Below are 144,179 nucleotides of genomic sequence, written 5' to 3'. Positions count from 1 at the left end.
TAAGAAAACTTTAATAGGGAATGAAATAATAATGCAACGGTTTTATATATTTTAGGAGAAGATATAAGAAGAGCTTTAAGATGGTCTGAAGGCCTCGATAATGTCTTCCAACAAAATTACCTTGCAGATCCTACCATTTCTTGGCAATATTTCGGCAGCCCTACCGGAGCTCTACGTCTCTATCCAGGTTACTTTTAAAACACTTGCAAATTATCAAATTTACCACCAAGTTTTTTCTATTTTATTTGTGTTTATTCCAGCGTTGCATTGGAGGAAGCCAAGGCATCCTGACCATGTTGACACATTCGACTGCCGGACACGTTTTTGGTACATTGAAGCTGCAACATGTTCCAAAGATGTTGTCATACTTTTAGACAATTCCGGTTCGATGTACGGAATGAGGAATACAATAGCAAAACTTACTGTTTCAAAAATATTAGACACCTTTAGCAATAAAGATTTTATTAATATTGTGATTTTCAACACTACAGTAATGGAAGTTGTGCCTTGTTTCCCTACTGATACGCTTGTCCAGGTGTATTATAATAAATTAAATAAAATTAAAGTCTTTAACCATTAAAATGTTTTTCAGGCGACACCAGAAAATATTATGACTTTTAAAAGAAGTTTAGATAAAATAGAACCTGAAGGTAAAGGAGATTTTCCAGGAGCTTTTGAATTTGCATTTAAACTTTTAGCTAAGGTATAATTTTTAAATTGACTTTTATTTGGTAAAAGGTTTAATTTTGTTTTGTCTTAAGGTAAGAGAGAATAAAACATGCGAGGAAGGTGTTTGCAACCAAGCTATTATGCTTATAACTGACAGCATACCTGAAAACTTCACCTTAGTCTTTGAAAAATACAATTGGTTTGATAATCGTACGCGTATACCTGTCCGAGTCTTTACATATTTGATCGGGCTTGAAGTCATGAATAAAAGAGAAATCAAATACATGGCGTGCATGAACCGAGGTTATTTTTAAACTATAAAATATTAAAATGTTTTAATATTTTGAACATTGCATTGATTTAGGCTACAATGTACATATAAAGTCATTGGAAGAAGTTGGGAGTCAAGTTCTTAAATACATTCCTGTGATTGCAAGGCCAATGGTGCTCCAAGAAGTTGAACATCCACTGACATGGACGCATATGTTCACAGATGGAGCGGTACATTATTTAAAAAATTTAAGTCTTCATTTTATATTTATTTTTTTAAACTTTTAGGGTGACCCTGATGAAGATGATGATCTGGAAAATGATGTCAGTGAAAAAATTCAGTACAGATTCATGACTTCTGTTTCAGGGCCTGCGTACGATCGAGCTAATCTAAAAAATAATGAGGTAACATCATTTTACATTCAATTCCTACTCCAATATAATTAATCTCTTTTCTGTTCATGTTCCATACAATTATACATTGCATTTTTTAAACAATAAAAATTGCAGAAATTATTTATTGATTTGTCAAAAACTAGCTATGCACTAGTTTTTCAGTTATGTTTTTTATAAATAGACACAAGTTATCTTCATGAAGTTAAACAGATTGGATTTTAGTCAATTCAGGCTTCCTTACTTGGCATTGCTGGAACTGATGTTCTTATATCAGATATAAAAGGTCTCACAGTACCTTACAAGGTAAAAAATATTGTTGAAAATTAATTTTAAAACATCACTATCATCTATGTGATTTTAAGATAGGAGCTAACGGTTATGCGTTCCTCATTACAAATAACGGATACTTGATGTTTCACCCAGACTTAAGGCCTCTTGTGAGTTAACATTTTATTTTATTTTTAATTTAATTTACGGTTTTAACATTTTAAATGGACAACTATAGCATAACGGCTTGAAAAAACGCAACTACAACAGTGTCGATCTCACTGAGGTGGAATTTTTAGATGATGATAATCCAGTTGCAAGAGATCCAAGCCCAGAAATACTCGAGGTAATGTAAAGTCATAATTTTACAGCATGAATATTTGGTCAATTGAATATATTTTTCTATACATCTCTCCACACAGTTTTCTGATTTTAAAAGAATTTGCGTAAAAAAAATAAAAAAGTTAAGGACAGGCACACTTGGAAGTCCAGTTTTGATCTAGCTGAATAAGTTCGCATATCAGCCAGAATGATTTTATATTATTTATAAAATATTTGTATTTCAGTTAAGAGAAGCAATGGTTACAGAAACAGAAGGAAGTCGGTTCGGTTTGAAGATTAAATTTCACTATGACAAAAAGGTATTATTTCCTTTGCATATATGTAATATTGCATCTTTAATTGAAATCTCTTATAATGAAAGCTCAATGAGCATGTTTCTAGAGGCGTGTGGGTGTCGAAACGAGGAATTATTTCTTTGCTGCATTAAACAACACACCTTTTACTATGGGGCTTGTGCTTCCTTACTCATATGGAAATCATTGGATAAAGGCTGGCGATGAAATAATGAAATCGCAACAAATGGGTAAACAATTTTTTTCCTTATATCTGTGTATCAATTTTAGTAATTGTTTTGAATTTTCAGGTATTCCTTTGATCAATCATTTTAAAGGAAATTGGAGAATTCATCCTGAATGGTAATAAAATTTGATATATATTTTTTCTAATATTAACATATAACATTTTTTAGGATTTATTGTGACTATCACAGGACAAAGCTGGTTTTCAGCTCATCAGAAGATAAATTGGTACATTTTCTAAAAATGATGTCAAACCCAAATTGGGTCTGGAAGGAAAAATATTCAAACGAAGAGGAATATTCAATATGTATTACTTCTATTCTACTAAAACGTCATTTTTTCTTCTTTACTTTACTGTAAAATTTTATTTACAGATAACTGCACCAGGCCAGAGGTCAAAGAAGGTGAATATTACTGTAAGTAGACAATTTGAGTTTGTTATTTAAAGTCAACTATGTAAAAATTATATTTACTTTCAAAGGCGATAAAGAACTCTTACAATTGTTGGTTTTTGACGCTAAAGTCACAGAAGGCTCATACAGATCTACAATTTGGGCTGCTAAAAATCGCAGAGAGTAAGCCATTTTGCTTTAGAACAATTAACAGCTTTATTGACACATCTAGAAGGTTTTTGTGATTGACAATGGGATTGGCATTTTATTACAAATCCTGATATTCCATTTCCAGATTTTAATAAGGTCTGGCATCCTTATGTTTCTACCCACCCCTTTTAATGTTATGCTGGAATCCTATTTAACTAATTGATGTTTCAGAGAAAGCTACGGAAAGGAATACTCAGATATCAGATCAATACAACCCAGTGTCCCACAAGGGAGCATTCTTGGTCCCTCATTTACTGCTGACTTTCCTATATAACCCGACACCATCATTACAAATTTAGTTTACACCACATTTTTTTTCTTCTAATCAAATCGCAAAAATTATAGGACAAACCTTGCTGAGGAAAACTGTACCCAGTGTACATTTATTATTCAATCCATCCTAACCCTACTGCCGAAACCATTTCATCACTTTCCCAACTCAAGAATTTCATTAACTCAAAAAACTCTTATATTATTGATTCATATATTTGCCATTTTTAATTAGTTAATATTTTATAAATGTTTAAAGGAAATTAAATATAAACTTTTACTGTTTATACGTAGGGAAGAGTTAGCAGCCAATTTTGGTGCATCGTTGCGTTTTGTAGCTACGCAAAGTGGCTTAACTAGGTGGCAAAATATACCAGATCCCATCGATGATAATGACAAGTTTGTTAAATCCTCTATAATTATTATTTATCTATTTTTTAAAACAAATTTAATTTAATTTAACAGATCTTTTGGTAATGAACATAAAATGGCACTAGATGAGGTTTGGTATAAAAGCGCTGTTTTACACCACCAGTTAGACCCTGAAGCGTTCGTTTTCTCCGTACCTTTTGAATCAGGAGAGACTGAGAATCTGACTGTCACAGCGAGCTATGCTATTTTCCCAAGGGACGGCGGCAATGAAGCCCCTGGTTCTGTCGTCGGCTTGCACATTCAGCATAAAGCTTTATTGAAAAGATTTATGTCAATAACGTCAAACTCTAAAGTACTAGAGTCAATTTAACCTATCTTATTCGTTTATTTTATATTCAATTATTCCAGCAATGTCCGAACTGCCCTACATGTTCATCGGATGAAATAGACTGTTACATCATTGACGGAAATGGCTATATAATTGTGTCTGAAACACTCAACGACACTGGAAGATTCTTTGGAGATGTTGAAGGTGCTATAATGGAAGCTATGGAAGCTAAAGACATATTCAGAAAAATAGATATTTTCAACTATCAAGGAGTTTATTATTTCCCAGTGGAGTCTTCCAGCGGAGTGGACATTTTATGGACGGTAAGATTATGCGCATAAATTTGTTAAATATTTGTTTCTTATTAAAGTTATTTTTAGCCTTTTAAAGTTGTTTTCTTGTTGATGAAATATTTCATTGGAAATCTAATATGGACTCTGTTAGAGAATTCTTTATTTTACAAAGTACAGGCTGAATTTGATGATTATGGTAAGTATATATTAAAGTAGTTAAGAACAATATTGAATAATTTTTTTATTACAGACTACTATAGTGAGCTTGAGTACATACCTGTTGATACTTTCAAAGAGGATATTCCGGAACAGTTCCATACAAGATTGAAAGATGAAAAGCCTAGGTTCACTAGGGAGCCCTGTGATGAAAAAGGTCAACTGTATTTACTTCAGCAGTTGCATAAAGTTGGATACCATTCTGTAGAATCAGCAAACTGTTCTCGGTAAGCGTTTATGTGGATTTAAAGGATACTTGCTTTTACTAATTTTTTTTTTTAATTTAAGGCCATTTCATGTCAAACGGATTCACCATACGAATTTGCTTCTCATTGTCGTCGATGCACTTTATCAGAGTTGTTATCGTAAAGTGAGTGCAAAAATGACTAAGATAGAGTACAATGAATCTGTTTCTCTGAGCTGTCAAAAGCTCAATCTCAATACATTACCAAGAAGAAGACTGTCAGGCTGTTTCAATGCCCATCCATTGGTATATTATCAATTTCCTATCTGAACATAATTTAAAAACTAACTTTTATTACAATTTTAGGAAGCTTTCATAAATGACTGTGGTAATACAGGGCTGTCTATTCATTCCAGTTCATGTTTGTTAATTACGCTCTTACTTTTAGTCTTTCATGACAATTTTTATGCGTTTATTGTTGATCAAATGTTAAATTAAGTTGATATTGAGAAATGCCTTTTTATAAAATATACTTTGATTGATTATTCAATTTTATCTTGTCTTAAATATATATATTTTTTTAAACGCCTCCTCAAAATCCTTCTGTGGCAGAATTAAAGGCAGTAAGTGTTTACATTGACCCTCATTCTAATTCCCTTCCCATTTACATTTCGACCTCAGGAAAAGGAGGACAATGCAGCTTCACCATTCCAGGTCTAAAAACAGGCTTTGTCAGCAAGAACCAGGGATTCACATCATCCCAGGTCTCAAACAGGCTTTGTCAGCAAGGACCAGGGTTCCACACCATTCCAGGTCTAAAAACAGGCTTTGTCAGCAAGGACCAGGGATCCACATCATCCCAGGTCTCAAACAGCCTTTGTCAGCAAGGACCAGGGATCCACACCATTCCAGGTCTAAAAACAGGCTTTGTCAGCAACTACTTAGATCTAAGTCTATATTTGTAACAAAATATAATTTTTTGGCTATTTTTATTTTAATTTATTTCAATCAAGATGTTTTTGTTTTAAGGAAATCCCTAAGACAGCCTCGATGGCTAGCGTAAAGAATAAAAAAGTAACATATAATAATGTACTTGCATTTGTTAATAAAAACTTTTTTTGTTATATAGAAGAGCAGATTGTAAACCCTCCCGTTTTTTCTGCCTGCATGTCTTTCGTCATCTGTTACTATGTTTATGTTAAAGGGATGTTACATCATAAATCTACAATTATTTCAATGACATGTCGGTATTACAACTTTTACCAGTAAATCTCAGGAAGGAATATTATTAAATAGAAGACTGTTTAAAAATGTATATTTTCACAATTTCATAATTTGTTTAAAAAAAAAAAAAACATGTGCATAAATAATATATAAAAAAGAAAAAAAAATCGGTGAAATTTTTAGCATATGGGTACATGGGTGGCCACTATGTACTCTTCAGGTTTCACCAAGATCTCTCTAAAAAAAATTTAAAAAAATGGTTCAAAAATCAAATTTAAAAAAAAATCCACATTAATTCCAATTTACAATCAATTACTTTTGCGGGGGTTTCCAATTTGCCTGTAAAGGTTCTTCAGTCTCATCGACTACCTGCAAAGCCTTAACTATCCTAATAAGCTCATCAGTCCCTCGACCCACAAGTGCATCATTAATGCTCATGTGTCTTAGTATACCTTTGTGATCTATTATAAACTGAGCTCTGAAATCCATATTTATATTTTTTTAAAATAAATTATAAAAGAATGTTGATATTATAACGCATACCTGAGTGAATGTCCGGCTTGGGGTAAATAAACACCATACTTTTTGCATATGGTGTGCGAAGGATCGGCTAAAAGTGGAACAATACTGTTCGGAATGCCACCGCTGTTCAAGGTCATATTTAACCACATAAGATGGGCCAAATGGGAGTCAGTCGAACAGCCGATTACCTCTACATTCATTTCTTTTAACTCTGCCATCCTTTCATTTATAGCTAGTATCTCGCTCGCACAAATTTTGTTGCTAAAATTAAAAAAAAAATAAATATAATTTTTTTTTAAATTTAATTGATTCTTACAAATCTTGTGGATAGAAGAAAAGAATGACATAGCTCCGGTCACGGAAATCCGACAGGTCTATGCTCGTCACTTGGCCGTTTATTACAGCCACACCTCTGAAATGCGGTGCAGATTGGGTAACTGTAAAAACACCAATAAAAAATAATTTTAAATTTCTTAATTAATGTTTTTATTAGTTACATACCACAAGGAGGCCTGTTAATATTTTCCTCGGTTGAATTTGAATTACACATGTTTTCTTTTGTCCTGTTGTTAAAATTGTGAGCGTCTGAATTTCCAGTCACAATCATATCCCTCTCTTCCAACAATTCGTCTTCCTCCTCGTCTGACAAGAAGTCTGAATCTGAATTTTGAATCAAAATTGTCTTATTTGATATGATATTAAATTTTTTTTCTTTTAATGACAAGCAGTTTTGGAATTTAAATAGGCTCTTGTCATGAACTTTTGTATTATTTTTTATATAATGATAAAGTGAAGAGTGGAAAAATAAAATCACCTAGCTGGTCTTCAGAGTCAATTTCTACTTGTTTCGCCTTGGAAATATTTTTTTTCACTTTTCTATATTGCTCTTGGATCGAGGAGTGCCTCACGCTGACACTATGCTTCCTTATAACATTTACATCTGCAGTGATCGTAACGCTGCAGAATTTGCAAAACGCCTTGAATCGATTCGGATGAGGCTTAAGCCAGTCTTCGAATTCGGGTAAATTCTGCCAGGCAGGTCGGTACCTTTGGATCCTTCTTTTTAGTCGCAACCTCCTATTTTCAACACTCCTCAGACTGTTCATACTTTCATTTTAAAACCTGCACATGAAAATTTCAACAAAGAAAATTTTATTAAATGTTGGTTTGATCGTTTTTAGAATGCATCTGCTCTTGTTACATATAAATTTTTTAGGAATGAATTAAAGAGCCTTTTTTTCTTTTTCTTTTTTGTAAATATATTTATCCAAAACTACTCATCTTGAGTTACAAAAAAGTTAAATTTTGATTTAACTAACTAATAAATAAATCTACATTCAACCAGTTTACTGCAAATTCTTATTATTTGACCTAAATTGACACTCAACTGTAATGATTGATTATGTCATGTCATGCATATGACAATAATGAAATAAAAAATAAACTTTATTCTTGGACTTAAAGTCCCTTTGAGTAAATTAATTATGAATACAACGGAAGTTAGAAAGAAAATACACTTCTATATAAATTAAACTAAAATGGATATGATGGTGCTCAGCAGATAGAGTAAGGAAAGGAATTTTATACGTTGGCACATGGATGAAAACATGTTTAAAGGGGATAAAATGTACGAGCAAATTTAACGGGAGTGTACATAGGATCTGAAAGTGATATACATGTCGGAAGAGAAATGGGAAGATAATCTGATAGACAAAGGAGCCAAGGAAGTTTTGCCTGCACTAAAATGGTATAACCACTCCAAGTCGGCGTGCCGTTCTGTCAGACCTCTTTGAGACAAAGATAAAACGTACAAAACAATTGGATTTTAAGCTTATCTTCAAGCTCCCCAGTGAGACCTCTGAACACCTTTAAAACACATCCATGATCAAAGTGGGGAAGAATCCCGGGAATAGTAGGATGCCATGGAAATGATGGAGTGTGGAGAAGTAGCGCCAGATAATCTGGAAAATATTGGGTTTTCAGGATAACATACTGATCAAGGCGAATCCATCCAAGGAAAGGAGGAATGTAGAAGCGAACTTTTCAAACTTCAAATTAAGCCCATTTATAGTAGCTAATTGAGTTTAAATCTTCCGGAGTTCTTAAATTTGCAGCTTTCAGTTAGTAGGTGGGAAGTAAAGTAAATTTGGGAGTTATTATATAATGGGAGAAATATTTTATGGATTTAAGGAATTCATTAAGTAACAAAAAAATAAGTGGAGATAGTTGAGAGTTGAGGGACCTAAGAAATCATGGACTGGAGAGAGAATGGAGGGTTAGACGATAAAGATAGGATGGAAATAACTTGATGATCAGACCGGAAAGATTAGAAACAGGGGAAAACTACTCTAAAAATTACTCGCTGGTGTTTCTTAAGAAGGTATCCTCGCATTTACTCCTCGTCCTGCCGATGCCTTCAAGTCTCTAGCCAGTGGACTTTGTCCCGAATAAATCACAAAAGACAATTAGAGCATTGGACGCTGTGTCAATTATTCGTAAGCATAAATAACACAAATCATTGGAAAATTAAGCAACTGAGTCACAATTCAGATAATTTCAGAAAAGTTTAAGCAGACGTGGTGATTATTACAAAAATGGAATTCAGAAAAAAAATATAATACTTTATTGTTACAATAGTTAGAAACATACACAATTCATAATTAAAAAATTGAAAAAAAGCCTTGAAATTCATAACTTAAAAGATCCAATGAGGCTCAACTCGGCACATGTTTGTGCACATGCAGATTTGAGCCTAAATCCAAATCCAAATCTTTTATAAAGAACTATATTTTATTATTATTTCATTTATTTACTTAATTTTTTTTTTTTTTTGTGCAAAAATAAATTAAATTTTAATTTCATTTTTTTGTTCTTGACTTCCCGCAATGTCCAGTGTCACCAGTAGGTGACAGGTCTTAAGTTTTGTATATAGTATTATTGAAAAAAATTATACATTTATTGTACTATTAGAGTGCCAAAGAAACAGAAAATATTAAAACACTTTATTTTGGCGTTGGAGAGTTAAGCATCCATTTTTGGATGTATCCTTTTTTGTGGCAAGGTGATAAATTTTGTACTAACTAAAATACTAAAAGAAAGAAAAATGCCAGGGTTAGATTGTTGGTGTCACCAACTTCTACCAGGGTTCCATACGCTTTATGCTTTACCTCGCATGAGGCTATGACCTTAAGTACCACCTGACTCTCAGAGAAAATGGCAATCTTCATAGAATGGTGATCCTGGTCTTTTTATTTAAAGTCAAATTTTGTACTAACTAAAAAACTAAAAGAAAGAAAAATGACAAGTTTGTTCCATACAAGACAAGAGAGCTTGGTAATGTAAATAAACAATACATTTTATATCAGGGCAGTTTTGCCTAGTAAAGCACAAAATCTATCATTTCGGGGCTCAATATGATTAAAAATCAATATTAATTTTTATTAAAGAATCATGCAGGTGCTACATAATGGCGAAACATATTTAAAACGTTTTGTTTACCTCGAGTATGTTAGACCCGACGTCCAAACAGAACAAAATCATCCATTCAGTCGACAAATGGGTCAAAAAAATAATATTTTGCCTTTTTTGAAGAGATATTTTTGAGATACTCACTTAAAAAAAAAAGCGAGTGGATTCTTTCTTCTCCTTATTTACACGACCGGCTAGTTAAAAACTAAATAAGAAATTAAAGAAAAACAAAACGGTTCCAGTGTTCAACGGAAGAGGGAATCCACATCTGCCCACTGCATAAATCCCTAGCATCATAACAGTACTTGTCCGCCTGTTTTTGAAAACGTAAATTCATAAAAATACTTGGATGAAGTTAAAGCACTCTGCAACATTAAAAGTGCCCAAATACCATTCTCACAACAACAAAATTGCCCATTCACCATTCTCACAACAACAAAATTGACCAAGCACTATCATCACATGAAAAGCTATATAAATACATAGTACATAGTTATATATAGTTTTTTAAATGTATTATTTCTTTACAATATAATCAATGTGCAACTAAATTATGCTTTTGTATCATCACTTTCACTGTCCCAACACAAGCAACCAGGCATTCATCTATGTTTAGTGTACCTTTTTGTAAAACAATTATTTCACAACAATAATATTCAACAATAAATAGAATAATGTGAGAAGAAAATAAGATATGTACAAATATTGTTTTTTTTAATTTATGTTATTTTTTGTGCCTTGTTAATTGTAATTTTGGATATTTATTTTACACAATTGTATTATATTGTCAAAAAAAATTATATTTATTGTTTTTAATAAATCTAGGCCCTGAGTATGGCGTTATAAGTCGCCGAAAGCTCAGTTGAACCTGGAGGCTGTTCTTTTTCTTTTTTTCTCTTTATTTCATCCGTCATGTGACCTCCTGAAGATCCAACTCGTAACAAAAATAAAGATTTCTTTGTGATTTGCCAATTACCCCATATATGTTTAGCTTTCATAATTGACCGTATTTAATTATATTTTTATTTCAACCAAAGATTTTAGATAAAAGTATAATTAATTGAAATTTTTTTGTTATTTTATTATTAATTTTGCTAATATTATTATCTAAAATATGTACATGTAAGGGGGCTTAAACCCGTTAAATAAATAATTAATATAGATTTGTAACCTCGTTTAGTCTAACGATAGCAGACATTTTTGAGGATTTGAAATATTTTTTGGTGTTAAAATTGTTGGGAATTTGGGCGATTTTGAATTAGGATGTTTTGAAAGTGGCACGGAAACTCGAGAGCATGCAGGTGCCGCTTGAGGCGTTGTAACGTATATGAGTGCTTAAGTTCGACCCTTAGCGATCTGCCAAGCACCGCTTCTCAGCTTCTCAGGTCTCGTCTCTAACTCTGTGCTTTTCCTGTCGAAGCTTCAACAAATATTAGTAAACAAAGTTAATTTCCTTCTAGGTCCCGGTCATGCAGCGTCTATATTAAAAAGCGGCCGTCCTCAGGACCCGACCCAGGGCTTATTTCACATTTTTAAGTTTTAACTCTTCGACTTTTCTGCCCCGTGCGGCAAATCGGACGGTTTCGCCGTTCGATGTTTTTCTCCGTCGCTTCGCCGATTTGAATGAGACGAGTGTTTTTATAACAACGGCCATGTCTTCTGAACTGATCGGAGAGCTTGGGTAAATAATTAATTTGGAAATTAATTAATTTTGACGAATTAAAACGTTTCTAAGCGCGTTGAGGTTACACATCTATGTTGCAAGTTACGTGATTTTTTTTTCAATGCTCAAGCTATTCATGCATCAAGCACTACTGCTTTCTGACTTTTTTACCCTGAAAATAGTAGCAACTTATCAAATAAAGATTTGTTTGTGTTTTGCCAATAACTCATCAATTTTCCTTTACATTACGCTGTTTTTCATTACTAGAGAGAAAAATGGTTTATTCATAATGAAAACAATTATATTAAGCTGTTAATCATCATAAGTATCATGTCAATTTATAAAGACTGTAATCTGCTCTTTTAATCACAAAAATCTATCTACATGTTTCCATTATGATTCTAAAGTAAAATTTAATGTTAGAAATCTTTTTTTGCATGATTTTTTCAATGCTCAAGCTATTCGTGCATCAAGCACTAGTGCTTTCTGACTTTTTTCACCCTGAAAATAATAGCAACTTAGCAAATAAAGATTAGTTTGCGTTTTGCCAATGACCCATCAATTTTCCTTTACATTACGCTGTTTTTCATTACTAGAGAGAAAAATGGTTTATTCATAATGAAAACAATTATAATAAGCTGTTAATAATCATAAATATCATGTCACTTTGTAAAGACAGTAATCTGCTCTTTTAATCACAACAATCTATCTACATGTTTCCATTATGATTCTAAAGTAAAATTTAATGTTAGACATCTTTTTTGCATGATTTTTTCAATGCTCAAGCTATTCATGCATCAAGCACTACTGCTTTCTGACTTTCTTACCCTGAAAATAATAGCAACTTAGCAAATAAAGATTTGTTTGTGATTCGCCAATAACCCATTATCTTTCCGTTACTTGACACTGTTTTTCATTACTAGAGTGAAAAATGGTTTATTCATAATGAAAACAATTATAATAAGCTGTTAATAATCATAAGTATCATGTCAATTTATAATGACTGTAATCTGCTCTTTTAATCACTAAAATCTATCTACATTCCATTATGATTCTAAAGTAAAATTTTATGTTAGATATCTTTTTGCATGATTTTTTTTTCAGTGCTCAACCTATTCATGCATCAAGCACTAGTGCTGTCTGTCTGTTACCCTGAAAATAATAGCAACTTAGCAAATAAAGATTTGTTTGTAATACACCAATTACAGACAGTTTTCCTTTACTTTTTCACTGTTTTTCGGTACTAGAGAGAAAAATGATCTATTCTTAATGAAAACATTTATGATTAGCTGTTAATAATCATAAGTATCATGTCAGTTTATAAGGACTTTAACTTTTAAATACTAAAAATATTTAGCTACATTCTATTATATTATTTTTAAAAGTCTCTTCTGCTAGCATATTTCCATTAAGATTTTATGGTCAAATTTGATTGCTATCATTAATTTTACATGGTCAGTGCTGTACAATATTAAGACTAGACATCTCTCTGCATCAGTTCTCATTGGAAATACTCAGTGTAATTCAAATTGATCGACTAGTTAGCAAATTTAAGCCCTGTTATGAATTAAAAGGATTCACCATGGAGGGTTAACATCTATGTTACATGATTTCTTCAATGATTTAACAATTCATGTTTCAAGCACTAGTGCTTTCTGTCTTTTTTACCCTGAAAATAATAGTAGTTTGGCAAATAAAGATTTGTTCGTGATTCACCAAATAACCCATCAATTTTCCTTTACTTTTCATTATTTTTCATTACTGGAGAGAAAAATGATTTATGTACAGTGAAAAAAATTATAATTAGCTGTTAATAATCATAAGTTTCTGTCAATTTATAATGGCTTTAATCTTGTTTTTTAAAACACTAAAAGTGTTTATATCTACATGTTTCCATTATGATTCTAAAGTAAAATTTATTGTTAACATCTTTTGTGCATAATTATTTTCAAACTCAAGCTATTCATGCATCAAGCACTAGTGCTTTCTGTCTTTTTTTACTCTGAAAATTAATAGTAACAACATGTAAATATTTGTTTATTTTATTATTTATTTTATTTATTATTATTTATTATTATTTTTTATTTGTTGTTGTTTTTAAATATTTGTAATACACCAATTACAATCACTTTTCCTTTACTTTTCACTGTTATTCATTACTAAGGGAAAACAATGATTCATTCATGATGTAATTATTTTTTTATAGCTATTATATAATAATAATACTTATAAATTGACATATAGAAAATTTAAGCCCTGTTATGAATTAAAAGTTTGAAGTTACCCATCTATGTTGCATCATGATTTCTTCAGTGATCTAGCTATTCATGAATCAAGCATTAATAGTGCTTTGTCTTTTTACCCTGAAAATAATGGTAATTTAGCAAATAAAACTTTTTTTGTGTTTCACCAATTACCCATATATTTTCCTTTACTTCTCACTGTTATTCATTACGAGGGAAAAAAATATTTATTCATTATGTAAATTTTTTTTTAGCTCTTTATTATATCATAAGAATCCTATATCCATGTAGAAAATTTAAGCCCTATTATGAATTAAAAGATTTCACCATTGAGGTTACTCATCTATGTTGCATCATAATTTCCTCAATAATCTAGCTTCATGCATCAAGCATTAATAGTGCTTTCTGACTTTTTTTATCCTGAAAATAATAGTAACTTAACAAAACATATTATTTGATTGTGATGTGCCTAATAACGATTTTGGTTTTTTAGTCAAGTGGGTCTCACAATTGGCCAGCCTAGGCAGAGACAAATGGACGATGATGGGGATAAAGATGTCGATCTGCTCTCTGATGTCTCTTCCCCCCATCAGTCAGAGCGGAAGAAGCCGCGCTACTCAAACCACAAGCCAAAGAAGTTCCGTTCCGCCTGGATGATGTTCGACATATTTAAAGACTGGCTCAGGCCGCACGCCAGTCCGGAGTTTGCGACATGCATAGTTTGTTGTCGTGTTATTAAAGCTGGGAAAAGCGAACTGGAAAAGCACGCTACTGGTAAACGTCATCTACGAATGTTGAAGATTCACAAAGGAGGAGGTCAGAACTCCGAATCAAAAGAAGCCTCAGTTGAAAATGTGGAAAATGGTATGTTCCTTCCCTGGTATGTTTTTCTTTAACGATTTATATTTATATTATTTTTTAAATTCTAGATAGTAATAGTGACTCAAATTTTGGAGGAAAAGTAGATCATCATTGTAAAGGTGATTCTGTTGATAGTTCACAAAACTCAGCTGATCTCTTATGTGAAGAACCTGTTATTTCTAAAGCAGTAGGTGAGAGGATTTTTAAAATATTTTTTTAATCTGTATATATTTAAAAAAAATGTATTCTTATTTGTGATTTGTACTATAATTAGACAGAAAAATATAATAAACTTAAATTTTCAATCTGGTTTTATTTTATTCTTTATTCTTGGAGTATTTTATGTGATCTTAGTGAAATAAAATCATGGGTGATACAAGAGGATTTTTTTTTAAAATTCCATCTTATGAACAATTTTAGATTTATATATTTTAGTTATTATCAATTTGAAATTTTGTTTTCCATTCTAGTTACCAGGCCTGCTCCTCATTGGAAGGCCACTGCAATTGTGAACGGTCATGTGACAAAATTAGATCTGAACGGATACAAAGGCCGTTACGTGATCTTGGTTTTCTACTGCAATGACTTGTAGGAGACAACAATTTCATTATATACTATTTCCTATCGATTGATCCTTAATAATTACAAAACGGTTTCAGTTCGAAAGTGTGCTCAAGTGAGATAACAGCGCTGAGCGACCGATTGGGTGAGTTTCGATCTCTGAAAACGGAAATCGTCGCATGTTCCACAGACTCTCACCTGGCGCATTTGGTGTGGGTGAAGACCCCGAGGGGCGAAGGTGGAGTCGCTAATCCCAAAATACCCCTGCTCGCTGATCCAAACCATTCCATCGCTAAAGACTACGGGGTTTACCTCAGTGAAAAGGGTCATGCCCTCAGGTATGTTTAAAATAATTTTAAATATAAAAATTCTGTCTATTTGGGTATATTTTTCTAAAATAAAATAAACGTGAATGAAATGAAAATTAAACTTTATTTTTGGATTTAAAATTTTCTCGAATAATGCATTATGAACCCATTTATTTACAAACATTCAAACATGATAAAACTATACAAAGATTTCTATTTACAAAAATAGATATACTAATTAAACTAAAAAGGGATAGTTAAAAATCTTCGGTGCCAAGTTGTAAGGAGAAGACGTAATCAAAGCGACTTAAAGGTGGAAAAGGATGGGGCTTTGGTGGATGATAACCTTAATTTTAAGTCCCCCCATAAGTGAGATAGAAAATGAGAGGAAACCAGGAGATTTACATATACTTTAAAAGGTAGAATGAAAGGTGCACAAGCAGATGTAGGAAATCTTGAAGATATGGTATTTCAGGATAAAGTCTGATCAGGGACAATTCCAAGGTTTTGATATTGGGACAGAAGGAACTAGGATAATAGGTAATTGTAAACAGATGAACAGGAGGGAAATTTTAAGCTTTCAAGTTAAGCCTTTTTTCAAAGCCCTTGGTGCTAATTGTGTCGTCCTGAATTCTTGCAATTGGTCAGCAGGAGGGAAGGAAAGGTAAATTTAGGTTAGGGGATGCGTGAACATGATTGTAGCATTATTTATGGATTTAGGTAAGTCATTAATATAAAAGAAAAGAAGGGAAGTGGAGTTGCTTGCTAGGGGCTCCCGTGATATGGTCTGTTCAAGGAAAATCCCATGGTTTCTTTATGATGTGACAGAATGAAATAGGGCGATTTTTAGTACGAGGTAAGAAATGGAGGACTTTTCTATGTTCAAGTTAAACCCTTAACTTGAAATAACCAAGCCCATCTGTTTCTCTTAACATTTCCTAAAAATAAGATTTTCATTTATTCTACCAACTTTAGGTTTTTTTTTGTTTTTTGTTTGACTCATTGAGGGATTTTTCAAGAAAAGAGGTCTTAAATAAAATTCCTAGCCCGTGCAAGCTAAATTGTTTGTGTAAATTTAACGTAAAAGGTTTATTTGTACAATTTCATCAGTAATTATGATAACATAACGTCTACAATTATTGAAACATAAAAAAATTACCCAAGTATGTGGAATGGTTTTACCTACATGTATCGTCTTTGTTCTAACTTTTTTTTTCTACAGATCACATTTTGTTATTGACCGACGAGGCATTTTGAGGCATATGGCAGTCAACGATTCTCTTGTTGGACGAGGAACTGATGAGTTGTTAAGGCTACTGTATGCGTTTCAGTGTGTCGATGATACTGATGAGCCTCTTGTGGCTGACTGGACACCAAACACTATGTGAGATATTTTTTTAAAATAAAAATTTTACATAATTAATACTTTGGGCTTGATAATTGTATATTAAATTTAGAAATTTTCTGACACATTTGTTTAAAAATTTTGTAGGGTTGGCAAATAAGTGGTTTTTGCATTATTACTAATTATGCCTGCTCTACCAGCTTCTGTTGTAGGCAAGTTGAAAGGCAATATTTCACAATTTTTTTTAGGATTTTGCGTTGAGAATATTGAGGTCTCTTGTTTGTAATGAATTTTTCATCATGGAAGGAAAAAACATTCATTAATGGCTTATTTTTGCTTTTTTATTTCAAAATAGCAAACAAGCTGCAGAGGTCCATAAAAAATATGATCGTGCCTGTTGGGGCCACTGGTCGGTTGCTAGTTTTGAAATAAAAAAACAAAATAAGCTTGGAAGAGAGTAAGAAAAAGGAATTGAGATTTAATTTGAATTTACCTGTCTGGTTAGATAAAGTCCGTAATTTGAATTCCAAAATAAAATATCAGGCCGAGCTTCGCTGGGCTTCTCTTGAACTGGTAGACAGAAGACTTCTCGTTTCCAGAACACTGAAATAAAATAATAATAGAAAAATGAAAAACCTGTACCGAAATTAATAAAAAAGGTAAAGACTTTGAATTTACTATTGGATGCAAAGTAATGATAATGGTTTCAAATTTAAATATTGGAAGCGGAGCGGATTAAAAATGGAAGGAAATGAAAACGATTAAATAAAATTAAAAACAAAGGTGTTTAAAAGTGGTTGATCACAGGTAGTATATGAAGGGCAATTGAATGGGTAAATTTTACAAAGTGGTGAAAAAAAACCGCCCCCCAAAATTAGAATAATTTTCTATATCTTAAGAGGAATGGATCAAAGGAAGCGAATGAATAAAAGAGGGAAGCAGAAATACAGAGAATAGAAAGCAAAATATGGGAAAAAATGACAAGAACAACAGATGAAAATAAAGGAACCAAAAGGGGGAAACACAGGAAATTATTTAGAAAATGGAAGCTGGAGCATTGGGAAGTAGGAAGCAATGAAAACTAGATATTGGAAGCTGGAAATTGGAAGTGAGGGAACATCAAAAGGTAGAAATTGGAAGTGAGGAAGCAGTATTTAGTTTAGGCATTGGACGAGTCAGGTGAAGGTATCAGTAAGTTGACAGGCCTAGTATGAATCCTTGNGGTTGCTAGTTTTGAAATAAAAAACAAAATAAGCTTGGAAGAGTGTAAGAAAAAGGAATTGAGATTAAATTTGAATTTACCTGTCTGGTCAGATAAAGTCCGTGATTTGAATTCCAAAATAAAATATCTTTGGGCTCAGGCCAAGCTTTGCTAGGCGTCTCTTGAACTGGGTAGACATAGATGACTTCTCGTTTCCAGAACACTCTCCAAAATGAAATAATAATAACGAAAATAAAAACCTGTACCAAAATTAATTAAAAAAAAGGTAAAGACTTTGAATCTACTATTGGATGCAAAGCAATAATAAAGGCTTCAAATTTAAATATTGGATGCGGTGCATCTGATCGTTCAGTGACAGATTAAAAGTGGAAGGAAACGAAATGGATTAAATAAAATTAAAAACAAAGGTGTTTAAAAGTGGTTGACAACAGGTAGTATATGAAGGGCAATTGAATGGGTAAATTTGACAAAGTGGTGTAAACAAAACCGCCCACCAAAATTAGAATAATTTTCTATACCTTAAGAGGAATAGATCAAAGGAAGCAAATGAAAGAGGGAAGCAGAAATACAGAGAATAGAAAGCAAAATATGCAAAAAAAATGACAAGAACCACAGACGAAAATAAAGGAACCAAAAGGGGGAAACACAGGAGATTATGAAGAAAATGGAAGTGGAGCATTGGGAAGTGAGGAAGCAATGAAAACTAGATATTGGAAGCTGGAAATTGGAAGTGAGGGAACATTGAAAGGTAGAAATTGGAAGTGAGGAAGCAGTATTTAGTTTAGGCATTGGACGAGTCAGGTGAAGGTATCAGTAAGTTGACAGGCCTAGTATGAATCCTTGATATGGTTTCTACGTCAGCGACATGACACACTTTGTCAGGTCCTGGAAATGAAGACTCGATGCGACCTAGAGGCCATGAAAGCGGTTGAGATTTGATGCTCTTTAGAAAAACAATGTCACCGACTTTTAAGGGAATGGTAGGCGAGGTCCATTTTAAATGTTGCCCAGTGTGACCAAAATGACTGGAACATCTGGGTGAGGCTTCGCCACCTGTTCTGAGGGCAAGTGTCTTCAGGAATGGCTGCTTCGGGAAAGGCTAGCAAGGGTGCACTTATTAAAAAATGATCAGGACAGAGATATTCAACTGCTTACATGGGATCCTCCAACAGGGGATATAAGGGTCGGCCGCTGAGGGCAGACTCAATAGGCAAAGAGAGTACTCGAAAGTACGGGCGGATAAGCCGATAAGACGAACGAGTAAAGACATGGCTGATTTTATCCCTGCCTCCCATAAGCCTCCAAAGTTGGGAGCGAGTGGGGGTTGAAAAGCCATGTAATATGATGGAAGTCTAAATGGTCACAAATATCATGGTTTTGGGCCAGAAATTCTTTAACCTCCCTCAAACAGTTGCGAGCTTCGATAAAATTGTATCTCTGATCAGAAAGAATTGTGTGAGGTAATCCACCAGGTAACAACACGATTCAACGTCGTGAGAAAAGCCTCTGAGGTCATCAGACACCTGTATGAATTAAATGGCTTCAGAATCCTAAAGCCGGAAACACAACGCTACCTGATGCTGACGCTACCCCGGTATGGGAAAAAAGTGTTTATGGGCGGTAAGTGAGCCATAGGAAGCTGAATCGATCCATAATGGATCATCCGGTGGGCGGCTTAAACTAAGACTGAATACGGAAAGGATTAATAAAACTAAAAACAAAGGAGTTTAAAGGCAGTTGAAAGGTAAAATGTACAATGCGATACTCCATACATTGTTAATGACCCAGGGTGAATTTTAAGACTAGTTGATGATGGGTTTTGGTATGCGAGTTGGTGAACTCATGTTGAACCAGTTTAAAACTCGCAAGTGGAGATTGACGCTGTGCTGGTTCAATAAGACTAGGTTGGGTTGTTTTGCCTTATCCTCGTATTTACGCTGACATCACTTAATGATCTTTCCAGAACTCTGAATGGAAAAACATTGGCGAGGAGGCAGGCAAAAAGCTCTGGTCAGTTTTTAACAAGTGTACCGATATGATTGTATATGTAGTGCTAGCATTTCTGGGTTCAAATCCTGATAATAATTTGTAAATAAGAATTGTAAAATGGTAGTTGGACAGTAAACCCTCCCATAGGACAGGAATTATTTTACTTTTTACCTCAGGGGTTTTATGAACATGGCATAACAGAATTGGTAAACATACGTAAAAAAGTTTATTAAACAAAAAAGGGCCAATACATAATTGATATAGTATGTACTATATATATTCAGTAAAATTTAATTGCGCTCGTAAAAACCGAATGAACTTATTTGCCAACTCAAAATTAAAGAAGTTCACTTTTTATTAACACGCACAAATCGGATTTTAAGTTTGAGGATAAGGCCTTGTAGTTGTCGTTTTATAATAAATGTTTAATCTTTTCCAGGTAAAATTTTCGCTGTTCAATAGATGCTCGCAGTCAAATTCAAGTTACCTTGCCAATTAGTACCAAAGAGTGCTTTTTATTAATTGGATTTGTAGCATTTTGAATTGCTACATAATTGTATAATATTTATAGGAGTTATTTTTATGAGAATAGACACTACATTAAAAAAAATGACATTTTGTACTTTGAAATTGTCATTGATAACTAATAAGTTTCCATACGTTTATTAAGCGTAAGTTATTATTTGAAATGAGTGTTTTTCAATTTTATAACTTTTTTCTTTCCACGTTTTAAAATACTATTACATTCTTCCTTTATTATCAGTATTCCAAATCCATAGGTACTTATTATTATTATTTTTTTGTTTGTTTTGTTTTAATGAGCATTAGGTATTTTATAACCAGTTAATGTGTTTCACATGCTGTGTTTGAAATTCACTAAGAGCGCAATACTTTTATGTTAAAAAACAAAAAAAATCCCCATTTGTTAAAACAACCAGATTTCTCAAGATCTCATCTTGATTTGCTGTCAAATTGATCGGAAGACGTTTATGTTATCCTTACAGACTTAACAAGTTGTCATACATCTGACTAATTTTGGGTTAGAAGACTAATATTTTAAAACTTTATAAAAGTCCAATTGATAAAACTTATTTTATTTTTGTATTTTTTTTTCCAGGGAGGATGAAGAAATGCCGAAAAAAGTTCCCTGACAGAAGATTCTTTGTATGCCGATAAGCCAAGAGTAAGACTTTTTTTGGGGGTTTGCTGTACTCCGAAAAATAGGTCAAATCATATTTGAATATTTGGATGATGTACATTCTATAAACGAAATAAAATTTGAATAGAATTATTTTGATAATATAACCAATTTTGACCGGCGGTCGAGATTCCTTCGTATTGAAAACAGACAGTAAAATTATTGTTTTTCTTACCAACAGGTTTAAATTTTAATCACTTTTTAATTTTTCTTTTTAGTCAGTAATTACGGCAAAATATATTTGATTTTTTTTTTTTGACATTTTCATATTTATTAATCTATAAGACAAGACATGAGAAAGAAGAATGTAATTAGCGATAGTTAGTTGCTTTAATTTTTTTTGGACATGTAGTTATACAAGTTTGTGAATTACTCATAAACCGAACAGATTTTTGTACATTCAAGTTTATTGTTTTAAATAAACAGATTACAATAAAAAGTTATTGAAGTCCTCTACCATCAGTTTTTTTAGATTATGACCACTAAGCGAATATGCAAAAATTTTCATTCATAACATGAATGAAGAGTTCGTAAATTAATTTATGAAATTATAATTTGAAAATTTATTGTGAGACAAAAGTGGATTTCTGCAGCCAGGTAAGCAATTTTAATTAGTAAGCAGCAACAGTGGTGAGCGACTCATCACTGTCTTTGGTTTGAATCTCAGCTGTCAAAAATTTGTACCCACACTACTCACAAATAGGCTTTTTTCAAAAATGCCCGAACCCAAGGTTTGATATGACCATTTTTTCCATTTGGAGTTGTAGAGATTTCTTTCTTAAGCATTTAAACTTTCTTATATTGTGTCCAGTCTTTGCAGCTGGTTTTCCTTGCCAATTTTCCTTTCTTATGAAGTACAGAAATGTTGCTCAAGAATGGCTTTCCTAGGTAGCCTAACTTTTTCCTAGCTTAAACTTTCTTCTATTGTATCCAACCTATGATGATGGTTGCTGTGGAAGATTTTAATTTTTTTATTTTTTTAACAGAATTCTCAAGGGTATGATATCAAAATTTACATTGCTCAAGAATGGCTTTCCTAGGTAGCATAACTTTTTCCTAGCTTAAACTTTCTTCAATTGTACACGACCTATGATGATGGTTGCTATGGAAGATTTTAATTTTTTAACAGAATTCTCAAGTGTTTGATACCAAAATTTACATTGCTTAAGAATGGCTTTCCTAGGTAGCATAACTTTTCCTTAGCTTAAATTTTTTTTCCATTGTATCTGACCTACAATGATGGTTGCTGTGGAAGATTTGAATTTTTTGACAGAATTCTCAAGGGTGTTATATCAAAATTTACACTTCTCAAGAATAGCTTTCCTAGGTAGCATACTTTTTCCTAGCTTAAACTTTTTTCTATTGTATCCGATGATTGTATGATGATGGTGGCCCTGGAAGATTTCTTGTTTTTTTAATAAGGACAGAATTCTTTTCAGGGGTATGACATAAAGATCACTGCTCAAGAATGGCTTTCCTAGTTAGCATAACCTTTTCCTATATCTCTTATCCTTCTATTGCATCTGAGCTATGGTAATGGTTGTTCTGCGTCGTTTCTTTAATAAAGTATAAAATTATATACAAATACATGTAGGATGTGAGAAAATGAAATTATACAATGCTAGAAAAAAAACTCACTCAAGTGTTTGTTTTCTGTGTACAAATGTTTATAAATCCCAGGCGCTGAAGATGATCTCAATAAAGATCGAAACATTGGTACCATAAAGAAAATGTTTTTCTAAACCTTCATCACACCAGACCGCATCTCACCATCTCCGAACAATCATTAATTAATGATGAAAGAAAACATGATTTATACAAACTATCGTCATTTCTATTCCTAGAGAACTGATTGAAGGTACTTGCAGCATATTGTACCCCGGCAGACGGACCCTCCATGCCGTAAATTTACTTTAAATTATATATTATGTAATGTTTATAACTTTTTTTGCAATTAAAGTATATTATTATTATATTATTATTACTCATTAATTAATGGTCACTAACCACCACACATTTTTATTTATGTACAATTTTTCTGAATGTTAGACAGCCACTATGCGATTGTCTGAAATGTTAGAACTGGTTAGTTTATGCATTTGAAATAAAATTTTGACATAGGAATGGAACGCAGCAGGACACAGAATTAATTCACACAGTAAGTTCTAAAATCAAAAATTTATGTACACTATTTACAATCGAATAAGCTGCAATGAGATTTCTTTCAATCATCTTCAAATATTTCTTTTTTCTGTTGTTTCAGATCCATCTCGAGGATTAACTGAATGTTTTTCAGTATTTCCAACTGTTTTAAAACTCCTGAAAAATATCTGTATTAATGAAAAATGTAATTTGCGGATGAGATTTAGATTTAAGATTATATTGTGGATTAGTTGTGTGATATTTTGATGTTTATTCTTTCTTTAAACCAGTTTATGGCTGAGAAGCAAACATATTCTGGTCCATTTATATGTTATAAAAATAAATAAAATTTGTTTAAGCTCTGTTAGATGCTAAATATAGAAAATAACTTTTTATCCTTTTAGCTCATCATTTAATCAGACTTAATCTCGATTATCAATTTTTCTTTGTAGGCAAAAGATAAATAATACAAAATAATAGTACATAATTGAATTTTTCTTTTAAATCTTACCAATTTCTTCATGATATGCCATTTCTCGCCCTTTCTCGATTCCTTTTTTATAATAATCAATTCTTTCTTTGTCCAGCTCATCTTTAGATTCGTTCAACGCCTTTTTCAAGTGATCTATTACTTCTTTTTGCAATTCAATTTCTTGTAACATGTCCTCCTACAATTTGTGCATTATTCAATCGTCTCTCTTCATAAGAAAAAGGGCCTGTTTTACTTGCTGTTTCAAAAGTTCCGCTTTTTTAATTTTCGATCGCTTTTTTTGCCGGAACATGGCATTGAATCTGTCGACGATGTCTTGTTTGAATTCCATCAGCTCTTCGACTTCTTTCTCCTTATCCTCAAGACGGGACTTCAGTTCGGATATAATTTTTGTGAATTTGGCCCTTTCCTGAAAATTGACATGTTGCATTTGATTTATCGAATGCTGATTCAATGTTAAAAAAAAGTCAATGGCACAAGGTTTCGCGACTGTAAAGAAATTATGACTGATAAAATTTTTTAAATGACTGACCCATTTTATGGCTTGGTAAACAAATAATTCTTTGTTTTGAATAACAACTAATTTATAGGAATATTCCAGAGCATCCAAAATTTTTTTTAGCTTTAATTACCTTTGCCTATAATTAATAAATAAAACAATGATTTTATAGAAGTGACCATATTGGCCGAGTCGTTAGGGTATTGAATACTGGCTCAACTCATGGAATTTTAATTGATAATAATATATAAAAGGTGGTAATAGTAGCTTGACCTCTTGTCTGCGATGCCTAACTGGTAGTTTGATGTTAAGCCCTGTTGCAATTGCTAATTTTTTCAAGCAAAATGGCAAAATATGGCTGAAATATCTTAAGAAATTGATTTAATTTAGTGTTTATGCTTAAATTAATGTGTGATCTAACTTGCAATTTAATAAATTTAAATACAATATAAAAATTGTTCTATGTACAGCAAAAGAAACATTTTTTTATTTGCTATAAAATATACAAGACTCAGATTAGGAGTAAAGATTATTTCAAAGGTTTTGTAAATAGAATTGGATGTTCTTATCCTAGCCAATGTAGTGTCTCAGTTTCACTGAATCAGTCTCAACTCTGCGAAAGGAATGATAACATATTCACCAGTGTGATTTCAGCACAGATAGGCCAACTCCGCCTAGATAATCGTAAATTTGCAACTAATTTAACTGTATCTTTCCAACCCACTTATCTTGATAAAAAAACAAACCTTTGTGTAATTTATATTCTGTTTACTTTGGTCATATCTTAAGAGTAGACATTACCTGGACTATCATTTTATCGCTTTCGTCATTCAACTGGGATTGTAGCTCTTCGAAAGCATACGCCTGAAAGGAAACAGTGAATTGTTTTTTTATATTTTCAATGTTAAATTTTTCGGATTACATTTTCATCCAGCTGTCTGGATTTCTGTTTAACGCTTCTTTCCAGATCTCTGATCCTTTGTTTCGAATCTTTCATCTCTTCCTCTAGCTCCTTAAGAAAAACAGTCCATGCAATTTGTATGGCTCCACTGGACTCAGCATTGATCATTTGATGAAGTAAGTCTATCATGGAAGAGTGTCTGTGAAAAAAAAATAACAAGTTATATAAAATAGTTATGCAAAATCTTTAACCAATTATCAAAAAATGAAGAAGCAGAGGTATTAAAAAGAAAAGTAATAAAACCTCTAGACTTTTCGTTGGTGCTGATTTCTAAAAAAACATATCAAAATACAACTCACAGCCATGTAATTTGTGTAGTTATCCAAAAAATTTATTTAAAAATTTAAGCAAAAATTTATTTGCAAGTTATTTGAATTATGAACTGTATAAACAAAATTATACAATTTTAAGGTAAAGTTGTCTTAAATCTTTATAAAAGAGTTGTACAAAAGTTATAAACATAATCATACAACAATTTATAGGCAAAGTTATCCCAAAACTTAAAACAAGGTTAAACTAAAGTTATAAAGAACAATTTTTAAGCAGTTTTCCACTAAGTTGTAAGCATAGTGGACCTGATTAATTATATTATAATACTTATTATGAGTAAATAAAATTTGAATTGGATTTTGGCCTCTTAAGCCTGACATGGTTGCGGTTCGTAAAAATTACCGATCATGACCTTAATTTATTTGCATATCATGGAATCTGTATTATCTGACCTACATCGTTGCTAGTTCTATCTAATAGATGATTTTGTATTTTAAAAACAAAAATAATTGAAACTAAAAGAGATTGTGTATTGTGTTAATGCTTGTTTACCATTTTTCTGAGTATTTAGTAAATTAATTAATTTAGTTAATTCTGTAGTACGGAGTGGAAAACTTACAATATAAACCTGTGTGATATGCGAGAAGCAAGAAACCATTGTAAATAAAAAAAAAAAAAAATACAAATTCACACAAGCATAGAAAATATTAAATTAATATAAATAATTATCAGAACTAAAATGAACAAGGATTTGTATTAATAAATAAATATATTTAAAAAAGTAACTACAAATGTTGCATAAATAAGAAAGAATGAATTTAATAAATTTATTATCTTTGACCTCTCTCATTGTACATCTGCACCTTCTTTGTGGCCATTGTTGGCTTCTTAAAGGACATGAAATCAAAACATATAAAACAGGACTTTTATCTGGCAATAAAAATCCAAAGACTCAGCACAGGAAATGGCAAGAAACTAAAACATACTTGTCAGACCTAAACCATAAGAAGTTGGCGAAAATTTCCAATTCTTCACCCTGCTTTTAGTCCTGATTAACTGCTTATAGTTCGATCTTAAATAGGAGTTTTTTGATTTGCCACAGGACAAAATTCCTTCTTATTATTTTTGTTTCACAGAGACAATTTTTTTTCAATTCAAAGGAGTTAATAAGCTGCCTCTCTCGGTTTATAAACCTGACCAACAATCTCTTTACCCACAATGTACAATTGAGAAAAAATCAAGTTAGAGATGTTTTGCCCATTGAGATACTAAAAAGCAGGGTTATCTAGTCAGATGTATTCTCTAATTCAAAGATTATTGAAAATTGGTTATTTTTGATGCAAAACTAAACTTCAAGAAATCAAGTCAGCATGTTGACAGTTATGAACTTGACCGATTCCCATGCCTTCGGACAGTGAGACTGTGTAGTTTGTATATGAAAAATGGAGGTGAAAAAAGAAATTTTTTTCCCTTTTTCAAAACAAAATGTTTGGGGGTGTCGGTATGACACGGCGCTCATCACTTTAAGGTAAACGTCCTGTGTTTAAATCATGAGGCCCTGCATTTGAACCTGATATACTTACAACATGGGCTTAAAAAAAAAATAAAAATAAAATGTGGAAACGTTCAGAAACATTTTTATCAGAGGTGTAAAAATTTGTGTAATTGGTCTGCTTATCCTTACTGGTTTGGTTCAGTGGATAGGTAGACCAAAGTTATCTGTATATGTATGTTTATATGTCCAAATTACAGGGTTTTCATCCACATGGTGCAGACCACAGGAGGAAATCTCCCAATCAAAATATAATTTTTCTCTTGTTTATTTCAAAATCATTTTCATGTGATTAGATATTCATAAGGCTAAATTTTGTTAAAAGAAAACAAGATGGAACATTTATAATTGTAGTTTAAGAGTATAAAACACACAGGCACAAACAAAAAAATATATGCTTAAAATGAAAAACAATTTTGAAAAACAAAACACTTTCTTCAATAATAAAAGTTTGTGAATGTTCAACTTGGGATTAAACAATCGCTGATATTGATATTCCAATAATATTTCAATTGCTGTTAATTAGTAACAAGTGCCGACTAATTAGTCTTAATAAAAATGGTTATGAGTTACTGTTTGGGAGTAAAACTATCCTTTTGAATTATTACTCTAATTAAACTTTTCATTATGTGGATAAAACTTTTCAGAATAATGTTGTAAATATTAAAGATGGCCGATATTAAAAGGTGATTTTACAAGTGCAATCACTTCTTTTATTTTAATCAGTAAGATTTTTCCATGTGGTCTGCAGGGTAAACCTGTAATTTAATCTGTCACAGACCAAACCAGTGAGAATACAGACCAAAATTGACTGGTAATGACTGAACTATAATAAATGGGTCAATATGATTTTATCGCAACTAAAAGAAAAATTATGACAATTTTTTAAATATAAAGCATTTAAGTATTAAAATAATTGTCTAAAACAAAATATAATCAATGTTTTTGATTTTAGTCAAGAATTTATTAGGGAAAAAAGACATGTTGTTAAGGCAAGGAGAACAGTTCTTTATCCAAAAAGGAGTTTTCATCCTTGTTTCAAATTTTAGAAATCACTGTGCCAATGCATGGATATTTTTCACAGTACTTAGTTAAATTTGATCAAAAGTAAAGTTTCGCAATATGGGTGAGAAAGTTATTTGTCAATTCCATCTGGTTTAGAAGGTAAACCTGTAATAGGATAGGCAACCAAAATGACCCGTGATTTGATCAATTTCATTGATTTTAACACAATTACAAGCAAAAGAATGTACTATTTTGGCAATTTTTTAAAAATATTTAAAAGATGAAGCATTTAAGTATTAAAATAATTGTCTAAAATAAAATACAATCAATGTTTGAGATTTGTAAGCTTTATGAGGGATAAGGACACATGCATTTAAGTAAGGAGAACGGTGTACTGATGTTTTTTTCTCCAAAAAGCTTCATGGTTATTTTGAATTTTAGAAAATTTAGAAAGAAACACCTCAGAAATGAAAGGATATTTTTTAACAATGCTTAGTTAAATTTGGTAAAACACAAAGTTTTGCACTTGGGAGTAAGTTCTTATTTTTCATGGATTCTTTTTTTTTACTATTACATTACAATTAACATGCTATAAATGGTCTGAAAATTGTTTCTTTTTATCAGATCGAACTTCCATGAATAAAGGATGTTTTTGATAATATACTTGAAAAAAATTAATTTATATTAAAACGTGATAAAAAAAATTATCCACGAATTATAAATAAAAAATACACTGTCTTCTAAAAAATGTTATATAATAGAAATATATAACAGTTATAACAGTTAAATATATATAGTTATATTTGTATAACATAAAATAAAAAATGACAAATATTTTTTACAAAATGGCCATCATGATTGGAGGAAACTAATGGGATATACAAAGATATTTCCTGTTTTTTTGCTCGACCTTTTTTAAAGTAAAGATATTAAACCATGAATAAATAAAATGAATAAATAAAAAAGACAGTGTCTTAAACAAATCTATGTTTATAATAAAAATTATAAATAATAAAATATATACAAAATTATAATCATATAAGTAAAATAAAAAATGACAAATATTTTTATGAAATGACCATCATGATTGGAGGAAATTAATGGAATATACGAAGTTATTTTTTATTTATTTTTTGCTCGTCTATATCTCGTTTATTATTATTGTTATTAAAAAATTAATTAATATTAAAACAGAACATAAACAATATAACTTATATTTTTTTTAGGAAACTACAAATTATAAATAAAAAAGAGTGTCTTATTTAAAAAAATAATTAATATTAAAACAGAACATAAACAATACAACTAATTTAAAAAAAAGTAAAACTATTAAACCACAAATCATAAATAAAAAAAGACAATAAGTAATTTTTTAACAAATCTGTTACTTAATACAAATTTTAAACCGTAAAATGTGTATAAAATTATATTTTTATAACGTACAATAAAACATTACAAATATTTTTATGAAATGGCCATCATGATTGGAAGTAATTAATGGAATATACAAAGTTATTTTTTGTTTTTTCGCTTATCTACATCTAGTTTATTATTATTATTAATTTTTAAGGGCGTTTTAACGGTAAGGTCATTTCACGCCCTACAATGTAAACCCTATTATTATTAATGTTATTAAAAAATTAATTAATATTAAAACAGAACATAATCAATAAAACTTCTGATCTTTTTTTAAAGTAAAACTATTAAACCTCGAATTATAAATAAAAAAGAAAGTGTCTTTTTTTAAAAAATTTGTTACATAATAAAATTTATAAACAATAAAATATAATAAAATTATATTTTTATAACGTAAAATAAAAAATTACACATATTTTTTAAGAAATGGCCCTCATGATTGGAGGAAATTAATGGAATGAACGAAATAATTTTTTGTTTTTTCGCTCGTTCGTTAGTATTATTATTATTATTATTGCATATTGAGTTTATTTGATGTATAATTAATTTATTTACCTTTGCATTGAGCTGAATTTGACCCCGAATTTGATTTGCTTAAACTCGTCGTCGTCGTAGTTCATTGAATCGAATTCTCCAGTCGTCTCGTCGAAATCTAAACAACATCCACTTTAAAACACAAAAAACAACCCCAAAGAACAGAAGTCGCCAAATTTTACCTACAGAGAACAGGCCGTTCCATCTTGCTTTACACAAGCCAAGATTAGAAAAAAAACGCAATAAAGAACTGGCCGTGTTCGGCTAATCGCCGAATTATATAGAAAATACAAATTCAAGTAGCCTACGACGAGAGAACAAATAAAATTGTCATATTATCATATCGAAATTTTCATTACAATTATTTATTTTACGTGACAGGGAGAAGAGCGGTCGAGAGTCGGCCGTCTTACAAAACCAGCAAAGGAAAACTTTGCTTTTTGATTATTCTTTATCTCGGATTAGTTCGTAGATAAAGTTAAGACCAATCCTTATCGAGAAACAGTTTGTGGACAACGATTAATTGACAAGTGTCATAAACAACCAAGCGCCAGGTGATGTGTTTATCATACACTTGACCAATCACTTGTTTCTTACCTAAAGAACTTTATTTTGTTAAATATATTAACAATATAATATTAATATTAAGCTTAAATAGTTATTGTAGAAGGAACAATCAAGACTATAAACTGGGCGAGTCAACATGCTGGCTTGTCTGCGACAAACAAACATTTTGCAAGTGCTTTTCTCCTAACGTTAAAAATAAAAACCTTGTATACTTAGTCGAGTATCTGAATAAACAACTCTGTCTTCTGAAAGTTCAAAGAAGCTCAAAAGGTTTTGATGAAACAATGGTAAACCATCAATCATGTCTCCTTGGAGGTACTAATTTGAAGATTTTTTCAAAAATACCAAATTATTATCACCTGCAAAGTTTTTTTTAGATAAAAGGTCTAATTTGGATGCTGGAGAAAATTTGCCATTGGTCGGAAGGGACATATAATCGTGGTCAGGGTATAAGCAGGGAGAGGCCACGTGCTAACTCTATAAATTTACAAAAAATTTGCCTATGTCAAATACGTTCAATAAGAAGGAATGTTGTACTGCACCAAGTTGATAAAGTTGACTTTAGGTTGATCAGGACTAAAAGCAAGGTGACGCTTATAATTTGATGTTTCGAAATTTTACTTGTGTTAAACATAATCTATTTGCAAGAGCTTGACGTGATTGTTTTGAACAACTAAAAAGCATCGAGTTTTTTTACACACGTAATGATTTTTCTACATAAAAGGTCATTTGAGTTGTAGAGCACGAGCGTCATTGGCCGAAAAGGTCCATAATCGTCGTCCGGGTTATAAGCAGGGAGAGGCCACATGCTAACTCTATAAAATTACAAAAAATTTGCCTGTGTGAAATACGTTCAATAAGTAGGAATGTTGCACTGCACCAAGTTGATACAGTTGATCAGGGATAAAAGCAAGGTGAGGCTTATTATTTTGATTATTCGAAATTTTACTTATGTTAAATATAATCTATTTGCAAGAGCATTGACGTGTTTGTTTTAAACAACTAAAATGCAGCGAGTGTTTTACACACGTAATGATTTTTCTACATAAAAGGTCATTTGAGGTGTAGAGCACGAGCGTCATGGGCCGAAAAGGGCCGTAATCGTCGTCAGGGATATAAGCGAGGAGAGGCAACATGCTAACTCCATAAACTGCAAAAAAATTTGCCTGCGTCAAATACGTTCAATAAGAAGGAATGTTGTACTGCACCAAGTTGATAAAGTTGACTTTACGGTTGATTAGGGATAAAAGCAAGGTGAGGCTTATAATTTTGATTTTTCGAAATTTTACTTGTGTTAAACATAATCTAAGTATTGACGTGTTTGTTTTAAAACTTTGAACGATAAGTTGGGAATACTGAATAAAACACACCGCCTTCTGGAAAAAAAGCCAAAGGGCAAAACAACTCGTACTTTTTGAAAACCCAATTTGAACCACTTGACCAATTTGTACAACTACATACAAGACGACTAAAAAGCATCGTTTTTTACACGGGTAAAGATTTTTGTACATAAAAGGTCATTTGAATTATACAGTAAGAGCGTCATGGGCCGAGAAGGGCCCATAATCGTCAGGGTTATAAGCAGGGAGAGGCAACATGCTAATTACCCAATTACAGTATATAAAAGAAAAGTATAATTTTTTTATATATTTTTGAATGGTTATTTTTATTGCATGAAAAGAAAAATTGTTTGTTCGGGGGTAGTCCCATTTAAATCTTTAAACATAACATTTAAATTATGTTAACTAAAAAGTTGGGCGATGGCGTATTTTTTAAAAATATTTTAATTTATCTCTCGCCATCTCTTTCTCTCTCTCTCTCTTTCTTTCTTTCTATCTATCTCACTCTCATTCATTTTTGTATTGAACTACTATTTGTATCAGAAACGTTTGATGGCTATCAAGTATCAAATAAAAAGGACGTAAGAAGGAGGGCCAAAAAATTTTTTGGTTCCATTAGGCCCAAATTTAGATTTGGAAGGTGTGATTTCATATAATTTTTGTAATTAATTTAAATATATATAGATTGAATATTTGTCTACAGTTTGATCAGAATCTGACCAGGCTGATCTGTTTATTCTCTCTGTTTTGGCCGAACTCATTTCCTCTTGGGGTTTTTGTCCTTTTAGGGTGATATTACTGTAAAACGCTGACTCTTTTTTCTTCTCATCCCGTACGTTACGTTGTGTCTTTTTGTTCGAATCTACTTGATTTAATATTTTACTCGATAAATTTGTTATTTCTTTAGAAAGAATGAGCCATTTTGTTCTTGTTAAAAATAGAAAAAACGTTTAAGAGACTTTTGACTATTGCTTCACCCAATCATAGAGCTAGTCACGAGCTCAAACAAATCCGACCTATTTGAAACGAAGTCTCGACCTATTCACGAATTCGTGAAAGATGAGACGGCCCCGGGGCCCCCGTGTAACTTTATGTCAACAAACAAATTGAACTTTATAAAAAAAAAAAAATCTTGCCCCCTTTAGATTTTGGCCATTTTTCAGTACTAAGGAAAACCGCTGACGGAATCAGGTGTCACAAAACCTCCTCAACCGGGTCGTGTCCTCATTCCATGACCCCTGACAAATCAATTTACTTCATCGGGATCCCTCAGGGTGATATTACTGTAAAACGCTGACTCTTTTTTCTTCTCATCCCGTACGTTACGTTCCGATTCGTGTTTTCAGCGTTTAACCAAAATTGGCCTTTTTTCATCTGTTAATTTGGTATATTTCCATACTACAACTACTTAAAACACTAATAATATGTTTGATACTATAGTCAATATTTTAGGTAAACAAGAGAATCTCTTACAGAAATTTTTCTAGCTTTTCTCGGTGTGGTCTGCTTGGTAGTTTTGGCAACTGGGTTAATTGACTGAATAGTCAGACCAAAATTGCTGCAAATAGACAGTCTGAAAGCTAGGTCAGGGACATAAAGAGGGCGAGTCAACATGTTGACTCTTGATTTTTGACATTTTATCTGATCTAAAAATAAAGGATCCCTAACCATCCATAAATACTTGCAAGTCTTGTAAAACTTTGTATGTCAAGTTGAGAATACATCCGAACAAAAAACTCTGCCCTTTGGACAAAAGCGCCATTGACTGGGAATAGCCATAATTGTGGTCAGGGTTATAAGCAGGGTGAGACAACTTGCTAACTTCATTAAATTGAGATAAATTTGTCTATGTCAAACACGTACAATATGAAGGAATGTTGTCCTAAAGCAAGCTGAAATTTTTTGAAAAATTTGACAACCGTGTGCAATTGATCAGGACAAAAGGAGGGCGAGACATGCTGACTACCTTTACATCGGGACAACCACATACCCAACATCTTTCAAATTTTAAAAAAATATCGAATTTTTATCACGTGTAAAGATTTTTTACATGAAATGTCAAATTTTGGATTTTGAAGCAATAGCGCCATTGACTGGAAAGAGCCATAATTGCGGTCAGGGTTATAAGCAGGATGAGGCAACTTGCTATCTTCATTAAATTGAGAGAAATTTGTCTGTGTCAAATACGTACAAGTCTTTGAATCTAAAGCAAGCTCAAAATTTTTTGAAAAAATTGACAATCATGTGGAATTGATCAGGATTAAACACAATGCTGACTACTTTTACTTCTGGACATCCACATGCCCAATTTCTTTCAAGATTTTTAAAAAATATATAATTTTTACACGAGAAATGATTTTTCTTATATAAAATATCAAAATTTGAATTCAAGAGTACCATTGGCTTGGAAGAGCCGTAATCGCGGTCAGGATTATAAGCAGGGTGAGGCAACTTGCTAACTCTATGGAAATGCAAGAAATTTGCCTGTTGTCCTGCAGCATGTTGACAAACTTGACCTTGAGACTGATCAACCGCTTACGGTGGATCAGGGATAAAAGGAGGCTGAGGCTTACATATTTGAATTCTCGAAATTTTGCCCGTGGTAAACAGAATCTACGTTCTAAAATATCGTCTACTCTTTATGATTGAGAAACAGTCTGATTTAATAGCCTTGATAATTATAATTAAATTTAATAGTAATATTAAAAATATAAAATTTCATTTAGCTGTTTTTCTGTCGAACAATATGTCAGGGTGTTGAATTATATTGCAAGCAATTTTATCACACAGTGACGACTACCAATTCAAGACATTTAACCCGATTATAAACAAAAATAAAACGATTAGAAAATCTGAATCTATTCAGAAATCAAATTATAAAGAGTCGTAAAATAAACTTTTTTTTAGGGGGGCACTTAATATTGTATACTAGGTTGTTACAAAATGCCTTATAAAATAAAAACAGTAAATTCTTAATCAAATATTAATCCTTATTTAACTTTTGCTGTTTACATAATTTGTCATTGTTTACTTTATCTAATCCCTTAGTCAAACTGTACTCAAGCCTTCTTTGCATTTCATTAATTTCAACGAGAATGTCTGGTGTAAATATTGTGATTCGCGGTCTTCTGGAACTCAATCGAAAAAATAAGGGTTCTTAAAAGAACTCAATATTATAGGGTGTAAAGAAATAATACAAGACGATGAATATTGTCCGTGTTTGACTCGGGAAAAATATACGGAAATTTAAGTCAACATGTCTCATTCTGGTTTTAGTGATCATCCTTAACCAGTTGATTCATCAGTAACGGGTAGTTCAATTTTGATTTTCAAAAATTTTGTGTCTTAACGTGTTTTGCCCTTCGAGTTCCTTTCAGAGGAGAAAGTTTCATCTTTTATAGGGCGCTTTTAAGTTGAACTTCCTTCTTTATGAAATGTATGAGAGATCTTAGTTTTCTTTCTCACTACACTATCTTTAAATAGAGCATTTTGTATCTGATTTGACAGGGTATATAAATTTTTCCTTTATGATTGTTACAAAGTCATCTAGACAGTCAATGATCTGAACTGAAAATTCACGAATTTAATATAAAATGACTGATTATATGTAATGCTTTTTGTTAAAAAGTTTGTAGAATAAATTCATGGAATGGAAAAATTTCATACGATATAGAAATGAGAGGTCAAGCAAATTTGACGATTTAGTACTGGCATTGATTTGTTCGTAATATTTTGGGGGTAAATTTACCCTCAAATAAAGTGGTGTTTAATCCTTGCAGTAGGAGGAAATTAGATTTCTTTTCTTTGAAGTCATCATTGAAATCATCATCAATGAAACAGTTTTTGTTCAATGATGCATGACTATTTAAACATAAAACAACGGTTTTATGAAAAAAATATAAATTAAGAAAACAACATTTTAAGATTTTTTAGAAATCGCTTTTTGAATGTATTAACTAGTTTGTAATAAATAGCTTTTTTCCCGTTAATTTAAACCTTTTTAACTTCAAATTAACCTTTTTAATTTCAAATTAACTGTTTTTTTAACTTCAAATTAACGGTTTTTATTTTTTTTTAATAAATAACGCTTTTTAATTTCAAATTCAGCCTTTCTTTAAAACATTAAAAAAACTTAGGAGATGGTGGAAAATATAAGCATGCAAAATAAAATTAATTACAATTAAAATTATTTAAAATTAAAAGTGTATAATATTATGGCATTTCCCGTCAAATTAATCCTTTTAAACTTCAAATTAAAGTTTTTTTATATTCAACTTAACCCTTTCTTTAAAGAATTGGAAAACTTAAGAGATGTTGTAAAACATCATGGAAAATAAAATTCTTGTGTATTTACGATTTTTTTAAATACAAAATAATTCGGCTTTTAGAAGACAATATTAAAATTAATTACAGTTAAAATTAAAAGTTATATAAAATTACAGGTTTTTTCCGTCAAGACAACCTCGTTTAATTTCAAATTAACCTTTTTTAAATTCAAATTAATTCTTTTTAATTTCCATTGACATTTTTCAATTTCTAATTATTATTTTTCTAATTTCTAATTAACTCCTTCTTTAAAGCAATAAAAAACTTAAAAAGTTGAACAAGAAAAACGTGGTGTGAAATATAAGCTTGTAAAATAAAATGTCTGTTTACACGTTTTTTTTTTAAATATAACATAATTGGGCTGTTATAAGGCCTCTTGAAAATTAATTACAATAAAAATGTTTTTAAAAATATATAAATGATTTTTTTTTTAATTTAGGATTTTTTCAAAATATGAAGTGAGTTCTTATCTAACATACCACGTGAAATGAATAATTGCAATTAAATTCAAAAGTTTAATATTAAATATAAACCTTTTTACGTAAGGTTTTGGTTGAAATGAAAAAGTTACTGCCACGAGCGGGATTCGAACCCACGACTTTCGGCTTGCCTTTTTTTTCAAATTTACTTACAAAGTTACAGAAATTTTTCATTTCAACCAAAACCTTACATAAAAAGATTAATTAATTGAAAGGAGTGATTTGGTCAAACAGACCACTAAATATAATGGCTTAAGTATAAAAGCAAATGAATCTTTTATTAATTCCAGATTTATTATATAAAATAATGATTTTCTAGTTTAAAAAATCTCGACTTAATAGAAGATTATTCTGTTGTTTTTTTGTTTTTAATTTTAATACTTTATCTCAAATACAAATAAAACCCCTTTATTGTAATTAATTTCAATAATTTTTAATTTTAATTAATTTTCACATGGTCTTCAAAAAGCTCAATTATTTTATATTTAAAAATCTGAAATTATACAGGAATTTTATTTTACAAGTTTATATTTCATACGATCACTTAATTTCTTTTAATGGTTTAAAGAAATAATTAATTTGAAAGTTAAGAGAGTGTAATTTGGAGTTAAAAAGATAGAATTCTAAATCCAAAAAGATTAATTTGTATTTAAAAAGGGTTAATTTGATAGAAAACAGCTATATTTCTGGTGATGTTTGTCCTAGGTTAAAAATAAATAAGTTGAATTTTTTAATAAGTTTTTTGATTGTAATTGCCGTGAGCTGGGGCTTAGTAAATTAAATATTTATTGAAATTAAATATGAGTGATCTTCAATATTTAACAGAGTTGAATTAGAAGAAATTAATATTTTTACATTCAAAAGTGAAATTGTATTCAGATAACCTTTGAAATTAATCGTTATTATGAAGAAGTTTTATTTTAGAGAAGGTTTACAGAATCTTTGTTTGCATTGTTTTTAATAGGATCAATTTTCGTCAATTCAGATTGCCTAAACAGTGCTAAAGATATAGGAAAAACGGAATCCAATTGGGACGAACAAACAGAACAAAAGTACTCTCAGAATACATTAAGGCAGATTGAAGGATCGATCCCTAATGGTGATATTGCCTTGAATAAAGCAATTTGCCGGAGGAGGACGACTATCGTTTTTTAAAGGGCCAATTTAATGTGCCAACCGACGATTGACGTGTTCTTTTAAAAACCAAATTGGACGGCAATAGAATAACAATACATCGAGTGGATTTAGAAGAAATTCGTTTTGTCCTGTCCACTTTTGTTGGTTTGCACACTCGGGACAGTTGAGCTCAATTAATTAATGAATACAGGGTGTCGCGTGACAGTGAACGATGCTTACATATTTTTCTTCATTGACGACCGTGCTTCGAAACCGTTAGAATATAAAATAGAACTACGAACCGGCACGCTACAAACTACCTCGACTTAAATGCTAAACAATTTTTAAATAATAAGATAGAAATAGCATCGCCTAGCACGTTAACTGTATAGAAATGATGAACGGTAGAATTTGAAAGATCGTTAACCATATTTTTCTTAAAAAATATACCAAGAGATCTTTTAATATTCTCTGCTCAGATCTGTACGGTTGAAAATACCAGAACTTCCCAAGGTCCAATTAACGATATTATTACTCTAAAGTATGCTGCATTTTGAGCGTCTGGAATGCTGGAAAGTTTCAAAACTTATCTACATCAAAAATCCCGTCAAATCTTGTTTACCTTAGTCGCTTCCTTGAGTAAAGTTTTCGAAAATGTAATATTAAGAAGGATAGAATCCCACTTAGCTATTCGACACTATATAAATTGTATAACTTCCGTGCAGGACTCAGCATAGCCAGTTAGCCACGTAACTGAAGGCTTTAATATTAAAAAACCACCCTGGGCTTGTATTCTTCGACATGAAGAAAGCCTTTGACACGAATATATTCAATGGATGACCACAATATGAAAAATCATACTCAGTATGGAATTATCTCGGTATTTCAAAATGAAATGCTATCAATAATTTTGTCATAAAAAATCTCAAAAGACTGACTTAAGCTGACAAAAGAATCCTTATAAGATCAACCATAAAAAGACTAGCGCATAAAAAGGTCACATCCAATGAATGCATCCAAAATCTCCAAAACCTGGGAAAACAACCTGATCTTGGGTGCCGGGCACAAAAGTAGTTCTTGGTTACGAAAAACCAGTCAAAGGAGCTAGAGGAGTATCTGCAAAACCGCATAAAGATCCCAGATTCCATTTCAGAATGGGTTCCCAAAAAATTAGAAATGGATTAAAAAACAGGAAAGGTAAAACTTACGGGTGTGGTAGGTCTACCGGTCACTGACATTTGAGAAAACACGGGTATATTCAATGATGAAACCCATTTACTGGTTATGGAATGAGGAGAAAGAAAAAGCCAACCATATTTTCTTCGAATGTAAAGTAACCGCTCAGTGTAGACCTAACCTAACCTAGGATATCAAATGACTCGGGGAAAAAGAAATACAGCGATGATAGACAATGACCTATTTTTTAAAAGAAGGATCGAGCAAATTGAGCTGAACTAAGGGACTAGGAAAAATTCAAAAAGCCAGGATACAACGGTCCTAGAGGAATGAAAAACCCTCTGCTTCCTAGCATCATCATTAACAAACCTTCGTAACGCAAGATGGTTTTTTTCATTTTCCACCTTACCAATCCGCCAGCCACGATTTTTTCCTTTCCTCCATTATTTCACCAACGTTTACAAGTTTAGTATTGATCACATCTGATTGGAAATTTAACGCAGTTTTCAATGATATCAACGGATTTGTCCAAAACCTTTTAGTTTTGGAGTTATTTGAAGTAAGGTCATGAAATCTTAAAAAATCAGAAAAAGTGGAATAACTCCAAAACTGCTGTGAGATTCTGACCATAGTAAATTAGGACAATTATTCAGAAATCGTGAGATGCGGTCTGGTGTGATGTAGGTTTCAGAAAAACAGTGCCAACGTTTCGATCTTTATTGAGATCATCTTCACATCACACCAGACCGCATCTCACGATTTCTGAATAATTATCGACTAACGATCACTACTCACCACACGTAAATTAGGACGTTTGGTTCCATTTTGAATGTAGAATCTACGGGCAAAGTTTGTAAAACGAGTAGCCGAATGCCCTGTATACAAATCTGACAGACCAGGAGGCAGTGGGGAGAGACACGAACCAGTGCTGGAACTCTCTTTTATTTAATTGGGTGGGTTAAATTTAATTGGGTGGTAACGAGGCGTCGTCGTTTTAAACGGCGTCGAGGATTGTAAGGGTCAGACCTTGAGGAAAGAGTTAGGGCTAGAGGGTTAGGGTGGTGGGATAGTTTATAGTTGAAATCGAAGAAGCGTTTTCGGATAAGATCTTTCACGAAAGGGTTTTTATGATCTTTATGGATCGTTTGATTGGTGACATAGAATGAAGCATTGAGGATACGGCGGAGAACTTTAGAATGAAAAGATTAATTTCGTTGGATATTGCATGATTTGGCCGAGCCCCACAGTTCTACTCTGTAGGTCCAAATAGACCTGATGAGTGTTTTACAAGCGGTTAGTTTGTTATGAATGCTTAGTGTTGATTTTGGTCCCACTAGGTGTCTGAGTAGTCCATATTTTTTGTCAAGTTCTTGCATTGTGGGTTGCATGTAAGTCTACTATTTAAGTAAGCGGACTTGGTGCGATGGTGGTACTATCTTGTAGTTAATGTGCACTGGTGGGCAGGTTTGACGTTTGAGCGTAAACTTAACTTGTTGGCTTTTTTGTTCGTTTAACCTGATCCGCCACAGATTTCACCAGCCAGTAAAAAAGGTACAGATTTTGTTGGATTGCTTCTGTTGCTAGGGTAAGAACGAAGTGTGCTGATAAGATTGCGGTGTCACGTAGGTTGTGAGTTTTGTTTGGATGTGGGGCTTGTCAGCAGGGTAGATGATTGGGCCTAGGATATACCCTTGTGGAACGCCAGCTCTGATTGGCGTGATGGGTTAAAAATCGGTCACGATTCTCAGTTTAAACCATCGATCCGAGAGGAAGGATTTCAGGATAAGATAATAGGAATGCGGGAGGATAAGTTTTAACTTATAAATGAGGCCGGGATGCCATACTCGGTGAAATGCTACCGAACCGTCCAGAAATACGATTGAGCAGTATATTTTGTTTTCTAGAGCCGAGGATATCGTGTCAACTACTCTGAATCACCGCTGAAGTCGAAATCCAAATTGATGGTTTGTAATTTACTGTGTGGTGTTTCGTGACCGTTACTTGATGATTATTTGGAGGTCGTGAGATGCGGTCTGGTGTGAGGTAGGTTTTAGAAAAACATTTTGTTTATCGTGACGTTTCGATCTTCATTGAGATCATCTTCAGGGGCTGGGATTTACAAACATTGTTTAAATTTAACAAATACATGTAGGAAAAAAGACTATTTATACAATGCAAAAAATTTTTTTTATATTCAATCAAAGTATTGGCCCTGAAGATGATCTCAATAAAGATCGAAACGTGGCACGATAAAGAAAATGTTTTTCTAAAACTTACGTCACACCAGACCGCATCTCACGACCTCCAAATAATCATGATGAATTAAGTTTGCAGAGTCGAATATCGGAATTAATTTTTTAAGGAGGAGACCTTTGATAAATAATTATTTCGTTTTTGTTAGCTTAGGGACAAAAAAAAAATATTGGAAGAATAAAATCACGGGCTTGTAATTAATGCTCTTCACCATGTGCGCTGGACAATATATTTTCCACCGTTTTAAAACCAAGTTCGAAATCCGTTTAAGCAACATCTGTTTCCACAATGGTACTTTGGCCATTTTTCACGGTATAACCGTAAATCCTCGATTTGAATAAACGCACTGGCGAAAACTCACCGTCCGAGACATCTAAGGGGGGAAAACAGCCTTTGCACAAGTTGTTAATCGTGACTGATGAGGATGAGCTAATCCATTACTATTAAGCTGTGTAACTTTGATGGAACACCATTAAAATTAAAAGTTTGTCCACAATTTAAAAAACGTGTTTAAACCTCAGTTTTTTCAGGTTGATGACAATTCATTTTTAGGCTATTCGACGATATCTTAACCTTTTATTTTTACTTTAAATGCTGAAATACTTCGGCATTCTGTAAATCTCTTTTTTTGCAATAACTCCTTTCTAGGCTACCTGAGCGCGCGGAAAACTTTGTATCTACGGCCTGTAAAAGGTCGAGCGCGGTACACCGGGCCCATCCTTTTATACCTCGCCAATACAAATAAAAGGATAAGCCTAAGATGGATCCACCTCACAATTAGCGATAATCCTTTTATTAATTTATAACGCGCCATAAATAATCCGGGTTCGTCTTCCTATTGTGCCCAACTAATCCCGAAGGGACGGCAAACAAAGCGGGCGGTATTCTGAATGCGACTAGTTTCCCTTTTCGGCTTTTTGGATATTTTTTCGTCCTTTCACTACAAATTTGAAATGAACGAGGGCATCAAATTGTAAACAGCAATAAAACAACTGGTAACATTTTCAAATATCAAGTCGTGGCAAGAAAAGATCATAATTTGATTTGTACGAAAACGAACAATGTCGTATGCAATGTTAAAATTAAATTCACTAGTTTTCGTGGTCCGCTTGACCAATTAATATCATTCAATTAATTAAGGTTTTTAGTTGAGATAAAAAAAGTCAGTGTCACGAGCGGGATTCGAACTGGCAAAAAGGAGGGAAAATTCGAAAGGTGGGGTTGAGATAGGAAGTTAGTGTCCGAGCGGATCGAAGTCACGATAGCTCAAGTGGTACAGCAGCGGCGTATTTAGCCGAAGATCGTGGGTTCGAATCCCGCTCGTGACAGTGACTGTTTTATCTCAACTAAAAACCTTAATTAATTGAAAGTTAAAATTAAGTCTGAAGTATTTAAATAAAATTAATTCATAAAATTAATAAATTAACAAGAGGAAGCTACTGACGTGGAATCGTCAATTTGAATGAAACATTTTTTGGTAATATGTAGTAGGTTGAAAATTATTATTGTGCCTTAGAAGGCAATAAAATAAAAAAATAATTAATTTACATACTTTTATATTAAAATAAAGATTTTCTGATAATTTTTTTACACAGGTTAAAAAATAATATGCAGTGTCGTATGAAATCAAATCATATATAAAATTAAATTCACTAATTTCGTGGTCCGCTTGACCAATTAATATATTACAGTTAATTAAGGTTTTTAGTTGAGATAAAAAAGTCAATGGCACGAGCGGGATTCGAACCCAAGATATTCGGGTTGATACGCCGCTTCTCTACCACTTGAGCTATCGTGACCTCGATCCACTCGGACACCAACTTCCCATCTCAACCTGCACCATTTGAATTTTCCCTCCTTTTTGCCATTTTTGTTAATCATTTGGTTTGTTAGAGATACTTTGGACTTTAGGAAATTGCTTTTTTGTTCATAAAACATCCAAATTTACAAAATTTACATTTTCTTTAAGCCTTTTTTGGCCAAATGATGAATTTATGAATGATTAAACCTTTTTTACTGCTTATGCGTTTATACTTTTTTGCTCTTATAACTTGACGTAATGTTTATATTTGCAGGTTTTCATACAGTTCTTCCAGTGTAAATTTGAAAACAAATAAGGTTGATAATTTTTTGCATGAATTTCTTTTCATTGCATGAAATGATAAGCAATGTAATTGTGAAGGGAGAGAAACGTGCACTGGATCCCTTTTGAGGAGAGTGAATTTTCTTTTTAATTTGTGAAAATTGGAATATTTTGTCTGTGTTTTCCCATCTCCTGATACGTTTTCTGTCTTCCAGTTTGATGCAAGAATGGACATCATTGCAAGTATCATTAAACTATAAAAAAATTGGCGTGTAAGTTTTGTTTAGTCATTCATGTGAATCAATTCAACGTCACGACTCGATTATCATAATGATCCGTATGGTTGGATGTAAATATACGTTTTCTTCCTTGACAATCGTCATCCCTGATGATGAATAACACAAATTAAACACGAAACGTTTTACGCAACTGTGCACGAATTAGTGATCATACATTTTTCATTTGTAAAGTCTTAAATTTCACTAGTTTTTTTTATTTGTGAAAATTGGAGTATTTTGTCTGTTTTCTTGGCTCCTGATCTGTTTTCTGATTTCCAGTTTGATGCAATGGGCATCACCACGGTGTTATTAAACGTTTATGGAATTTAGAAAGAATTGGTGATTTTTGGCGAAGGGTGGTATTTTCATTTATCCATAAATTTGAGTCTGTGTTTGTTTACATTTTTTGGTCACCTGTTCTTATAATAAAAATACGGACTCTTGATTTTTTTTGATAAACTGTAATTTTACAAATTTCTCTTGTCATAACAAATTTTCAATTTGGGTAGATTTGCTTTTATGTCTGGGCCCACCTATTCTCGCTTTATCAAAAAACAATGTTGTTTTGAGAAATTATAAGTTTTCTTTTTTAATTTCTTTTATTGTTGTAGTAACGAAGCATATTTATTACTATTTTTTAATAATGTCAAATATTTTATTAGTTTAGACATTTCGAATAGGATCGTTATCAAAAATCTGGTTGTATTTTATGATTGTTCCCTCGGTACTTTTGTCCCTTAACGCAACGACTTTCAATTCCTTCAAATTGTATTTCATATTTAATTGCACTTCTCTCGTAATCCTTTCCAGGGCTGCCGAATCGTTGGATTTACTCAAAAGGAAAATTAATTAGTCATGGCCGATGATAGTTACGCAAGGCCATCAAGACGGAAAAATTGTGGCAATCTTTGTTTTCAAATTTGTAAGTAGACTAAAATTATAAAAAAGAAAGAAATAATAATAATAAACTGGGTCGCCAGCTGAAACAAAACGATTCGGGATAGTATGCCGTTTTCATATAAAAATAAATTCTCAATAATATTTTCTAGAATAAAGATATGTTAAAATTTAAGGTCGAAGTATTAATAAATAATTAGAAAAATTCGTCCACAGTCTATAAAACCGTCAAGCTCACTCATGATGACTCACACTAATAATCTTATATAAATTAGTAAAATTAAATTTTGCGTTCAAAAAGTGAGTATTCAGTTTTTAAAAAGCTGGTTGTCCTGCCACGTTTTATGCCAAAAATGATGAGTCTCAACATATTATTTCTTTTCTGAATCCCTTATAAATTTTCCGAAGCTCTAGCTGTTCTTATAATTTCATTTTAAGAAGATTCTTCTTGCTTTATAAATAAATAAATAAATAAATAAATATATATCTATATANTATCATATCCAGCAACTACCAATAAAAAATTAAAACTATAAAATCATCACAAAAAACGCACAAAAGTGCACCAAATTGATCTGGCGGGAATTATTATATTAAATATATTTTCAAAAATTTACCCAAAATTACTGGCACAATTTAAAACGACCATTGATTTGCTTGATATTTTTTTTTAAATTTCTAATTTACAGTGCCTTAAATGAATTAATGTATCAATTTGTATGCATACTGTATAAACTATGGCTGTAACTTTTGTTTGAATAGATAGATTTTGTAAATAAAGCAAAGGAAATCATCACGATGATAATGACAAATGTAAATTCCCTTCAAGGAGTTTTTACTCAAGTGGCTCCCGTTCATCAAATCCCCATTAAACACGAGAGTAGCCGATAAAGAAGCTGTCTTACACAATTCCCTTTTACACTACATTCTGCGGTAATTTGGAGTGGATCATTAAAGATTTTCCCGATTTTCTGACGTGAGCTTCCCACGTTATTTGTACAATAAATTGGTAGTTAATTTTCAGTCTTTATTGCAAGGTTTTCTTAAAGTTTAATTGGCTATTCATAAGAATGTGTAGAAATAGTGTTTAATTTTTGAATTTTTATGCTTTTTAAGAATAATTTTGAAACGATTGTTTAAAGAAACGAGCGAAATGTAAGATTTTACAAATAAAACATCTATGACCACTAATTCGTTGCGTAAAAGTTTCGTATTTAATTTGTATTGTACAGCATCATTGATGATGATTTGTCAAGGAAGAAAACGTATATTCACATTCAACGATACGGATCAATATGATTATCGAGTCGTGACGTTGAATTGTTTCACATGACTGATTGTCCGAAACTTCCACGCCAGTGATTTAGTTTAATTATACTTGTGATGATGTCCATCCTTGCGTCAAACTGTAAGTCAGAAAACAGACCAGGAGACGGGAAAACAGACAAAATACTCCAATTTTCACAACAAAAAAATACATTTCACTCTCCTCAAAAGAGAACCAGTGCACGTTTCTCTCCCTTCACTTCTTCACTATTCTATACAATTATAATACTTGTCATTAACCAGACTATTTATCAACGCCCTCGCACATCAACTCTCGTAAAAATGACAAACCTTATTTATTAAAAAATGTCACACTAGAAGAACTATATGAAAACCTGCTAAAAAACTAAAAATTTTTAAAAAATTTTAACAATAAGTTTTAATTATTCAGAAATCGTGAGATGCGGTCTGGTGTGATATAGGTTTCAGAAAAACATTTTCTTTATCGTGCCAACGTTTCGATCTTTATTGAGATCATCTTCAGGGCCTGGGATTTACAAACATTGTTTACATTTAACAAATACATTTAAGATGTGGAAAAATGAATTTATACAATGCAAAATATATTTTTATTTTTTATATTCAATCAAAGTATTTCTATTCACTCAAAATGTTTGTCTTCTGTGTAATTGTGCCATTCTTGCGTGTTGTGTTGAGAGTGCCAGTGAGATTTTGCTGTTTTATGTTTATAAAATCACCACACAAATAAGTTTTAATTTTAAAACTTCCTTAAAGTAGAGTAAAAATTATAAAAAATCTACACTAAATTAAAATAAGTTTAAAAATGCTTATTATAAAAAATAGCATAAATATAGCGAACCGTTGCATTCCTAAATTAAAAAAAAATCGCTTAACATAACTGCACATTAAAAAAAAAAAAAATTAACATTCTTCCACCTTGGCCGAAAATGCGTAAATAAAATAATTTAAATTTTGTAGCAAATTGTTAAAATAATATTAAGACTTCTAAAAATCTTCCTTAATGTAAAATAAAGATTATAAAAAATCTAAAGTAAGTTTAAAAATGCTTATTATAAAAAATTGTATAAATAAAGCAAACAGATTCCTAAATTAAAAAAATCGCTTAACATAATTGCACATTAAAAAAAACACTAGGTAACATTCTTCCACCTTAGCCAAAAATGCGTAAATAAAAAAAGTAAATATAATAATTTAAATTTTGTCGCATATTCTTAAAATAATATTAAGACTTCTAAAAATCTTACTTAATGTAAAATAATGATTATAAAAAATCTAAAATAAATTTAAAAATGCTTATTACAAAAAATAGTATAAATACAGCAAAAAGTTAGGTTCGTAAATTAAAAAAAAATCGCTTAAAATAATTGCGCATTAAAAAAAAAAAAAAAATAGATATCATTCGTCTATCTTGACCGAGAATGCATAAAAAATAAAATAAAATAATTTAAATTTTGTCGCATATTCTTAAAATAATATTAAGACTTCCGAAAATCGTCCGTAACGTAAAATAAAGATGATCAAAATTCTAAAATAAGTTTAAAAATGCCTATTATAAAAACTAGTATAAATACAGCAAACAGTTAGATTCATAAATAAAAAAATCGCTTAACATAATTACGCATTTCAAAAAACACTAGGTAACATTCTTCCACCTTGGCCAAAAATGCGTAAATAAAAAAAAGTAAATGTAATAATTTAAATTTTGTCGCAAATTCTTAAAATATTGTGTGGTGTTTATATCTCACTGGCACTCTCAACACGACACACAAGAATGGCACATCTACACGGAAAACAACCACTTTGTGCCCTGAAGATGATCTCAACAAAGATCGAAACGTTCGCACGATAAAGAATATGTTTTTCTAAAACCTACGTCACACCAGACCGCATCTCACGATCTCAGAATAATCTTAAAATATTATTCAGACTTCTAAAAATCTTCCTTAATGTAAAATAAAGATGATAAAAAATCCAAAATAAGTTTAAAAATGCATGTTATAAAAAAATAGTTTAAATACAACACAGTTAGATTTCTAAATAAAAAAATCACTTAATATAATTTAAAAAATGAGATAACATTCTTCTACCTTGGCCGAAAATACATAAATAATATAAAATAGTCATTTAAATTTTTTCGCAAATTCTTAAAATAATATTAAGACTTCTGAAAATCTTCCTTAATGAATCATAAAAATTATAAAAATTTAAAATAAATTTAAAAATTCATATTACAAAAATAGTATAAATACAGCAATAACTGTACTTTAAAAAAGATATCTTCTTCAATTTTGGCCTGTTGGCAAGTAAACCTTTGCTTTTTAAATATTATTTTAAAAACTACAAAATTTTATATAAAGATGCAAAATAGTCATATATATTTTAGAAGAAACGGTATATAAAGAAATTTTTTTTTAAAGGTTGAAAAATATAAATATTTATATACACATACAAAGAGCCAAAAATATAAACGCTTTGCACAAGTGTTAAAAAAGTGTAATCATTAATAAATTATTTGGCTAAGGCTGACTTACAGGAAATGAAGAAAATGTAAATTTGCTAAATTTGGATGCTTTATGGACATCGCCTGAATGAATGAAACTGAAACTGAATAAAAAAATTATTCATCGTTATATTTACAGATTTGTTAAGCGAAGAGAAATTTCAAAAATCATCAAAGATATCCAGAGGCCAGATTTTAATTATTAAAAAAAATTATAAATCACTTTTAGCATAAACTTTGTAACTTTGTGTAAATTAGGCATTTTCTTTCATTATTCCTGTATATAAGAAAGACCATAGACCCTAAGAAAAATCGACCGAACTGTATGTATTGATGATAACTTGCTGTATAACATCACTTGGCAGTAGTCATAGGATTAATTTATGATTTTTTATTCCTATAAAAATTAGTATTAAAGATTTTTAAGAGAGCGAATCTGAATTGTTCTTTACAAAAAATAAGTTTTTCGACCTACTTTACTGTAAATGCTTTTTCATTTTTGTAACTTGTTATACATCAAATCTCATTTAAAACAATCCTGCTATTTAATAAATAATTACTAATTCATGCATCATAAAGGCAGTAACCCGTATGAAAATAATTAAAGTAGGTAGTTAAAAAATTTTGATTTCTCGGCTTCTAGTGGTCTATTGGTAAAAATGCTTGGACAAGAGTAATTTTTTATTTTTGAACTAGTATCACCAAAAAAGTTTCATTAAATCCTACCAAAATAGCTGCTATAGTTATTTATTATAATTAGTGCTGTCATGAACATATTAAAAAAAATGTAAGATCTTAGGAGAGGGTGAATCAAGGGTAAGAAGGCAGTGAGGTAAAATTGCCTGATAACGATTTTAGATCTACAACCAATCAAGACAAAACAAATATATAAAACATCGTAAATAGTGGTCAGTGTTAAGTTAAAACTGAAAGGAATCAATCGGTTCGGAAGAAAATCAGAAGACGCCAGAGGGATGATGCTTGGACGCAGCCTGCTGGCTAGCTATACAACCATTGTCATCCCCCTCCAGGAGGCAGCAGATAACTCCCCCAACCCCCTCGGAACACCGGCGTTCAGTGTCAGTCTGTTCGGGCATCTCTGCTGTACGGACTCGATCACGATGATGAACTTAGTGACGGCCGTTCTACTTCTCGTCTCGTACGCCTCCGGCACCAAGTTGACGAAGGAGCAGCTCGTGTCCAAAGTCTTTCCGAATAGGATATCGATGGACATCGACATGAACCCTTGCAAAGCCGGTAAGTGATTTTTTTAAAAATTCAAATTATTTTATATTATAATAAATACACGCTATAATTAGGTAGGTGGCTGGGTATTAGAAACTGAATGATTTTTTTTCTTCATCATTCAAAAGAGTAGATTTTAAAAGTTAGAAATAACTTTGCAGTTCTTTTTTTCATGCTGCATATTTTAAAAAAAATTGTAATGTCAAGAAAATACACAGAAAGTATCGATATAAAAATCAAATTTCCAGTCTTCTATGTGAAAATAGTTCAAATTAGTTTATTATAATAAAAAAATGAAATTTTTTAACGACAAATTTGATGGATGTGGGAAACTCACATAGTTTCAAACTTCATAAGTGAACCGGCCCAATCCTGATGGAAAAGTGCAACTTTTTTTCACTCTCGCTCTAAAATCTCCTCACCCCCTCATAAAAAAATGATTAAACCTCGGTCAAATTGAAATAAAGTTATTCCGTTATGCAAATAAAATATTCATTAGGTAACAAGGGCTATGTAACAAGGGCTATTGTTTAACGGCCGTCCGGGCCGAATCGAGGATTGTTTTTGTTTGCAAATTTTTCACCATACCCAACCAAAAAAAAAAAAAAAAAAAAAAAAAAAAAAAAAAAAAAAAAAAAAAAAAAAAAAAAAATGCATTGGATTTTTTTTATCGAAAACAGCCCCTTTCGATAAGTCCCTATAGGAGTTGATTTATCGCCGGGAAGGGTTGTTTTGTAAACTGGAACCATGTGAAGAATGATAAGGATTTCCATCCAGCCTGTTGCTTCTTACATTCTATTCAACGGCCTCAATGAGCGCGCTTTCTGATCCAATCAGCTTTATAATACGGATTCGGCCAAGGCTCTGAAAGCGATCCGATCTCATAAAGGCATCATTCGAGGTTGTATTTTGGACGTTTTCCCTTCTGGATAAGGTTGGACGATGAAAATAAGAAAGCATCCTACACCCTGAGCAAAAGTTCAAACTCAGAATTCATGAAATTCTTCTGTGATATCTTTCCAAACATAACTCAAATTTTGTTCACATTGATCAACAGTTAATAATTTAGCGAGGATAGGCAGGCCAAGATGCTAGGTAACTATCAAAAATAGGTTTATCACTCCTCAGACCGCAGGAGGAAATCTCACAAATCTAAATCTTTTTCCAAAGTCATCCCATTTCTCGGCATAACGGGCACCTGCTCTGCTCTTTATAAGCAGGTGTACGAGTGTAGCACGCGTTTGGCCTATCTTTAGCCTTAAGAAGCAATTCCCCAAAATTTTCGTATGAAGTTCAGTGTCATAGAAACTTTAGTCATGTGGAATCGTTTCTGTCTAAATAATTACATATTCGGGTCTTGATGATCTCACCTTTCCTTGTAATTTTTTTAGTAAGCCCCAACTTGATTGGACTTAATTTCTTCTTACAATCGTCGATATTCAGAAACAACTTGATTTTTTAGTTCATAACGTATTTTTTTTTCTTTTTCATTAAGCCCACGGTTGTTTGTTATGACATAGTGTAAGGGTGTGAAAGATAAGACATTTGATTTTTAAATCAAACCAGCCTTGATCAATTACTACTTACAAAATTCCATTTTGCGGACTCGGAGCTCTTCCGGAAAAAAAAGAATTTTTTTTTTGAAAATGATCGGAATTGAATTTAGGGTCGTTGAGGCTACCTTGGTCCTTCTTGAGTCTCCCTGCTTATATCCCTGAGGCCTCTCAGCTTCACGATAGTGTTTGACGATCAATAAAACATTTTGCGAAAGGATAGCATTATGAAAACCACAATATTTTCGGCACAATTTATCTAAAAGTGTGATAGTTCAATTAAAATCCACGAAAAAAAACTGATTTCTTCACAAGGACTTTTTTACTAGGCTTAATTGGAAATAATATATGTTCAGAGAGAGAGAAAAACGAGGCTTGGCGGACCCTGCGCCGCTCAATCTCCTAACATTATGAAAGTGGCATTATGAAAACTGCTAGTCTGGTCATTTTCTTTAGAAGGTAATAAAGAATATAGTAACTTAAAATACAGTTTAAATAAATTATCGCTTGAATAAAAAATAAAATAAAAAATCCACGGCATTTGCATACTTTATATCCAATAGTAAAAGTGAACTTATAGAGGTTAAAATAATTTTAACGATATTTTCATGACCAAACGTGAGTGGAGTATGTTCACCTTGTTAATATCTGTTATTTTTATACTCTTAGGTTACGTATTTTGCTTTCATACTCTCTGTTATTATTTGGCAGCCCAAAATGTAAGATAAAATCCATTTTCGAGAAATGTAAAGCCTAACTTTGTTGTATTTTTGTATTATTTAAATTGTTTAACACAATTTTGCAATAATTTTTTTTTAGCTAGCGTTAACGACTTACAGCGTTGTTTATTTTTAGACTTGCTCATCGTTATGCCCTCGTTAAAAATGTGCGGTTTATGCACTCCGGATGCTTTACGATTTGAAACGCATAAAACATAAAGCTTTAAAATTAGCGTTGTGTATACGAAACGGAATCGGACCGGCGATGAGGTTTACATGGAAAAATCTTCGAGCAGATTTTATTGTACAACAGATTTTTTTTTTATTAATGGAGAGAACGAGGGTCCGTCCAGTATCGCTTGTTACATTTTGTAAATATGTAATTTCTAATTCAGTCTACAGACAAATGCTCTTGTATACGAAATCAGATTTATTCACAAATCAATAGAAAAAATTCGATGATTTTTAGTTTACAAAAATACAAGCTATCCAATAAATTTGGAAACAACAAATAGGACCCTAGGGATTCAAAGCAAAAATTATATAAATATTACCCCCCCCAAAAAAAAAAAATCTTGATATTCAATTACCAGTTTGACACCCTTTTAGTTTTCATAGTGCGGGCATTAATAAAAAAAATGTTTCTTTTGTCATTAAACACCAATACGAGGTGAGATGTATCAGGGTTATAAGCAGGGAGTGGCAAAGCCACGGCATTTCTTTCTATTTTGCGGGAAAAGGCCAACGATATGATAGTATTGAGAGTCGTAGGGTCCGCCAAATCTCGCTTTTCCCTCTTTGTTCATAGTTCCAGCTTTCCTTAAACCTTGAGAAAAAATCATTGTGCAATGGTTCAGTTTTATTCAAGTCAGTGTAAAATGTCTATTAATTTTAATTGAGCAAATATTATATTTAAAAATAAAATTTAGCAAGGATATTTTTTAACTTACATAAAAAACCTAATCCAAATTTCATATATGTAGTTTCCACAGTGCCGTCTTTTCGAAAAATGTTTCATTGGACGTGAAACACCGTGGGGAAATGCGTCAGGGTTATAAGCAAGGAGAGGCTCGCTAATTCTCGCTTGTATCTCTTGATTGTTTCTAATGAAACCTATTAAGTCCTTGTGCAAAAGAACATTTCTTTTTGAAAAGTCATTTAAATTGATTTAATATTGTTATGTAAAGTGTGGATGAGATGCAAAATTACTGTCACGAGGGACGCGAATCCCACAAAATGGTACTAATTTTTCATATACAACTTTATATATAAATTATAAATCAATTTAAATCATTACGTTGGTTAATTAGGGCCAACTAAAATCATAAGAATAAATAAACATTTTTCACGATATTTTTCTGAATTTTAATCAAAAATCTTATCCATATTTCACATCCATGTGGTTTTCATAGTGACAGTGGAGATGCATCATAAGCAGGGATAGGCATTAGAGTCGACGTTTCTGTTTGTTTTGTGGCAGGGTTCGTCAAGTCTCGCTTGTTCCTCTTTGTACATATGGCCAAATAACAAATTTTCTAGTGCAAAATATCAGTTTTTATTCAAAATTAATATAAAAATGTCCATCAATATTATATTAATGGATTTAATATTTTCTTTGGTGATTGATCAGCCTTCTCAGTTTAAATATATTTTTTTCTTTCCAAAAGGTAGATTGGGGATGAGGCCAGGAAAGCTCGACAAGAAAATAAATGTTGTTTCCCAGTCTACCTTTTGGAAAGAAAAAAATATATTAATGGATTTGTTTAATTATTATTTTTCATAAATAAATTCATATCCTAGTAGTTTTCATAGTACACCATTTAAAAAATGTTTAGTTTTTGTGAAACACCACCGTGAGGCAGAGGTGCATCAGGGATATAAGCACGGAGTGGCAATAATACGCTCTACATTTCTTCCTTTTTAAGGCAAACCGCTAACGATTAGTATTGGGAGATTGAGGGCCTATTGGTACAAATATTGTTTCTAGTTTTGCCTAGTAACAAAATTCCTAGAATAAAACGTACTTTTTATTCAAAAATCACAACCATGGATTTTAATTTACCTATTATTTTATGCAAGGGTTTTTCATAAATAAAATTTGGCATCGATATTTATTAACTTTTATGGAAAAATCTTACACAAATTTAATTTCCTTGCAGATTTCATAGTGTTAGGAGATTGAGTGGATCAGGGTCCGCCAAGTCTCGCTTTTCTCTCTCTGTACATATATTATTTCCAATTAAGCCTAGTAAAAAAGTCCTTGGGAAGAAATTAGTTTTTTTTCAGGAATTTTAATTGAACTATCACATTTATAAATAAACTGTGGTTTTCATAATGCTATCCTTCGCAAAATGTTTTATTGATCGTGACGTGGAGAGGCCTCAGGGATATAAGCAGGGAGACTCAAGAAGGACCAGTGTAGCCTCAACGACTCTGAATTCAATTCCGATCATTTTCTAATTTTTTTTCGGAAGAGCCCCGAGTCCTCAAAATGGAATTCTTTATGTAGTAATTGATCAAGGCTGGTTTGGTTTAAAAATCAAGTGTCATATCTTTCATAGTCTTGCACTACGTCAAGCAAACTTAACCGTGGGCTTAGTGAAGCCTACTGAAAGGATCTTATCGTAAGTAAACTTTTGAGGAGGCAAACTGTAGTTATTAAAACAAGAGTTCGCTACGTCTTCTGCCTTTTATTATATGTATAAGAGATTATATCTCAAGCTGAAAATAAATGCTTTAACTATCAGACAAAACTAGAAAAATAAATTCCTAAGATTTACCATTTGAGCCTTAGAAGGACTTAAAGAGATCCTCATTAGGACAGTCTGATGTTGAATGTAAATTGCCTTTTAAATAGAAATTTTTTTAAAATGAGACTTTTGGAGGAACGTTAGAAAAATCAGATAGGGAAAGTTCCATCGAAAATGCAAAAATATTGGCGATAAAAAAATCTATCAAATTTACTAAGAAAAACGATAACATGCAACTATTGCACTTATACATTGAACATTATCAGTTTTTTTACTATGTTTACGGTATTTTTAGATAAAAATGATGCAGATAAAAAATTTTCGCTTTGCGTACATTAAAGAAACCGGATGATTTAAAATTTCATGTCAGAAAAAAGTCGATTTTAAGAGAATATTTTACTTATTAAATGAAATACCTTTTTTAAAAATATCATCGTAGGGGAAAAAAAGAATTAATATTTAATAAATTCTCTTTCAAACAGGGGAAAAAAGAAACGACCAGCGACTCTCCACAGTAAGACCTCATACTTTAAACGCTGTCTTAAATTAAAAAAATAATTAGTAAATTTAAAATAATCATTCTGTCGTGTAAAATGTATAGAGAACACCCTTAGGCGGAGAGGGAACAGTTTTGTTATTTTAATTTTAAATTTATGCTTCTGTTCAATAAACCCAAAGCAGGCTGAATAATTAATATTGGGAAGGAATGCTACGTGGAAATTAATGAAAATTTCGACATATATTTCATGAATGTAATAAACTATAAATGAATTAATTAATTAGGAAAAGCTGAAACGAAGTTATTTCACTCGAGTGTATTCATTGATATTTGGCTTGGTTTAATTTTCTGTTCATATCCAAAAACCAAACGTCGGCGTACCATGGTTCATTCCGAGCCTCGTTTCGAAATCTTCTCTCCGGATGGGCTTCCTGCCGTTTACAACGGGTCGTCCCGATGATGATAAAAATGTCAGAAAATCATCACCCGTCCTGATAAAGCCAGACGGGACCTGGTGGAAAGGGCGAGAAAGAGGACGAGGATCGACGGATGCCATAACAATGGGACTCCTTTTCCGTTGGGCAATCCTTCGACGCTTGCCGAGACGGCCGACGGTGACTGGAGGGACGTCGTAATTCCAAGAATCTTGCGAAACCCTTTCTTTGACATCATTAGGGCTCCGTCTGATTACAATCATCCGATTCGGCACCCGATTTAAATGAGGCTAGATTAAAAATCTGAAAGAGGGACAATGATGAGTTCGGATGAAAAACATTCATTATATCGCAACTGGAAGAACAGAACGATTTCATTAGAAAAAAAAAATCATAAAAATCATATTTTCTTTTCACCCCTTAAGAAGGAAAATAAAAGATGATTATATCAAATATGGAAATCGTAACAAATACGTCCTATAAAAATATGCATATTTCATTTTTATATAATTAATACTACGATATTGAACCACTAGAAGGGAAAATTGTATATTTCTTTTGCTTTTCAACAATGCTTTATTATCATTGAATGATCGAGTAGTCCTTTGGGCGGAACTTAAATTATAAATTTTCTCGTACAAATTAATAAGATAGATTTTGTCGAAATTTGAGAAAGTTATTAATAAAAAGAGTGAAATGGCAAAATTTGAGGCGCTTATTTTGGTTTTTGGATTTTTAGTAATGTAGAAAATATTTTTAGGTGTATTAGCGTTATTTTGTGAGAGAGAATGAGTGAAAGAGGAAGAATGGAAATCAGAAAAGGTATGGGAAAGAAACATATAGAGAAAAAAAACGGGTCAAGCAAAATAAAGTGAACGAATGATTGATTCATCGCTTATTTAACCGCACAAAGTTAGATCTTTTGGGATTTTCTACCTCTTCACGCGAACGAAAGATGTGATGAAATGAGAGACTAAGAAAAAGCGAGAGAGAGAGAGAGAGAGAGAGAGAGAGAGAGAGAGAGAGATAGATAGAGAGAGAGAGAGAGAGAGAGAGAGAGAGAGAGAGAGGGGGAGAGAGGAGAGAGAGAGGAGAGAGAGAGGGTGCAAGGGAGAAAGTGGGAACGGGAGAAAAAGAGTTGTATAGGCAAAAAGATTGAAAGGGACAAAACAAAAAAAAGTTGTGAATGTTTCAAATATATAAAAATATTGAATGAGAGAGATAGAAGGAGGGAGTGAGTGAAAGAAAGAGAGAGAGTGAGAGAGGGTGCAAGGGAGAAAGTGGGAAGGGGTGAAAAAGAGTTGTATAGGAAAAAAGATTGAAAGGAACAAAAAAAAAAGTTGTGAATGATTCAAATAAATAAAAATATTGAATGAGAGAGATAGAAGGAGGGAGTGAGTGTGTGAGAGAGAGAGAGAGAGAGAGAGAGAGAGAGAGAGAGAGAGTGAGAGAACAACAGAACTTATATTTTTTATGTATGCAAATTTAGGACAATAATGTCTTTTTTTACAATTATTCTCACGACATTAGGTGCGGATGTTTTCTCCGAGGTTTCACTACAAGTATCAATTGGTTTTAATTGATACGATAACATTTGTTTTTTATTAAATTCAATAGTTAGAAATAGTATACATAAAAAAGATCGTATAAATAAAATGCATTCAATTTTACGTAATAAACACGAATATTATATTTATGAAATTTAGTATCTATTTTAAGCCAAGTTCAATCTTTTTTAGTTATTATAATTTGTGATTATATTATTTTAAACATTTATTTTTAAATTCACTAATTTCGTGGTCCGTTTGACCAATTAATATATTACAATTAATTAAGGTTTTTAGTTGAGATAAAAAAGTCAATGGCACGAGCGGGATTCGAACCCACGATCTTCGGCTAGATTTGCCGCTGCTCTACCACTTGAGCTATCGTGACCTCGATCCACTCGGACACTAACTTCCCACGTCAACCCCACCTTTTGAATTTGCCCTCCTTTTTGCCATTTCTCAAATGTCGTGTAATCAATTTGATTCTCGGCGACAAATGAAATGGCCACGGAGAGCTTTAGTGAAGTGATACTTAATTTTAAACTTATTCAATTCACTAGTTTCGTGGTCCGCTTGATCAATATATTACAATTAATTAAGGTTTTCAGTTGAGATAAAAAAGTCAATGGCACGAGCGGTAATTAAGGTAAATACATTTTTAGGCTTTTCTTGTTGTAATATTTCTTTATTTCTAATTAATAGCTCTTTTTATTTTTTAACTAATTACTGTTCAATCTTGATGTTGAGCTTAAAACTCAAACTTTCTTGGGCCACCGGTTCGAAGCAAAAGTTGGTTATTTTTTATCTATGACATGTGAAACAAGGTCATAGAACAAAACATGTTGCATAGTTGCATCAAACTAAAAGCACGAACTTTTTTCAAACGGTTGTAGGACAATCACGATTTTTTTCTTCGAACATTCTCGTTACAATTTATAAAAATAAAAAACTAGTAATGTAAGTTATGAAAGAAGCATGAAAGGGTTAATATTTGATGAAGGATTTATTAATGTTTTTTTTAAAGCAGGTCTTTTTAGTCAGGAATATTTTTGCCAGTTGGTACAACAGAATAGTTTCAAAAATCCGATCTGTACACTTCTTCAGTAGTGAAAACGGTTCATGTTATAAGGGCAAACCGACGATTCGAGCCGTCAATTAGCCGAGCTCTAGTCAAGAGGCTCATTAGTTTCTCCCTCTGCTACAAGTTTACCCTTTTGTGTACCCCGGTGTGGCAATCTCTCGGGGAGGATTTCACGTTGTCCTTTCCCCTGCAGCTTCCGTCTTTTTTCTCCCCCTTCCGACCTTCGAGTTGGAAACGCTTTAGTATAATCCCACATTCACCGACGTGAATCCCGCAAGATTTTAATGCGGATTTAAGGCAATTAATTAAAAAATTCATTATCAAAAGGGGGAAAAACGGACAGGATTAGCTGGCTAATGAGAATCTGAGTCAACAGCGCAATGTTTGCCTTCGACCTTATTTTAAAACACATTCTTAACACTCGGCACCTGAAAAGCACCTCTACTTATTAGAATTTCAAGAATCCAACATGTACTAGTTAGAACAAAAACAAAACTAATACCATTAATAAAAATAAAAATAATAATAACAATAGACATTTGTGCTTCGGAGTATTTCTTAAATTAATTATTCTTTTTATGTAAGGTCTTGGTTGAGATAAAAAGACAGTGTCCCGAGCGGGATTCGAACCCACGACCTTCGGCTAAATACGCCGCTACGGTACCACTTGAGCTTTTTATCTCATCCAAGACTTTACATAAGAATAATTAATTGAAAGTAGTAACATGGTCAATTGACCACTAAAACGTAAATGGATTAATATTTAATAAGTAAAAGAAGTATCACTTCACTAAACAGATCTCCGTGGCCACTTCATAAGTCGCTGAGAATCGAATCCTGATTAAACGACATTTGAAAATGGCAAAAAGAGGGAAAATTCGAACGGTTGTAGGTTGAGATGGAGAGTTGGTGTCCGAGAGGATCGACAAGGCGTATCTAGCCGAAGGTCGTGCGTTCGAATCCCGCTCGTGACACTTACTTTTTTATCTCAACCAAGACCTTACATAAGAATAATTAATTGAAAGTAGTAACTTAGTCAATTGACCGCTAAAACGTAAATGGATTAATAATAATAATTTTATTTGCGAAAAGTACAGTAATACGTAAGATAAAACATAAATGGTGAAAACAATGAAGGATAAAATAATAAAACCATAACTAAAAGTAAGTCATCTAACCAATCTGCACATTTTCGCCTGTCACCTAAAAGCAGTGCTTGTAGCAATTGGCAGGAGTTATGTCAGTGAACAAAATTGCTAAAAATTAAATCAAAAGAACTTAGGTGTATAAGACCAAATAAATGAAAAAAACAAAAACGAAGAGAGAAAAAAATAAAATGCAATATATTCAAATAAATATAAAATAAAAATTAAAGAATACAATAATTGCCACATAATGCTAAATATACCACAAAGAAAGTGCAAAATTTTTTTACACTAATAAATTTTTTGAAATCAATGATAATTAAAATTGTCAAAATTAATTTTATGATTGTAAAGAAACCAAAAAATAACATTTAAGAAAACTAATAATAATTAAAGTAAAAATTAGTTCTTTCAATTAATTAATATTTTTATGTAAGGTTTTTGGTTGAAATGAACAAGCCAGTGCCACGAGCGGGATTCGAACCCACGACCTTCGGCTCAATACGCCGCTTCTCTAACCACTTGTCACGATAGCTCAAGTGGTTCCAAGCACAAGCCTTTTCATTTCAACCAAAAACCTTACATAAAAATATTAATTAATTTAAAGAAGTAATCCGGTCAATAGACCACTAAATATAATAATTTAATAAATAAAAATTAGTGTTTACTTTGGATATAAAAATATTAGTCACTACATTTTGTCTTGTTTGATAATTATTGTTTGTTTCAGCAAAAAGGTTATTTTTAAAAACATACATTAATAACATTTTAAAAACAATTGTTTAAATTTTAGAACGTGAAAAATATCATATAGTTGATTGGTATTAAATCTAAAAGGTGTAGAAAGAATTTTTTAAATTTATTTATTATTGGACGATAAAACTGAGTACATATCCTTCTGGTTACTTCACTTTAATACATAATGCACATTAAGGAGTTCTAATTAATCTAATTAATCTAATTAAATAATTCACTAATTAACTTCCACAGTCCAAGAGAAACAAATCTCACTGCATTTTTCCCCATAATGAATACAAGTGATAAAAACACTGAACTAGCACCAAGTCTAAGGGCTTCGTCCTCTTCAGTCTTCAGTCCAACAACTGGAGAGCTTGCTGATTTTGATGCCGATGTAGCCTTTGCTCATGATCCACAGCATAGCGTTCGATTGCACCAACAGTTTCCACCCGGAGGTCACGATATAGATCATCGTTGCGAATGTACCATGGTGCATTCACAATGCTTCGTAACATATTGTTTTGAAATGTCTGTATTATCTTCACATTAGTTTTGTTGGTACAGCCCCAAAACTGCATACCATAAGTCCAGGCTTTAGAACTTGCTGGTAAAGGAGCACCTTGCTGTCTGTATCCAATTCTGAATATCGACCGAAGACATTTTCCGAAATTGATTTTGAGTTCTTACATTTTTTCTTAACATGCTCTTTCCACTTGAGTTGGGCATCCAAGGTCATACCCAAGTACTTCGCTGTATTTGCATATGGTACCCTAGTTGCATTCAGTTCTAACGGAATGGTGACAATTTATTGGTGAAACGTTTAGAAAGAATAGTTCTCAAAAGAGAATTTTGAGTTATGATTAATAGATTTAAATAAAAATTACTGGTTCCATCCCATGAAACAAAACATAGCAAATTATAGACTGAACTAAGACATAATAAACCGATTTTAACAATTTTAAATTTAGGATCTTTCTTAATACACTGAATTTATCATTGTTTAAAAGTAAACAGTTAGAAGATAACCATGTTTCAACAAGTATGAGATCATTGTTAATAGATATAATCAAATTATCAATTATCCTTTTATTATATTTATTATTATATTTTATTATTATCAAGTAAAAAATCAAGCACGTCTCATCAGCATAACGAAAAACTTTACCGGATATTTTCAATTTTAAAAGATCATTAATATATAAAAGAAAAAACTGGAGACCTAAAACCGTTCCTTGAGGGACGCCAGAGACGATAGGCAATGGATTACTATAGACTGTTCCAACTTTTGTTGTTTTAGTTTTTTTACTAACAATCGATGATCGACGGAGTCAAAAAAATAACATAGGTGAATTTTAAAATATGAATTCTTTCTCTCTTGTTCAGAAAATGTTACTAACGCAGCAGAATTAATACTGCTCGTCATTATTTTCCATGTAAAGCTTGGTTCTATTTCGCAAGTTTGGTTTGTTAAACCGAAAATTATAAACAACTAACACCATAATCTAACATCGCCGTGTTTAAATCACACAAAGATATTTTATATATTCAATTAAGATTTTATTTTTTCTATTCATCAGCTTAATATGATTTCCAAATCAACATGTAGTTTTTTCTAACTAAACTGAATCTTTTTAACAATTAAATTTAAAACATTTCTAGATAAAATTGAGCTTTTTCCAATTCTCATGGCTTTAAAAAAATCAATATAATCATTTTCCAAATAAAACTGAAATTTTCTCAAATGAACTTGTCTTTTTTTAAATCAAGTAGAAGTTTTTCTAGGCCAAATTGGGCCTTTTCCAAATCAACTTTAACTTTTGTCAAACCAAATTGAATAAAAAAACAACTTAAATTGAATCTTCCGAATCGAACTGAGCCTCATCCAAAATTAATTAATAAAATTTTCAAAATTAAAATGTACTCTTTTAACTATATTACATCTGTCTCGAATCAACTTGAACTTTTTTCAAATAAACTGTTCTTTTTTCAAAGAACGTTTTTCTAGACCAAATTGAGCTTATTCCAAGAAAATCAAATTGAACATTTTCCAAATAAAACTGAAATTTTCTCAAATGGACGTACTTTTTTAAAAAAAAGTTCAAGTTTTTCTAGACCAAATTGAGCGTATTCCAATTTTACATGCCTTAAGAAAATCAAATTGAACATTTTCCTAATAAAACTGAAATTTTCTCAAATAAACTTGTACTCTTTTCAAAACAAGTTCAAGTTTTTCTAGATCGTTGAACTTTTTCCAAATCCACTTTTACTTTTATCAAACCAAATTGAATTAAAAAAACCCCCCTTAAATTGAACCTTTTCCGAATCGAACTGACCCGAAAACTTATTAATAAAATTTTCAAAATCAAAATGAACTTTTTTTTATCATAATGAATCTTTCCCGAATCAACTTGAACTTTTTTCAAATACACATGTACTTTTTTTAAAGCAAATTGAAGTTTTTCCAGATTCAATTAATCTTTGTCCAAACCAACTTTTACTTCGTTAAACCTAATTGAACTAAAAAAAAAAAAATCAAATTGTAGATTTTATAGAAAAAATTGAAGTTTTTCCAAATTAAGTTGAATTTTTCTCACATAAAATTGTATTTTTTCAAAGCAAGTTGATTTTTTCTAGATCAAATGGAGTTTTTTTCCAAATCAAACTGAATTTTCTACAAATTGGTGTGTACTTTTTGCAAACCTGATTTAATTTTTTCTATATCAACTTGAGCTTTCACGAAATCTGCTGTTTTTTTTTCAAAATCAAATTAACCTTTTTTTAAAATCCAAATTGAATTTTTTCCGAATCGACTTTTCTCAAATAACCTTGTATTTTTTTAAAGCTTGAATTTTTTCTAGATAAAATTGAGTTTTTTCGTAATAATTTGTACTTTTTCAAACTAAACATTTCAAAATGTTAAATTAAACTTTAAAAAAAAAAAATTGAGCTTTCTCCAAATAAACTCTTTCTGTTAGAAAATCAAATTAAATTTTTCGCAGAACCAAATTGAACTAAAGCAATCAAATTGATCATTTCTAAATAAAATTGAGCTTTTTACAAATCTACTTGAATTTTTTCTAAAAATCAAATTTAACTTTCTATTAATCAACATGTACGTTTTTCAAATCATATTTAACTTTTTTCATACCAAATTGATTTTTTATAAGCAATTAATCTGTTTCTTGATAAAAAATGAGATTTTTTTCAGATCAATTTGTACTTTTTCAAACCCAACAGATTTATTTTCAAACCAAATTGATTTTTAAAAAAAAATCTAATTGAATTTTTTCTTGATAAAGTTGAGGTTTTTACTAACCAGTTTGTACTTTTTCAATCCAAACTGCTTTGTTTTCAAACCAAATTTTTTTTAAAAAGTTAATTGAACTTTTTCTTGATAAAATTGAGGTTTTTACAAAACAACTTTTACTTTTTCTAACCAAACTGATTTATTTTCAAACCAAATTTAATTTAAAAAAAATCTAATTGAACTTGTTCTTGATAAAATTGAGGTTTTTACAAATCGACTTGCATTTTTTCAAACTAAACTGAACTTTCTCAAACCTAATTGTACTTACAAAATCAAATCGTAATTTCTAAATAAATTGAGCTTTTTCCACATAAAATGAAAAATTATATTTCAGATGTTTTAACAAAAATTTCCCAGCAATCGTATCATCACCTCCCTTCCTCGCGTTGAAATTGAAATAATCAGGAAATTAAAAACAAAGACCTCGGCATAATTACAAAAAAGGGGCGCTAGTTAAGAAAAAAATTGAAAATTTATTCTCACCCCCGCTGAAATCTACACTGATGATTTTTTTCCTCAAGCCGTTAAGAAGGCCTGAGATTTTAAGAGGCTAACCCCGAAACGATTATGGCAAAGTTAATTAGGTAAATCTAACCGTTTATCTCTATAGATGCGATAGCGCTCATTACGTTTTATACTCTCTGCCCCTTCATTTCCCTGTTTGGCATTAAAACGAGATTAAAATTCTTTGCCGTTAGTGGATCCATAATTATTTAAAGAAGCTATTGCGTCTAGAGCAGCTAAATAGCTTACATAAACAATTGAATTGTTTTAACCACTATTTATCTAGTTAATTGACTTGGGCTGTGATGAAATTTTTTCATGTACACTTCAATTTCAAACCGGATTCAACGTTTTCTCAGTTTCAATTTAATTCAATTTAACGTTTTTCTCATTCAGATTGAAAATCTTTAACCGGAGAAAAATTAGGTAATTGTGACAAAAATATATATAAACAAATATTACATTTGAACGGATATAATCTTTACTCTAGTTCATAATTAATTATTGTTACCTTTAAATTGATCAAAGATTAAAAATATGTAAAATCGCATCATAACGTACAGATAGTTTTAATATTTGATGAAAATTTTCATTTCAGTTTTTAATTTTAACAATTTAGTTTGGTTTGAAAACAAAAAGTACAAGTTAACTTGGAGAAAGCTCAATTTTTTTTCTAAACGTGTTGAATTTGGTTTGAAAATGTTCAAGTTGATTTGAAAAAACTCAATTTGATCAAGAAAAGGGTAAATTCAAAAAATTAATTTAATTTTAACGGTTTCGTTTGGTTTGCAAAAAGTCACTTTGGTGGAAGCTCAATTTTATCTAAAAAAATGTTCAATTTGTTTTGAAAAATTTCAAGTTGATTTGAAAAAAGTACAAGTTGATTTGGAAAAAACTCAATTTGATATAGAAAAAGGTTAATTTAATTTTAACAGTGCAGTTTGTTTGAAAAAAGTACAAGTTAATTTGGAGAAAGCTCAATTTTTTTCTAAAAACGTTTAATTTGTTTTGCAAATGATCAAATTGATTTGAAAAAAGTACAAATTAATTTGGAAAAAGCTCAATTTGATCTAGAAAAGGGTTTAATTTAATTTAGTTAATTTAATTTGAACAGTTCCATTTGGCTTAAAAAAGTACATTACTTTGGACGAAGATCAATTTAATCTAAAACAGGTTCAATTTGATTTGACAAAAAAATTTAATTTGATCTCGAAGAAGGTTAATTTAATTAAGTTAATTTAATTTTAATAGTGCAGTTTGATTTGCAAAACGTACAAGTGCTATTAACAACCGATCGAGTTAAATTTGATTTTTAAAAAACTAAATTTAATTTGAAATTTTTTCCAGCTTATCAACGAAATGTTCAATTAGATTTTTTAAAAATGTTCAATTTGATATTAAAAACTTCAATTTGAAAATTTTCAATTTATTTTAAAAAAGTTCAATTTGATATTAAAAACCGATCAAGTTNTTTGATATGTTAATACTTAAATTCTCTCGGTTTATTTCCTGCAATGATTGTTAGTATTATGCTATATTTCCTGTATTTTTAGGTTTTATGATCGTAATAATTTGTTCCATAAAATCATTTCTCTTCTCACTCTTTTGAGCAAAAACTGAATTTGATACTTAGACTTTGGGAAGTAAGCCGCACATGCTTCGCAGTGAAGTTAATATGCGACCTTTCTGAATTTAATTTTAATAAAATTCCTGTTTATTAACGAAACGTTCGTTGATTTTTAAAAAATGTTCAATTTGATAATAAAAACAGTTCGTTAAATTTGAAAAAGATCAATTTGATTAAAAAAAGTTCAATTTGATCTTAAAACCGATCAAGTTAAATTTGAAAAAGTTCAATTTGATATGTTAATATTTAAATTCTCTCATTTTATTTCTTACAATGACTGTTAGTATTATGCTGTATTTCCAGTATTTTTTAGGTTTTATGGTCGTAGTAATTTTTTCCATACATATAACAGGAAATGAACAAAAGCGTGAAAAGTAATTTGTTTTCTTTTTGATTCTATCTGGTAAATCATCTTTGTTTTGAGTATATTAAAAAAAATCTACTTTCCATGTTATGAAATATACGCCTTTGGGTCGTGAATACGTATCATGTTATCAAACATTAGTTAATTTATCACTATTGTTTTAGTGTTTTTGTTAGTCTTACAACAAATCCTTTAGGGAAACCTTTGTTAACAAGAACAAGTTTAAATTTCCGTTATATTTATCTGGCTTTCGTTTACCAGCAATCAGGACAGAGGTTTTCGAAACAAGGGCCTTCGTCAAAGAATCGGCAAGAGGGTTGGTGTTTACGTTGCGGCAGGGGGGTTGCAATCCGTTATCCTCACGATAAGTCCTCTTCCTGAGGGATAAAAAAAATCAACACTACTATGAGAAAATCCCTTTGGAATTTCCACATGACCAGATGCCTATACATAAAAATATATTATTCTTTTCATTAGTTAATAAAATAACGGAAAGTCAGGAATTTAGCATTTTTGCTTTTATGCTTGTATTTTTTTAAAAGCTTTTTTCACTTTTTATAAAGCTTTTGAAAAGCTTAGTCCACCTGTCGTCGTTGAGCCGTGCTCTCCTGATCCTCCTTTTACACATTTTTGCTGCTTCTTTCAGAACTCTACTGTGCCATAGGCGGGCAATCTCGCTTATTACTTTCTTACTCTTGTCATTTTTTCTTTTTTTTAATTACTTCCACTCTGCTTTGATGCTTTTAATCACATAGAACTGTGGAGTAGGAAAATATTTCTATTGAGGTGTTTTATTGCTTAATTGGAAAAATGATAATTGTGAAGTTTGATTATCAGATCAACTATATGAGTATAATCTTTAACATTTAAATATTGACAAAAATCAATTTTTTTCCTATTAACATTAACATTAATGAATCTAATGTTTTTTTAAAAATTTTCTTTAATTTCGTCGATTTTTTCCACTTCTGTTTTCAGTGGTATGTGTTCTCGTGAAAACTGACAGTTCGCTGCTTTTACCGAAATTGGGCCATTTCAGAGCAGGTCGTCAAGCGATGTAAAATGAAAAGGGATGAAATTTAAGCAAGCTTAAAACGAGAGAATGTACTTAAATATGTATGAAAGACGGTGTCGGATCTGGAAAATAATATTGTTAGGCAGAAACGTTTCCTGTACGTCCGTTGTGAGGAAGGTTGGAAACTGTCCGTTAATAATAATGACCTCATGCTTTTTGGATTTTGTATCAATTCCAGACGATTGTTCTTATTGCACGGTTTTATTACCCAGCCGAGTTTTTTCACCTGTTTGCCTTATCATTAATTTTACGTTAAAATAAACTGTTTTTATGATTGGTTTGACTCTTGATAGATCATCAAATTCACAACCGTCAGTATTAAATATAAATCAGCAGAATTTTTTTATTATTCAAGCGTAAAATCAAAGTTAAAATATGTTGTTAAATATCTCTTCTTTCGCTCCAATAAAATTCTGACATTTCATTAATTAATGTAATCAGACTGTACACTCATGACTTGATTTAAGGGCGTAATTATGATAATACAAATTGTGAAGCCTTGACGGTTCTGGGTTAGAAATTATCAGCTCTCATTGTATAACAATCTGCGATAATTCCGAACACCCAAGGCTTCATTCTGAAACACCCGTGAGGAAGAGATATACTCGCGTTTTAATCTTTCTAGAGGAAGTCGAGGAAGTTTCTATATTTTTGAAACATTTCCGGTTGTTCTGCTACTTGATGAACGTCTTATATTGATTTGTTTATTGATGATATCTAGTTACCCAAGTTAAAGTTCCGGATCAGCTCTGATTGGAATCAGCGCCGTTTTAGAATATCGTACTTAACTTAAATCTTTATTTCTGGTTGTTCAGGAAGATGCTTGCATTAATGAAGGTCCGTCCATTTTCGCTGTGTATGTCTGGCCTATTGACATGGCAGAATCAGTCCTTATTGAAAAAAACCTTACTATATCATAACCCTCCCCGACCTAACCTGACGAAAACCAACCAACCATTTGAAACCAATAAATTTTTCTCATTTCTGGTTGTTTAGCAAGTTGTGTGATATGCGAAATCAAGGATTGGCCCGCCAATTTTTGCGGTGTATGTCTGTAAAGGTAGGTGAAATGGAAAAATAAGTTCAAGTTGGAAAAATCTTGTCTTAATATAACTCTTAATAACCTAACCATTCCTAACCTGACCAAAACCAACCAAGCATCTAAAACCAATAAATTTTCCTGATTTCTAGTAGTTTAGCAAGTTGTTTGATATGCGAAATCAAGGATTGGCCTGCCAATTTTTGCGGTGTACGTCTGTAAAGGTAGGTGAAATGGAAAAATAAGTTCAAGTTGGAAAAATCTTGTCTTAATATAACTCTTAATAACCTAACCATTCCTAACCTGACCCAAAACCAACCAAGCATCTGAAACCAATAAATTTCCTTATTTCTCGTAGTTCGGCAAGTTGTTTTATATGTGAAATGAAGGATTAATCCGCCCATTCTCCCTATGAATGTCCGTAGGGCGAGTTGAAATGTTTTGTCAGTCCTGATCGGAAAAACCTTAACCTAACTTAACCATTCCTGACCTGACATAACCCAACCATCGAAAACCAACAAATCTTCCTTATTTTTGGTTCCCAAGTTGTTTAATATGTGATATGAAGGAATTCTCCGCCCAGTTTTGCTGTATATAAGGGTAGTTGTAATGGAAAAATAAGTTTGACAAAACCTTATCCTAACCTAACTCTTAATAACCTAACCATTCTTAACTTAACGTAACTCAACTAAGCACAAATAACTAATAAATTTTCTTTATTTTTGGTTATCCAGCACGTCCCCTGATAAATCAATTGGCCAACCAATCGATAAAAGATTGTGTATGTCTGTTCTGGAATGTATTCTGGAATTTTTAAATTGGTTAAATACATTAAAAAACAAATCTGATTTTTCTGCGGTACGTTGCAAGCGTTGCGTATTATTTAGAATTTAAATGTACAATTGGTCATCAAAACTTATTAATGAAGAAAAATAATTTTCTGCATTACAACCTCTGAATTGAACCTAGTAAACAAAATGAAATTAATTACAGATAAACGGAATTAATTCAAAAGATAATTGGTGATAAACAGGGCTAGGTTTTTTAAATGTATCCAATAGAAGTGTATAAAGAAAAATCCTTCCTTTTTTTAAGTCAGTAATCAGATTTTCATCAGGTTGATCATTGGACCTTAGTAATCCCCTTCTTGTTCTTCACTGTTCTTAATGCTAAAGCTTTGTCATTTTTTAATAATCCTTATCCTCGTTTGCATCTGGATTTTTCATTTTATTAATCTCTTGTAACTCAGAAAATATTTAATGTGAACTAATTAATTGTAAAAGGGCAAGACGATGGTAAACAAACACTTTAGAATGAAAATAGATTAATTGGCCTGCAATTTCGTGTACACATCGAACAGTAAACAATTCCTATCAAACGAGAATGAAAAATGATAACGTTAATTTATTTATTTCATGACGTTAATACGTGCGTTTTTTCTTAATTAAAATTCACTAGTTTAATTTTCTGTTGTAGAGTAAAAGCACAAAGCAGTTTTTTGAAATTGTTCATGAAAAGGATTTACGTGCGCCGGATGTCGGTACGGGACCTTGATGCTTATAAACAAGAGAAGGCCACACATCAAGTCCACCACCTGAGCTTTGTGCTTAAACTTTAGAATGAATGCGGCCCCGTCTGAATACACGGTTCAAAACTGTTGAGACGTTATTTACCACCTCGCTGCCCCGTGCCGACATGCCCCCGTCGCAGATGAAAACAGAACATAAGCAAATAGAGTAGATCTATTTAAATCTTACCATCTTTTTTACACCATAAAATAATAATTGTTCGTCGGTGTTCGGCAAAGCGTGAAAGTGATATGAGAAATTTCAAGATTGTTACTTGTCGCGAAGAAAAATTCCTTTTTTAAAAAAAGGAATCCTTCATCACTCCCGTATTTTTAAATCAGATCCTCATGTACGGCAAAGGATAACTCGATTTCCATTATGAGCTGATTTTCCTTTGTTGATGCAAATCTGATATTCTCCACGATAAAGGAAGATAAACATCACAATTCTTTGACAAATAAGGTTATATCAAATTTTTCTGTCAAACATCCCCGAATAAATTTTAAAACGCGTCTGTTCATACAGCATAATGGCAACTACATATTTAAATTTTTAATCAAACAAACTGTACACTTTCTAAACATTAAATGGCAAACTGTGTGTAATTAATATATCCTAGTATACTATTTGTAATTGAAAATTAAGAAAATTTCCTCAGGTTATAAAATAGAATTGAATTTCAGGGAGAGTAGCGATTTTTGAGACAAGCGTTTAGCTTAGATTAAATAAACTGTATACTGATTTAAATAATATATGCAGGGAGCGGTAAAGAGAGTAAAAAATTGAGTAAGAAAGAAAGAGTGAGAAAGGAGAAAAGAGGAATTGAATTGGGTTGAACATTTTATTTATACAAGCTCGAAAAATTAAGTCTCATGGACCTTTCTTATATTTAACGAGCAAAAGGAAGAGGGAAAGAGAGAGGAGAGAGGAGAGAGAGAGAGAGAGAGAGAGAGAGAGAAAGAAAGAAAGAAAGAAAAAGACAGTGAGAGAGAGAGAAAGAAAGAAAGAAAAAGACAGTGAGAGTGAGAGAAAGAAAGAAAGAAAAAGACAGTGAGAGTGAGAGAGAGAGAGAGAATGAGAACGAAAGAAAGAAATTTGAATGAGGATGAGGTTGCCCCCGTAATAAATATGAATAGATTGATAGATAAATAGATCGTTTGTTTTTATTTGCTTAGCTTTTCACACTGTTACGATGGGATAAATAGATCGATTAGATCGGTAGATAAAAACACAGATATATAGAATTGAAGTTAGATGGATAGATACATAGTTATATAGATAATGAGCGCAAGCGATAAAGAAAAAAAAGTGATAGTCAACCAGAAAGAAAATATGAATGCATGTCTGATAAAAAGAGATATATTGATAGATAAATGATTACATCTAGAAATAGAGTTAAACATATATTATAAGAGAGAGAGGTAGCGAAAGTGAAAGAGAGAGAGAGAGAGAGTGAGAGAGAGAGAGAGAGAGAGAAAGAGGGAAGGTGTTAATGAAAACGAAAGAAAGATAGAAGGGAGAAAGAGAGAGATAGTTAATGAAAACAAAAGAAAGAGAGAAGTGAGTGAGTGAGTGAGTGAGAGAGAGAGAGAGAGTGAGAGAGAGAGTTAAAGAGAACGAAAGAAAGAGAGAAGTGAGAGTGCGAGAGAGGGGGGAGAATGAGAAAGAAATACAGACACATGCAGAAAAACCGATAGAGAAAAAAAAAGAAAAATGAGATATTAATAGAGAAAGAGACTTGAATGTGTATGAAGTTGCTCGCATAATATAGAGGGATTGATTGATAGATAAGTAGATAGATAGATATACAGATAGATATATAGAAACTTAGATAGATGGATAGACATATAGTTATGTAGATAAATGGCGCAAGCTGTAGAGAAAAAAGAAATAGTGAAAGAGAAAGAAAATATAAAATATGAATGCGTACCTGATGAAGAGACATATTATTAGATAAATACATACAATTAAATAAATAAATAAATAAATAAATAAATATAAATATATATATATATATATAGAGAGAGAGAGAGAGAGAGAGAGAGTATGAGAGAAAGGACAAGGAAGGACACGTCCAAAAGAATTTGTGTTCCGTTTATAATAAAACTTCCACTCGGATTAAATTTTCATTAATCAATTTCACTAAACAATGACAGTTCTATTTGTTTGGGTTTTGTTATTTGTAAATTTTATTGTTAAATACAAGCTCAGGCCTGGCATATGGAAATAACGTGTACAATACCTCAGACGTTCAATACTATTATAAAATGGGCTATGCCCTCGGTTCACTTTAAATAGCCTATAGAACATAAATAGCATCTGCATCGAATGGCATATAATTCAAATAAAATGTTTTCACACAATACTAACCGCTTTATATACAAAAATATCGTTTTTAAAGTTGTAGCAATCATAATTCATGAACTTTGTTGCTTTGTCGTAATGGAACCAATTAGAAAAATCTGCTGATAAATATTTTAGTTAAAATTATTTATTAAAAAAAATTATATACAGTATTTACAGAGTGCGCATTTTTTATGTAAAATCAAACAAGAGAGTAAAAAACTTTCTCACTTCTCAATAAATTATTCCATATTTGTATTGCGTAAAATAACACATTAATTAATGGAATACACAAGTTGGATACAATATTCCAGGTATTCGGGTGAATTTCCGTGTGAAAATGTAGGTAATGAAGTGGTTAAATGTAGTCCGAAAGGCTTGTTTAATATAACAACTTCATTAGCCCTGGAAATTTCCAGAATTAATTTTTGATATATTGTACTTTACAATTACAACATACGGTTTTTCCAAATTAAGTATGAGCTTGAAATTATTTCCGTTAATGAACAAAATTGTTACAAAAGTTCGCGTAAAGGTTTTATTTAAATCTTCGTTGGATAATTATACTTTTCTGAAAAGAATAATCAGCCCTTTCAAAAATTGGTAATATTAACTGGAAAAAACTATTGCTAGATGGAAAGATGTCAGGGATATAAGCAGGGAGAGAAAAGACGCTCACTCCTTCCTACCTGTCTAAGACTGTATGGAATACATGGTCAATGTGCAGGACGTTGTCCTGTATCATGAATTTAATTTCCGATTATTTTTAAAACATCTCGGTGGTATGTTTGTCATGAGGTTGGTCAGAGACACATGCCACTGTTTACCTATCACTCCGTAGCGCAGCAAAACTTCCCCTAGCTTGCGATGATGATGAGAATACTGAGATCCTTCTTTTAAGACTGTCATCGCTGTTCTTATCTTCATTTTATCATGAGCTTCGTCAGTGATAACCAAGGTGAGATGATGCTGATGATACTGCAAAGCAGGGTTTTGGTATCCCCCCAAACACTGCAATTGTTTGGCCTATTGCCTTTTTCCTGTTTAAATCAGTTCAATTGATTTCTTTTAAAAAGTAATAGGTCATTATTGCAACTCTTTTTCCAGGTTGAGGTGTGCAAGATGAGATGATCCTATACTTATTGTTTCTGATAATTTTATTCTACCTATAATTGCTGTTTTGGTCTGTCAGACTTTATGCCATTTTCATTATTGGGTTTTGTTGTGCAGGGATATAAGTTGGGTGAGATGTGGATACTAGTAAGCAGGTTTTTGGTATACCTCAAGCACTGCAGATGTTTGTTTTCCTGGCGGTTTAAATCAGTTCAATTGATTCTATCCTTCCTTTAAAAAATTGTAGGTTATTGACTCCTGTTATTTTATTAGTTATCTTTCCTTGCTGTTTTAGGCTAATTTTTATTATCTTCAGTTATTTGTGAGGTTCGTCAGGTATTAAACAAGGTGACATGATGATACTAGGAAGGGCTTTATTTCCCAAGCACTGCAAATTTTTCCTTTTTTTAGGGGGTTCGTCTACCATAAGTTTACTGTCTGGCACATCTAGAGTTCGTCCTTTTCTCATGTTGTTTCGTGTTTCATTTTGAGATAGAAAAGTTTAGTTTGATCTTGTTATGACCTATATTTGGAATTGCAAATCCTTTTTGAGATTGTTTGATTTTTATTGCCCAAAACTCCTTGTATCCTGGCACCTAAGATAGGTTGTTACTTCCCACGTTTTGGATGTATTGAACACCTTCTTCGGCTATTTTGGATGTGACCGTTTTTCGTGATAATATTTTTAGGAATTCACTAGTTTGAGTGGTCTGCTTGATCAATTAATATATTTCAATTAATTAAGGTTTTTAGTTGAGATAAAAAATTCAGCGTCACGAGCGGGATTCGAACCCACGATCTTCGGCTAGAAACGCCGCTGCTCTACCACTTGAGCTATCGTGACATCGATCCACTCGGACACTAACTTCCTATCTCAACCCCACCTTTTGAATTTTCCCTCCTTTTTGCCATTTTTCAAATGTCGTGTAATCTATTTGATTCTCGGCGACAAATGGTGGTTTTTAGGAATGCTTGGCTGTCGGAGCTTATGAGGATTTTTTTGTCAGTCTCTTTTCCTATTTCAACTAGAAAAATCGAAGTGTTCGACCCTCTTGATTTTTCTGCACTATACAATTTTTCATCACTTAGAATATGACTTTTTCTCAAAAATTGTACACGCAACACCATATTTTTAATCTTGGCTCCGTTGTCCGAGAAGCTAGTGGATTAAACTTTTTTACAGGTCCCATGCTAGATGCAGTTATTAATAAAAATAATAATAAATAATATAAAAAAAAGTGATATGTCTTGAGCTATGCAAACAATGGATTATAAAAAAAATCAAATAAAAATTTAATATAGCTGAAAAAGAGGAATGATCTAATAACCTCCAGTGCATTACATTTTTTCTCTCTAAACCTAGATTTACCAAGAAATTGCTTTTTTTAGAATGAATCACGTTCAAGAAGATTAGCCTGATCTCACATGGAAATCCACGCTAAGTTGGGCAATGAGCTACTAGAATGCATAAGGGAAAGACCAGATGATTCATTTCGCTGCTCCCCGACTCATTTGAATAATTGCTATTCTTGAAATCTTAATTAGGGGTGGATTTGATAAATTGGATTGTGGCTTAACAAATACCATAAGCCCAATTTAAGGTGGTCGGTGATTACAATTAAATCGAATCGAAAATTTAATCTGTAGTCAATAGTAAATTGGCAATCATTTGTTAAAACAATGCGATCCCTTTTTATTGATAAAGGTGGAGAATATGCTGAAAATTTTCAAACATTAAATGACGCCTGTTATATGACATGTCTTATCGCAACAGCACCCTTCAAGCACTCTGCCTTCCATTTTACCACTTCGGCATATTATTCCTTTACAAAAAAACTGATTATTAAACAACCAGGAGAAAAAAGAAAAAATCCAAGTCGAAATTTTGTCATACAGTTAATAAAAGGCAAAAACGACCAAAAGTTTCTTGATCCTTTTTAATCCTTTTAAAAAGATAGTACCTACTCACAGTAAGTGGATTGGAGTGGAATTGGATTTCGAGCTTCCAATGAGAAGCTAGTTTTTAATGCCGCTCAATTTTGAACGTGCGAAAAGCGAGAAATATAACACAAGTAAATATTATATTAGTAAATACTGTAAGAAATTAATTATAAATTTGTGATTAAAAATAAAAGATAAAAATTAAGTTAGAATAATACCTTAATAATAGATTAGTAAATTATGATAAAATTGATATCAATTAAATTATTTGGACGTTTAATATTATTTACGTACATGTTTAAAATGGGAGGAGGGTAGATCACAATCTAGTATGATTATTAATGCATTTATCTCCATGTTCAATTTTACATTTTTTAATTTCAAATTTCTCAAACCAATCTAGTTCTCTCCATTTGTTGAAACTATGTAACACTTAAATTCACTAGTTTTCGTGGTCTGCTTGACCAATTAATGTTTTTAAATTAATTAAGGTTTTTAGTTGAGATAAAAAAGTCAGTTTTACGAGCGGGATTCGAACCCACGACCCTCGATCCACTCTGACACCAACTTCCCATCTCAACCCCACCTTTTGGATTTTCCCTCCTTTTTGCCATTTTTCAAATGGCCACGGAGAGGTTTCGTGAAGTATACTTCATTTTAACTTTTAACGAAGGTCGTGAGTTCGAATCCCGCTTGTGACACTGACTTTTTTTTATCTCAACTAAAAACCTATGTAACCCTGTTGGATTTAAATTTGAATTGAATGTTTTGTTTCTTTTAGATGGTCCTTAAATTCCGAAAATTTATTCGATTTAATCAAGTGTTCTTTTACTCTCGTTTTTATTTCTCTACCACCTTGTCCTATATATTTAATATCACAATCATTACAATTAAGTTGGTAAACCTCCCTTTTTGCCCCTTGTCTTTAGGTTTTGAGGGGATATTTTTAAGTGAACCCGTACTTCTAAAAGCTATTCTAAAACCTTCTTGTTTAAAAATTTTACTAACTTTTTCCGATAATTCACCAATGTATGGCAAACAATGGCAAACCTAATGATTCATTTATGATGGGGTGGCTGATCCTATTGTTGATTCTTTTAAAGTTAATTTTTTTGTTCTTTTAACTAGCAACCTATCAATAAATATTTCTAGATATCCATTGTTTTTTGCTAAGGTTTTAATAGTTTCTGATTCGTTTTTATAGTTAGCAAGTGTTAATGAGAGTTTTAACATACGGTCTATGGACCAAATGAAACCCGTAACTTTTTGGTCCACGGGTTAGAAAAATTCGGTTTCATTGTGTCTGTACTTATGGATTTTCTATATACTTCTATTTCAATGAGGTTGTTTATTGTGGACACATTCTGAAAATTTCAAACAACCACCTTTATTAATTTCCAATGTAAAATTTATATTACGGTGTAGAGAATTAATTAATTGGAGGAATTCTTTGAGATCCTCAAATGTTCCCGACCGTATGCATACAATATCGTCTACATAGCCTTTCCAAAAAATGAACAGATTTAATTAATTTGTTGTTTGATTTGAAAAGATTTTTTTCGAAATTATCCATGAATATTTCCGCACAAAGTAGGGATAATGAAGACATTGGTAACCCTTTCATTTCGTAAAATTTATTATTGAATTTACAATAATTAGATAGTAGGCATATATTTAAGAGGTCTATTATATCATTTTTTACAAATTCTTTAATAGCATTCTTCGTAAGTTTTTGTTTTATGAGTTTAGTACATTCTGCAATATGAATATTTGTGAATAAATTAGTAACGTCAAATACAAAGACTTGCATGCATCTGCATAACAGGAGCAATGAGAACATGTCCTACAATTAGCATGGAAAAAGTACTGGGATTAATCCACCTACACCACATGGTAATATGGACAGCGCAGAAAACCATAATTAATTTTACCCAAAGAGAAACCTCCAACGGGAATAAAACTAAAATGGAGAGATAGCAACAAACTATGGAAAGACCATCCATTACTCATGGCTCCAAGAGACGACATGAACAGGATGTTTGAATTTAACCAAAACTTCCGAATAAACCTAGGTACTAAAAAAGAATAGGAACGAGAGGCACCATCCTTTGGTACACAGATGGATCTAAAACACAAGGTACAGGGGCAGGAGTGTTTGAACCTGGAACCAAATACTCAGAACCCTTGGGAAAATACACCAGTATCTTCCAAGCTGAGATTCATGCAATCGAAAGATGTACCCAACTTAACCTAAGTAAAGGGTACAAAAACAAGGATATAGCTATCATGTCAGATGGCCACACATCCATCAAAGCACTAAGCTCAAATATCATTAGTTAAAGGATGGTGCTGAACTGCAAAACCAAACTAAACTTACTAGGTACGTGTGGTGATTAGTGACCGTTAATCGATAATTATTGAGAAATCGTGAGATGCGGTCTGGTGTGATGTAGGTTTCAGAAAAACATTTTCTTTATCGTGCAAACGTTTCGATCTTTATTGAGATCATCTTCAGGGCTCAAAGTGTTTGTCTTCTGTGTAATTGTGCCATTCTTGCGTGTCGTGTCGAGAGTGCCCAAGAATGGCACAATTACGCAGAAGGCAAACACTTTGAGCTGTGAAGATGATCTCAATAAAGATCGAAACGTTGGCACGATAAAGAAAATGTTTTTCTGAAACCTACATCACTCCAGACCGCATCTCACGATTTCTAAATAAATAAACTTGCTAGGTACGTAGAATAAGTCAGCCTTTGCAGGGTCCCAGGACACATGGGAGTATAAGGCAACGAGAAAGCGGACAAGCAAGGCAAGAACTGCTACACCACTGACAGGATCTGAACCCTTCTGTGGCGTAGGATCCCACACTATTAACGAGTATCTCAGACACAAGGACAAAAAGAAAATGAGAGAACTATGGAATTCACCCATTGGACACAGACAATCCAAGAATCTTCTAACCAATTTCGGAAGAAAAGAATGTGCCAAAGGAAGCAGGAATAACTGCGAATCCTAATAGGATTCCTAACAGGGCACTGCCAGTTAAATGGCCACTTAAAGAAGATTGGAATAATCCAAAATGGCACATGCAGATTCTGCAAAGAGGCAGGGGAGAACCAACACATCTACTAACAAACTGAGGAGCTACAATAGCACGCAGGAGGAAATGTTTTGGGATGTATAATGTGACCATAGAAGAGCTTCAACCATTGAAACACAGTTGTTGGGTATATTGATGTTATTTAATTTTTTTATCAATTCTAAAGAATTGTTAATACCGAATGTAGGTTTGAAATTGGTGTGTTTTAGTTATTTTATCAATTGCAATTGCAAGTTTATGGCATGGGGAATTATAAAAGGACACTACTGGTCTTATAGGTTTGTTTTCCTTGTGAATTTTGACTGTACCGTATAACATTGGGGGTTTCGGGTTCGTTGAGTTGTTTAACTGCATATTGGTCATCTGAGAATAAAAAGTCACTATTTTTTATGGCTGTTTGAACTATAGTTTTTAATTTTAAGGTGGGATCTTTTTTTATTTCTTTACACTCGTTATTATTTAGTTTCTTGTTCTTTCAAGAAATTCGAGAATAATTGGTAATGCATCTTTTTGAGATAATTTGGCAAATCGTGAATCGTTGTGCCACAAGGGTCCAGCTTGCACATTATTAAATTTTTTTATTTCGGTACAAATTCTATTCTTGGGGTGGGATAGTTTAACGAAATATTAAATAGTCTTCGTATCCGGATTGACTAATAATAGCCCAAGAGATAAAGGGTTACATCTAATTTTTAACAGATAAGTGATATTTTTTAGTCTTATTCGTCTGGATGGTTTTATCATAAAATACGTCTAATATGGTCGATCGATTCCTTGTATTTAAAAAAACAAAAAATAATAAATTTTACAAACTTCAACAGTTCAAACCACAAATCTCAATTAGACCTAGAAAAAATTCTACTTACTTCTTAAAAAAAATATAGAGACCTCATTGACCTAAATGACCACAATTCAACCCAGATTAATTGATTATTATTCGCTAAATTGAGATTTATGTGAATGTGAATGAAACGCATTGAGATAAGTTTCTGTTTAAAATCAATGATACGTCTTCTTGGCTGTTCATAATTGATATTCTTCTCCTAGATACATCCTATCTTATCAGTTAATCTGATCTTACGTCAATTTACTCAGTGTCGATCTGGCTGTTGCAACTCAGGTTGCTCCGTGTAACTTTTTATTTATCTAATCTCATTTAAATAGATTTTTGCCCATGTAATGACAAAATGTGAATGTAACTGACATATGTGTGGTGATTAGTGACCGTTAATCGATAATTATTCAGAAATCGTGAGATGCGGTCTGGTGTGATGTAGGTTTCAGAAAAATATTTTCTTTATCGTGCAACGTTTCGATCTTTATTGAGATCATCTTCAGGGCTCAAAGTGTTTGTCTTCTGTGAAATTGTGCCATTCTTGCGTGTCGTGTAGAGAGTGCCGAATGGCACAATTACACAGAATACAAACACTTTGAGCCCTGAAGATGATCTCAATAAAGATCGAAACGTTGGCACGTAAAAGAAAATGTTTTTCTGAAACCTACATCACACCAGACCGCATCTTACGATTTCTGAATAAGTAACTGACATAGATTGAAAGATTCATTTATCTAACGATTATAATACCGTGGAAATTGGATAAAATTCCACAGGAGCTAAGCATATTTATGTGGAACACTGGACATCGGAAAAAAATCTTCCCAAAAAATCAAACCCAAAAAAGTCTTTTTAAATTTCTTACAATAATTCGTATTTACGGGATTCAAATAGTACTTAAAAAGTATCCGAATTTTTTCTTGCCAAAACCAAAAAAGTCTATTTTTTTGTTTGTTACAATTCCTATTTATGGGATTCAAATGGTGGTTAAAAAGAATCCGAATTTTTTCTTACCAAAACCAAAAAAGTCTATTTTTTTGTTTGTTACAATAATTCGTATTTACGGGATTCATATGGTGCTTAAAAAGTATCCGAATTTCTTCTTACCAAAACAAAAAAGTCTATTTTTTTGTTTGTTACAATTCCTATTTACGGGATTCAAATGCTGCTTAAAAAAATCCGAATTTTTTTCTTACCAAAACGAAAAAATCTTTTTCCTGTTTGTTTCCCAATTTCGTATTTACGGGATTCAAATGATGCTTAAAAAAAATCCGACTTTTTTCTTACCAAAACGAAAAAGTCTATTTTCTCTTTGTTTCCAAAATTCGTATTTACGGGATTCAAATCGTGTTTTAAAAAAATCCGACTTTTTTCTTACCAAAACGAAAAAGTCTATTTTCTCTTTGTTTCCAAAATTCGTATTTACGGTATTCAAATAGTGCTTAAAAAATCAGAATTTTTTTCCTACCAAAACCAAAAAAGGGTATTTTTTTGTTTGTTACAATTACTCGTATTTACAAAATTCAAATGGTGCTTAAAAAGAATCCGAATATTTTCTTATCAAAACCAAAAATGTCTATTTTATTGTTTGTTATAAAAAATCGTATTTAAGGGCTTCAAATAGTGTCTAAAATGAAGTATTTTCGAAATAAATTTTGTACGGCCTTCCTTACTGTTTTTGGTTTTTGTAACGTTTCATATATATCTAATCTCATTTAATGCGATCTTGTATATTTTTTCCTCGTATTAGGTAACATTGTGAATCGACTGATATAATAATAAATATAATAATAAGTATAGCTTAGATATTTTCTTCTTGGTTCCTAGGGACCACTGCAAGAACTCACGTACAGGGGGTCTAATATTTTCCAACCTAGTACCACCAAAAAAGTTTCATTAATATTTAGGCTCCCACGACCGTAGCCTCGCCATGTTTTCCCAATTTGAGGGGGTTTACATTTTCAACCCGCGTAAAACAAAAAAAAAACACAAGGTAAAACTTGAGTGATTTTATGAGGGCCCGGTGTCCGGGAATTTGAAACACGAGTTTCAAACCCTAAAAGAAAGGGATTCGGGTCAAAATCCCTCTTGTAAATTTATCCGTTCTACATGGGGGAATTAAGTAGAGAATGTGGTATCCCCCTGTTTGGATGGGACATTGAAACAGGCTGAATATGTGAGATAATTTGAGAGCAGGTTTCTGTTTTAACCAGAGGCTTAGGGACCGCCAAATTTATCCCTCATACACAATTTAACATCGGTCAGAAACCACATACCGAAGGGAGAATAAAATTCACATCCTTTGTTTTCATTTCTTCTGTACTGTCTACGTTTGTTCTAGACACCTTTATATATTTTTTCTTTCGGAAAACATTTCTTTTTCTCTTTATGCAATTAAAGTTAATTTAAATTCCTCTAGAAATAACAAACCTTTTTCAAAGGGAGAAATGTTTTTAATTAAAATGGGTCTTCTTATTGCTAGAAAGATCCGGTATCCTAAAGGAATTGTGCCTTAGGATGCATTGTTTCCGGTGAATTAGAATTGGAAATGAAGATCAAAATTGCTCGTCTTTTATTTTATACTCTGTGCATCAAAATATCACTCGGAGACATCAATTATTTTCAATACTTTAACAGCCAAGACATAATAAAATTACCTATTGTCAAATAGACATATCAAGTTTATTGAAATTTCCATTTAAATTTTTTTTTCAGCATTGCTCGCTATGATTTATGATTATTATTGATCTATAAATTTTAAAAAATAAAAATATTTTTGATATGATGGAAGGCTATGGTGTTAAAAAAATTTGTAGGCTTAGTTTTACACGTTAAAAGTTAAGTAGTTACATATTTTTAAATTATTTTCAGGAGGCTTTCTTGGAGATATAGCATTACACGACGGACGTTACGATTCAGAGGTCGAGGAGATGAGGAGAAAGAGCTATCTTGACGATATGGAAAGGATGAAGAAGGAAGTGCTCCACGAAGGTCTCCAGGTTGAGGAAGAAGGTATGTCGCCGTTGCAGAGGAAGCCAGGAAGGAAAAACACCGGCATTCCTAAAAGAAGGCACAGGAGACGAAGGCGGATCCGTACAAAAGCGAATTTTCGTCTACCCGGGAGCAGGTATTGGGATTATTCTATTTCTAGCGGTACGACAGGTTGCTTTACCTATAATCCGGATGGGTCTAGCCGCAATACGCCTCCATGGGCGACCCTGCGTCTGAGTAGATAACTGATAGACCATAATAAACATATTGAAGTTATAAATCATGACGGAACCTTTTCTGAGTCATTTTCAGCATTGTTTCTTTACGCTAAGGAATTTTTATTTTAAACAGGGATTCCATCGAGAATAAAAGATAAAGGGCTGTAGAATTAATAGTATTAGTTGATTAATTGATACATAGACATAGGTAGAAAGATATGATAGGTTACGTAGATAAAAGATATACCAAAAGCTCAAAAGTTGAAAGTTGAGAAATTGCGAGGGTGTAAGCAGGGAGACACGATTTATATGACAAGACTTGTAGCATTATTTATTCAGGGCATAGTCAATAGATCATTACATCTATTCAGAATAAGCTGAAAATACACAATTTATTTTTTCCATCAACGCTAATTAAGACACATACGAAGGCATAATTAGCTAGGGTGTAGGGGGGCTGACTGTTTAAAATAAATTAGATTTATTCAAATTAACAGTTTCAGAAGAAGAAAAAAGAGATGGAAAAGAGAAAGTCAGAAGAGAGAGAGAGAGAGAGAGAGAGAGAGAGAGAGAGAGAGAGAGAGAGAGAGAGAGAGAGAGGAAGTTTGAAAGCAAATAAGAGAAAAAGAGTGAGCGGTATAGACACAAAGAATGAAAGAAAGAGAAGAAAAAAGAGAAATATCAGTTGGGAAAGAGATAGACAGAGTAAGGTGAGAATAGATAGAGAGATAGATAGAAAAGTAGATAGATAGATAGAGAGAGAGAGGACGTTAAAGAGAAAGAAAGAGAAGAGAGTAAAAGTGAGAAAGCGAACGAGAGAAAGAAAGAAGAAAGAAAAAAGTCGATTGGAAAAATGACTAAAGTGAGATAAGTAACTTATAAGTTATATTCTTATACAGAGCGTATTATTATTGAATAAAATCGCAAGAATAAATAGACTTTGGCTAAGTACTGTTAAAGTTAAATAAGTAAATATAATACAACTTATATAAACAAAATAGATTAGATATAGATTTTTCGTAAGATTCTTAAAAACTAGATTAAGAACCTTCTAGAATGCGAACAATATTTTGCAATTTAAAAATGAAATAAAATATTAATAAAATGATTGGTAACGTTTTACAACTTAATGTAAAAGTATATAATGTGAAGTTAACTTAGTAAATATAAAACAAGATAACTGCTAATTTTATTCTGAATGATTTTATGCTTTTTATTTGCGCTGTATGTTTCGGTATTGATGAGGGAGAGAGAGAGAGAGAGAGAGAGAGAGAGAGAGAGAGAGAGAGAGAGAGAGAGAGAGAGAGAGAGAGATAGAGAGAGAGACAGAGAGAGAGAGAGAGAGAGAGAGAGAGAGAGAGAGAGAGAGAGAGAGAGAGAGAGCAAAAGAGAGTTAATGAGAACAATTGAAAAAGAGATAAGTGAGTGAAAGAGAGAGAGGGAGTTAATGAGAACAAAAAAAGAAAGAAGTGTGTGAGAGAGAGAGGGTGTTAATGAGAAGGAAAAAAGAGAGAAGTGTGTGAGAAAGAGAAAGAGAGTGAGAGAGAAAGAGATTTGTGTGGATTGTGCGTCCGATAAAGGCAGAGAGAAAAGAGATAATGAAAGATATAAAGGCGGTAAATTATTCGTTTTCGAAAAAAAACTTGCCAAGAAGGCGTTACATAGCCTTTCCGTTGTGCGATTTTCTTCAGCACATACTCAACAGAATGATAGGACATACCGATTTATATATGTTGTCCAATCTGAATAAACAAACTGTACAATACAAAGCTCATGTACATTTAAGTTGATGATGAGTATTGGTCTGCGAGAGGGACCCAATTACATAAAATCCCTAGTCGGACAGGACGTTCCTCACTGAAGACCGTGCCGAAACGCGTTTAGACGGACCTTAAACTTGTCAGATGCTAAGAGTCTTACCACCCTCCGTATATCCCTGCGTTGCTTCATTTATCGATGGTCTCTAATAGCCAACGGTATCTATTTTAAAACTATGATACTTTGATAAAAACGAAAGTAAATCAAATTGGGAGAATTTTCTTGCTACAAGTCAGAAGGATGCATCTGAAGGTGAAAGATTCGAACCTTTTCCGTATGATAGAAATTTGTTATATTCAACTGCTTGATAGCACTATCATATACACACTTTGGCCAACTGGAATAAAGCTATAATGCAATACAAAGTCTAATAATTTGCATTTGATCCAATCAAAATTAGCAGAAATGAAAATTATTTTGCCTCTCCCTGCTTATATGCTATGTTTCACAATATTTATGGGATTTTGTTTAAAAGAAATGTCAATTGAAAATTAATCAAAGTTAGAAACATAAGTCAAATTCTTTTTGCGATTATCATTTTTATTTAAGTGAATATTGAACAATCGACATCAGAACTTCAGATATTTGCTCATTCGTAGCTGTTATTCACAGTGTTGCACACCGGCGAGTCCGACTTAAAGAAAAGCCAGCGTATAATTTGGCTTGACTTTTTTTTCACGTTAGAGACAATCACGAGGAAAGGGGTCAGGAGAATCTTGGACGTCACGTTTCTCCCCCGAGGCGTTTCAGTACTTGTTAATCACCAAAGCCATACGTTTCAAACGTACTTTCCCGTTTTCCCTTCACCAGACGTGTTGACAGAGAAGTCCTCGTGTACAAGTCTAAACCATTGAGCTTTTGAAGTACGTCCATCGACAATTGATATCCGTGATTTGTCAGAAAATTGTAACCGGCCGTAAAGGGCCTAATTGAGAGGGAAACACAACGATTGTTTCCACTCTGTTTGTGCGGAAAGGCATGGACTTAATTAACGATAAAGGGGTAGCCTGAAAGCATGATTTAATTTGTTATAAATTTACGCACCCGGGGATAATTGGGGTCTTCATTTGTGTTCCCACATGAAGAGTTAACTCTAGCAAGGACTGTGTAAGATTGTTTCTCACTTCCTTCTGGCAGAGATGTAATGAATTTATACTTGAAACCGAGAAGAAAGTTTAATTGTTGAAGTAAATGGAACAAGTTTATATGACGGAAATTCTAACGTCCAGAAACTAAGCTCAAAATGAGTAATAACAGCGTTCAACCACAAAACGCTAATGTAAAATGCTTTACTGTGTGCTGACTTAAATAATTTATATTTTGTATAGTAGAAAGCACAGCTATGTATCATGGACAGATCGAAAAGGTTTGCATTTTAATGCGCGATTTGATAAACGGTGGAAAACCAGAAAGGATATTTTTCAGCTCGGTCTCTCTTCCCCTGCCCAGCGGAATTCCATAAAAATTCCCGACCACCCCCGTCCCCGAGACGAACAAATTTCCGTTGTACGACACGTTTGTGGAAAGGGAAAGTTATGAGCGAGAGGAGGGAGATTTATATCCCTCCGCGCCGCATAAGGGATTTAGTGGGACCTTGTCAACAAAAGCACACGCTAGGAAGTCCGCTCAGTCCGACTAAATGCATTCCTCTAAAATGAAATCCTTTTCCAGTCGACAAAGGAAATGAGGCTGAGAAGAAGCACTTAGAAACCAAATGTAAAGGGAAAACCTTCAACCCGTTTTCCAACCGACCGGTGAAGACACCAAAACTCCAAAAGACCAAAGTCCACCAAGAAAAGGATTTGAGCCAAAATTAGCTCATGGCTCTAAAAGTAGGTTTTTGTAAAAACAAAAGGAATTTGATTTTGTTATGAAAACCTTATAGATTTTAAGCAGACGGTACCCCTGACCAATTATGTTATAAAAGGTCCTGGCTAGCATTGGCTGAAAAAATGTAATTATTTTGCATTTTAAGCATGACGCCCTGCTTATAACCCTAGTAACCTGTCTTGTTCTATTTCTTTATATCTCTTATATACATAATTCTCTCTCTCTCTCTCTCCTTCTCCCAGCTCTCACTCTCTCTCTCTCTCTCTCTCTCTCTCTCTCTCTCTCTCTCTCTCTCTCTTTCACTTTTACATCTCACTCCTCACCCTATATGTATCTTTTCCAATCGTTCTCTATTCATTTGTCTCTTATTTATGTTTTTTTCTGTCTAAATTACACACTCTTCCTCTCTCTCTCTCTCTCTCCCTTTCTCTCTTTCTCTTTCTCTCTCTGTTTTTCTATCTCTCTTTTTCTCTCTCTCTCTCTCTCACTTTCACATCTCACTCCTCACTCTATCTTTCTCTTTTCTAATTGCTGTCTACTCTATATTCTATGCTGTCTATATTTGTCTTCTATTTATTTATTTTTCTGTCTAAACTACTCACTCTTCCTCTCTTTCTCTCTCTCATTCTCATTCTCTCCCTCCCTACCCCAGCCCACTTCTCTTTTCTCACGTCTTTTCTATATTCATTTTTAGCCCATACTCTTTTTGTTTTTTGAGATGGGCGGGTGAGTTCTAAATAAGTCGTTTATTAATGTACACCCAAAATAACATATGGATCATTAATCTGGTGGGCCAAAGCTCAACAAAAAGCATCTACTCAAACATTAGGCAGCATACAAAGACAGCAAATCTATGATCACAGGGGCAATGAGAACAACCCCTACAAGTGTACGAGAAACTCTGCTAAACCTGCCTCCACTGAAAATATTTATACTAGGAGAGGCTAGGAAAAGCTCACTTAAGTTCCAAAAACAATTAATATGGATAGGAACTAAACAATTTGGGCATACAAGTATAATTAACAAAATTCCCCATTCCTAGAAATGGGGACTGACTCTATGATCCCGGAAACATTATTTACAGCATTCTATAAAATCTCAACAAACTATAAAAGAGAGGAAGAACACAGGAGAGCATCATATATATACAGATGAAAACAAAACAAGGAACCGGATCAGGTGTTTTCTGTACAAGCCCAAAACATGAGCAATCAAACTCAGGGAAGAACACTTCGGTCTTTCAAGCAGAAATACATGCCATCAATGCTGGTGTCCTGGAAAATCTTAAAAGAGGTTACACTGGCAAACAACTCCACATAAGATCTGATAGCCAAGCAGCCATTAAAGAACTAACATGTAAAAGAATTACATTAAATTATTCAGTGAATGCATCCAAAATCTCCAAAACCTGAGGAAACACAATAACCTGATATCTTGGGTACCATGGAACAGAGGACTTTTGGGTAACGAGAAATCAGACAGACTGGCCAGAGGAGGATCCGCAAGACCATTCATAGGCTCCGAACCTATACTAGGGATAACAAAAACAAATATAGAATCATCTATCGCAAAAATTAATCCAAACAAAACAAAATGAGAAGTGGATAAACTCTAGTGGTGCTAGACATAGTAAACGTATGATGAAACAACCCTCACCAAGACTGGTAAAATCATTGCTGCAACTGGAGAGAGCCAAACTCAGATGAGTGGTAGGACTACCAACCGGTCACTGGCATCTGAAAAAACATCTACACAACATGGGCATATACAACTATGATCCCATCTGCAGATTATGTAATGAAGACGTGGAAACAGCCACCCATATCATCTTCGAATGCGAAGCAGCAGCTCAATGGAGATTTAACCTAACATACGAAAAAAACTTAGGAAATGAAATTGAAGCAGCGACAGTCAATGTCCTGATAATTCTAAGGAAAAAGATTGAGTCTATTGCACTGAACTAGGTAACTAGGAAGGTACAGTAAGCCAGAAGGCTGCAGTGCCTGTGGAGTACAAACCCCTCTTCCTAGTATCCTTATCTCCATACCGTATCTATGTAGCAATACTAGCTGGTGTAACATGTTCACATTTTTGTACGTTTATTGTCATTTTCCACAGCTTGAACCACTTCCCAAAAGATATGTGGTTTTTGGTTGAAATAACTAGTTCTTTATGAGAGGAAAAGATGGCGGTATGATCCGCATAGTAAAGATAGTTCCAGAAACGATAGGGATGTCTGAAGTGCATACAAGAGAATGGTCTTAAGATATTTCCTTGGGCTACCCTTGCATCTTCGCAATATGCGGCTGATAGAGATCCACTGATAGCTTAAAGTATATATGTCGGTTAATAGGTCTTTTACCTACTACGTTAAGGTAGAAGGTAAAAGAGAGCTCTTAAGCTTCCAGAGAAACTTTTGACAGGCGATTGAACTTCCTTGAAGCAGTTCGTTGAATGTTTTCAAACTGTTTGCGACCAAGCCACCTTCATCATCCTCACATACCAACTAATCACTCAGCTTTATATTACCAGCTTAAGTATCAAATTAATTAGTATATGGGCTGGATCACCTTTCGTTTACTGAAAATTCTAAGATTTCATTTTCAACTGGGGCACTAGTCACTTGTCTGTCCATTGGTATCGGTATCACACTCAAACGTGTTTCAGATTTGCGCCATTTTCAGTGAGGGATTCATTTTCAACAGCCATCTTCCCATCGTTCCTTTCAAAATCATCTCACTTGATTTATTTTGTCTAGACACCAACAATTGAGGATCTATCATAAGCCATCTTAAAATCAGAGTACAATTAATGTAAAAGGTTTTAATAAAATCCATAACAGTTCGTGGTCCGATTGACCAATTAACATTTTTCAATTAATTAATATTTATGAAAGGTATTGGTTGAGATAAAAAAGCGTCACGAGCTGGATTCGAACCCATGACCTTTGGCTAAATACGCCGCTACTCTACCACTTGAGCTATCGTGACCTCGATTAGCCGAAAGAACGTGGGTTCGAATCCCGCTCGTGACGCTAATTTTTTATCTCAACCAATACCTTTCAGGTTTAATAAAATCTTTCCAGCATTTCGTAAATATTTGGTCTGTCGTTTTCGTTTAACTAGTAAGTAATTATTGAATGAATAGAGGATCAATTAAATAAAGTATTAGTCAAAAGTGTAATAGGAGAGGGATATATTTTCGATTACTTGGTGTAAATTTGGGATGGGTTTCTCGTTAATTTTAAATTTTATTTCAAGTTTAACAAAAGTTTGAACTGTCGTGGCCGTAATTGCCATACAGGACACAGCTTGACAATCGATTAACTTGTCACACGTGGATAAACTGGACTTTTGACGAAACCTTTTTAAATTTTTAACAACTCTGCAACAAAACATAATAAAATTGTCGCCGTTTCAGGAGGCTGACTGGGGAGAGTGGCGAAATAATCAACGCTTTCACGATAAAGGACAAAGCGTTGAGGAGGATCGCCAGGGCGGCGACTGCCCGGAAGGAAAGGGTGTGGGAGCACGGTGTCATCCCGTACGAAATCGACGGGAACTTCTCAGGTGAGAACAAATCTCATATTAAAGGAATTTTTAACAGTTTTTTACCATTGTTTCAGGCATGCACAAAACACTGTTCAAACAGGCGATGAGGCATTGGGAGAACTTCACGTGCGTCAAGTTTGTCGAAAGGGTACCAGACGAGCATTCAAATTTCATCGTATTCACCGAAAGAGCCTGCGGGTAAATTTAATGTTTTATTATTATTTTATTAATCTGCTCCATTTTCACTTTACACTTACTAAATTTAAAAAAAAAATCGCTGTAAAAATTTTTCTATTGCTATCTGTTTGTTTTAACGATTGAAGCTTCAATCTTATAAAACGTTCTATTCAGAAGGTTAAATATGATTTTTAAATGAACCTTAATATTTTTTTAAATCATGGGTCCGCTTGGTTTCGTAGCTCTACCATGTTGTCTTCTGTCAATGGCTGAAAAGCGGTCCCTGGGACGACTAAGAGAGGGAAGATTTCTGATAAAATTCACTTTAATTTATTTGATTAACTTCTCATTTTCACTTGGGAACTCATTAAATTACAAAGGCCTTCTACGGTTTTCACCTACTTTAAAGTTGAAGGCTACCTGAAACACCGACAAACAATTACAATTTACCATCAATTTTATATCCTTGAATTTTGAAGAAAAAATTTATAAGATGCTTATCACTTATCCATTCAACCATTAAAATATTTTTTTAAAACTTCTTCACACAGAAGTGAGGTGGCTATCTCGCGGGAAAATCCTTCACGATTACAGAAATTTAGTTCTGAACTCTTATCTCTGTTTATGGACCACAATTGGTCAATTTTTTCAATGATGAGAATGAATGAGATACAATGTGTATCGTATTTATTATATTTTCGTTAAAATGAATGAGATGAGTCTTTCTTTGCATGGGAAGGATATCACAATTTTCGACTGACCAAGTTGACGCATTCAAAGGAAAAATCCAGTTTTGGGTTGAATCTGTTGAGAAAGAAGAGGTTTTCCTGTGTTAAATGTTTTTTTTTTCAAAGAAAACAAACTGGAGCTTGCTTGATTGATGAAATATGTGAACACCTTCGAAGTTGGGAGATGTCCTTTGAGCACCACTTCCCAATAATTCGATATGCTGCATGACCAACAATGGGTGGTCAAACCGTTTTCAGTTTTGACAAAGTCTATCTTCGAGCGAATACGAATTTGATATACATTACTTGAGACTCCACCTTGAAATCAACTTTCAAATCTGATACTTTCCCCCATATGTGACTCCGTCTGGAAAACAAATTTCAGCTCGTTGAAAAAGAAAACTGCGTTCTTTCATTTGCCATGAATTACCTATGCGAATCCGTTTTTCTGTATGTACAGCCACCAACTATCTGCTGAACCCGACATCCATCTCCAGCTATCAAAAATTAAACGCAACATATCTAAGTTGTGCAGGCTAAAACAACCTCACTCTTCGTATTAATTAATTAATCATTAATATTCAAATTATTACTTTTGCATTTGGCTCGAATTTGACTTACCTATTGATTCCGTTCTGTCCAAAATGATTTTTGTCTTCCAGATTTTGTTAGTAGAGTATGTCAACCTAATGTTTGTTTTCATAGCGATATCTCTCTCCATCACCTAATAAGAAATGGACTGGCTAATTTATAAAACTTTAATTTACCGCATATACTATAAGTAGCTAATTTTAAATAGTTGAATGCGAGGGGTCCGTCCTAGATTTTGTTCTGTGAAAGGGGTCCGCTGCCTGAAAAGTTAGGGATGCCCTGACTTACGGTAACTTTATATCCAGTCAGACTCCATCTTTGATTGCTCCAATTTATTCGATCTATCTGCATGCATAAAACCCAATAATAAATCGATTAGGTTTCATGGTCCGATTGACCGAATAAATTCTTTTCAATTAATTAATATTTAAGTAAGGAATTGGTTGAGATAAAAAAAGTTAGTCACGAGCGGGATTCGAACCCACGACCTTCTAGTTATCGTGACTTCGATCCACCCGGACACCATACACCCATCTCAATCTTTTGAATTTTCCCTCCTTTTTGCTATTTTTAAAATGTCATGTAATCTATTTGATTCTCGGCGACAAATGGTGGTTTTTATGAATGCTTGGCTGTCGGATCTTATGAGGATTTTTTTGTCAGTCTCTTTTCCTATTTCAACTAGAAAAATCGAAGTGTTCGACCCTGTTGATTTTTCTGCACTTGAGCTGAGCTACCCGTTAGGTGTCACAGATGAGGGGTCAAACCACTCTTGTGGGATTCAATCACAGAATCCCTAGGAACAAATACAAGTCGGATGCCTTAACCATTCGGCCCACGATGGTCCCCTACAAATGAATATCAAAACTAAAATATATGGGGAGTTGGTGTCCAGGTGGATCGAAGTCACGATAGCTCAAGTGGTAGAGCAGCGGCGTATCGAGCCGAAGGTCGGGGGTTCGAATCCCGCTCGTGACACTGATTTTTTATCTCAACCAATTCCTTACTTAAATACCAATAATAAATATTGACAATACAGGGTGTCAACTTACTAAGTACAGGTAGTAAAGTAATTCCTGTCATACAGGAGGTCTTACCATCCAACTCGTTGTGTACCACAGTACCGCTTTATTATCCTTTATTTCCCCCAATTATTAAGTCTAAATGTACTCCCAAATAAATCAAATCCAAAAGACATAAAAGGCGTAAAACCTGTTTCATTTGGAAAAAAGTTTTTTTTTTAATTTATTTGTTACCTATACATGATAGTACTATACTATAGCACAACACTAGCACTAATGCCAGGACTGCACCGGTAGAACACATGCTTTGAGGAGCCAGCCATTGCTTAGGTGTCAAGGAGGTCCCGAGGTCACCGTCGGTTGAGGAGACGTGGCTGGTTGTCAGGATGGGAATGACTGTAGAGGGCTCGAGCAGTATGGTTAGGATGGTTCGAAAGGTCGGTGTGGAAGGTTTGGAATCTGGACCGGATTAGTTCGTTGACATAAGGAATGTTGAGGTCATTGTGGATAGTGAGGTTAGTAGCATAAGGTGCTTGGACAATTGGAAGGCTTGGCAGTACCCCACAGTTCCACTCCGTATGTCCATATTGGTCTTGTACAGTGTTAGCTTTGTCTTAATTGTCAAAGTCGATTTCGGTCTTAGAAGTCTTCGTCGTCCAAGTCTTGTATTAAGTTGTTTTTTATGTCTTGTGTGTGGGGATTCAACGTCAGTCTGCTGTCAAGATACAGCCGCAAATTTGACTTCGTTTCTTGATGTGCAATGGAGGGCAAGATTGCTTCTTCAACGTAAAACTACACTGAGTACATTTTTCTTCGTTCAGTCTTGTCCTCCATTTTTTACACCATTCTTCGATGAGCTCAAGGTGTTCCTGGATGTTGGAGGTATCTTGTATCTTGGAAAGGATTCGAGTTAGGTGATAGGATTGTGTCGTCCGCGTAGGTGATGATAATAGTGTCAGGTTGTATTGGTACGTCAGCAGTATAAATTATATATAGGATATTGGAAAAAGATAAGGGGTTAAATAGTTTACACTATTCGGTTTTAGATTTACAGTAAATTTCTCCTTAGGATCGTATTTTTACACAATTTTTTAAAATTATGCAAATCCTATTTTTTGTGTTACACCAACACCGCTAGAACATGGATTTTTTCATAAAAAAGTTTTAGCCAAAAATAACAGATTTTATTGTATATAATTTTGTAATTAAAACTTTTTTTAAAAACCAATTAGCTGAGTTTATTGATCGCATCTATGTTTTATCCATTGTGTACTATGTGTGGTGATTAGTGACCGTTAATCGATATTTATTTAGAAATCGTGAAATGCGGTCTGGTGTGATGTAGGTTTCAGAAAAACATTTTATTTATCGTGCCAACGTTTCGACCTTTATTGAGATCATCTTCAGGACTCAAAGTGTTTATCTTCTGTGTAATCATTCTTGCGTGTCGTGTCGAGAATGCCCACACTACACGCAAGAATGACACAATTACACAGAAGACAAACACTTTGAGCCCTGAAGATGATCTCAATAAAGATCGAAACGTTGCACGATAAAGAAAATGTTTTTCTGAAACCTACATCACACCAGACCGCATCTCACGATTTCTAAATAAAAATTGTGTACTATGTTTTTTCTACTTATATCTTAGTTAATGTATGCATTTCCACACCTAGAGGTTATGTTGCACTTCTGAGGATTTTGAATTGGAAATACTGTATTTTTGTATGTTGTAAGGTTTAGCGAAGTCTCGGTAGTTCCAATCTCTTGTCAAGATTTCAGTTCTTGCTAGTCAATTTTTATCAGTTTTCTCGATAATGATTTATATAGTAGTCCGCGGTTTAATTCCTGTCTTTTTGTGTATATCTGCTTTCTTTTTTCTAATGCGCAAAAGTTTACTTAATTCGGCTATTCGCAACACATGTGCCTGGTGAATCTACATACTCACCCCATCTTCATCATTTGCTTTACTTAGTTTTTTAATACACCGCCTATATGAAAAAGGGACCAAGCCTTTAGTATTTTAATTACTATGGCAAATTGTACCCTCTGTAGTACGTTTATCCGCCTCTACGTGGCATTAAACTATTAAAATCTCATTTCTATATTGCTCCAATTTTTTTCGTTTTGCAAAGGGATTTATTATCAATAGCATCGTACAATTTAATGTGATTAGTTTACAAAGTATTTAAATCAAAGCGAAACAAAAAATCTGCAATTTTTGACTATTTGGAATCGGCACACGGGCACTACTGGGTCTGTCTTGTGTTTGAGATATTCAAACGCGTTTCGGCATTGCGCCATCTTCAGTGAGAAACTCTCGCCCCAGTAGTGCCCGTGTGCCGGTTCAACGAGTTCACCGACTCGCAGACCAAAAAAAATCAACTATAATTTTTGGCTAATTTAAAGCACTAAAGACAACCAACACAATTGGAAAGGTGAGACAAAACATCGACAATGACAACCATTCTAAGTGGTTAGGGCGTGTGCAGAAAACTTCACAGGTTGACTGAAGACGGAGAAAATTCCGAAACGTTCTGATAGATCAACCCAGGAAGAATAGGAAGACAAAAATGGTCGGTAAAGACAAACATAAATTGTTTTATTAACTGTAACACTTGTTAATATTTTACTTACATGAAATTTTTTTATTTTTTTAAAGAAAACCGATAACAAAAAAAGTAAAAATGTACAGTTTATCATTGTTGGAGTTCCGTTTATTATACCTTTTGCAGATTTATTCTCTCTTTTTTATCGGTCCTATTGATTTCCATTGCCAAACTCATATTCCTTCTGGGGCTTCTAGGCAACCGGTGTTTAAAAGGAGAGGAAAATCATTTGTTTATTGTTTCAGATGTTGTTCTTTCGTCGGCAGAAGGGGGAACGGCCCTCAGGCGATATCGATCGGTAAAAATTGCGATAAATTTGGAATTGTCGTCCACGAGCTGGGCCACGTCGTAGGCTTCTGGCACGAGCACACGAGGCCCGACAGAGACAATCATGTACTAATTGTAAGGGATAACATTATGTCAGGTACCAAAAAGAAATTTAAAGACGAATTTGAAATTTTTATATGGGAATTTGACAGTTTTTTAAATTTTTTGTTTAGGTCAAGAGTACAACTTCAACAAACTGACTGAGGAAGAAGTCAACTCTTTAGGTCTTGCTTATGACTATGATTCTATAATGCACTACGCGAGAAATACATTTTCCAAGGTAATTTAAAAATTTTTAGAAAGTAAATATTTTTTTGTTTATAAAAATGTAATCTCGTGATGGTTCTTTTGTCAACGACCTCTGACTTATGTCATAGCCTTTTGTAATCCATGTGCATTTTCTTACCTCACACCATCCGGTGAAACACGAAAGGAAAGGAAAGGTCATCATTGCAATGCAGATGTTCTCCGATCCACACTGTTTTTAATTTGTACAATTACCCAGGCAAATTTCTTCTGGTTCCAGCAGGTTTTTTCTCCTCTTGCACAGTTCGAATTTGAAAGTTGCATAATGGAAGCGTGAGGTCGGGTCGGCTAAGCGGGCTTAAGCGGACCATTCATACTTCATCCAAGGGTCCTTTCAATGGCAGAAACTGTAATTTGACAAGTCGTGTTTGGCCCGGATCGGACATGGGACGGCTTGTCGTAATCCAACCGTTTCCAAACTTCGATCACGCCCAGAAAGCGATGGCAGCCGATATTGAAGTGAGAGGTATAATGGTTGATTTAACGACATCGGTAAAACCTTGGTGGGAACAAGTTCATAGCTTGATCTCTCCTAAAACCGACCATTCAAGGATCTAATCGCAAAAATTCTTGAAACTGAAATATCCCAACTAAAAACTTCCATTTTTCCACCTCCACTGATCAACCTAGTCCTGTCCTGGATGTAGCTGTGCTGCACCATTTAGCCTTCTTTGATACACATCTATCACAGTAGTTTTACCCATGGCCAATATGGCGAAACCACCACCAAAAAAANTGTCCAAGACAAACTGAAAACTTAATAAAAAAGTTTATTTTATTTTTTAAAACTTAAAATGTTTTCCCTGGTTTGTAGTTTTTTTTTTTTTTTTTTTTTTTTTTTACTTTTCCACTTTTGAAGTTTGACCAGTCAATTTTTTTCTAGTTCGATCGATTGTTCAGTAATGACTGATAGTTACTGAAAAATCGATCGAACTAGAAAAAAATTGACTAGTCAAACTTCAACAGTTGAAAAGTTCAAAAAAAGAAAAACAGTACAAACCAGAGAAAACTTTTAAGTTTTCTTCTCTACCAGTAAAAAATATTTTGTCCTGTCGGTAAAAATCAGTGTTCATAACAAATGAATTTAAAATTCAACCTCTGCGTTGGTTTTATTATTGTCGAAGCTTTTCTCATTCTTGGAAGCTGCTGTACTTCGACGTTACACCCCACGTTGAAATTATTTTCTCGCCTCTTCGTTGTTGTTCAATCTCCGTTCTACCTAAGTTTGAAATTAAACATTAAATAACAATTTTTATCAATTCCCAACTTCCATAAGAAAAATGGCGAAGAATGCTCAAAATAGGGTATGCTCATTATTTTTAACTTTTTAAGTGAGAAATTTTATTTAACTGATTTCCCAGTTGGTGAATATTTGTCAATGTTGATTGTCGACAAATAAGCCAAAATGAACGCGATTTAATTATAAAACTGTTCGTGATGTTTTGCAGTTCTCAGAAGCACAACAATCGTTTAATTGTTCAATAATGCAATAAATAATCAACTGACGAGATTGGTTTGTTTCTATTTTCATCTCTCTTTCTCGATCTGACTCTATCTCTCACTTTCTCTCCTTTTCGATTTTTCTCTCACCATCTTTCTAACTCTTTCTTCCTGTCTTTAACGTTACCTCCCTTTCTTATATTCTTTGTCAATATCCATACTTGTTTTTCTATCTTTTCCACAATTTCTTTATCTTTCTCATTCATCACAATCTGCCTGTATTCTCTCTCTGTCTGTCTCTCTCTCTTTCTCTCTCTCTCTCTCTCTCACCCTATCTCCTCCTTATCTCTTTAACTCTCTCATTCTTTTATCCTTCGTTCTGAACTTATTTTCTCTCCATCCCTTTCACTATTTCTCGCTCGCTCATCCTTCATTCTCAAGATTTTTTACCATATTATTAGATATAGATGAGAGAGAGAGAGAGAGAGAGAGAGAGAGAGAGAGAGAGAGAGAGAGAGGGAGAGAGAGAGAGAGAAAGAGAGAAAGAGAGGGGGTATAGAAAAAAGATTGAAAGGAATAGAAAACAAAAAATTGCGAACGATTGGAAAAAATAGAATGAGAAAATAGAGAAAGAGGGAGGGAGTGAGTGAGTGAAGGAGTGAGAGAGTGAGAAAGAAGGAAAGTATAAAAAAAAAGACTGAAAGGAAGAGAAAACAAAAAAATTGCGAACGATTGGAAATAAATAGAATGAGAAAATAGAGAAAAAGGAAGGGAGGGAGGGAGGGAGTGAGAAAGTTGCGAACGATTGGAAATAAATAGAATGAAAAAATAGAGAAAGAAGGAGTGAGTGAGTGAGAGAGAGAGAGAGAGTGAGAGAGAGAGAGAGAGAGAGAGAGAGAGAGGGAGAAGGAGAGAACGAGAGAGAGAGAAGGAGTATATAGTAAAAAGATTGAAAGGTAGATAAAACAAAAAAGTTGCGAACGATTGGAAATAAATAGAATGAAAAAATAGAGAAAGAAGGAGTGAGTGAGAGAGAGAGAGGGAGTGAGTGAGAGAGAGAGAGAACGAGAGAGAGAGAAGGAGTATATAGTAAAAAGATTGAAAGGTAGATAATACAAAAAAGTTGCGAACGATTGGAAATAAATAGAATGAAAAAATAGAGAAAGAAGGAGGGAGTGAGTGAGTGAGTGAGAGAAAGAGAGAGAGAGAGAGAGAGAGAGAGAGAGAGAGAAAGAGAGCGAGGATATAGAAAGAATATTGAAAGGAATAGAAAACAAAAAAGTTGCGAACGATTGGAAAAAATAGAATGAGAAACTAGAGAAAGAGGGAGGGAGTGAGTGAGTGAGTGATTGTGAGAGAGGGAGAGAGAGAGAGAGAGAGAGAGACAGAGAGAGAGTGAGAGAGAGTGAATGAAAGAGAGGGAGGGTATAGAAAAAAGATTGAAAGGAATAGAAAACAAAAAAGTTGCGAACGATTGGAAAAATAGAATGAGAAACTAGAGAAAGAGGGAGGGAGTGAGTGAGTGAATGAGTGAAAGAGTGAGAAAGAAGGAAAGTGTAAAAAAAAGACTGAAAGGAAGAGAAAACAAAAATTTGCGAACGATTGGAAATAAATAGAATGAGAAAATAGAGAAAAAGGAAGGGAGGGAGGGAGGGAGTAAGTGAGTGAGAGAGAGCGAGGGGGGGAGATAAACAATTTAGATTTTTTTTTTACAAAAATGTCAAGTTCATATTTTAATTCTAATTCTTCCTGACTATTTTTCTTATACTCTCTGTACCTCTTTCTGCTCTTCTCTGTCAATCTTCATAATATTTTGCTATGTCTTCGACAATCTATCTATTTTTTTATTTTTCTCTCTCGATCTATCAGTTTCTCTTAAACACACTATTTCTCGTTATTTTTCCCTCCTGATGTGGCTATTTCTACCACGCTCTCACTTAATCTCTCTAACACAAACTAATATATAAAATAACTATATAACTAATGCTATAAACTAAAACTTTTTTCATTCTCTTTCATTCTTTTATCCGTCCTTTTGAACCCATTTCCCCCTATCCCTTTCCCTATTTCTCTCTCGCTCAGCCTTCTTTCTCAACTTTTCCCCGGTTTCTTTCATTATTTGTATCTTCCTATCTTCCTCGCTCTTCTTTCCTTCTCAAATATTTCCCCCTTATCTCTCTCTCTCTCTCTCTCTCTCTCTCTCTCTCTCTCTCTCTCTCTCTCTCTCTCTTTTGTTTTTAACATAAATTCAGATATTTACTTTGCTTACTAAGTCTAGATTAACAAAACTTTGTCTTTATTAGCCTCTAAAGTCATATTTTTATTTGAAAATCGTCTTTAAATAATTACATTTTTACATGGTGTTTTAATAAATTTTTTCCCTGGGAACAAATCGATGATAGAGAATACTTGTTAAATCAAATAGTTTTATCAATAAAATAATCGTGTTTTTTGACCGAATAATAAAATATTAACATTGTTTTGACATAAAAAATAATACCTGGCCTATCATCATAGGAAAAATACTTCTTACTAAGAATAGAAGAATTAAGAAATTCTATTTATTATATTTTTAAAAAATTATGATAAAGCCAATTTAGCTTTTTTTTTTTAAATAATGGTAAATTGCATTTCTCAATATTGATTTTGATAATTTTCACTAGAGTTCGGGAATAGGAAAATATTGTTGACCATTTGAACAAAAACAAATCCTTCATACAGTTACAAGAATTTACCAAATAAACAGACTTTTTTTACTTATTATATATATTTGAATAATTGTTGTAATTATTTGTTGTTTTTGGTTTTAAAGGGAACGTATCTTGATACGATACAGCCGACGGAATACGGCAGAGGGAAAAGGAAGCCCGAAATAGGCCAAAGGGTCCGCCTCAGCGAGGGAGACATCGCACAGACAAATCTCCTTTACAAATGTCCAAGTAAGTTTTATTGCTGTTTTATTGCTGCTTTACAATCAGATAAAACTTGTTTAGATTTACCGATGTTTCTTCCTTCGAAAAAATATTGCTTGCGTTGTTTTTTTCTTCTTTTATCTAAATAATATATATAACTAAAGAGTGAAAAACATTTAAAGGATTTCCTGTCGTGTTTTCGATCTTGTTCTGCAATACGAATTGTCAAGTTTAAACAATTGGAGAAATTTCCGCCTATTAATTTGTTAATCTCTGAAAGAAAGGACATTCAATAATGTTGTAATAAAAAAGTAAAAAATTGCTTAGGAAATGGGAAACAATCAACATTTTAATCAGTAGGGAAATAATCATACTACCAATAAAAACATGCAACAATGACAATTAAAACAATTAATACAAATTTGTGTTAAAAATTAGCCTGAAATAATTAAACAATAAATGAATAATTCATATAAACTCACCTACACAATGAGATTGTCCACAGGTCTTTTGTACCTGGAAAAAAAATGCTAAAAATATAAATAAAAAATAATGTTCTAATCTTATAAACAATTAGATTGTTTTCATGGCAAACTGTAAATAAAAATATGTGCATATTTTAATTCTCACTCTTCCTTCCTGTTTTTCTTTTACTATCTGTCTCCTTTTTCACTCTCTTAATTAACTCTCTTCATTTCTCTTTTCGGTCAATATTCATATCTGTTTTGCCAATTTGTCAGCCAATTTTCAATTCAGTGTCCAACAATCTCTCTCTTTCTCTTTCTCTCAACTTATCGCAGTTTCTCTTTCAGATACTATTCCTTGTTATTTTTTTCTTGCGAAGTGACTGTTTTTACCACTTTCTGTTCAGGTATAGAAAAGTCTATGAGACCTAACTTCGATTAACTCAACCAATCAATCAATTTGCGAATATTCATCGCTATTTTTCTATCCTTTTCAATCTCTCTCTCTCTCTCTCTCTCTCTCTCTCTCTTTCTCTCTCTCCCTCTCTCTCTCTCTCTCTCTCTCCCTCCCACCCTCTCTCTCTTTCTCTTTCTCTCACTCCCTCCCTCCTTCTATTTCTCTCATTCAATATCTTTATTTACTTCCAATCATTCACAACTTTTTTGTTTTTTGTTCCTTTCAATCTTTTTGCCTATACAACTAACTCTTTTTCTCCCATTCCCACTTTCTCTCTTACACCCTCTTTTACCCCCTCTCTCACTCTCTCTCTCATTCTCATCCTCATCTACTTCCAATATCTCTGCACATTGTGTGACACTCAATTGTTATCATTCTCACCTTTTCTCTCTATATACAACAAAAGAAAAGACAAATTTTTACAATTTAGCCAAATCACAATATAAATAATGCCTAATCTTATAAAAAATTTGGCTTTGTTCATAACAAACTGCAAATAAAAATATCAAGTCCATATTTTATAGTCTTAGCTAGAGGAAGGACAATTATCTACTAGTAGATTCCAAGCGACTGCAATACCAGAATGTGGTGCCTTGGCAAAACTCAATAGTCCCAAACCACCGAAAAAAGATACAGTAGCAGGCCTAAATGAAAATGAAGCACTATATCTGAACTAAGAAGTAAATATTTCAAAGATAAGACACTAGGTTAAGTAATGGCCAACATGACCGTTGTACGATACTATTGAGATAATGGTTGCTGAAAACTTATTGGTGTGTTCAAAGATTACAACTAGACCATTCTGATGTGTGACATCAAAGATTGATTCTATATTTGGCTGGTCATAACGAAATGAAGAAAATGAGCCTACCCGTAAATTTGGGTATAACAGGACTTAACATAAAGCACCGATAATGCAAAAATATTTAGTATTATTATTTTGATGAGTTGTGTTGTGAAAATTATTCTGTAATATGTGCAAGAAAGACTGATTTAAAACTTAGTAGTCATCAAACTTATCAGGGTAAATAATTAATTAGAAAGGTTTTTGTTATTAGAGAGGTAAGTTTAGTCCCGTTGTACATTTCTTTCACTAGCCTTTAATACTTGAGATAACTATTTGTAGATATCTAAATGAAAATAATATTTCGGAAAGTGCAATCAGTATTAAAATGATCAGGGTCATTATCTAACCTTTGCGTAAAAAGATTAATCAGAAGGCTAAGAGAGTTTGTTTTGAATTTGTTAAAAAAAAAAAAAAAAAAAACACAGAACTTTATTTTTTTAATATGTTCCAGAATGTGGCAGGACGCATCAGGAAAATTCAGCGACCATCGTATCGCCTTCGCACGTCAAGGTGCCAGCTCCACCTCCAGAAGGGGAGAAGTGCGAATGGAGGATCACGGCAACTCACGGAGAGAGGATTGTCCTTAACATAACTCATTTGGATATCTACAAGAGCGTCGATTGTCGTTACAATTATCTGGAGATAAGGGACGGATACTGGCATAAATCTGCTCTCCTTGGTTAGTGATTTTCAACAAAATTGGCAGTTAAAAAAAAAGAAAAGAAAATGAAGAAGAGCTGGATGGCTGTACCATCTTGATAAGAGATTATCTTTAAACTTCTTATTTTTTTATTGCATTTATCATTCTTTATATAAAGAGATAATTGCATAAATGTAATCTGTTTATTTCTCATAATCTCTTTAGAAAAAAGGCAAAATGAATTACAATATTGAAAAATAAAAATACAGAAAAAGTGAAAAGTTCAATGATCACTCATTAATTTTATAACATTCATTTAAACTATTCACACTGTATATATAAAAAAGAGAAATTCTATCAGACAGCGAGGGTGGGTACCATCAGTACACAAATTGTTAATAAAAACAGAAAAAAATTAAACTGATTAACATATTTTTTTAATATTGTTTAATGAAAAAAGGTTTATTAGCATGCTGCATTAAAACTTTTAAACCCTGAATATGTTCTTGTTGAAAGAATATGAATAAACCCATACAGACTTTCATTTCATAAAGACGTAGACGCAAATTGGATTTTTTTTAAAAACATAATAAACTATGTAATTTCATAATGCAGTAAATCTTTAGGCAGGATTTATATTTAAATTATGAATATAATTACTGTTAAATATGTATTTTTCAATGTACATTAACATTATTAAATTTTTTTTAGGCAGGTTTTGTGGTAGTGAAAAGTTGACGGATCTGGTCGTGAGCACTGGGGCGAGAATGCTTCTTACATACGCTGTGAACTCTAAGCAGTCAGGTCACCGAGGCTTTACTGCACATTACGAAGGTAAAGTTTAAAAATTTTCTTAAATTTTTTATAAGTACTTTTGAATTTTTTTAATATATTTTTTTTATAGCTGTTTGTGGTGGAGAGATTGATGTTGATGAGGGCGGCCACCTTGAATCGCCCAACTACCCCGAAGACTACCAGCACAACAAGGAATGCATTTGGAAATTGACTGCTCCCGAGGACTTCCAGGTCGCTGTCAAATTCCAAAGTTTCGAGGTATGAAAATACTTACTTGTTAGTCAAACAGTGACTTTATGAAAAAAAAAAAAAAATGTCGACAGGTTGAAAAGCACGACAACTGCGTCTACGACTATGTAGAAGTACGGGATGGACACGAAGCAGACTCGCCTCTCATTGGAAAATACTGCGGGTATAAACTTCCACCCGATGTACACTCAACTGGAAACAAACTGTCGATCAAATTCGTCTCAGATGGTTCTGTGCAGAAACCAGGATTTGCAGCAGCATATATGAAAGGTAAAGTTTGACTCAAATCTTTCGTTATTTTCCATTTATTTTCCGAATAAAATTGTTATACTGTACACACAAACATTACTTTATATATTTATATTTTAATTAAATACCGATTATAATAATTTTCATATTGATTATATAAATTGCCATAATTTTTTTGCAATGTCATAAAATCCTGCAATTTCATCTAACTTGAATATTTCCTAAGATTTGTCCTTTCTTTGTTCATGTAAAAATTTTTTTTACTCTACAAACTATTTTTAGTACACCAAATAGTAAAATTTTACTTTTAGTAAAAATTTTTCTTGGAATGATAGCGTTAATAATTAAAAATCATAATAATATTTTTTTTAAAAACTGATTTGTCTATAGAACTAGATGAATGCAGTTTGTTTGAACACGGTTGTGAACAGCAGTGTATCAACACGCTCGGTGGATACGAGTGTGCTTGTAAAATTGGCTTTGAACTTCATTCCGATGGGAAACACTGCGAAGGTAAGCATTATAAAAAGAAAACAAATTAAATTAAACTTCATAAACATTTTTTTGTACATAGATGCTTGTGGTGGGATTATGGATGGGCCAAATGGGGTCATAACAAGCCCATCTTTTCCTGACCTGTATCCACCCGATAAGCATTGCGTCTGGGAAGTGATCGCACCTCCTCAATACAGGATAACGTTGAATTTCACACATTTCGATCTTGAAGGCAACAATGTCTACCAGGTAAATATAATTTTACAAAATTCTAAACTTAGACTGATAGTCAGAACAGAAATTAGGCCTGGTTGACACACCAACCAACCAACAGATGGACCTACATCGATGCTAACAATTTATATAATCACTATGGTACTTTGCAATAAAGATCATCCAATAGTTATTTTATTAATACATATTAGTACTCATTTGTACATTTCCACTGTTTTTTCTTTCTTTTTTTCGTACAGTTGTATCTTCTGATGTAGCATGGCTGCAGCACACTACTCCATGAGTCAGAGATCTCTTGTTATCCTCCGTTATATATTATTTGAATATTTGAACCTCTCAACTACCCATAACTTCAAAATTATGTTTTTACGTCTATTAATTATCTCTAATTAAAAAAAAATCAATAGCAGCTTCTTTTTTTACTTGAATTGTATTAATCTTCTAGAATATACAGATTTTTCTGATTTAACTCAACTGTTGCGATTCATCAAGTAACGGATACTGAATCCTGTGTAATATTAAAGTTTAGGAGGACATGATGGGGGGGGAGTTGAAATTTTATGGGCTATGCTGGGTTTTGAACCTAGAGCTGCAAATATGACAAATAAAAATGAAGTTTTTCGGAGGATCTATGGAAGAGGTTAACACAGAGAAAAAAACTTCCTTTCAGTTTTTGCCGAGCTTTCAACAGTTTTTATGCTGTCATCTTCAGGGCTTCTACCTTAATGAGGAAATAAAAAGGAACATGGCTGTTCTGGGTTTACATCCCATCATAGCCTTTGGAATTTTAATTGGTAATAATTTGATGTACAGCAGTCTCTGTAGAAAATGGAAAATGAAAAATGGAAGCAAATGTGCCCATGTCATATTTACACTCAACACAAATCTCCTCTCACAATTTACTACAACAATCCCAAATCCGACAGCGTACGCTACCATCTAGACTCATGCCTAATGTGAAATCAGCATATACGACTGATACGACAAGGTCTAAACAGACACTACAGTCTACTCTACAAATTTATAGGACGACCATCCAAGCTATAGATGAAAAACAAACGTATAATTTACAAAACACTACTACAACCAATTTCGACATATGGAATAGAATTACGAGGAACGGCTAAACCTTCCCATATCCAACGTCTCCAATCCTGCCCTCCACAATGACTTTAAAATTCCATTTTTCCAAAATATAATCCCCCAAAAATTTACCTAGTTACACAATAATCTCCCCTATCCTTTAACCAATCCCATGAGCGTCTCAAGAGGAAATGATCTCTGAGGAGTAAAAAGGGAAGTTTATTTAACGAAGTGAAGTAGGAGAAGAATATTGATTATTTGCTCTCCACAATGTAAATATGTAAATAGCTGTAAATGTACCTATGTTTATGAAATTATATATTCTAATCAAAAATTGCAGATTATAATAAAATATTGGAATTAATTAAGGTTTTTAGTTGAGATAAAAAAATCAATGGCACGAGCGGGATTCGAACCCACGATCTTCGGCTTAATACGCCGCTGGTCTACAACTTGAGCTATCTTGACTTTGATCCACTCGGACACCAACTTCCCATCTCAACCGCACCTTTTTGAATTTTCCAAGCAAAAAGGAGGGAAAATTCAAAAAGGTGCGGTTGAGATGGGAAGTTGGTGTCCGAGTGGATCAAAGTCACGATAGCTCAAGTGGTAGAGCAGCGGCGTATCAAGCCGAAGATGGTGGGTTCGAATCCCACTCATGCCATTGATTTTTTTATCTCAACTAAAAACCTTAATTAATTATAATATATTAATTGGTCAAGCGGACCACGAAATTAGTGAATTTATGAAAATATTGGGTAAAAAATATAATATGGAAAATGTATTAAACATTGGTTCTGCATACCATTTTGTACTTCATGGGCTGCGGGACTTCAGTGGCTGGTTTTTGCTTTGTCACAGAACTGTTTATAACGGGTTTGACTCATAGCATCATAAACGTAGACTTTTCAATTCTCTATCTACGACATTGTAAAGTTACACTTAAATAATTGCAAGGCAATATGGCCATTAGTCAGTTTGGTCTTTGTTTCCTTGCTGTATTGGTCACTGAATGTAAAGGAAGCAGAAACACGCCTGACAGACCAACACAGCGAGAATAGGCAGACCAAAATGATCAATAATGACCAAAATAGAAATCGATTATCCTTCAGACCGCTGATAAATTAAACAATAATTGTTAGGGGTTTGGCCTAGTTTTCCCTGCAGTAATTAGCTTTTGGTTCTTAACTTGAGTGAAGATGGACTCTTCAGAATAAATAAAGACTATCTTTCATTTTAAAGTCATTTTACAACACTACACTTGATAAACAGAATCTTGTAAGAAAACTAGAAATGAACTAAATTATTTTATTTTTTTATTACATGTATTTAATATATAAATTTTATGGAATTTGGTAAAATATATAAACAAACTAGAAAGACATTCTTCCTGGTCTAAGACCATCTGAGGGCAATAATAATTAAATATTTATTCAGAAATCGTGAGATGCGGTCTGGTGTGATAGGTTTCAGAAAAAACATTTGTAAATCCCAGGCCCTGAAGACGATCTCAATAAAGATCGAAACGTTGGCATGATAAAGAAAATGTTTTTCTGAAACCTATAACACCAGACCGCATCTCACGATTTCTGAATAATTATCGATTAACGGTCACTAATCACCACACAAAAATAATTAAATATACTAAATAAATTGTGTTGGCCACCGTGGGGCTTAATGGTTAGGATGCTTGGGTTCTATTTGCTACGCTAGTGGCTCTGGGTTCAAATCCCGGCTTTTTGATTGAAAATAATGTGAAAATAAGTATAGCGGTACACATTGGGTAGTTGGCCATTAAGCCCTCTTGTATGACAGGAATTACTTTACTTATCACTTGTCTAAATTCTGTATTCTGGTATTCTTCTAAATATTTACGGTAGTGTAGAGTGGGATTTTTCAGCCAGAAACGAATTAGATGTTTTGTTGCGTTTTTATTTACACAACATTTCTGAGCATTTTGCTCCTTTTTTACAGTCTCTCAAACAAAAGAGGTTGATAAAACTTGTCAAAATAAAATTTAAAAATCTAAAAAAAAGGCCATCTTTCTACAGCATGACCAATTTGAAGGATTATAATATTAATTTAAAAAAAACTAATTTACTGATTCTATCCCTTGATCAAACTTGATTGTGCTGATTCAGACATGATTTGCCAGACCAGAATGATCAGGTACAATCAGTACAAGCTATATGTTCCTTTACTTATTTAAGGTAGTTGGGAAGAACTTTGTGGAGTGTGTTATAAGTAAAAAAATTTCAACTAGTTAAACTAGTGATATCAGCAAGTTATTGAAAATATTTACAATAGCATACAACAAGAATAGTTAGATTTAGGATCAACATTTAATATATTTCCTTATTAATTTCCTTTTTTAAATTTTTTTTTAGCAAGAGTGTGAATATGACAGTGTTGAAATACTTTCTAAAATGAGTTCAGAAATTATTCACAATCATGGAGTGTTTTGTGGTGGAAAATTCCCATCTTTAGTTACGTCTGAGAGCAACATACTTCATCTTGAATTTAAATCAGATTCTTCAATTCAAAAATCAGGCTTCGCCGCACGTTTTTTTACTGGTATGTTTTAAACAGATTATATTTCTTTACTTTAATTTAATTTTCATAATTTGAATTTCAGATATGGATGAATGTGCGTTGAATAATGGAGGCTGTCAACATGAATGCAGGAATACCGTAGGGTCGTATAGTTGCTGGTGCCATAATGGGTTCACTCTTCATGACAACGGTCACGATTGCAAAGAGGGCGGATGTAAATACGACGTGAGATCACCGACTGGCGTCGTATCATCTCCAAACTACCCAGACTATTATCCTAGTAGGAAAGATTGCGTCTGGCATTTCACAACTACTCCCGGTCATAGGATAAAACTCGTAAGTATATTTATAATTTTAAGGACGAACGGCTATTTTAATATTAATTATTGTAGATATTTTCTGAATTTGAATTGGAGCCTCATCAGGAATGTGCATATGATCATATTGCTGTTTACGATGGTGATTCGCCAGATGCATTTACACTTGGGAGATTTTGCGGTTCAAAAGCTCCACATCCAATAATCGCAAGTTCGAATCAAATGTTTATGATATTTAAGACAGATGCTAGTGTTCAGAGGAAAGGATTCCTTGCATCTCACTCAACCGGTAAGTACTTTAAATTTAAGCAAAATTTTATATATGTTAATTTAATTAATTCTTTCCCTTTCAGCCTGCGGTGGTCATTTAAAAGCAACGAGTCGAGTAAAACATGTTTATTCTCATTCAAAATATGGTGACCACAACTATGAAAACCGGGCTGACTGTGACTGGTCAATTGAAGCCGAGCCTGGTCAACTTGTCCAGTTGGTTTTCCTCACTTTTGAAATCGAGGATGAACAAGACTGTGCGTATGATTACGTCGAAGTCTTCTCAGGGCTTGACGAAAGCAACTTAATTGGAAAATATTGCGGTAATAATGTAAGTATTAATTTAACTTGAGTTATTATTAAATAAAAACATAATTTTTGTTTTGTTTTTAGAATCCCACTGATATTATATCAGTGAATGAAGCTCTTTTAGTTCGGTTTAGAACTGACGATACAATTGTTAGCAAGGGTTTTTCGGCATCTTATGTCGCTGTTGATCACTTTTCGTTGGAAAAGATGGACACAAAGGCAGAAAATGAAGATAAGTGACATTTGTGATTATCATGTTAACGTGAGAATAATTGCATTCTCATCCTTTTCTTGTCATTCTTCAAATGCCAAATTGATATAAAAAAACAAAAAACAAAAAAAAAATCACCAAAAAAAGAAAAAATTAACAACCAATTGTTAAATAATTATATCATTGTATGAACTTATAAAATGTGTTTGAAAATAATCTGTGCCAAATTAATAGTTACATTTTTTTTTAATGATCTCATCATGTTGAACATATCGTTAAAAAATGTTCTGTTGTAAATGCGAAACGTAGACTTAATTATTTTTATTACTTTTATTAAATTTTGGTACAAAGGGCATCGATGGGTACTAGAAATCACTATTTTTAGTTTTGTTCCATTAATTGTAATTAAAGTCTACACAATTAAAGTGTGATTGGTCTAAAACCACAATTACTATTAAAAAAAAGCATTTTATTTATTGTATGTGCAGAATAGATGTCTGAATTTTATTTTGTAAGTTAATCAGGACTGGTTTGTGTTGTATAAAAATACTAACGTGTTTGTAATTTGTGTGTGTAGACAATAATATCTTCTTTTTCGTGTTCTTTGAATAATTTTTTTCATATTGTTATTCAAATAATTGTAAACTAGTGTTATAATGTGGTACTACTTTATTAGATGATTGTATGAATTTTTTTTTATGTAAAACAATTTCTATTTTATACACATTTGCCAATTATTTTACTTAATAATGTACGTATGTTATGTTACAAAATAGTGTAATAAATAAGTTATTTCAATTTTTTTAAAATAGAAACTGTCTTTTAATTACTGCCAACTTATACTAGAGCATATTTATTGATTATCAATAATACTGTCATTAATCTTTAAGCCATCGATTTCTATGGAAATAGTAGTTTTTTAAGCTACAATTTTACTTATAAAAAAGTAGTTGTTAAAATATGAAAATTTTGCTATTTGAAAGCCAGTTTTGCATAGATCACTGTCTCAGCGGGTTGCCAAGAAATATATTTTCTCATTACTAACTTCTGTACTGGTAGTAGCTATTTTAAATATTTCAAGTATGGCGAACGGTTAAAGTTTATATATGTTGGATACTTTTTGTACAACTTGACCTTAGTTCAAACTTATAAATTTAGTGTATGATTTTATTTATTAGTCTAACATGAAGTGATGCAAGGTATGGATAAAAAAAGTCCAATGAATATCAAAAATTTTTATTTTCTCTCTAATAAAAAGATACATGAAGAAAGTCCGAAAAGGTAAAATAAAAACCACCCCATACTTACAATTTCTTGCAATGTAGTGAAGATCTACATATTTAGAGAACTCAAATTTTGTTGCTCTCATCCAATCTGGCCTCGAACCTGGATTTACTCACAATCCTCTGTTTCTAAATTATATATATAATTTTATTACCTCACTCTATCCGCTGAGCCCTATCTCTCTTCTAACTTTGTTTAGTCCCATTTTTTTAAATTACTTTTTGTCCTTACAACTTGGCACCAATGATATGTATTTAATTAATCATTTTTAGTTTTCTTTTGTTTATTATTATGGTAATGTGTTGTTTATTATGCATGAATCTTTTGTAAATATGTTGTATTCATAATTAGTTACTCAAGGGGGCTAAAAATTCCAGAATAAATTGATTTATAATTTTTTTATGTAAAGTGTGGTTTAGATAAAAAATTAGTTTCACAACGGGACTTGAACCACGACCTTCGGCTCAATAACCACTTGACCTATCATGACAAAATTCATAAACCAATATAAATCAATTTAAATCATTACTTTGGTTTTTTCTAGAATAAAGTTTGTTTTTAATTACAAATCTGAGAGATTGAATTCAAAAAGGTCTGGTGCACTCTGAGTACGTTTCTTTCTCTTGAGTGCAACTTTTGTTATTTTAACCTAAGAGCAACATTGGGAAAAGATAACAAAAATATCCTTGTCTGGGTGCCAGGGCAGACAGGGCAGAGGGGCAATGAAGAGGCCAATAAATTGGCCAAAAAAAGTTCAGTAAGTACACCTATGGCCCTGAATCCATTTGTAGCTTACCAAACTGCCAAAAATGCGGATCCATTAGACAATGGATTAATAAAAAGTTCTCCTCTCAATGGGAATGTAGCCTGGGACAAAGGCAAGTGAAAAAGTTTATCAAAGGACAATCGATGAAATAATAGCAGAACTATTATAAATCTAGGATGTACTAGGACTAGAATAATAGTCGGACTGTTAACTGGACACTGCAGACTCCGGAGGCATATGTATAGACTCAGAGTGGCAGAAACAAGCCTGTGCAGATATTGCCAAGAAGAAGAAACAGCAGAACACGTTCTCTGTTGGTGTGAAGGTCTATGTAGGCTGATAGTCCTAATCCTGGGAGAGGAAAAGCCAAGGCCTGAAGGATACACATGACAGCCCTTCAAAAAGCTTTGGGGTCTGGTAAAAAGCCTCAAGCTTAAGTAGCTCTAGACAAAAAAAATGGAGATGTACAATAGACCAATACACACAGGTCGTAAAGAGGCCAACTCCTATATAATCTAGTCTAATCTAACCTAAGAGCATAAACAATTATACTAAAATTGAAGAAATTAAGGAATTTAGGTTCAAATAATGTATCATGGACGTAATAATCTGATTCTAACTGGTTTAATTTTGTAGTAATCACAAGTATCCTCATGATATATGATCAGTCCAATTTCAAAATAAATACTTCAGAAATATTACTGTGAAACCTACCTGGTACCTTGGCTCTACAGGGAGCGAGTAGGCTTCTGGGTTTTCAAAAGTTAAGTTAAATGAAAAAAAAAATCTTCAACCATTTTGAACAAGTATATTTGCTAGAAGGAAATATTAAAAAATAACTAAATTTTGTTAAGAGATTAATTAAAATTTGATTTCTTCATCAAGAACAAATGCTAAAGTAATTAAGTAATTTGATTTCTGAAGTTTAGGGATAGTTTTTCCCACAAAATGACCAATTATAATCAGATTTAAAATTTATTGCAATCATAAAGTTGGAATTTATAGTAAACTTTTAGTGTAATACATTTTTTGAAACTGTTATGTTTATTAATCATTATCAAGTGTAAAAATTTAATGGCCAATAAAATGATGGTCAACGAACTATATCTTTATTGCAACTATATATATTATTAACTATATCTTTAAAAAAAATGTAGTACTATAATCCTTTATTTATGATATTTTCAAACAATTTACAACTAGATTTTAAAAATGCCAAGTTTGGAGAGTGCACTTTCTACGATATGAAAGTAAAATAGGGTCAATCAAGTGAATAATTAGGTATTGGTTTTTAATCACCCTAGACCTCACAATAAAATTAAATTTATAAGAAAAAACAAACAACCAAGAAGAGTCATACTTTCATATTTGTACAATGTACTTCACAAGGTTTGAGAATAGAGACCATATTCAAGCTAGCCATAGAATTAATTAATAAAAAATAAATAATATATTAAAACAACAAAAGATATAAATTGTCAAGCATGGGTAGAGACGCACATCCCTTTTTGATTTAATTAACCTCGCCATCCTCTGTGCTTCTTCTCCAATCTACAACTCTATTCTACTTGATTGCAATTTGGTCTAATATTAGACATTGGAAAAACAACAAAATTAGTCTTGTTTGAGCAGGGCTGAGAGGCAATGAATTGGAAGGTTTAATCGATCAATATACCTATCGTCCCTGCACTCTTTGCAGCATACCAAATTGCCAAAAATGTAGATACATTAGACAGTATATTAATAATAAATGTAAACAATGGTATAATATATATTTAATGGGAATGTATTCCAGAAAAGAAGCATGAGAAAAGTTCATCGAAGGACTCATAACATCAGAAATACTAACTCAAGGACTGTTGAAAAACTGCAGAAAGAAAAAGAAACAGTGGAACGTGTCATCTTTGGTGTGAAGGAAAATTGAGATTTCTACTGCTGGGCATAGAAAAGCCGGGGCGTGGTATGCATGGGAGCCGTTAACTTTGGATTCTAGAAAAAACCTTAAGTTTAATGAAGGGCACTTGATTAAAATGCGTATTGTACATTAGATCAATATTGGTCGTAAAGAGACTAACTCCTATTAACCTTTAACCCACTATCCCAAACTGGGAGTTCTGCAAGGTAGCATCCTTGGTCCCATTCTATATTCAATATAAACTACATACTTTCTAACCAATCCTGATACCGTAAACCTCACGTCTTTTCTGTTTGTAAGAATGGTTCAAGAAATTAGGAGGATTAGTCAACAAAACTGAAAACCTTCACCCTTTGTCGTATCACCGTCTATTCATCATTCAATGTTGTATGCTATTTGGGACTTTCCATCAATTAAAGACCTACTTGAAATAATCACATTACTACTATAATCAATGTGGACGTATGGAATCGAAAAGTGGGGTTCAACCAAACATTCCAATCTTCAAAATATCTCGTCACTCTAGTTCCAAATTGTTCAGACCATTACCCAAGCTCCCTACATCTACAAAAACCTTATTAAAAAATATTCTTAAAAACCTTAGAAGTCAATATAGACATTTCAATAAAACCCTCATCCCAATTCCCTAGTCCAACACCTTTCATCCTGAACCTTTTCCGAAAATTCTTAAGACGCCTAAAGATTTCCTTTTTAGTGAGGAAAGTGAATGTTGTGATAGAAGTTATGTTACTTCTCTAGCAAAAATAAAATAAAAAAGAAAGAAAAGTGAACTGATGAGTTGGCTGTCCAGTCCAACGCTAAAATGGAACAACATTGCCGTCTAATAACTTTAAAGATACAAATTGTGAAGTTTGTAAAGTGCTTTTAACACGATAAAGCGCATAAAGTAGAGCCAATGATCTGGCCACATACTCGCCAAATAATTATAAAGAAACAAACATATAAATTTCCCTGTTTGGTTTCGTAAAACACGTTTCTGTTTGAGGAAAAGTCGAGTTGGCTGGCTCCGTCCGATACTGAAACGATATGATTTAATGCAGTAACTTAGAAGTAATAAATTGTCAAGTTTGGATTTGTGTCAAATCGCCCAAATTAGACAAAAACATTATTCTTTTCAGCTCGAAGATTTTTACCCTTTTTAAAGAAGGGATTTTATTTTGGTAAGCACCTCGATCAAATTGACGTCCTAAGTCCGATAAAAGTATTATTTTCAAACAAGCAGGATTTGATTTGGCCTTTTAAATAACAGTTTATCGTTCTATAAAAATTTATTACATTTAGAATATATGATACACTGAGAGGCAAAAAAATTGGCCACCCTCTTCTTTTTAATAGTTAATACTTGCAATCCTTATAATTTTTATTTTTTTGTTTACTGAATAGTTTTAAAGAAAAATATAAGTTATAACTAAATAAAAAATTAAACTGAGTAAAACAATTTTACCAAAAATGTTGCTATGGAAACTATGAAGAAAATATTCAATTCAGTACGGCGTTTTTCCTCCTTTTGCTTTGATGACCGCTTGCATTCAACGTTGCATCGATTTTATGAGGTTTTGAAGGTAATGCTGTGGAATAATTTCATACTCATCCAACAGTCTCCTTAATTCCTGCAAATTCTCTGGCATCACTGGGCGACTCTTTACCTTCTTTGACCACCCGGCCCAAAAGTCGATAAGTAGGGACTAAATGCTGGCCACTCCAAACATGGTATTGAAGCCCGTTCCAGTCACCAATGATTCTAGCTGTGTGGGGCCTTGCATTGCCATTAATATAAACAACAAACCGTCGCTAATTATAGGCATTTAAGGAACAACTTTGATAACATATCTTCAACGTATCGTGCAGCTGTTAGAGAACTCTTTATGAAGATCAAGTTTATGCGACATTAAAACCACCACCTCCATAGCTTCTCTGGGGTGAAAATGTTGCGGGGATAGTTCTCCTGTTCTTCTCCAAACCTTCTCTCGGCCGTCAGAAGACCTCCAACAAAACATTGACTCATCCGAAAACAAGATTTTAGACCAAACTTGCTCAGATGTGATTTCTTGCGAAACTTAACCGAGATGTTTTGCGCTTGGCAGAAGTTCTGGCCTTCTTGCACGTAATCCAGCTTGTGAAACTCTTTGCCATACAGTGTGTAAACTACATTAACATTTCTAGCTAGTTTATATCGTTGTTTTATCTTTTAGTGACTGGGAGNTCACTCTCTCTCTTGCTCGCTCCTCTCTTTCTTTTTGTTTTTTGTCTCTCTATTTTTATTTCCCTCTCTCTCACTCTCTCTCTTGCTCGCTCCTCTCTTTCTTTTTGTTTTTTGTCTCTCTATTTTTATTTCTCTCTCTGTCTCTCTCTTGCTCGCTCCTCTCTTTCTTTTTTGTTTTTCTGTCTCTCTATTTTTATTTCCCTCTCTCTCTCTATCTATCTATCTATCTATCTATCTCTGTTTCACTCTCTATCGCTATTCCTAATTTATCTCTTTTTTCCTTCTTGTTTTTCTATTTTAGTCTATTTATCTTCTTTCTTCCTTCGTTCCTTAATTTTCTACAAGCTCTCACCTTTTCTCTCACACTGTCTCTCTTTATTTATGACTTTCGTTCCCTCTATTTTCCCTAATCTAACTCTCCCTCTTTCTCTCTCTCTCTCTCTCTCTCTCTCTCTCTCTCTCTCTCTCTCTCTCTTGTTCGCTGCTCTCATTCTTTTTTGGTTTATTTGTCTCTCCATTTTCATTTCTTTCTCTCTGTTTCAATCTCTCTCTCCCTCTCTCTCGTTTTCCCAAATTTATCTCTTTTTCCCTTCTTACTTTTCTATTTTAGTCCATTTATCTTTCTTTCTTCCTGTCTATTTTCTACAAGCTCTCTCGTTTTCTCTCAACCTGTCTCTCTTTATTTATTACTTTCTTTCTCTCTCCCTCTTTGTTTCCATCTACAAATTTTCTTCCAATAATTCCTCATAAAGAGCATAATTTCATCTTCATTTTTGGCACATTCAAACATACACACTCAAACCGTTTTCGTCAAATCTATTTTTATTTCCCACTCTGTAATAAACTATTGATTCGCTCAGTTGCAGACATGCATACATGCACGTATCATGTCATTTGGAAAACAAGTAACGCCTAGTTTACCTTTTATACAGTAATAGAACAATATAAGAAAAAACTAAGAGTTCACTCACCGGAAGTGAATTAGATTTGTTCGATTTTGTCAAGGGAAAACGGACGAAAAACACTTCGTCATGAAATCGAAGCCCTATGTGTAAATCCACTTATTGCGGCATTAAAAGAATCAGCATTTCGGTCTACAACCATGGAAATAATAATGCACTTACTATATATATTCAATTTGGGTGTTTTTAAAGTTAATTTATACTTTTTGCATGCGCTGTGTTGAAAAATAACACGGAAGCGTTGAAATCTAAAACCGTGAATTCGTGAATATTGGAGAAAATCCATTACGTCCTGATCGAATTGAATAGGCTTTTGGTCGAGTGGGACACCAGAACAAACCGGACCGATAAATCAGACAGGCTGATTCCTGGTACAGTATCCATCGGACTTGTCCCAGCCCCGATGCGATCCCAATCAGATTCAGACATGCGTTAGCAGTGAGGTCGTACATCAAGGATGGCTGCGTTATGGTCTGCTTGATTCATACTGCAGTGGCTGAGCACAAACAAACGACTATTGCTTCCGGACGGTGGTTCACAACTTCCGTTCTTATCGCTCGCTTGATAATTGGACACCTGCTCCTTGAAAATCGTAAACTGAGAAAGAAGATCCGGGATGACAGTCGAGTGAAAACTTTCCGTGTGGGTGAAGTTTGAAGTCCCAGGGGACTGAGGCATCGCATGCTAATTAAAGAGTTTAACTGCCTGAAAGATATGCGGTTTTACATGCTGTGCAACCGTCTGTGCACGTACATCGAGGAACAATTTAATTCAAACTCCATTTTGTGAAGACCAAATTGTCCTCAGATAACTTTGAATAATTCAAAGATTTTTATAGCTTAATTATTGTTAAACGCAGCCTTTGAATTCGAAAAACACAAAAAAGTAGTTTTTTTAATATAATACTAATAATAAAAAGCGTATTAAAGAGACAAGAATAAAACAAAGGGTGCACTGTTCATCCTTTTGATTATTTGCTACATTACAACTACCTGTTCAATAACTAGTAACATGGAAGAACTACAGAAGATATACAATTAAAACAAGAGTGGAGAAACTAATTGCAAGCCTTAATCGACGAAGGCTTGAGGTTTGGTTGACGAACAGGATGGGTCCAAGAATATAGCCTTGTAAAACACCAACAGTAATTTCGCTCAGTTAAAAAAAGGGATGATTTTTTTCCATGGATATTCACCAAAACGAGTTTACGGTTTTAGATTTCAACGTTTCCGTGTTATCTTTCAACACAACGCATGCAAAAAGTATAAATTAACTTTAAAAATCACAAATTGAATATATATATAGAAAGTGCATTATTATTTCCATGGTTGTAGACCGAAACCAATTGCTGATTCTTTTAATGCCACAATAAGTGTGAGGCTTGAAAAAGAGATAAATTAGGAATAGCGAGAGAGAGAGAGAGAGAAAGAGAGAGAGAGAGAGAGAAAGAAAGAAAGAGGGAGAGTTAGATTAGGGAAAATAGAGGGAACGAAGTACGAAGAGAGACGAATTAAAACGAATAAAGAGAGACAGTGTGAGAGAAAAGGTGAGAGCTTGTAGAAAATTAAGGAACGAAGGAAGAAAGAAGATAAATAGACTAAAATAGAAAAACAAGAAGGAAAAAAGAGATAAATTAGGAATAGCGATAGAGAGTGAAACAGAGATNGTGCTTAATTCTTATTCCAATCAACCCAGGAGATCGTTTTACATCGAAAAAGACAAAAAAATGTAGACTTTTTTCGGTTATTGTACCCAAAATGTAAATTTTTGATTTTTTCCTTTTTCTCATAAATTACGTCGTTTACGACTTTAATTCTTATTCCAATCGCCCCAGCAGGTCGGTTTACATCGAAGAAAAGAAAAACAATTTCGATTTTTTTGCTTTATGCATTTTTTCTCGAAAACTATATGGTTCACGAGCTCAATGCTTATTCCAATCGACCCAGCAGGTCTCTTTACGAGATTTTTAGTGATTCCATTTGTTAAAGTTCCTTTTATCAAAAGGTTAAGTTGTTGCTGATAATTATTCCGATCGGCTGTTGTATTCAGTACAGTGTAGTAACATTTACCGTTGATGTCTGTATGTTTAAACCGAAATGTTTAATGTTTTTTAAATGTTTTTAATAGTCCACCTCTGGCTCAGAAGTAAAACCTATTTTACAATTTTTTCCAGGTTTTAAAAATAAAATACTTACTATTTTATTGTTGACAAATAAAAAAAAAACTTTATTTGAAACTCCAACGAGTTATAAAAACCTGAGTTGTGAAAATTTTCTAATAAGATTTTTTAAATTATGAACGGTTCAGATTGTGGCCGGTGTTTTGAATAAACCGTCGATAAATGGAGATTGCCGGTATCAACCTTTTCTTCTAAAACTAAGTTTCATAAAAAAAAGTTTTTTACTCCTCCCACAGCTCCCACAGGGTGGTTTTGATCAGCTGCTTACATCTTCGGGGATATCTTTATCGATCAGTCTTCTCAGCTGGTCATCTTCACTAGTTACACCGGCTTAACGGCCGATTCCGGTTAAAGACCTTTTCCAAAGGGCAGATCGTGATATTTAACTATGACAAAAGCCTTCGTTTGTAGTCGACACCTTCAGCAGACAAATGTCTCTTTGGGTCAAATTTATTCCGGTTTATTAACAAGTCTAGAGACAAATTAGTTTTAATTATACTTATTAGACACTTTTAGTTAAAAAAAAAAGCCTCGTTTAAATGCTACCCGACGAAAAGGGGGCTGATTACATATTTTAAGTTAATATAATGAAAGAAAATTTGTTTAAAATATCAGAATTTTTTTAAATGAAAAAGCAATATGTAAATTTTGAATACAAATTTTTAAGCTTTTATTTACATATATTTTTGCTCTCTTTAAAACTTTCTATATCTCTCGGTTTAATTATATAATTGAAATGCTCTATTTTTCTGTACTAATATTGTTTAGGTATTTTGTAGAACCATTAAACAATAACAGAAACAAACAACGGACAAAGATGTCCTATACAGTAAAACAAGTCGTCGATTTGCCGTTTATAAGTAACTTTATCAAACTTTGATAAAGTTACTTAGGCACACATGGTCTAGGTCAGTGGTTGAACTGGTTTGCGACTTTCACCCCTTGACATGAAATTATGTTTCAGATCCATTATATTTCGTGGTCTGATTGACCAAACAACTTCTTTCAGTTAAACTTATGATTTTTCCTTCTTGAAGGTGGGATAATAGGTCATCTAAAAAACCACAAGCAGTTTTTATCCACAACGTTTCGGATTTATTTTAATCCTTCCTCAGGGGAGTTAACGCCTATACACAGAACAACCATCTTCAAGACAGACCTATTATCCCACCATCAAGAAGGAAAAATCATAAGTTAAACTCTCGAGGTCGAAATATAAGAAAACATCGTTCTTTCAGTTCATTAATCTTTATGTAAGGTATTGGTTGAAATGAAAAAGTCAGAGTCTCGAGCGGGATTCGAACCCACGACCTTCGGCTCAATGCGCCGCTGCTGTAACCACTTGAACTGTCGTGACTTCGATTCAAAAATGAAAAATGGCAAAAAGGAGGGAAAATTCGAAAGGTAGTAGGTTGATATAGTGACTTGGTGTTCGAGTGGATCGAAGTCACGATAACTCAAGTAGTTAGAATAGCGGCGTATTTAGCCGAAGGTCGTGGGTTCGAATCCTCCTCGTGACACTNGGGATTCGAACCCACGATCTTCGGCTTGATACGCCGCTGCTACCACTTGAGCTATCATGACCTCGATCCACTCGGACATCAACTTCCCATCTCAACCGTACCTTTTTTATTTTTCCCTCCTTTTTGCCATTTTTCAAATGTCGTGTAATCGGATTGGATTCTCGACGACAAATGAAATGGTCACGGAGAGCTTTAGTGAAGTATACTTCATTTTAAATCATTAAATTCACTAATTTCGTGGTCCGCTTGACCAATTAACATATTATAATTAAAATTATAATTGAAAAATGGCAAAAAGGCGGGAAAATTCAAAAAGGTGCGGTTGAGATGGGAAGTTGGTGTCAGAGTGGATCGAGGTCACGATAGCTCATGTGGTAGAGCCGCGGCGTATCAACCCGAAGATCGTGGGTTCGAATCCCGCTCGTGCCATTGACTTTTTTATCTCAACTAATAACCTTAATTAATTATAATATAATAATTGGTCAAGCGGACCACGAAATTAGTGAATTTATTGATTAACGTTCCTAAATGTGAAGCGATCCTATTCACAAAAAGGCGCCCCACAATAAATGCAACAGTCAACATTAATGAAACTCTCATCCCATGGTCAGAAACCTACCTAGACTTAATTTTGGATAGAAGACTTCAATTTGGCTCTCATAGAATGAATTGTAAAAGCCAAATTAGCCATCAGAATTCTATTCCTTAATGGATTGTCAATGCACAACAAGCGACTTATTTACAAGGCGGTTGTCAAACTCAAACCCATGCTGCTCTACGCTCGTCCTGTATGGAGTTTGACATGCAAGTCGAATCTGCTAAAAATACAAAGGATTCAGAACAAATTCTTAAGACTAGTCACATCATCTCGGAGACGGAACAGGTTAGATCAATTCCAAAGTGAAGCTGACATATCTTGGGTTTACGACGCGGTTAAAGCATAAACCATAAATCTTCACTGTAAACTCTCCTCGAATAAGAACGTCCTCTGCAGATCAGGGAAATACTACACCTTGATTCCTTGGAAGCACAGACGATTGGAAACATTCCTGCAGTAAATAATTTGTGTATACACGTGTCCACACGCTTTTCACTTATTTATCTATTTATTTATTCTTGCAGTATAATTGTGTATTTGAACATACACATGTCTACACGTTATATTTACTTACCTATTTAATTATTTATTCATTTTTAGAGTATGGTTACACGTGGGTTTATGTGCATATGTATGCAATAACCTATTTATTTGTGAATATTTGTACATATTTATTTATTATCTAATTAATTATTTATTCCATTCGTCTTTCGCCCTTCTAACACAAATGAAAAAAAAGTCAGGTTGCAATCGGTATATATGTAAATATTTAGCCAAATATACTAGTTTTTCTTCTTCTCGACTGGGATAGTGTAAAAGCTATGGATTATTAAAGATACTTAGACAGAAGGCTAATTAAAGAAATGATTAAAATAAATAGAGATTAAAGTGCTTGCACAACTTGAGCATTTATGTAGCACAATATTAAATTATTCGAACTAATCTATTATTGTGATCTCTGTATTAATAATTATCTTTGAAGTGGGGCAATGTTGTTCATTGTTCTCCATATTTTTGCTGACTTATGTACGGTAAATTATGTTTGAATGGGTATGAGAATGGGTTAGACTGTGATAGAATAACCGTATAGAGGTACATTTAATCACGTCATGTTATCGCTGTAGCTGAATGTATTTTGATTTTGTAATTATTAAACCATAGTTTAACCTAGTTATGTAAATATTTAGTTTTATAACTTTTTAAAAATATAACGCATAGTTTCATGTAATTAAACCAAAGATTACATTATTAGAATGTTTTTGTTTTTTAAATTTATTTATTGTAATGTTTTAAATATACAGTTCTGCGAGTTCATATAGGAAAAGCAGGCGAGAAGAGATTTTAAGTCTCTTATATGAATTTCTGTTATTGCTCATCATTGATATAAAATATCTTGGCTTGAGGAGAAACATAACTTTCTGCGAGAAAATTATCTTAATCAAGTTAACAAATCCAGTAGATCAAACGATCAAGATAATAATAAAAACAGCAGTACTAAATAAAGATTTTAATTTTGTCTTTTTATTTAAAAGTTTGTAAACTTACTAGCGTGAATTCTATGATATAAAAATGCAGAAACTTTAATTGAACTTTCTGCAAGAAAACTATCTCATTCAAGTTATCAAATCCAGTAGATCAAATGATCAAGATAATCAAACAAAAACAGTCAGTACTGAATAAAGATTTTAATTTTTTGTTTTTATTTAAAACTTTGTAAACCTACTAGCGTGAATTATATGATATAAAAGATGTTGAAAGTTTAATTGAACTTTCTGCGAAAACTATCTCATTCAAGTTATCAAATCCAGCAGATCAAAAGATCAAGATAATCAAACCAATAAATGAAGTTCTAAATAAAGATTTTAGTTTTTTGTTTTTATTTAAAATGTTGTATAATAATTAGCGTGAATTCGATGATATTAAAGATGTTGAAACGTTAATTGAACTTTCTGCAAGAAAACTATCTCATTCAAATTATCAAATCCAACAGATCAAATGATCAAGATAATCAAACAAAAACAGTCAGTACTAAATAAAGATTTTAATTTTGTGTTTTTATTTAAAACTTTGTAAACTAACTAGCGTGAATTCTATGATATAAAAGATGTAGAAACTTTAACTGAACTGTCTGCAAGAAAACTATTTCAATCAAGTTATCAAATTCAGTAGATCAAATGATCAAGATAATCAAACCAAAAAACGCAATACTAAATAACGATTTTAATTTTTTTGTTTTTATCAAACAAAAAAAAGTACTAAATAAAGATTTTAATTTTGTGTTTTTATTTAAAACTTTGTATACTAATTAGCGGAATTCGATGGTATTAAAGTAGTTGAAACTTTTATTGAACTTTCTGCGAGAAATCTATCTTATTCAAGTTATCAAATCCAGTAGGTCAAATGTCAAGATAATCAAATCAAAGAAGCAGTACTAAATAAAGATTTTAATTTTGTGTTTTTATTTTAAACATTGTAAACTTACTAGCGTGAATTCTGTGATATAAAAATGCAGAAACTTTAATTGAACTTTCTGCAGGAAAACTATCTCATTCAAGTTATCAAATCCAGCAGATCAAAAGATCAAGATAACCAAACCAAAAAACGCAGTACTAAATAAAGATTTTCATTTTTTGTTGTAATTCAAACTTTGTGAACTATGTAGCGCGAATTCTATGTTATTGAAGATAATTAATCCGTTTTTAGAACTAAAAAATTTGGAGTAGTATAGATCAAATATGGCACGTGGTGGTCGCTTATGCAATTTTTCGTCATAGCCCGCATGATAATAATTAATTTATTGATCACATCTACGTTGTAGCCATTTGATTTTATGCTTGTATCGTGGTTAGTTTATCATTTCCGCACCTAGAATTTATGTTGGGCCTAGGCATCACAGAATAGTTATGAGGACTTAGGTTTGCATTTGATTTTTGGATGTTGGAAGAACGATGCGTCATGGATCCAATTTACACGTTTTAATCTCTTTCAGTAGTGACTTGTTAGTAATTGAGGTAGATAATGTTTTGATGGTTGAATGTTCCCACTGTTCGAGGTAAATGGTTTTTTAAAGAGTTCATCTTTTATTTATTGGCTTTGGCGCTTGCGTGACTCCAGCGGTGTGGACATTGATGAATTGTATTAAAAAAAGATCAGTAGAAAAAAAGAAAACATGGGTTAATTTATGATCTCGACGATTATTTGTAGAATGGGCTTTTCGCCTGGCTAGGGTGAGAAAAGTTTTTTTACGCGTCTTCGAAGCGAGATAGCGACCCCATCAGTGGCTCTTTTCACCATTGAATCTCTCACATTTCACTGTTTGTCCGAGCCTCCGCCCACGCTTTCATTTTGTTTTTATCCTGGGGGAAACTCCCGGGGAATAAAGTTTCATTGTCGTTTTCCGCCTTATATAAACCGCCCTTGGCTATTACCATCTGCTCCATTTTAACGGCTCCCTTTAGGAACGAGTGGGCCAAATGGATTTTTTGAGTTATACCATGCTAAATTATCACGACATAATTTTAAATTGTAATCAATAATATAAGCTAAAGTGGCCGAGTTGTTAGAGCCTGTATTTGCTAGTCTTGGAGCTATGGGTACGAATCCCGTCATACCAAGTGGCTTTTTAATCGATCATAATATAAAAAAATAATGTTAAGTAGTTTGGCAACTTTTTCCGAAATTTAGTAGGTAAGGGGGTACATTAAGCCCTTCTGTATTTACTTTACTTTAAGTAATTATTCAGAAATCTTAAGATGAGGTCTGGTTTAAGTCCAAGCCTGTATTCTTGACCACTTTAATCAATATCCGTACATAAAAAAAGAACCTATGAAAACAAGTTCAAATGTTTTTGCCTATGTACCTCCAAAGCTTTAGTTGATGTTACAAAACATCCATAAACTTATTAAGCATATAAGCTTTGAAAGTCTTTAATTTATAGCCTGTTAAGTTTTGTTGGAAACGCAAGTCCTCAATGCTCTCATGTCCCTCGACCATTTTTCCAACTGCATTTTTGAAAAATAATCTAGAATATATATCTATTCGATCATATTAAAAACATTATTAATAATAACAAGATATCGAAAATTTATAGCAATAAGTCAATTAAAAAATTATCGAAAGTTTAATATCTGAATATGTCACAATCACCTTTCAAGTATCTAAGAAGAAATGTCCGAAAATGGATAAAATGTTTCAAGTTAAAAAAAAAAAATACTTAGGATAACGTTAGACATTGTAGTTTTACGCTTTACATAAACCGCCTTATATAAATCAAGAAAAAAAGATGATAGTAAAATTTATTAAAATCAAAGATTTAGTAGGTAAAATCCGCAAGGAAAGAGAGTAAAATAGAGTAAAATTTCTATTAAAAGTTCTCGGTTAAAATTATTAAAACAAAGGGTCTTATAGCCATGAATGAAAGGGAAGTAAAAGCAAGAGATATCATTGATACATGGAAAATATAAGAGGACCTAAGATAGAACCCTGTGGAACTCCAGAGTTAATAAAGTTCGTTCTCTTATAGTTCATATAATGAACTTGAATTTTATTCAGACGTACCTGGAAGATATACTTAATATAGGTTAAAAAAAATCCCTTTCAAAACATATTCATTTAGCAATTTTGTCAGTCGGACTAGATCTAAAAAATCTACTATGCACTAATAATTTTTTCTAAAATTGTGGATTCTACAGGAAGAACGCTAATAGGACGAAGTTAATACTGATGTTGGATTTTTCTCTTTTCAATCTCGAGAAATTTCACAAAAATGTATTTTTTCTTTCGTTGTTTATTATTATTGAAAAAAAAGGACGAATGGAATTTTAAAAAAAAAGATGGATTCAAGTAGCTTTTAGCTTTTCTAACCGATAAGGCTTCGGCTTTTATCGAACAAAGCCAGGTCCTGGCCTCCGCATTCTTGAAATGCTTAACTGCTCTGTTCAAGGGAATTCTTTAGCGTAAGCGACTTCAAATAATTAATTGTTTAATAATAACTTTTTACCAATTTTATCCACTAGGTGTAGCTAATAAAGGTAAAATTACTAGACCAACTTATTTAAGTTCAAAAATTGACATCCTTTCTAAAACAATAGGCCAGAACTTAAGTATCTAGTTGTTGTATAGTAACAGTGTACTGTACACTCAAATTTTATACATCCAGCTAATTTCAAGAGAAATCTCACAATTATTATTAACGCTCTGATTAGCTAATGTTGCCATGTAATGTATATAAAACATTATTTTTTTTAGAAAATCGCCATTAAAAGAAAAAGTTTAACCGGTAAAATTTTAAACTTAAAATTTTCACTTTGTTATTTTCATGAGAATTCCACATATAGTTAATATTATGAGGAGTATTTTGTCATTTGTTCGGTTAAATTCCAGCCCGACTGACTAGATACATTAGGGGGCGCAAGATTGATCGCTCTTCTGGGCAAAATCCGGTTCGTCTAAAGGTTCGGTTTAACAAAGTAGGATACACGAGACAATAACTCCATTTGTTATATTAAAGGTGCCTTACAATTTTTCAAAAACACACGGCTAGGCGATCCGTTTGAAAAAGGGTCCAACGCATTTATAAAACCTAAGTCGTGAACAATACGAAAAGTCATCTCACGTTTTTCCGTTCTCAGTTTTTTTTCTCTCCTACGATCCCTTGGTAGGGAAAGCTATAACTTAATACACTTTATGAGCCTGTGCAATTTTTATGAATTGTTTCAGCTTAGTTTTCAAAGCGAGGCCGTTTCTCATGATCATTTATTTCTAAAAAGATCGCCTGAGGCCACATCTACAAAATTTAAATATCAATACACTTCTAATTTTACAAATACATCTTCTTAAAAATGAAACGATTCTTTTTGAAAATAATGTTTTGTTAAACAATCCTTTTTGGACATTTTTGGCATAAAACAATTAATAATTCACACACAATTATTTTGTTGAAATGTTTTATGGCGCTTGGACAATATTAAAAAAAAAATATTGTAAATACATTTTTAATATAATATTTAACAGTAATAAAATATTATTAAAACAATTGAAATATGTAATAATAAATAAAACGTTCTTAGGTTAGATACTTGCAATCAGCCGTGGAATTTTTTCACTCTCTCCCTTTCTCCAAAGAAATAATCATCATAATTATACTACAAACATTCTCCTTTGGCCATCATCATAAAATCATCATAAAACTATATAAAAAAATTAATAAAAAATATATTTTTTGACATAAAACAATTAATAATTGCAAGTGCTCACAATTCTTTTGTGGAAACAATTTATGGCGTTTGGAGCAATGTTCAAACTCATAAAAAAATTCATTGTTTGAATTTGTCTGTAATAAGTTATTGTAAATATATTTTTAATATGATAGTTAACAGTAATAAAATATTATTAAAACATAATTAAAATACGTAATAATAAATAAAACGATCTTTGGTTAGATTGCTGCCGTCGGCCCTGGAATTTTTTCACTATCTCCCTTTCTCCAAAGAAATAAAAATAATAATTAAACTACAAACGTTCTGCTTTGACCATATAAATAAATTAATAAAAAATATATTTTTTAACAAAACAATTAATAATTGCAAGTATCCACAATTCTTTTGTTGAAACAATTTATGGCGTTTGGAGCAATGTTCATACTCATAAAAAATTCATTGTTTTAATTTGTCTGTAATAAGTTTTTGTAAATATATTTTTAATATAATATTTAACAGTAATAAAATATTATTAAAACATAATTGAAATATGTAATAATAAATAAAGCGATCTTAGGTTAGATTCCTTCCATCGGCCCTGGAAATTTTCACTACCTCCCTTTCTCCAAAGAAAGAAAAATTGCTTTGACCATATAAATAAATTAATAAAAAATATATTTTTTTGACATAAAACAATTAATAATTGCAAGTATCCACAATTCTTTTGTTGAAACGTTTTATGGCGTTTGGAGCAATATTCAAACTCATAAAAAAATCCATTGTTTGAATTTGTCTATAATAAGTAATTGTAAATATATTTTAATACAATATAAAATATTATTAAAAACATAATTAAAATATTTAATAATAAATAAAACAATGTTGGGTTTGATTCCAACCATCGGCCCTGGAATTTTTTTCACGTTCGTCCATTCTACAAAGAAATAATCATAATAATTTTACTACAAACGTTCTGCTTTGGCCATCATCATAAAATCAAAAAACCTTACAAATAAATTAATAAAATTCTCATTTTTTTTGTTGATGATTGAGCAAAAGTAATTATTTTACTATGATTTTTTTTTGTTTTTTGAAAAACTTCTTGAATAATATTTAAAATATTTGTATATATTTTTTTACATTTTTTATTTTTCTAAAAATGTTATTATTTAGGCAGGGTTAGTTCAAGAGACACGAGGTTTGATTTAGGTTATTTATTTTACATCTACGCTTCGAGCTGTTTTTCCTTTTTTTCTGCTCATCTTCAGGAAAACTCTCCCTGTCTTCCCTTTGCGTTTTTTTATATATAAAGCAGTCATCCATTTTACTCTTCTCTAAGGTCATAAGAAAATTGAAATTGAATATAAGAACCTTTAAAACAGCCAAAATTAAAAAAACACATAGATAATCACCCTTTTCCGGACATTTTGCTTTTAACAAATTAAAAGTATCATTACCGCAAGTACGCTAATTATTGTTTGAAAATTTTAATATAGCGTTTGTAGCAATTCTCAGATCTTACATAAAACCCATTTTTCAAAATTTGTATATATTTTTTATAGAATAATTAAATATGAAAGTGTATTTACAACATTATTAAAATAATCAATTGTTCTAAGCAGTATTTTCTTTTTCCATTTCGTTTGTTGGCTCCGAAGCAGTTAATTTATCCTCTCCACTTCGCTCATTCACTCTTTATCTCTTTTTCTTCTTCTCACTTCATATATAAATATTTCGGACGAATTGAGAGATCCTGTTTTGGCTGAGTTGGCCAGGAATTTTTTCCAACTCAAAGACAAAGAAGATTCTGAAAAGGAAATCTTTTAGACCTAGAGACTTACGACCTCTAGTTTCATTCAAAATATAATTATATAATGAAAAGTTTTAAGTTAGCTAAAAAAATTGACTATGGAATATTTAGAAACTACGAATTTTCCTACGGAATATTTTATACTCGTGCATACAAAACAATGAATTTTCTTATCGATTCTTTGTCTAGAAAAAAATTAACAGAATTGAATTTTGAATTTTGTTATTCTGTTCGTTAAATTGAGATTTAACTTCACCTTCAATAAAATTGTCAGGATGACATCAGAAAAATGGGCAATTAAACGCACCATGAATAAAATATGTAACTTATTTCCTTGATACTACATTTTTGATCAATTAAATTATTCATTTTGCTGGACTTGATGTGACAATAGATTGCAAGATACTTTGCATTGTAATGGGGTGGTTTTTGCTCTTTATTACCTTGTTGAACCGGAAAGTGAGTGGGCTTTAACACTGGTTCAGCTTTTAGTACGTTCGTGATGTTCTCCTCCTAGGGTGGTATGTCATTGTTTATATTTATTTACATTCCGTCATTATTTCAATTTCGAGAAAATATACATAGATGTCTACGTTTATTTTTGTTTGTCGGACAATTATTTGTAAATCTGTATCTGCGGGATTTTATTTGGTATACTCGTGCTGAATATATGAAAAAGTCTTGGCACTGTAAAATGTTTACGAGATTTTATTTATGAAGTGTACATAAATCAATGTATCAAACTTTTTCCAAATTTTTTATTTTCTAACTGCAGCTATATTATTTACTTCTTCTCTCCCTTTTTCTCTCTGTCCGACTTTCTCTATTATTTTTTCTTGCTTTATTACTTTCTTCATCTATTTTTCTCTTCCTCACTCTCTCTCTATTTTTCTCTTCCTTATTCTCTCTTTCTTTATCTCTCCCTCTATTTATTCTCTTGTTTTATCCTTTTATTCATAATATTTTTTCTTACTCTATTGTTACCTTTCTCACACTCTTGATTGATTTCGTTTTCGCTTTCCTTCTTTAGCTCTCCCTCTTTCTCAGTTTCTCTCTCTCTTTCTTTCTCTTGCTTTATTTCTTTCTTCCTGTACATTTATCTCTCCCGTATAACATTTTTCTCTGTTACTATTTAATTTAATAATTTTTTTTCACTATTTTTCTACAGCTTTCTGTTTGTCTGACTGTCTATCTGTGTGTGTGTGTCTCTCTCTCTTTCTTGCTTTATTTCTTTCTTCGTGTACTTTTGTCTCTCCCCGACTTTATCTCTCTTCCTTCTTTCTCCCTCTCCCTCCTTACCCCTCTCCCTCCCACCCTCTCACCCTCTCTCTCTCTCACCCTCTCTCTCTCTCTCTCTCTCTCTCTCTCTTTCTTTGCATTTTCCCTATCCCTATTTTTCTCTGTTACTCTCTTATTTCATTATGTTTTCACTATTTTCCTACAGCTTTCTGCGTGTCTGTCTCACTCTCTTCTCTCTCTCTCTTTCTTTCTTTTTTCCTTCCTTCTCTTGCTTTATTTCTTTCATTCCTTCTCTTGCTTTATTCCTTTCTTCCTATACTGACTTTATCTCTCTTGCCTTCTTGCTCCCTCTCTCCATTTTTTCTCTTGGTTTGTTCTTTTTCCCTAACTTTCTCTGTTACTCTCTTATTTCATTATTTCTTTACTATTTTCTACAGCTTTCTGTCTGTCTCTCTCTTTCTCTCTCCTCCCTCTCTTTCTTTCTTTCTCTTGCTTTATTTCTTTCTTGCTGTACTTTTATCTCTCCCCGACATTATCTCGCTTTCCTTCTTTCTCCCTCTCTCTCTCTCTCTGCATTTTCTCTTGGTTTGTTTCTTTTCCCTCTTTTTTCTGTTATTCTCTTATTTCATCATTTTTCACTGTTTTTCCACAGCTTTCTGTCTGTCACTCTCTCTCTCTCTCTCTTTCTCACTCTCTCTCCCTCCCTCTCTCTCTTTCTCTCTCACTCTCTCTCGCAAGCACAGGCAAATGCACACGCGCACGCACACACACACACACACACACACACACACACACACACACACACACACACACACACACACACAAATAATGTTCTTCGATTTATTCCATGATCGGTATCAATAATTTTACCTGTAAGCGGTCAATAATTTATTTTTAATATTAATTAATGTTACATTATTGATGGCTTAGTTGTTTAAAGGGTCCTATTTCCTATTTTTCATCGCTTCCAAAAATATTGTAGGGCTGAAGGTATTCTTTTTACATTAAAATTCTTACTGATGTTTAACAAAAGCTCGCATTTCTTTTTAATTTTTTTTTGTACACGAAGGTTTACTTTATGAATTTTTATAAGACCAGTGTTGGAAGGGAAAGGCTGATTCTACTGCTGTGAAACACCAAACGGATCTCGGTTCCCTTCAATGAAAGAATAATGCTACGCATTCTTTGGTGTTTTTGTACTGTTTCTCGAATAATAGACAGTCAATTCTGCCAGAAAATGTTTACAACTGAACTAAAATCAGTAATTAAGAAATGCCGGCTATAATCCTTTATTGGCTGTTTCTTTTTATTCCCTCACACTACTGACAAAAGAGTTATAAAAGTTTCTTAATTTAAGTTGTTCTATTTTTTCAGATGGGAACGCAATGGCGCATTTCGTGGCTAACATTCAGCCATCGCTGAGTGAAATTTCGCACCATGAAACAACGCCCCAGCACCATGGTGGCCACAGGCCAGCGCACCAACCCCATCCTGCCAAGCAGTCACACCACCACCCTCATCCCTCTCACGTAAGTTTTGACAATAAACTAAATTTTGACTCGGATAACAGAGATGATATGTATTCAACACTTAAATAATCCGACCTATGACGTACCAGGTTTGGTCAATGTTTTATAATTGACCCTTCACAGAGAAAAATATAATCTTTATGGTCACCCCAAATAAAAAGACCCTTCCGGTTCTAATTACCCTAAGCCAGCAGAGCTTACCGGTCTTGCGTGTTGCATACCCAGCTCATTTAAGTATTTTATTCTATTTTTGTTTAAAATAACCATTCCTAATATTTCCTTTTGTAAACAGTGTAATTATCTTCCTTTTATTTGTCAATCGTCAAGCAGTCAGCTGATCGAACAGAAAAAAAATATAATCTTTATGGTCACCCCAAATAAAAAGACCTTTCCGGTTCTAATTACCCTAAGCCATCAGAGCTTGTCGGTCTTGCGTGTTGCATACCCATCTCATTTAAGTATTTTATTCTATTTTTGTTTAAAATAATATTTCCTAATATTTCTTTTTGTAAACAGTGTAATTATCTTCCTGTTCTTTGTCAATATTCAAGCAGTCAGCTGTTCGAACAGAGAAAAATATAATCTTTATGGTCACCCCAAATAAAAAGACCCTTCCGGTTCTAATTACCCTAAGCCTGCAGAGCTTGCCGGTCTTGCGTGTTGCATACCCATCTCATTTAAGTATTTTATTCTATTTTTGTTTAAAATAATCTTTCCAAATATTTCCTTTTGTAAACAGTGTAATTATCATCCTTTTCTTTGTCAATAGTCAAGCAGTCAGCTGTTCGAACAGTCCAGAATGGAGTACAAGGTAGTTTCTCAGTCAAAATTAAAATTATGGATTCAGTGTTTTTCAACGTTGTCCTGCTTTGCTCAATTGCTGCTTTTTTAAATCTTCTAACCAAAATTTTTAAATTTATAATAATATCCTACTTATTATGCTATAGAGTAGAATTTTTCTTGTTTTAAATTGAATGCTTACGAAGCTAATTATAAAATATAATAAACGAATTATGCCGTATTAAATTTTATTTTTGGACTGAAAATACTAATATTTATTAAACTATGATAGAAAACTAAAATATTATTCTTTGTATATATTTTCTCAACAAACAGTAGTTTTTTTAAGCTTATGCCTTTTGAACCATGCCAAGTAATGTAAGAAGGAACACATTTTAACTAAACTAATAGAACAGTATATTAATAATTAAAATATACCAAGTAGGCAAATAATCTAAAGTTTCGTAAAACAAAAGCTTAATGTTATTGCGTAGTACTGTAAAGCCCTAGTTGTAAACCGTTTGTCATCTAAATATAACACCGAACTTAGCGTTTAAGTTGATGGAAGATATGCAAAATAATTGCTTTTCCTTCACACCAAAGTTAAGTCTTTGATTTAGTTTAATAGGATTGTACTGTTTTTCATTTAATTAAAATATTAAAAAGTGATTTCTAAAGGCAATGTAATAGAAGAAAAAATTTAAAAAAAATATTTTGCACTAGTATCATCATAGAAATAACATATTAAAAACACCTCCATTTGAATTCCAATCAAATTCCAGATCATGTTTATGACCTTAATCGTTTAGGCTAGTTTTTAATCTACCCAGAAATATGTTTTGTCTAAATAATTCTGCCTTGGACGAAACAAATAATGAGGTAAATTTTTTTACCACCAAAATATTACTTCCTCGTAAAAAATTTCTTCACTGACGACTCACTCAGAACAGGTCGTTAACAGCAACTCATTCGTATATTGCTGAAATAATTCTTTCTGCCGCACTGTAGCATTTTTCGAATTCTGAAAATAAATTAAACACAGCAACAAAAACCAAAACAATTATAGAACCGTTTGTTTATCTAAAGCAATAAATTATAAAAAAGCGACATTATTTTTTGATAAATCAAGTCATTCATATTTTAAATAAATACATTTATTTTTGCATTATTGAATTGATCCTGGGTTTAAAGGGTGAACTAATAATTTCTCTTCTAACATGTCTTGTTGATAGTTATTCAAGACTAAAAATTCTTTCTAATACGACAATTTTCAACAGTCAGAAGCTTGCTTACGATATTTTGACGAAAAAATGATTTGAAAGATTTTTTTATTATAGTTTAATATACTTACCAGTTTTGTGTAAATAAGCTGAATATTCTTGAGTTAATTGCTGAAAAACGGGGCAACGCTTCAGTGTGAGTTGAATTATGCTAGCAAACAGCTTTGTTGCCTGATGAATTCTGAAAAAAAAAAAAAAACGGTTTTAAATAAATCAAGCAAGTTCCAGTTTCAAATACGCTTAAGAGCTGCAGAAAATTTGTCTAAACGTGCTTTCCAAGCGTGTATATCGCATTACGGCTGGCGATGCTTCTTACTTGATATTTAAAAAAAAAAGTTAAACATAAAAAAAGGTTAAACATGTTTTTCTCTGTACCACAGGATAACGAAGACGAGGCGAAAACGGCGAAACATGTATGTACCACTAAAATAAAACTTTGTGCGCTTTCATAAACGAATCTTCGAAATTGATAGATTTCTGAAAACATTTTATGCATTATTGCCATTTTTTTTACTGAGTGCTGCATGACTTATAGATTTTTGTGAAAAGGAATTTAAGAGGCTGGCTTTTTAAGTTATCAAGAAGGAAGGTGATTTACTGATACTAGAGTATACATTTTAAATTTTACAATCTTGAACATACTAGGTTTTTATGGAAGTTTTTGTGCATGAAATTTTTTTCAAAAACATTCTTAGGCTTATATTTCCTCTATAATGTTTTAAATTAATTTTTCTTAAAAATCTTTTTAACGTTCACAAATTTAGTTTTTGATAATTAAATAAAACGGAAAAATGGCTGCTGATCTTTGCGTTAAAATAGGGTGCTGTGTTGCTTGTAATACCACAGTGTGGTGTTCAGACATTTTAAAGCAGAAATCCCAAGACTCAACTAGTTGAAAATCTATCTCTTGAGCCAGAATTAGTTTCTGTAAGATTATGGGCTAAAATTGAGACTTAAAATAAACCTTTTTAAGCTATTATAAAATGTTTCCATTTCTAAAAAAAAATTACGTTTCGGATCGTTCTTGCTAAGCTTTACGATCCGAGAAATTTTTTTAAAAGTAATATGCTTTGTCTTTCTTTGCATGCATTTTTAGGTTATACGAATTGATTCGTCTTTATATTCACGATAAGAAAATAATATGCATGATTGTATTCAAAGAGATTAGATATATAAAACGTTACAAAAGCCAAGAAACATTTCGAATTAAAAAAAAATTGGGTCTTAAAAAACAATTTAGATTTGTTTTAAGCCATGTTTAAATCTCTTGAATATGAATTTTCATAGCAATACAAAAATAAACATTTTTTTTTCTTCGCGATGCCCAGTTTTCTATTTAAAAATTCACAACTCCTCTGTTTTATTCAAGTGGAACGATTGTAATAACGTTGGAAAACTAAGTTTTTTTAAATTTATAGTAAGTCAATACATACAAAACTGTGCCTAATATGCGAGTACTAAGGCCATTAAATAAAATAAATTCTTGTAATTTATCAAGATTCGTGGAGTTTCAAAAAATCTCAAATTATCACTGTTTTAATTTTTGAAAGGCAAATTATGTAATTTGAGGAAAAATTATTAGACTTTATTTTTTCAAAATTCTCTATTCAGAGTTATTTGAGGGAGCCGAAAACAGATAAGAATTCATTTCTTACTAAACATATTTTTAACCTTCTTTTCTACGTCAATAAATTTCATTCTTACGTAGTAATATCTACCACGCCCTCTATACAGTTAGTTGTTAAATGCAATTTTGGCTGTGACCGAGCAAGCAAAGAAAATTTTAAAAATATTTTACCCTAGGTAACTAAAACTAAACTAAAAAACAAAACAATCGACTGACATATCAATTTAAAAATTATGAAAATTACTTAAAATAATTTCTACATCGGCCACTGGGGCCCATTGGCAAGAACGCTTTTTTAATGCTATTTTTCTCATTTGTTAACTATTATTAATAATTTACAAAGTTAAGAAGTATGAACATTTTTTCCAATATTAAAACATATATAGAAATCGTGAGGTGCGGTCTGGTGTGATGTAGGTTTCAGAAAAACATTTTCTTTATCGTGCCAACGTTTCGATCTTTGTTGAGATCATCTTCAGGGCTCAAAGTGTTTGTTTTCTGTGCATTTGTGCTATTCTTGTGTCGTGCTGAGAGTGCACTCGAGAATTACGCAGAAAACAAACACTTTGAGCCCTGAAGATGATCTTAATAATGATCGAAACGTTGACACGATAAAGAAAACGTTTTTCTGAAACCTACATCACACCAGACCGCATCTCACGACCTCCAAATAATCAAGTAACGGTCACTAAACACCACACATTTTTACATCATAAAATTAACGAGTAACATTTATTTATTAATATAAAAATCAATTAGTTCACACAATTTTTTGCTAGTCACTATTCTGATTTTGTGGAATTCCATCTTAGTTCACACTATCTCATTTTAACTCCTGATCCATTTAGTATTAAAAAACCGAAACTTCCTAAATATCCTCATTCGTTTGTACTCGCTTTATATCTGCTCGAAATTACAAATATCATTTTTTATTTGTGAATAAAAACACAGCTTTTCAGAGAAAATATGTAGTATTATTTACATAATTATTGAGAAATCGTGAGATGCGGTCTGGTATGATGTAGGTTTCAGAAAAACATTTTTTTTATCGTGCCAACGTTTCGAATTGAATATAAAAAATATATTTTGCATTGTATCCTAAATGTATTTGTTAAATGTAAACAATATTTGTAAATCCCAGGCCCTGAAGATGATCTCAATAAAGATCGAAACGTTGGCACGATAAAGAAAATATTTTTCTGAAACTTACATCACACCAGACCGCATCTCATGATTTCTGAATAATCATCGACAAACGGACACTAATCACTAATCACCACACATTAAAACTTATAGTTCAACCAAGATGAAATTAAAACAGAAATTTACTCCGAACAAAATCAAACCACTATCGTATATCAATAACATATAAATACCTTAACAAAATATTTGCCTTACACACACACACACACACACACACATATAAATAAAATAATAGTATAAAGAGAAATCAAAAGTACTCAAGAGTGTTGCTTCGACTACCTTAAAACCCTGACGTCCGATGAATTTGTACTTTACTGGTCAATACTGTGAACCTAAATTAGTTAATAAAATTCCAACTCAGGTAAATTAAGCTGAAAGTTTGTTTAAAATTGGCAAAGTAACTATTTGAAGGTGCTTCGAGTTTTAAAAATGTAATAAAAAAGTGTGATTTTTACACAAAAATTTAAAAAAATAAACTGAGTTAAACAAGTAATACTTATTAAGAAGAATAATAGGTTTTGGTCCATCAGTTTCAATAATTCTACATCCAGCTAATCGTTATTTCAATTGCACGGAGATGCGTTTTTTACTCACCCAGTTTATATCCCAGACCTCATGCCGTCATACTGTGAAGATGTGTAACCAGAATGTGAGGATCAGTAAATTAATTTTAATTCTGGATGATTAGTAGAGATTTTTTCCCGTGGTCACTGGTGAAGTCTCCCTTTTTTCTACTACGATTTAAAAGTTGCAATGACCCTTCTATGGTACATTTTTGTTTTCCTGATTGAGGTATTAAGAAACTAGGATTATTTTTTGCAGCTGGTGAATTTTTTCCTATGTGTGGTCATTTCTTTCTCTATTTGCTCAGTTTCTCGTTTAGCATATTTTGGGTTATGCCGATCTTTATTTCTTATCCAGTGGGTATGAAGGGTACTTCTGCTTTTTTTGGTTTGTTAACTCGTTGTTTGTCTTGTCCTGATACATACAAAAAATTTCATTTTCTTAGAAATTTGGGATATGTTAGGCATTTCCAGACCAGGTTTGAGTTGAAGGTTAAAGAGTCTGAGAATATCGTCTGCACCTTTTAATCATTTCTATGTATTTTTATTTCATCTCAGCTTGGAACCTGACTCTATTAGTTTTAGGATCTTTTTCTGCTGTTTGTCAATGTGCACAAGGGCTTGTTATAACAACCTATAGGTTTTTAGTTGAGATAAAAAAGTCAGCGTCACGAGCGGGATTCGAACCCACGATCTTCGGCTAGATACACCGCTGCTCTACTACTTGAGCTATCGTGACCTCAATCCACTCGGACACTAACTTCCAATCTCAACCCCACCTTTTGGATTTTCCCTCCTTTTTGCCATTTTTCAAGAGCAGCGGCGTATCTAGCCGAAGGTCGTGGGTTCGAATCCCGCTCGTGACGCTGACTTTTTTATCTCAACTAAAAACCTTAATTAATTGAAAGATATTAACTGGTCACGTGGATCTCGAAAACTAGTGGATCTAGTATGATATTACCGATTCTGTTGTCTACCTTAGCCAAAATGGTGGAATAGTGCCAGAATTTTCAGCTTTATCTATTCCTCCGGGATTGAAAACCGTCTTCGAAACGAGACGAAAATCGAATTTTCTTTTTCATCAATAATTCATTTGTTTGTCAGGATCTTCGGAACACTCAAAAGAGTTTATAGGGACGTCTTTCGTTTTTATATCCGTCTGTTGCCAAGGGGACCGGCCTATAAAGCCCCGTCGGTTCTCAATTTAATCCAGCGAATTTACGTCTTACTTAGGGTCTAATATCAAATTGCGTTTAAACTCCTTGTTTCGCGATATGGCGTTTGTTGCAACCGTTGAGCTTTTGCATGGACTTTGTTTTGTTTTGGAAAAAACCGATTACCACTTTTTTCCCCAAAAATCTTTGAAATTTTATTGTAAACATTTATTGATAATAGCTCGAGGTAAATTGCATTGCATGTCTAGTATTCTTCTCATTCGAAATTTATATTATTATTTATAACATTATAAACTAAGTTGATGAAGAAGAAATCGACCACGACGATTATTGTGTTTGGGATCTGGTTTCTGGCCAGGTAGAAAAAGAAGTAGACTCTGTGATCACATGCAAGTTTTCTGCCCTTATAAGACCATCAACAGAGCCTGAATAAATATTATATTATTATTTATTGGTTTCTTTTAACTTACAGCATCTTATTTCTCATATTAACATTACAGAATGACGAAAAAACCTCAACGACATCAACTACCAGGTCTCGACGTACAAGTTTTTTCTATAATTGATGTAAAACTAGAACTAGGTATTTTTTTTAGAAAAAAAAGAATAAAAAACTTGTCTTAATTTCAACTTAACCAAGCCAATGAAAAAAAACCCGAACGACATCGACTTCGACGTCTCGAAGTACATGAGGTTGATTAAGTTGAAATTAAGACAATTTTTTTTCAATAAATGATGTAAAACTAGATTAAACCAACAATTTCAATAGTAAAATAGGTCTTTTTTTTAGAAAAAAAAAGAAAAAAAGAATAAAAAACTTGTCTTAATTTCAACTTAACCAAGCCAATGAAAAAAACCCGAACGACATCGACTCTCTCGTTTAGAAATTTTAGAAAAATCGAACGTCTCGAAGTACATGAGGTTGGTTAAGTTGAAATTATGATAAGTTTTTTCTATAATAGATGTAAAACTAGATTAAACCAACAATTTCAATAGTAAAATAGGTTTTTTTTAGAAAAAAAGAAGAAAAAACCGGAGAAAACTTGTCGTAATTTCAACTTAACCGAGCTAACGAAAAAAACCCTCAACGACATCGACTTCGGCGTCTCGAAGTACATGAGGTTGGTTAAGTGGAAATTAAGTCAAGTTTTTTCTATAATTGATGTAAAATTAGATTAAACCAACAATTTCAATAGTAAAATAGGTTTTTTTAGAAAAAAGAAAAAAAGAAGAAAAACCCGGAAAAAAATTGTCATAATTTCAACTTAACCAACATCATGTACTTCGAGACCTCGTAGTCCATGTCGTTGAGGTTTTTTTCGTTAGCCCGGTTAAGTTAAAATTAAGCCAAGTTTTTTTCTATAATTGATGTAAAACTAGATTAAACCAACAATTTCAATAGTAAAATAGGTTTTTTTTAGAAAAAAGAAAAAAAGAAGAAAAAACCGGAAAAAAATTGTCATAATTTCAACTTAGCCGAGCCAAAGAAAAAACCTCAACGACATGGACTACGAGGTCTCGAAGTACATGAGGTTGGTTACGTTGAAATTATGACAAGTTTTTTCCGGTTTTTTATTTTTTTAAATTTTTTTCCAAAAAAAACAAGTTTTTTCTATAATTGATGTAAAACTAGATTAAACCAACAATTTCAATAGTAAAATAGGTCTTTTTTTTTTAGAAAAAAGAAAAAAAGAAGAAAAAACCGGAAAAAAATTGTCATAATTTCAAAAAAGAATAAAAACCTTGTCTTAATTTCAACTTAACCGAGCCAACGAAAAAAACCTCAACGACATGGACTACGAGGTCTCGAAGTACATGAGGTTGGTTACGTTGAAATTATGACAAATTTTTTCCGGTTTTTTTTTCTTTTTTCTAAAAAAACCAAGTTTTTTCTATAATTGATGTAAAACTAGATTAAACCAACTATTTAAATAGTAAAGTGGGTCTTTTTTTCATAAAAAAAGAAAAACCTTGTCTTAATTTCAACTTAAACCAACCTCATGTACTTCGAGACCTCGTAGCTGATGTCGCCGGGTTTTTTTCATAATTTTGTAATGTTAATATGAGAAATAGAGAGGAAGAAAGAGAGAGAGGGAGAGAGAGAGAGAGAGAGAGAGAGAGAGAGAGAGAGAGAGAAAGAGAGAGAGAGGTAAACAAAGAATGTGTGAGTAATTGAGGAATGAGAGAGAAAGAGGGAGCAATATAGTTTCAGAGAAATGCCTAGAGAGAAGCACATACGCGCATTTTTATCCAACATTCAATAAAACAATAAAAGCTTTTATTGAAAGCTAAATAAAATTGAGCTTAGAAAAATTAGTTATTGAAAAACTTCCAACTCATAAACAAAAAACTGCGCATTTAATTGTCAAAATGCGATCCCATCTTTATTCGTGCCTACTGAAATCCCATTAATGCTACACCCGAACAATCTATGGTCTTGAATTTTCGATATTCAATTATCCCATTGTACACCAGGAGGACGGAAGGCCAATATAAATCTGCTTACGGAGCCTAGTCGTGGAAAAGGGGGAATCGATCTCAAAGTGAAGACCTTTTGGCTCCAGCTCACCGAGGCGTTGCAATCAGCTGGCGGGGAGGAAAGGAAATTGCCAAAATGGCAAGGCGAGGGTTGACCCTCTTTTCTTTTGAACTGTTTTATTAGTATCGTCCAGTATCTTCCTTTGGCAGAAGTAACATAAGGAAGATAGCAGAGTACATCATAAATAGTGATAAAGTTTTCTCGAAGGGAAATAGTTGAATATGTGCTTTAAAGTAAGAATGCCCTCCATCCAAAACCTTTTAGTGTTTCTAAATTGTAAATTCAGTAGGGCACTTTATCTAGAAAGAGTTTATAAATCAAAAGCTAAAAGTGCAATTTTTTTCAAGATTAGTATTAATCATTAAATTTCGTGGTCCGCTTGACCAATTAATATATTACAATTAATTTATTTTTTAGATTTTTATCTCAACTTAAAACCTTAATTAATTAGTATTAATTTATTTAATCTGTGTTTGTATTTATTAACACATCATGGCATTATTAACATATCATTATACATTGATAAAAACTGCCTTAGCTCTCTCACTCTCTCTCTCTCTCTCTCTCTCTCTCTCTCTCTCTAACTATCTACCTATCTATCCCTAACTCTCTATTTCTATTTTCTCTCCCTCTTTCCCTCTACCTTTCTCTATATAGAAGAAGAATAAAATTTAAAGAATACTTATTAAGCAATTACGTTTGAGCGTACATCATTTCTCTCACAATCTCTTTGCTTTTTCATTCTTTCTTCTCTATCAATTTATTTTCCATCGGTCACTCAATCTATTTTCTTTTCTTTATTTTACATTGTTCCTCTCTATTTCACTCTCTCTTCATCTTCCTCTTCTTCTTTCTCTATCTCAATCTCTGTCTCCCTCTTCCTCTCGTTCGTGCTCACTTTATTTTTTCAATATTTCCCTTCTGTCTCATTATTTTTCTCTAGTTATTCATTTTCCACTCGTTCAATCTTTCTCTTTTATTTGCTCTAATTTTCATTCATTTTCTCTTTATTTTTTTTCTCTCTGTCTGTCTCACTCTCTTTCTATCTCGCTCTCTCTTTTTTCTCTCATTCTCTTTATCTCTCTCTCTCTCTTTCTTCTCTCTCTCTCTATCTCTCTCTCTTTCTCCCTATCTCTCTCACTCTCTTTCTCTCTCTCTCTCTCTTTCTCTCTCTCTCTCTCTCTCTCTCTCTCTCTCTCTCTACCTATCTATCTATCTACTCAAAGTTTGTGTGTATGCATTTGTCTAAATGTATCCAATTGACTATCTTATCCCTTGGACGTGTAGGTAGTAACTATTTTTTCTAGCGTGTTCTACAGCGTTTTTCTCCTTTCTATTTCTATCTTTTACATGTTCACTAATCTTCCCAAAAAATTATTTTCTTCAGCCTTATTTCTTCATCTATTCATTATTTATCTACATCCAATCCATTTATCTACTAAGTAGTCGAATTATGTCACGAAGTACTATTATTTTTCTCTAGTTATTTATTTTCAACTCGTTCAATCTTTCCCTTTTATTTTCCCTACTTTCCTTTTTTCCCTCTATCTCCCTCTTTTTCTCTCTATCTCACTCTCTTTCTCTTTCGATCTCTCTTTTCTCACTGATCTCTGTCACTCTACCTTCTCAAAGATGTCTATTTCCATTTGTCTAAATCGACTATCTTAACCCTTCGAAATGTAGGTAGAAACTAAATTTCTCTCGTGTTCTATAACGTTTCTCTCCTTTATCCATTTCTATCCATTTATTTATTTCTTCATCTATTCATTATTTATCTACAAACAATCCATTTATCTACTAACTATAGTAGTTGAATTATGTCACTAAGTACTATTATTTATCTATGTTTTCTTTATTCCTCTCTTTTTCTCATTCACTAAAAAATCTTTATCTATCATACAGAACAGTTCACGAGACTCATAACGAACTCAAAAATTGGATGTATCTTAACAATCTTTTCTTGTCAAATATCATCCATTCTTTTTTTTCTTTGAGTGTTTTTTCTTCGATGGTGTTTATAATGAATTTAACGTATTTTTTAAGTAAATATAAAAAATAGGAATGGTCTTTTTTATGTAAGTTTATCTTATCATACAATAATGATTAAATGTGTATACAATAATGATAAATAAGTAAAGCATAAATTTTGCAAAATAATTTAAAAGAAAAAAATAGTTTGTAGAATTTTTTTTTATCAGCAGAGTTCTACATAGAGCCGTACGGAGGTTTTACACGTAATATAAACAATAAGATAAGTTAATAAGGGAAACGGTGCGAAGGGTGAAAGGAAGAAACAGAAGGAAGGGAATTGCCTGAACAACACGCAAAGCACGAATAAAAAACCCCTTCTGCGGGCATACCCAACCCCGGCCACAATGGTAATTTTTAACTGACCGTTGCAAATGTGGTAGCAATAAAAAAGCCCATCGATTATTAAAAAAAAACCTTGATGAACAATCTTTCCTGGAATGTACGAAAAGCTCACAGGTTACTTAGGTAGGTAGGTTTTTTAATTTATCGTTCAAATATTTTTCAGTTTTAAAACCATTTAATTATCATATTAAATGTTTTATATAAGAAGACATAAATAAAATTTAGTTGAAATTATATTAAAAACATAACACAGGATATCTGGGGCAGTTGATAGTAAATATAATTTACTTTTTTGGCTTAAAAAATCTAATACGATTTGCTAGTTCAATTAAAAAAATTATAAAATTCAGAAGAAAATAACTAACTTTGTCGAAAGTATAAAAATTAAATTTATAACTTTTAAATTTGAATTTCCCCAGTCCGATTAATTAACCCCCTCTTAATTTTGTACCACTTGCTCAGTTAATTACACAGCAAGCCCAAATTGTATTAACCCTGATTCTATTTGTCGTTCTAACTTGGAAACAAACTCGTTTAAAAGCTTAAACTTAACGATCAACCTTATTTCCTACTCATATTTGACATTGGAATTTAAATAAATAATATACATGATTTGGGAATTGTTGCAATTCCTGAGAGTGCAGGACGAATTAGCTGTTTTTCCGCAACTAGGACCTCCAGGGAAGTACTTGACTTTAATTAAACTGCTGTGCCAAAATGGACAAATTAACCTGTGTGAAGGATCGTTTTTTAAATAAATTTGATTAAACGTATAGCCGGCCTATTTGGTATTTGGTATTTAGGCGATTTCCTCGTTAAACAAGGAAAGATCCATTCTACTGAGAATACAGCATTGTCTTATATTTCACTTGGAATAAAAAGTAGCCAAGTCCAAAAATCTTTCTTTCATGAAAATAATTTTTAACAAACTTTCTCTCTTAGTAAGAGTATGTTCGTGTTTTTCTTTGCCTACAATATTTCCTTTAAATATGGCTTTAATTATAATTCTTTCAGCCAATCGTAAACGAACATGCATACTTCGCATGCAGACAGAACGAGCCGATTTTATAAAATAAAAATAAAGATATGGGAAACTTTGTGAACTGGGTTTCTATAAAAGTTAATAAGTGTTATCAGAGAGAAGAATGTAAATATGTCAACCCATTTTGTGATTAACCGATGAAAAGAATATTGAATCCTTGGTACAAGAACAAGATAACATAAAGATGATTTAGAAAGTTTGCAACGCTGATATAGTCCAGCCATTGTATCAATTATAATAGGCCTAGAAAAGTTCTAAAATCTCTAAAAAAATCGTGTACAAAACCTTCGTGAAACCCGTCAAAAAACCAATAGAATATCTATTTCCAGCTTGTTCAAATATATGCAAAAATACCAAGTTGCGTCTTGAGTTTTGATGTGCCTTCTTGTGAAAAATTATATTCAGGTGAATCTGGAAAAATCTAGCAGTCTGAGCCACATCTTTAAATGCAGAAATGGCCAAACGCAGACAGACCAGGAAATCAGGAAGGACTTAAAGAATAAATTTATTAGTTCATCAAAACCGACCTGAACAAACTATTTCAAAACTGGAAATGTATATCTGAAAATTTTCGACACAAAGTTATAATTTTACCACAAAACACGGTATTGAATGAGCTGGGTTACTCA

General features: G+C 32.6%; 6 protein-coding genes, 1 long non-coding RNA gene and 1 other non-coding gene across 35 annotated transcripts in view; 5 read left to right on the top strand and 3 right to left on the bottom strand.

Moving 5' to 3' along the window:
* Nucleotides 1–30: 30 nt before the first annotated feature.
* LOC106673486 (voltage-dependent calcium channel subunit alpha-2/delta-3-like) lies at nucleotides 31–5,282 on the top strand (the record flags this gene model as incomplete). The annotated part of the gene is made up of 22 exons (XM_024227446.1): nucleotides 31–187; nucleotides 261–535; nucleotides 593–703; nucleotides 762–972; nucleotides 1,034–1,170; nucleotides 1,228–1,344; nucleotides 1,558–1,638; nucleotides 1,698–1,772; nucleotides 1,841–1,948; nucleotides 2,169–2,243; nucleotides 2,326–2,467; nucleotides 2,528–2,579; nucleotides 2,633–2,769; nucleotides 2,837–2,878; nucleotides 2,944–3,037; nucleotides 3,629–3,733; nucleotides 3,800–4,058; nucleotides 4,115–4,357; nucleotides 4,415–4,523; nucleotides 4,578–4,770; nucleotides 4,832–5,033; nucleotides 5,094–5,282. Coding segments are annotated over 22 exons (3,057 nt in total), but the record flags the coding sequence as incomplete, so codon positions are not given.
* A 774-nt stretch (nucleotides 5,283–6,056) lies between these two features.
* On the bottom strand, nucleotides 6,057–10,226 carry LOC106673489 (peroxiredoxin 1-like). Of its 3 annotated transcripts, none has more exons than XM_014405635.2 (7): nucleotides 9,972–10,205; nucleotides 7,288–7,595; nucleotides 6,975–7,133; nucleotides 6,790–6,910; nucleotides 6,495–6,734; nucleotides 6,268–6,429; nucleotides 6,057–6,188 (listed from the first exon to the last, which is right to left on the bottom strand). In XM_014405635.2, exons 2-7 carry the CDS (start codon nucleotides 7,577–7,579, stop codon nucleotides 6,131–6,133), a joined length of 1,032 nt encoding a protein of 343 aa, XP_014261121.1. In that variant the 5' UTR covers nucleotides 7,580–7,595; nucleotides 9,972–10,205; the 3' UTR covers nucleotides 6,057–6,130. The 3 variants fall into 3 exon arrangements, with proteins under 3 accessions (XP_014261121.1, XP_014261122.1, XP_024083201.1); XM_014405636.2 differs by having other exon boundaries at nucleotides 6,058–6,188; nucleotides 10,086–10,226; XM_024227433.1 differs by having other exon boundaries at nucleotides 6,099–6,188; nucleotides 6,258–6,429; nucleotides 10,086–10,226.
* A 1,006-nt stretch (nucleotides 10,227–11,232) lies between these two features.
* LOC106673485 lies at nucleotides 11,233–21,764 on the top strand. Of its 3 annotated transcripts, none has more exons than XM_014405631.2 (8): nucleotides 11,233–11,326; nucleotides 11,402–11,622; nucleotides 14,341–14,711; nucleotides 14,777–14,899; nucleotides 15,179–15,296; nucleotides 15,368–15,607; nucleotides 16,800–16,961; nucleotides 21,251–21,424. In XM_014405631.2, exons 2-8 carry the CDS (start codon nucleotides 11,594–11,596, stop codon nucleotides 21,282–21,284), a joined length of 1,077 nt encoding a protein of 358 aa, XP_014261117.1. In that variant the 5' UTR covers nucleotides 11,233–11,326; nucleotides 11,402–11,593; the 3' UTR covers nucleotides 21,285–21,424. The 3 variants fall into 3 exon arrangements, 2 of the variants coding, with proteins under 2 accessions (XP_014261117.1, XP_014261116.1); XR_001341396.2 differs by lacking the exon at nucleotides 11,233–11,326 and adding an exon at nucleotides 20,573–21,172 and having other exon boundaries at nucleotides 11,333–11,622; nucleotides 21,251–21,764; XM_014405630.2 differs by lacking the exon at nucleotides 11,233–11,326 and having other exon boundaries at nucleotides 11,333–11,622.
* Nucleotides 21,765–23,490: 1,726 nt separating this feature from the next.
* Nucleotides 23,491–30,636, bottom strand: LOC106673484. Of its 5 annotated transcripts, none has more exons than XM_014405628.2 (8): nucleotides 30,575–30,636; nucleotides 30,383–30,504; nucleotides 30,222–30,318; nucleotides 25,385–25,562; nucleotides 25,264–25,326; nucleotides 24,199–24,372; nucleotides 23,985–24,141; nucleotides 23,491–23,650 (listed from the first exon to the last, which is right to left on the bottom strand). In XM_014405628.2, the coding sequence occupies exons 3-8, from the start codon at nucleotides 30,284–30,286 to the stop codon at nucleotides 23,556–23,558; spliced, it is 732 nt and encodes a 243-aa protein (XP_014261114.1). In that variant the 5' UTR covers nucleotides 30,287–30,318; nucleotides 30,383–30,504; nucleotides 30,575–30,636; the 3' UTR covers nucleotides 23,491–23,555. The 5 variants fall into 5 exon arrangements, with proteins under 5 accessions (XP_014261114.1, XP_014261110.1, XP_014261111.1 ...); XM_014405624.2 differs by having other exon boundaries at nucleotides 30,387–30,504; XM_014405625.2 differs by having other exon boundaries at nucleotides 30,387–30,504; nucleotides 30,560–30,632.
* A 77-nt stretch (nucleotides 30,637–30,713) lies between these two features.
* On the top strand, nucleotides 30,714–31,348 carry LOC112127082. Its single transcript, XR_002910382.1, has 3 exons — nucleotides 30,714–30,754; nucleotides 30,859–31,082; nucleotides 31,145–31,348. It is a non-coding gene; the product is annotated as an uncharacterized LOC112127082 (long non-coding RNA).
* Nucleotides 31,349–49,482: 18,134 nt separating this feature from the next.
* LOC106673483 (tolloid-like protein 1) lies at nucleotides 49,483–109,438 on the top strand. Its single transcript, XM_014405622.2, has 18 exons — nucleotides 49,483–49,780; nucleotides 81,921–82,176; nucleotides 89,327–89,475; nucleotides 89,532–89,655; nucleotides 94,830–95,008; nucleotides 95,085–95,191; nucleotides 99,470–99,596; nucleotides 101,789–102,016; nucleotides 102,689–102,811; nucleotides 102,882–103,030; nucleotides 103,096–103,291; nucleotides 103,661–103,783; nucleotides 103,845–104,014; nucleotides 107,470–107,656; nucleotides 107,718–107,971; nucleotides 108,028–108,241; nucleotides 108,306–108,553; nucleotides 108,616–109,438. Exons 1-18 carry the CDS (start codon nucleotides 49,498–49,500, stop codon nucleotides 108,769–108,771), a joined length of 3,273 nt encoding a protein of 1,090 aa, XP_014261108.1. The 5' UTR covers nucleotides 49,483–49,497; the 3' UTR covers nucleotides 108,772–109,438.
* Trnae-uuc lies at nucleotides 73,946–74,018 on the bottom strand. The gene has a single exon. It is a non-coding gene; the product is annotated as a tRNA-Glu (tRNA).
* A 21,371-nt stretch (nucleotides 109,439–130,809) lies between the features above and the next one.
* LOC106663970 (ankyrin-3-like) overlaps nucleotides 130,810–144,179 on the top strand; it is a 137,592-nt gene continuing 124,222 nt past the window's right edge. For 18 of the 20 annotated variants that reach the window (XM_024227417.1, XM_024227415.1, XM_024227410.1 and 15 more), the window contains exons 1-3: nucleotides 130,810–130,968; nucleotides 131,738–131,779; nucleotides 133,409–133,441. In XM_024227417.1, coding sequence (XP_024083185.1) covers nucleotides 130,825–130,968; nucleotides 131,738–131,779; nucleotides 133,409–133,441 — 219 coding nt within the window. In that variant the 5' untranslated portion in view covers nucleotides 130,810–130,824. The remainder of the gene's footprint in view (nucleotides 130,969–131,737; nucleotides 131,780–133,408; nucleotides 133,442–144,179) is intronic. The other 2 variants (XM_014389234.2, XM_024227413.1) reach the window with 2 other exon arrangements.

The sequence above is a fragment of the Cimex lectularius genome, unplaced genomic scaffold (assembly GCF_000648675.2).
Source record: "Cimex lectularius strain Harlan isolate CLEC.00 unplaced genomic scaffold, Clec_2.1 scaffold86, whole genome shotgun sequence".
NCBI classification, from domain to species: domain Eukaryota; kingdom Metazoa; phylum Arthropoda; class Insecta; order Hemiptera; family Cimicidae; genus Cimex; species Cimex lectularius.
Note: the sequence above shows the minus strand (reverse complement) of the source record. Positions and strands in the feature narration are given on the sequence as shown.

Coding starts and splice junctions, on each gene's coding strand:
- LOC106673489 (XM_014405636.2), bottom strand. CDS start 7,579: ATGAACAGTCTGAGGAGTGTTGAAAATAGGAGGTTGCGACTAAAAAGA. Junction 7,134..7,287: donor TGACTCTGAAGACCAGCTAG/GTGATTTTATTT, acceptor TTCAAAATTCAG/ATTCAGACTTCTTGTCAGAC. Junction 6,911..6,974: donor TATTAACAGGCCTCCTTGTG/GTATGTAACTAA, acceptor GTGTTTTTACAG/TTACCCAATCTGCACCGCAT.
- LOC106673485 (XM_014405631.2), top strand. CDS start 11,594: ATGTCTTCTGAACTGATCGGAGAGCTTGG. Junction 14,712..14,776: donor AGTTGAAAATGTGGAAAATG/GTATGTTCCTTC, acceptor TTTAAATTCTAG/ATAGTAATAGTGACTCAAAT. Junction 14,900..15,178: donor TGTTATTTCTAAAGCAGTAG/GTGAGAGGATTT, acceptor TTTCCATTCTAG/TTACCAGGCCTGCTCCTCAT.
- LOC106673484 (XM_014405624.2), bottom strand. Junction 25,563..30,221: donor AAATTCAGCTCAATGCAAAG/GTAAATAAATTA, acceptor TTTTTTTCACAG/ACACTCTTCCATGATAGACT. Junction 24,373..25,263: donor GCGATAAAATGATAGTCCAG/GTAATGTCTACT, acceptor GTCAATTTTCAG/GAAAGGGCCAAATTCACAAA.
- LOC106673483 (XM_014405622.2), top strand. CDS start 49,498: ATGATGCTTGGACGCAGCCTGCTGGCTAGCTATACAACCATTGTCATC. Junction 103,031..103,095: donor TCAAATTCCAAAGTTTCGAG/GTATGAAAATAC, acceptor AAATGTCGACAG/GTTGAAAAGCACGACAACTG. Junction 103,292..103,660: donor TGCAGCAGCATATATGAAAG/GTAAAGTTTGAC, acceptor ATTTGTCTATAG/AACTAGATGAATGCAGTTTG.